This window comes from Odontesthes bonariensis, chromosome 2 (genome assembly GCF_027942865.1).
Source record: "Odontesthes bonariensis isolate fOdoBon6 chromosome 2, fOdoBon6.hap1, whole genome shotgun sequence".
Classification (NCBI taxonomy): domain Eukaryota; kingdom Metazoa; phylum Chordata; class Actinopteri; order Atheriniformes; family Atherinopsidae; genus Odontesthes; species Odontesthes bonariensis.
The window spans coordinates 2,201,312-2,345,490 of NC_134507.1; the positions used below are offsets into that span (position 1 = coordinate 2,201,312).

At 43.6% G+C, this 144,179-nt stretch overlaps 3 protein-coding genes and 1 pseudogene across 6 annotated transcripts in view; all 4 read right to left on the reverse strand.

Moving 5' to 3' along the window:
* Positions 1-5,463: 5,463 nt before the first annotated feature.
* On the reverse strand, positions 5,464-20,521 carry acyp2 (acylphosphatase 2, muscle type). Its single transcript, XM_075474237.1, has 4 exons — positions 20,367-20,521; positions 20,169-20,185; positions 18,069-18,178; positions 5,464-5,768 (listed from the first exon to the last, which is right to left on the reverse strand). The coding sequence occupies exons 1-4, from the start codon at positions 20,434-20,436 to the stop codon at positions 5,654-5,656; spliced, it is 312 nt and encodes a 103-aa protein (XP_075330352.1). The 5' UTR covers positions 20,437-20,521; the 3' UTR covers positions 5,464-5,653.
* Positions 20,522-38,693: 18,172 nt separating this feature from the next.
* Positions 38,694-103,820, reverse strand: LOC142388736 (NACHT, LRR and PYD domains-containing protein 14-like). Of its 4 annotated transcripts, XM_075474296.1 has the most exons (14): positions 70,552-70,769; positions 65,606-65,791; positions 63,795-63,923; positions 63,238-63,339; positions 62,265-62,384; positions 55,753-55,821; positions 50,458-50,577; positions 46,760-47,025; positions 44,108-45,887; positions 42,631-42,807; positions 41,589-41,768; positions 39,954-40,127; positions 39,634-39,810; positions 38,694-39,475 (listed from the first exon to the last, which is right to left on the reverse strand). In XM_075474296.1, the coding sequence occupies exons 4-14, from the start codon at positions 63,318-63,320 to the stop codon at positions 39,463-39,465; spliced, it is 3,159 nt and encodes a 1,052-aa protein (XP_075330411.1). In that variant the 5' UTR covers positions 63,321-63,339; positions 63,795-63,923; positions 65,606-65,791; positions 70,552-70,769; the 3' UTR covers positions 38,694-39,462. The 4 variants fall into 4 exon arrangements, with proteins under 4 accessions (XP_075330411.1, XP_075330416.1, XP_075330404.1 ...); XM_075474301.1 differs by lacking the exons at positions 65,606-65,791; positions 70,552-70,769 and having other exon boundaries at positions 63,795-64,109; XM_075474289.1 differs by lacking the exons at positions 63,795-63,923; positions 65,606-65,791; positions 70,552-70,769 and having other exon boundaries at positions 63,238-63,673.
* On the reverse strand, positions 85,581-88,926 carry LOC142388881 (E3 SUMO-protein ligase ZBED1-like; annotated as a pseudogene).
* A 37,337-nt stretch (positions 103,821-141,157) lies between the features above and the next one.
* LOC142388806 (protein NLRC3-like) overlaps positions 141,158-144,179 on the reverse strand; it is a 13,603-nt gene continuing 10,581 nt past the window's right edge. The window contains exons 5-8 of the mRNA XM_075474369.1: positions 143,748-143,921; positions 142,407-142,586; positions 142,087-142,263; positions 141,158-141,931 (exon numbers count right to left, since the gene is read on the reverse strand). Of these exons, the coding sequence (XP_075330484.1) occupies positions 141,919-141,931; positions 142,087-142,263; positions 142,407-142,586; positions 143,748-143,921 (544 nt within the window). The 3' untranslated portion in view covers positions 141,158-141,918. The remainder of the gene's footprint in view (positions 141,932-142,086; positions 142,264-142,406; positions 142,587-143,747; positions 143,922-144,179) is intronic.

Consider the following 144,179-nt stretch of genomic DNA (forward strand, 5'->3'; position numbering starts at 1 on the left):
GACCAGCACAGAAACCATGCTCATCCTGAATGTCTCACTATGATTACAACAACAAACTACAAATACAACATGAAGAAAGTCGAGCACATGCACGCCAGCTTCCGCTCATCCCAGTATTAGGGTAAATGTGGTCTGAATTGAAAATGTATTGGCTGTGTTGTTTCTTTTTTTGTGGGATGTTTCATATGTAAGTAAGTAAGTAAGTAACTTTATTTGTCCCAACTTGGGCAATTGTTTTGCAGAAATGCATATTTGCAAAAGAGGACTTTAGTATGTTGTCGTAAAAGTGGCTCTTGTGAAAAAAATTGTGAGTATCAGTGCATTAACCCCCCCAGAGAGTTCTGGTTCTGACCCGGGGCCTCCTCCCAGGGGGCATCCTGACCAGATGAACCCCCTCAGCTGCCTCCTGTCTCTGGGGAGGAGCAGCTGAAACATTTACAGTTTGATGGTGTCATGATCCGTGATGTTTATTCCACAGTTGGATTATTTCTTAGCTTACACCGACTCAGTCTCGTGTTGTTGGTAGTTTGTTTGTTTGATTTTTCCTGTCTTTTGTCCTCGTCCTTACCCTCAGCTCGACCTGTTTGGTCCTCGGCTCCGGTTTCACACCCGTCTCCACTTCGGTCGCAGCTGTACCCATCACTCTCTCTGGATCTAAGCTCCTTGGTTTTCTCACTTCTTTAGTCGTTTGTGTCTTAAAGGGACAGTTCGCCTCTTCTGGCATGAAGCTGTGTAACATCCCATATCAGCAGCATCATTTCTGAACATCTTCTTACCCCCTGCTGCGTCCTGTGAGCAGAGTTCCAGCCTCGTTTTGGTGCTGATGAAGGTAGTCCGGCTAGTTGGCTGGGGTTTAAAAAATAAAGCGTTTTGCTTCTCAGAACAATATGCGTTCAGCAGAGTAATACATTTATCTACATTTAATACATTTGCATCACAAAATGGTTCTCCAGGAAAAAGTCAGACCTCACAATCTCTTGGCCCTATTTTCTCTCCCTTCGTATCACTGCCTGCTGCCGCCTGCGGCTGAGCCATTTTATTGATACTGCGATATATATTGCAGTTTTTCTTTCTTTCAGCTGAAGGGAAACAACAGAAAAGAGGCTAAAAAGTATCACCAAGGAACGTGAAACGTCTACAAAGAGACTCATCTGTCACAGATCTGACAGTTCAAGGGTAAAAAGAATTCATTCAAAGTGAAAATTTCCAGTTTCCAGGCAGAAAACTGCAGCATTGGCTTCAGTTTCTCATCACTTCGAGCAGCAGGGAGCGGAGCTTAACATGACGGTCGTGTTAAATGTCAGAGTTTCTTTCACAGCGAAGTTGGACTGAACTTCGGCACGTTGCCTGGCAACAGCTGGCCGTCAGCACCCACTCAGGTGTGTGTTTGTGTGTTGCGTTAGCAGTGAATAGGGCTAAGTGTGTGGGCAGCTCCAGTGCCGGGCAGATATTCAGAGAGAAAGATGGATAAAACTTTGAATCCGTCTCACAAACACTTCAAGACAGTGACGTTTCCATGGTGACCACTACGGGATGCCAAGCCGGTTGCCGGGAGAGGAAGAGGAGGATGTAGAAGAGGTCGGGGCTGGTGGATTTATTCCAGTTTCTCCACAGTGACTGCAGCGCGTGGGTGGGCTGGCCCTCTCAGGGCGCCGCCATGAGCGTGGGGGCGGATGTGTTATTATTCGCTGTATTTCTGCAGCAGCAGATTTTCGGAGAGAAATGTGAGAAACACTGTTGGAGGCTAAAGCCCTGTGAGGGTTTTATTCGGGGGGGAGCGTGGACATAAAGCTGGAAAAGATAGTGCTGTTCCAGATGACAGGAAGGGCCTCAGTTTAGGGGCGTTTAAATCCTGGGATGGTGCCGGTAAAACTCCCCATTCCTATTATTTGGGGGGCATTAAAGGCACGGCATTGGGATGGTTTAAGTTGGATAGTCATGGAGTTCCTCAGGGTTTTGTGCTCAGACCGATTCTTTTCTGTTTATACCTGCTTCCATTAGGGAACCATCAGTGGCCCACATATAAAGAAACACATTTGGTCCACATTAGTTGAAACATATTTGGGCCAGTTTTGGCCGAAATATGGCAAGTTACATTACATTACATTACATTACATTACATCACATTACGGTCATTCTGCAGATGCTTTTATCCAAGGCGACTTACAATAAGTGTGTTCCACATCGGTAGGCAAAAGAACTTCAGGTCACAAGAGATCATAATTACGTTTCCTTCCAAAACCAAACAGCTGAGAGCATAACTAGTGCTAGAGTAAGTGCAGTAAGTTAGGTACCGAGACAAATGGGAAGACAATTTAGGAAACAAATAAGTGCGTAAGGAGCTGGGACGAAGCAGGTGATGTCTTCAGAGGGCGGATCTGGGTAGCGTTTCCTGCAGAGATGGGTTTGCAGCCTGCGGCCAAAGATGGGCAGCGATCCTGACATCAGTTGGGAGATCGTTCCACATTCGGGGGGCCATGCTTTATACCTGCTTCCATCAGGGAACCGTTAGTGGCCCACTTATAAGGAAACACACTTGCCCACCTTTGTTGAAACATATTTGGGCCAGTTTTGGCCGATATAGCAAGTATATAGCGATGATTAATCCGGATGTCAGTTTTTTTTTCACTACCACGCCCCCTTGGTGTGGTTTGATATATTCCAAATTTGATATATTCGTTTGGAACCCGACCGTTAACGTTTGAATCGGCCACTCTGATTGGCTGAGGCAGCACTTTATCGTAACCCGACTACCTTTGGACCTGCATTATACTGCTTGCAGAAGAAACTGGCCGCATTCAGCCTACTCGGATCCACAGAAAAGTTGAAGGTAAGTTCTGTTTAGCTTATTTAATTTCATGTGTGAGATGTTTTGGGCATAAATGTCCATTGCTATGCTGATGATGCTCAGCTGTACCCATCTGCGGATGATTATCTATAGAAATGCGATTGAATTCAGTTGATTTTTGACAAGTGTTCCCGACATCTAATTCAAGATGAGCTGATGTTTTCCATGTCTCACACCTGTCCTGACTATTTTGGAACTATTTTTAGGGAAATGTGAATCAGATCTGAGTGTTTCTGAGTGTTTCTGTGGCTTCTGGAAAGTCTGTTTGGCTTTTACTTCAGCTGGTTCCGCTTTCCAACTCAGACGCTGTTCGTCTCGGGCCTAATGAGACATCCCAGATGCAAGTCATGCCGTCACACCTGTTGCTCAGCATCCTTTTGAATTCCCTGAAACACTAATTATCACCGGATCACTTGATGTACTTTATTCTGCAGAACGCGCTCGTCGAGGCCGCCCTGATACTAACGGATTAAAGACGCAGTAATGCAACATAACGGGCCTTAAACCGAGCTGAACATCACACACACACAGGCTGCTCAGGCTCGCAGGAGCACCAAAGCGTGTTATTGTGTTACGTAAGTGTGTCATTTCACTGAGATCCTCTTCAAACTCACAATATTGCAACAGCTAAAACCTCCCCCACTTCTGCCCCTATTGTGCTTGTGTGAGTGGGTAATATCTGAAAGCAGGTTGGCATGACGACAAAGCCTCTTCTTCCAGCAGCGTATCCAGGCAGAGCTGGTCTCACGCACACATTCAGCATGTTTTCAGTCAGAAATAGACTTTAAAAGGATCCATCTGGTGCTTCACTTCCCACGTTCCAGCTCAGAACCTGCTCAGCTTTTAGATTCATTTCTGAGCTTCTGGGCCAGTTTAGCTGCCGTGTCGCTCTCTCTCGTGCACACCCCGTCACGGCCGTGAAAGTCTGTGTTGTGCTGACGCCGTGTCAGGGTTTAACAGCTGATCAGGGATTCTCTCGCTGTGATTTAATTGGATCAGACGGCGGGCCATCGGGTCAGGTGACTCGCTGTTACGTAACAGCGTCGCTGCTGCTTTGTGTTTGTTAATCATCAGTGACACAAACAGACACAAACAGTCGCAGGGAGGGATTCAAACCAGCAACCGGTGACAGTTCACAGTAAGAAGCTGCTCAGTTAGCAGCGAACAAACCAGAGTTACTAAGTCTGAACCCAGGAACCAGAAGAGGGAGGGTTTATAGATGAAGGAGCTTCCTCTCTGGAACATTTTAACATGTTTCTCAGCTGCTCAGACTGTTAAAGGTTGGACTCTGGCATCTTTCTGCACCTTAATGCAGAGGAAACAGAGTCTGAGCCCCACAGATCTGTCTCAGCTCAGGGAGACTCTGCTTCTTCTGATGAATCTTCTTTCAGGAACTTTGGGCGAACTTTCCTCTCAGCTTTCACTCTGGATGCTCGTGTCAAATCTCCGCTTCGCTCGTTTTTAATCATTTAATAAATACTTCAGAGTTCAGGTCCACTTTCAGGCCCCCTTTCAGGCCCACAGGTCCACTTTCAGGCCCACAGGCCCACTTTCAGGCCCACAGGTCCACTTTCAGGCCCCCTTTCAGGCCCACAGGTCCACTTTCAGGCCCACAGGCCCACTTTCAGGCCCACAGGTCCACTTTCAGGCCCCCTTTCAGGCCCACAGGTCCACTTTCAGGCCCACAGGCCCACTTTCAGGCCCACTTTCAGGCCCACAGGTCCACTTTCAGGTCCACAGGTCCACTTTCAGGCCCACAGGCCCACTTTCAGGCCCCCTTTCAGGCCCACAGGTCCACTTTCAGGCCCACAGGCCCACTTTCAGGCCCACAGGCCCACTTTCAGGCCCCCTTTCAGGCCCACAGGTCCACTTTCAGGCCCACAGGTCCACTTTCAGGTCCACTTTCAGGTCCACAGGTCCACTTTCAGGCCCCCTTTCAGGCCCCCTTTCAGGCCCACTTTCAGGCCCACAGGTCCACTTTCAGGCCCACAGGTCCACTTTCAGGCCCCCTTTCAGGCCCACTTTCAGGCCCAGGTTTGGGACTTTTAGAGCTCTGCACGGACGAGGTGCCGGTCCAGGGATCTGTGATCTCTTTCAAATCTCTTTTCATGTCTTACCAAGTAAAGTGCTGCATCATCCGGATGAATTATTCAAAAGTTACTTCACCGTTAACAACACTTGTTCAGGTAAAATGAATTATTAATCAGAATTATTTCATAACAGTGGCTCAAATCCAAATGTTAGTTAGCTGGTATCATCTGATCATTAGATTCCTAATAAACCTGGGTTATGAGTCAACTATTGGTTAACTTTCAGTCAGTCTTTGATAAAACTTTTGACCTTCGATCACTGCAGGATGACTCCACAAACCATCAATAATACCAAAGAAAACAGGTTTTTCAGAATTTAAAGAGCAGTTTTTAGGTTTTAGAATGTTTTTAAAAAGGATTTGTGCACAAATATGTTGAAAGATCCAACAGTTTCTGTTGTAATGTCGTGTGGGTTGATTTAACTTTAACATATTCTGAGTGTTTCACCTTCTGATGCAACATGAGGGACACAGAAGTGCTTTTTTTGCTTTCTGTCGGTGTTTTCTGTACAGAAACACTAAAATATAAAATACCGTCACATTTATTCAGACAAAACACTTGGAATAGGTTGTTCAAGTGTTCTCAGTCATGAAATTCAAAAGGATCTCATGAAAAAGATCTGAAGTCGAGTCACGACAGGAGGCCATGAACACCAGAGGAACCTCGCTGCGTTTGATGCAGGAGGAGAAGGCTTCTGACCGGCTCCATCAGCTGGTCAGAAGCGAGTCTTGAAGCCGGAGATCTCCACCTTATCGATGGGTCTCTGGTTGCTGAAGGAGGCTCTGGTTATCCGGCTGCTCGGACTTCCTTCTTTACTCAACCACACCTTCCTGCAGAGGACAGAACTCAGATCAATGACTTCACTCAGTCAGTTCATCATTTATTCATGTCACCTCCACGGGGTTTTCCCCATGTTTTTAATTTCAGGTTTTAGGTCGTTTCATGTCTTGGTTTTTGAATTCATGTTTAGTTGGGTTTTGCCATTGTTTTTCCCTCAGTCCCCATGTTCAGTTCATTAGTTTCACTCACGTCACCTGCATTCATTTGTCAATCACTCCCAGATCAGCATTTGGTTTCCAGGGCTGTGTTCGAAACCGCATACTACACATTACATATTACATACTGAATACTGCATACTGCATACTCATCGATCAGACAGTATGCAGAGCGTTTACCCACAATGCATTTCGCTCCTGCCCGAGCTGAAATCAGCCGGCCTGAAGCTGATTTCTCTTAAGCTCTAAACTCTGTAAACTTTAGCAACATTTGAAACATTTTCAGGTGAGAAAGTAGTCGTTTAGATCCCCAACGTTTTGAAAACCTGACAAAATACCGGCTGTTTACAATTTTGTTCCCACGAATTCGGCGCTACTAAAGCTAGCCGCAGTGAGCAACGCACTTGCTCACAACACAACAGGTTGGAACCAGTTTGGTCCTAACTTTTATGGAGTGAATTTCAGAGGTTTTCCTGTTCACTCGGCATAAACCTGATTTATGGTCGTCTACGGACGCTTGCGTGCGTCGGCCAAACTTCCTATCTATCCGTCGAGGAGATGGAGACCGCGAGGGTTGTGATTGGTCGGCTAACAACATCATTTCCTGAATCACTTTTCCGGTTTAGCTCCTTCCTCTCAGAACAACAACGCCGCCATTTCTGAAAGAGTTTACTGTGTGCCGGTCAACATTTGGTCAAAATTATTTGCATTTCAACATCAACGAGCTCCAACTCCAACAACAGTCTTTCTCTCTCGGTCGCCATCGTTCACTGTGAGGAGGAACGGAGCCGGAAGGTGAACAACCAATCAACCACTTTCACCATAGACGTCGCCAGATTGGGTCGTCTAACGTAGCGCCGCCTACTGATCGGGAGGTGAACTGCCTTGGGTATCCGACAGCCCAACGGAGAACTTTGAAAGGTTTAGTTACCACGGAGTCAGATTGATGGATAGCGACGGAGAAGCATACCGAGGTCTATAGGAATGCATCTTTTCCTTTTTGCAGATGATGCCGTCCTGTTGGCTTAAGTTTATTTGTTTTGTTAAACGGTGTCATACACCAAAAAGGTGCCCAGCCCGCATGGGCTTACAAGACACACCATAAGTAATAAAAAGCAATAGTCAAAAGAACATCTCCATAATTGGTTATCCAACATATACGGTCCTCAGTAGACAACAACCCCACTCAAACATAAAGCGCACCCCTGCGCTGTTGGTAAGCTTCCAACACATATTGGGCTAAATAAAACACTTTTTCACCAAACAAATATGTTAGTCTGCACTCATCGGACATAGAAAACAAATCATGACATTGACAAGGACCAAAGAATGGGAGGACTCAGATGCAGAGGGTCGCGTAATTCAAACAGGTTTTATTTAGAAATAAACAAAGGGGCTATGAAAATTACTCCTGAACAAAAAGAGAAACAAAAACTGACTACAAAAAGTTATAACAAAAATCGCTCCACACGGAGGAAGAAGAAGAACTGCAAGAAAAGCTAAACTGAAAATCACTCAAACTGGAGGCTATATTCTATGGCTAAGGCGCGATGAACAAAAAACACTCCTAAAAAGGTTGGAGGCTAAAACAATGAGCTTCAATAATAGCGGTTGAATTCTGTGGCTGTGAACTATGAGAAAAGGCCTGGCATGAACGAGAGATCGAAACACACTGAGACAACACAACAAGACAAAGGGAGACGCAGACTATAAGACACATGAGGGTAATGGGAAACAGGTGGACACAATCAGGAATCAGGGAAGACACTCCAACATGTGACACATGAGGAAGGGCAAGTGACCTGAAACGAGAGGAGAGTTACTCTTCAAAATAAAACAGGAAATGACAAGACAAAAAACAACCCCAAAATAAAACCACCTCACCGCAGTGTGACAGACATTCCAAGGTCAATTTAAGGAAGAGCTTAAGTCTACATGGTACACAAAATGCATCTCATTTTCCACCTCATTTAAGTCACACAGGTGATACTTTCTGTTCTCCTCTGGGCTTAAGATCAGATTTATTGGTCATACATGCACACGAAATTTGTCCTCCGCTTTTAACCCATCCAGGTCGGCACCAGTTGACACACTCAGAGACAGATGCCAACCTGGAACCTGGGGGTACGGAGCCTTGCTCAAGGGCACCTCGGCCGTGACAAGGAGGTGGACGGACACCCCTCCAGCTGTCAGTTCCACCAATCTTTGAGTGGCGAGAGTGGGAATGGAACCTTCCGGTTATTGGACGACCGACTCTAACCACTGAGCCACGGCCATAAAGATGCCACGTCGCCAGATTGGGTCGTCTAGCGTAGCGCCGCCTACTGATCGGGAGGTGAACTACCTTGGGTATCCGACAGCCCGACGGAGAACTTTGAGAGGTTTAAAGCCTCTGCGTGACCACGGAGTCGGATTGACGGATAGCGACGGAGAAGCATACCGAGGTCTATAGGAATGCATCTTTTCCTTTTTGCAGATGATGCCGTCCTGTTGGCTTCATTGAGCGGAAACATTCAGCAGAACCCGGGGAAGCAGCCGGGACGAGCACCTCCAAGTCTGAGGCCACGGTCCTCAGTTGGAAAAGGGTGGGTCACTCACTCCAGATCGGGGGTGAGCCCGGGCCTCATGGGGGAGGAGCTTAAGCCTCTTTTGTGCGAGAGATTCTGGAGGTTGTACCTCATCGGTCATGGTGAAGAAAGAACCAAAAGAAATACAAGCGATGGAAATGAGCTTCGTCTGGGCTCAGCTTCAGGGATAGTTTTAGAGGAGTTTGGGGTGTTTCAGGCATCGGGTTAGGATGCCTTTCAGACGCCTCCCTTTAGAGGTGTTTTTCAGACATGTTGGCTTGGAAACGATTCTGTCTCCACAGAAGAGGTGGAGGAGGAGGAAGTGTGGGGATCTCTGCTTAGACTGTCGCCCCTGCGACCCCGACAAGGACAGAAGTGGCAGAAAATGGACGTCAAAGTCAAAGTTTATTTGTAGCACATTTCATGTACAAAACAGTTCAAAGTAATTCACATAAAATAAAAGCATTGCAGCAGGGAGTGGAAGAAGCAATAAAAAAAAAAAAAAAAAAAAAATCGATTCATGCCCATAATCGCGATTTTTTTTATGGGATGATTTTAAAAATCGATTTTTCTCCACCGAATCGATTATATTACGTCATATCCGTGTCCAGAAAAACTTCATCAATTCATCACATTAAGTTATGTTAAAACTAGCCCACATTTGTGCTGTGTGGACATTTCAATTCATTTTGTAACTGTAAACATTAAAAAACTCTTTTTGTCTCAGTTGAAATAAATGTCAGCTGCTGGACTGACTGACACAGACTGATGTGCATCGTTTATGGGAACGACATTCATTCCAGAAGTGCATGATTCAACTTGTTTGTTTTTTTAAGGAGGAAGAAAATTGCAATTACTGATTATATCGAATCGCAATTATCAAGAATCGTGATACAATCGAATCGTGACCAAAGCACATCGTCCCATCCCCATTAAAAATACATAAAAGAACATAAAGAGAAACAAATAAAATCATTTAAATGATTAAAAACCAGCAACAGTCCAGATAAGTTCACAGATATCGTGCAGATTTCATGCATAGACACATGAGAACAGAAATGTCTTTAACCTGGATTTAAAAATGTCTCCATTGGGTGAAAGTTTAATCTCCACTGGCAGTTTGTTCCACTTGTTTGCAGCATAACAGCTAAATGCTGCTTCTCCATGTTTAGTCTGGACTCTGAAGGATGCTTCTGTATGAATAAAGACCCGGGGGGTAATATGTGTTGTTGCTCATCTGATGTTGTTTTTACTCCATTTTAAGATTCTTTTCTTTACGTTCTGATGGGCAGAACTTCAGAACTTTAGAGCTGAGTCGGCTTTCTCCCTCAGATGGCCGAGTCTTTGTGCGACCGGCGGCCTCGCTGGACAAAAATGCAGACAGAAGGAAAAAAAGAAAGCCTTCCCCAGACAACAACCAGGGGCATGATGGGAAAGCAGAACCATTCCTTGGGTTATTTATACCCAACCCTGAGAACGTGAGCGTGTCCTGCGTGATGACTCCCTGTAGATTAGAGCAGATTGCAGCGGATCAGGGTCAGATCCATGAAGCTGCAGCCACTGAAGCTCAGCCAGAGAAAGGGAAAGAGTAGATGTCCTACTTTTTGTTGGCCAAAAATGATCCAAACACAGCCGGCCCACTACTCTGCTGTGGACACACTCGCCCACAGCTTAGCGTTAATCCTCCAGCAGCTGGAAGTCCACCGGTTTGTAATCTGCTGCCGTTGTCCCCTGAAACGCACAGCTTCCAGTCGGACGCCCGCTCACCGCTTCCACATGCACAATACCTCCAACCATAAAGAGGATTTTTATCCCCACTACGTCACCAGACTTGTTTTTAATCAGCTGGGAACATCAAAAACAACAGAATGAGCTGCTAAACATGTGATCAAACAGGTTGAAAGCAAACCTGCAGGTTGATGAGCGTCTCATGGAGGAAACTTTCAGGTATTTAGAGACATTTGGAACCATTTACAGACTCTTTTCCTGTGTCGCCAACGTTAAACGGTTTATTTACTAAGCCGTTATTTTAGCATCTTTTAGCTTTCAAAGTCTAAATCCAGAGGTGGGTAACGAGTTACATTTACGCCGTTATATTTCCTTGAGTAAATTTTGGAAAACATACTTGTAGGAGTAGTTTTAAATCGCTATACTTTTTCCTTTTCCTTGAGTAGATGTGTGCAGCAGAAACTGTCCTCTTACTCCGCTACATTAGGCTACAATGAGCTGGTTACTTTTCTCTTACCTCTTTGGAATTCTACGCCTCATTATTTTTATCCCCCCGCGTACGCCTCATTTTAATGTTTTATTCTGACAGAGAGAGAGACTGTGTTCGAAACCGCTTACTACATACTGCATACTGATCGATCAGACAGTATGCAGAGCGTTTACCCACAATGCATTTGGCTCCTGCCCGAGCCGAAATCAGCCGGCCTGAAGCTGATTTCTCTTAAGCTCTAAACTCTGTAAACTTTAGCAACATTTGAAACATTTTCAGGTGAGAAAGTAGTCGTTTAGATCCCCAACGTGTTGAAAACCTGACAAAATACCGGCTGTTTACCATTTTGTTCCCACGAATTCGGCGCTACTAAAGCTAGCCGCAGTGAGCAACGCACATCCGGTTATTTTCACATTTTAAACATTTCCTAAGTCTCTTTTATTGAAGTTCTTGAATTTACCTGGATTATTTTAATTTAAGCTATTTTGTAATTGTGAGAATGCTTTAAGGCATTCTCACAATTAAGTTCCTGTTTCTCTTTATTATTATTATTATTCCGCCAGTTTTCGGCACCTGACTACTCCTGCATACTTTCAGCTATTTCAGCAGATTCCCGCTATAATTTCTGGTGTTTTTAACTTTTACACTTTTTAAGATATTCAACTTTTATTCAAATTTTCCGTCATTCAAATGAATGGAAACTGCTTTCAGCTCTTCCAAATCATCTCCCTCTTTCCAACCTAACTACTTCTGCATGCTTTCAGCTGGAGACACCATTCAAACTTTAAATGGGTCACAAGACATTCAGCTATTACCAACTGTTTCAGCTCGTTCAAATCTTCAGCCAATTTTGAAATATGACAGTTTCAAAAACATGAACATTTTGCTCCCTCTTCATTTTTTTGGATGAGCACACAGTTGAGTGCGTGCTGATAAGTTTTTTCAAACAAATTCCTCTAACTTTCATACAGTTTAACTTAGAAACAAATTATACCTTAAAATGTAGGAAACTTTGTCCTCTTTCAGCCAATGTAACTACTAAAGAGCTCACACTTACAGAATGTCAGCTAAGAGCCTTGAACCGAGATAAACCTGTCAAATTCTCTGACTAACTCCAATGTTAAGTTTGGTAGTTACAAAAATCACAAAATCCCTTCAACCAATAGTTTAGCAACAGTTTTTACTGCTAAAATGCATAAGCATTCTCACTGCTGTTTCACAGGAACAGCTCTTTCTAGTTAATTAAATAATTTTAATTAATTTTATCAATTGGATGAACTCTAATTGGCCTAAAGATGATTATTTAGTATTTTTGTCTGATTGAATGCTTGTGTTAACAAATAAATCAGACGTTACTCAACAGTTACTCAGTACTTGAGCACTTTTTTTACTCTTACTAAAGTAATTATTTTTAATGAATACTTTTTACTTTTACTCGAGTCATATTATTCTAAAGTAACGGTACAATTTTTGGCTGCTCTGCCCACCTCTGGGTAAATCAATGTCTAAAATGTTCATTGTAATGCCTCAGCTCCCTGATACGTTTAATCCAAATCTTTCTGAGTGAAACTCAGGCTGAAACTCTTTCTTACAGGGTTGCATTTATCATCCGCAGCACTCTCATTTCCTACATTCTCGTATCAGGACGTCCGCCCGGAGGAACGGCCGCCTCCTGTTTCCCAGGCCGGGCAGGAAGCGAGTCGTGGTGAAAGTGGAGTCGACAGGAAGGACACGAAAGCGAGTGTGTGAACAAAAGACCACCTGACGTAACGGAGTGTTTGACTTTCTGTGTTTAATCTCAGCAGCGAGAGTGATGGAGGTCAGCTTCACAAACCGCTGGAAACAGCTTCTTAAGGGGACATAACATGCAGAACTCACTTTTTGCAGGTCTTTGTGTTCATATTTGGGCCTCTACTGTTCCTTTAAACACTCCAAGCGTGAAAAAAAAACCATCCATCCATTTTCTGTAGGTCAGAAGAAAGACTTTGGTGTCAAGAAAAAAATGCTGCTGTGAGCCATTTGGATGGCTCCCCTATTGTGACGTCACAATAAGGGAATTTGCATTTACCTGTCGAGTCCCCACCCTCTACATTAGTTGAAGATCCGCCATCTTGTATCGAGCATCGAGCGCACGAGCGCAATGGCTACGAAAGGAAAATCCCACATGAAGTGTTGTGTTGTTGGCTGCACCTGTGGTGCGTTTCTGGAGACCCAGGTGTCCAGCAGCAGCTCCAGTCTCTGCCGGTGATACCTCCCGGTGGTTTTCACAGCCACGAACAGGTCAGCCTGTGTGAGCTGCTCCACCGGCCGAGGGGGGAGCGCTGCGCCGGGCCGCTCACCGCTCTCCTCTCCCGGGCCAGCCGCCTGAAATAGGTTGAGAAAACATCCGCGCCCCCTGCAGCCGGCAGCTCCTTCTGGTGTCCGCCAGTGAGCAGAGCATCCCGGCCGCCAGCAGACAGGTGACCGCGGCGACAGCAGCGCGAGGACCCGCTGTTGAGAAAACACTTTTTTTCTGTCCATGAGCGAAGTGGTGAACCCATCCAGGCAGTGAACATGTGGAAGCCTGCCGGGGGACCGAGGCTCGCCTTCAGCTCAGCGGGACCTCACCAGCCTGTGTGAATCGTCTCAGTTTCCTGTTGTCAGCTGACAGGAGCTTCAAGCTCCCATGTGTTGTGCGTTCAGATGTGGTATTCAGCCCGTCTGGCACCAACGAACACGCCACGTTCAAAGTCACTTAAATCCCATTTCCGTTAGCGGAACTAGCAGAAATGTGATTTTTCCAAATATTATAATTAGGTTGTAGATATAAGTTTCTGTTAATAATAGTAGATATAAGCTTCTGATAGTTAATCAGTTACGTTCCTCTGTTATTGATCATTTTATTTACACGTGCACAAAAGCTGTTAAATAAAGACAATGCCTACTCAAAATTATTTTCCCCCCGTCGCCGTTTACCTCCGATGAGCTGAACTCGAGATAAAAATAACCAAGAATCTGTCGTGAAACTGAAACTCAGTTTGTTTTCATGTTCCTCTGTGTGTCCGGCGGGAGTGATGTCACCTGGGTGGGGACGTCTCACTGAGATGACATCACCAGCTCCAGAGATCTCTGCTGGCTCACACACACACACACACACACACACACACACACTCTCGCACTTAGTACCGAGTAAGGACCGAGTAAAACAACTCACAAAGTGAGGACCGGTATTTCTAGTTCACTTTGAAACAAACATAGTGTCATTCCAGACACTCGGTGGCGTAGTGATCCCACACACTGCTTCAGATTTTGAGAAGCACAAAAGATTCAGAAAAAGATTTTAAATCTGTGTTAAACTTTAGGAGTGAAAAATTGACACTTAGGACATTCTGAGTTCCTACTGAGAAAATTAGAGGATAGCATCTATATAACCTGAGGAGGTCATCTAGAGGGAAACAAAGTGAGGACCGGCCAAAATGTCCTCACTTTGTAAAAATGTCCTCACTGTTGGTTAAAAACTTGACTTGGTCCTCACTCAACAGTAAGTGCAAGAACACACACACACACACACTTCAGTCTATTCCTGATGTTTGTTTTTGAGGCCTCGCTACAGCGGGCCAGTGGATTTCCCACGATAAGTTCTGAGTTTCTGTTCTCAGTTCAACTACATTATAAGTAGGGCTGGGCAACGATTAACATGTTTAATCTAATTAATCACATGATTTCCCTGATTAATCACGATTAATCGCATTTGTACGCAGAATCCAAAAATGAATCCAAAAGTAGTGTATAGCTTTTAGCATTTAGCTTTATTTTAAATGTGCTGCCATATGAATGAAAGTGCCATAACATTTGTTGTGCAAACACACTTTTAACATCAGCATCTTTCTGTAGTTTTTATGTAGAAGCCTCGCTCCACTGTCTGTTTCCTTGAATGACTTGCTGCTATCAGTTGTGTGTTTTGCCTTTAAGTGATATTTTAGACTGGAACTACTACGCTGAGAAGACAATTCAACTTGGCTGTAAATGCAGGAGTTTTTTTAAAAATTTATTTTGAAATACGTGCTTTTATGTTGAAACAAGTAAAACAGGAAGTAGCGCCGGTTAGCTCCGTGAGCTTCACACCTGTAGCGGTGATGTTACCTGCTAGTTTATCTTTATTTTATCACTCCATGCTTCGTGGTGTTTGCTGTAACTGTGTGAATGTGATGCATTCAACAGACTTTTACAATAACAAAACCTGCAATTATGCGCGATAAAATATTTATCGGCGTTAAACAATTAACAAGTTAACGCGATAATAACGAGTTAACTCGCCCAGGCCTAATTTTCAATTAATTGTAAATATATATAGGCTATATATGTTATATATATGTATGTAAATATTCTGTAAACGTGTTCACTTTGACTTGTTTATAGAACATGCACACGTTAATCTTGCCTAAAAAGCTTATTTTGCGTTAAAAGGTTCAATTTCAGTTAACTAACGAGTTAACCCGATACTAGCGGCTGGAACTAGCGGAAGTTTAATGTTTCCGTTCCGTCGCTAATTCGACTGAAATGGAGACTCGTCATACCAGGAAAAGTTTTTCCAATCTTCTATGGTTCAGTTCTGGTGAGCCTGAGTGAATCGTAGTCTCAGTTTCCTGTTGTCAGCTGAGAGGAGCAGCACCCGGGGTGGTCTCCTGCTGCTGAACTCAACTCAACTTTATTTATAAAGCCCTTTATAAACAGCCGTGGCTGAAACAAAGTGCTGTACATGAATAACAACACGAAATAAAGGCATAAAACATAAGAACAACATAAAAACAATAATAAACAATAACAATATTAAAACAATAAAAACAATAACAGAAACGGAGTCTCATGCTGGGTTAAAAGCCAGGGAACGAGTGCTTATTGGAGTTAACCAGGCTGCCCATTCTCCTCTGACCTCTCACACCAACGAGGCTTTTTCTCTGGATATTTTCTCCTTTTCCTCTAGGATCAATTCTAAAGTTTTGGTTTGAACGTTCAGAGCATTGCATGGTCAGGCTCCACCTTACATCAGTGATCTGATCCAGCCTTACACCCCAGCTGGGGACCTGAGGTCTGTGGATCAGAACCTACTGATGGTGCCGGCCCAGAGGAGGCCGATCCTTCCAGGCTTTGGAACCATCTTCCGCTCTCTCTGCGTTCGATGGAGTCTGTTGATGCTTTCAAAAGGCAACTTAAGACCTATTTATTGGTTCAAGGTTTTTGCTTAATTGTCCTTGGGCTGCTATGATTGTCACTGAGTTGCCTTTTAAACTTATACTTGTATGTACTTCTCAACTGTGTGTTTCTGTTTTAACTGTAAAGCGCTTTGTGACCCTGGTCTGTGAAAGGCGCTGTACAAATAAAGCTTATTTACTTACTTTTAGGACCCCTGTGAACCCCAGAGATGGTTGTAAATGTAAATGTAAATATTTCTACAGCCCTTTACAGACAATCCTTACAGTGTACCAAAGGGCTTTACAGCAGGTAATAAATAAAGAGAGGAATAAGTAAAAACAAATAAAAGAACAATGAAAGCAATAAAATAATCGAATAAGATAAAATAAGATAAGTGTCATCATACTACTGGGTATTAAAAGCAGTCCTAAATAAGTAGGTTTTTAGCCTGGATTTGAAGAGGCTTTTTTAAGTTGTGGGTGGAAATCCCAGCAGATCAGCTGTTTCTGACACACTCAGACCACCAACAACCATGTTCAAAGCCCCTTAAATCCCCGTTCTGATGCTCGGCAGGTGGTCTTCACCACCTCTAAATGCACTGATCTGCTGCTGAGTGGCTGTTTGTGTTAATAATAATAATATATTTTATTTATAAAGCACTTTACATCAATTTAATGACCTCAGAGTGCTACATTTGACCTGTGCTACCAGGTAACTGAACAGGTGTTGCTGATGAAGTGGCCGGTGAGTGTAGGTAGTTACTCTGGCTCTGATCCCAGAGTCAGAAAGGGAAACGCTGCGTCCAACAAGGCTGAGGAACATGGATCCAACAGTCCGAAACATGCTCAGAATGTCGGAAATCTCTGCTCCACCTTCAGCATTTATATCATTTCAGATCAGATTTAATGTTAAATTACATGCAAATTAGATTTTAAAATGAGGTTAAACCATAAACAAATGTCCCAGATGGTCTGCGGAGGCTCCCACGCCGTGATTAAAGCACTGATGATGTGTCGGTCTGATGACTTTTTTATTAAATGAAGATCACATCGGAGAGGATGTCATGTGACCATCAGCTAAAGTTTGTCTTTATGGGCCAGATGTGCCATAAAATGATTAAATAAGTTAATTAAGTTAACAGAAGAAGAACAGATATCTGTTGCTGCTGGACCAAAGCTGAGAGGACGGCTGTGCTTTGAAGACAAAGAGCTCCATCTAGTGGTGAACAGCATCATCACCGCTCTGCAGTCAGATCAGCTCACAGCAGGGTGGATTTAAACAGCTGTGCACGTCCAGATGTGCACGAAAAACTAATAGGGCTGGGCGAGTGAACTCGTTATTAACTTGTTCATTATTTGACGCCGATAAATATTTTATCACGCATTAACGCAGGTTTTGTTGTTTGTTTTATTATTGTAAAAGTCTGTTGCTCAGAGGCTTTTATTTTGTAAAAGTCTGTTGCTCACAGGCTTTTATTTTGTAAAAGTCTGCTGCTCACAGGCTTTTATTTTGTAAAAGTCTGTTGCTCACAGGCTTTTATTTTGTAAAAGTCTGTTTCTCACAGGCTTTTATTTTGTAAAAGTCTGTTGCTCAGAGGCTTTTATTGTGTAAAAGTCTGCTGCTCACAGGCTTTTATTTTGTAAAAGTCTGCTGCTGTCTGCTGTGGAACAGGAAAAGAAAGTAATCGGCGGATCCACCAAACATGGAGAGGGGTACGGAACTTTTACTCGGCCATTTTCATGTTAAAGTTCTTCCAGACGGCGGAGTCGACAGAACCAAAGTCATCTGTAAACACTGCCAAGTTGAATTGTCTTCTCAGCGTAGTAGTTCCAGTCTAAAATATCACTTAAAGGCAAAACACACAACTGATAGCAGCAAGTCATTCAAGGAAACAGACAGTGGAGCGAGGCTTCTACATAAAAACTACAGAAAGATGCTGATGTTAAAAGTGTGTTTGCACAACAAATGTTATGGCACTTTCATTCATATGGCAGCACATTTAAAATAAAACTAAATGCTAAAAGCTATACGCTACTTTTGGATTCATTTTTGGATTCTGCGTACAAATGCGATTAATCGTGATTAATCAGGGAAATCATGTGATTAATTAGATTAAACATTTTAATCGTTGCCCAGCCCTGAAAACTAATAAAAGTTAGTGTGAAAGCGTGCACTCACATCTCCTCCACCATGTCAGCAGGACCCTGGACTTGTCCAACCACCGTCCCACCGTTGGTGTTCTTCACCCAGCCCACCAGCCCGAGCTGCAGACCCTGCTTCTCTGTGTACTGCCGGGCAGGAGGAAGCAAACACGGCCAAGCAGAGTCACAAGAGCAACGAGTTACATTCACTCGAGTAAGTTTTTGAAAACATTATACTTGTAGGAGTAGTTTTAAATCTCTATACTTTTTACTTTTCCTTGAGTAGATGTGTGCAGCAGAAGCTGTCCTCTTACTCCGCTACATTAGGCTACAATGAGCTGGTTACTTTTCTTCTTACCTCTTTGGTATTCTACGCCTCATTATTTTTATCATTTTAATGTTTTATTCTGACAGAGAGAGACTTCCGCCAAAGGCTCTACCACCTGACTGTGTTCCACCAATCAGACGCAGCCGTGCAGTCTGGTCACGTGACCGTACTCGATCTCAGCGGCGGGACGGGTTAGCTTTAGCATTAGCAGTCGTAGCAAACAAACAAAGAAACAGATGAAAAATGTCAGAACCAACGGTGGGAAATGAAGACGCAGACGAGGCCTCATACTGAAAGCATGTTTACCTTACAAAGAGTGAGAAACAGCAGCTACATTATGTGTCTTCTGTGGCAACCAAAACAAACGACATTTCAGCAGAAACTCAACATCTCACTTGAGGAAACATGTAGCGCTAAGTTTCCTAAACTCGTTTTTCCCCCCATGGATAGGTGAATGTTTGTTTTTTAGGTTCCATATGGGTTACATATGTTTTAAACATTTCCTAAGTCTCTTTTATTTTTTATTGAAGTACTTGAATTTACCTGGATTATTTTAATTTAAGATATTTTGTTTTCTGACCTGGGCCTCTTCAAATCTAGGCTAAAAACCTACTTATTTAGGATTCCTTTTAATATCCAGTAGTATGATGACACTTTTATCTTATTTGATTTTGTTGTATTTTATTGCTTTCACTGTTCTTTTATTTGTTTTTACTTGGTTTTCTCTTTATTTATTACCTGCTGTAAAGCACTTTGGTACACCGTAAGGATTGTCTGTAAAGGGCTGTATAATTTAAGCACATTTACTATAGGAGCTATTTGTTATTTTGTATATTTGGCTCACTTATTATTTAGTTATCTTTTGGGGGTGTAGTTTGGGGAATACACCTTTTTTGGTTGTTTATGATATTTAGTATTGTTTGAGTTAATTTGGGTATTTAATTGTGCTTTTATTTTGAACGCACTGGTTAGCTGGGGCAACTGGGAGGGCTAATGTTTTTTTTAACCAGGGCAAGAGAGGCGGCAAAGGCCCATTGCTCTTTGTTCGTTTGCTTGGTAGGAGCAATAAACTTAAAGAAACCTCATTTGTTGCCTGGACAATGGACTCATTTTACCTGCGTAAATCTCTAGGTTGTCTCAGTGGCCGTTTGATTTAATTTAGTTTATTATGGTTTTTCCATTTTTTTAGTTTTGATTATTGACACAAGAGGACGAATAGCCACTACATTTAAATTTAGTAATTAATTAGTTCATTTTAATTAAATTTTATCAATTGGATGAACTCTAATTTGCCTAAAGATGATTATTTAGTATGTTTGTCTGTCTGATTGAATGCTTGTGTTAACAAATAAATCAGACGTTACTCAACAGTTACTCAGTACTTGAGTAGTTTTTTCACAGAGCACCTTTTTACTCTTACTCAAGTAATTATTTGGATGACTACTTTTTACTTTTACTTGAGTACAATTTTTGGCTGCTCTACCCACCTCTGGTCAGCAGGCAGGATGGGACCATAAATCTGTTTCACCTGCTCAGAAAACCACATCTACCTTCATTCATTTAGTAAAAAAAACAGATGTCCTAAACCAGAGCCTTGGGGAACGCCTCCGTGTTGTTACTCAACAGTTACTCAGTAATTATTTGGATGAATACTTTTTACTTTTACTTGAGTCGTATTATTCTGAAGTAACAGTACTTTTACTTGAGTACAGTTTTTGGCTGCTCTGCCCACCTCTGCACACGGCACCTTTAATTTAAATAAGATTCAGCACGAGAAGCAGAAGCCGGATGTGAAGCAGACAAACTCACCATCCTGAAACAGACGCCTGGAAGAGAGTTAAAGAGGGAAACATTCAGTCTGCAGAACAGCAGCGGCTCCGAGTCAGAAATATCTCAGCTCAGCTCCTAAATTAAGCAGCTGTGGATCGTTTTACAGCCCGCAGGCTCCCACAGAGCAGAGAAGAAGAAGAAGAAGAAGAAGAGGAGGGGGGGGTTAAACATACGGACCCTGAACGTGGCCGAAGATTTCAAAGTCCACGGACACCAGGCGGCTTCCCGCTGAGTCGCCTGCAGACATCCTGCAGAGAAGTTTGACCGAGCGGCGGGGCGAAGCGTCCTCTCTGCGGCGGCTTCCTCTGCGTGTCCTCGCCGCTCTGCAGCAACGTGGTCATATCCTCCTGCTGATCCAGGAGCTCATGGTCTCTGTAGTCCATCAGAGGTCCGGCTCTCTGCTGCTCGGCCTCCAGAAAGAGTCAGAGGGGAAATAAGAGCAGTTGTGAGCCGAGAGAAGCTTCAGCAGGAACAACAAAGAAAGGTGGAAAATGAACCGTTTCATGGTGAATCTGCATATTTACACACAAGCAGAGAGCTGAACAACACATTAAAACAGATAAAACTAGGGCTGGGCGAGTTAACTCGTTAATTATTTAACGCCGATAAACAGTTTATCGCGCATTAACGCAGGTTTTATTTATTTTTTTATTTGACCCTAATACCTGATAAGGGACATTTTTCTCCACTTGGGGGGAACTTTCTCCTCTAATTTCACACTGTAGATAGTGATACTCATCATATTTGGTCCAGTTGGGCATTTTTTAGTATTTTTTCGAATTTCAAACACACATCATGTACAATGCAATTTGTCATTGTGTAGAAAAAAACTCCTTAAAAGGGGACAAAAATGGCCCTTTTCAGAAATTGAGTTTTTTTTTTTTTTAAATCAGACATAGCAAAAAAATCCCTAAAAATCAATGTTGTTGCTGATCATTGATATGTCCCAGACCATAATTATCCCCACTCAACTATTCCACTTTGCATTCTATATGTTGAAAATATAGCAGTTTTTGTTATTTATTTTTTTACAGAAATTGGCGTTTACATCATATAAACCAGTATTTAAAGGGTTACATTTTTTAAATAATTGAAACCTTGGTAGTTATGATTAGAACTGAAGTGGAATAAAAGATTTATGAAAAAAAGCGGAAAAAAATATTAACATATGATGTTTTTAGGTCGTTTTAAAAGGGGACAAAAATGTCCCTTTTCAGAAATTAAGTTGTGTTTTAAATCAGGTATGAGGGTTAAACCTACATGTATGGCGTCAATATAGTGACAAATCATCCACGCGTGCAGACACTGCCACGCGTGAGGTATTTTCTTCTGCGCGCGTGCGCGCAGACAATCATTTTGCACCGATTTTGATCTGCGCGCGCGCAAACACCGCCTCACGCGCGAGAGGTGACATGAATTTCCTCGCGCGCGAGCAGAAATATGAATATTTAAATGATCTCCTCCTACTGGTTAGCATAGCCAACGAGTCGGAAGTTAGTTCAGTCCTAAATAGTCACACACCGATCTCAAGATCAACTGTTGATATCCTTTCTATGGTGACTAGCTCACGTTAGAAATACAACTGATGAATGGAATGACTAATAGCAAGGATATCAACAGTTGATCTTGAGATCGGTGTGTGACTATTTAGGACTGAACTAACTTCCGACTCGTTGGCTATGCTAACCAGTAGGAGGAGATCATTTAAATATTCATATTTCTGCTCGCGCGCGAGGAAATTCATGTCACCTCTCGCGCGTGAGGCGGTGTTTGCGCGCGCGCGCGCAGATCAAAATCGGTGCAAAACAAGTGTTTGCGCGCGCGTGCAGAAGAAAATACCTCGCGCGTGGCAGTGTCTGCACGCGTGGATGATTTGTCACTATATTGACGCCATATACATGTTTCACACCAAAGCGCCTCGTTTCCCAGCACAGATGTCTTAATATTAACCGGTGTAATTTTCAAAAACTACCCCGGCTTAAACAGCCGTCTGTGAAGGCTCTGTGCAACGTTTCCAAACACGACCCGGTCTCCGTTAACGTCCCCTTTAAATAGGGTGACCAGATGAGGTTGGCTGAAATTACATGTACATGTAAGGCGCAGGTGGGCTGACTTACATGTACAGTAATAAAATGCTTTGTCGTCGGTGTTCTAGTGTAGATTGGGTATAATTGGAATAAAAGACGCACACTCCGGTAATATCATGGCAAGTTCCAGTGTATTGGTATAACGTACACAGTCCAAAATTCCGGGGTTAATAAAATTAACATGAAAGTTAAAATGAACTTTTAACATGACGAACTGAACGTACAAAACATCAAAACGCATTATAGCCTATTAAATTGTAGGCTATATCGCTATTCAAACATTGATTATTGTTACATCTCAACATGGAATAGGCCTATCATATTAAGCCATGAATATTTGCTCTCCCATTCCTTCCTGTACCTGCATTGTCGCTTTTGTTTTTTTGCTTGGTGGTGTGGCTCTTCGTCTGCCATTTCGCTAGCTATTGTGTGTCAGTGAAAGTGAATTTTCGCGCCGGTCATTGTTCGCGCTTAAGCCTGGTTTATAGTCGGTAACGCAAGACGCAAAGCAAGACGCAAGGAGAAACGCAAGCCCTTGCGCGGTTGCAAGCCCCCCATTGCGAGCTTGCGTGTGTCACCTCAATTTTCTAAACTTCACGCAAGAAAAGACGCAAGCCTACTACTTGAAAACGGCACTCATCGATCAGACAGTATGCAGAGCGTTTACACACAGTGCACTTCACTCCTGCCCGAGCAGAAATCAGCCGGCCTGAAAAGCTGATTTCCCTTAAGCTATAAACTCTGTAAACTTTAGCAACATTTGAAACATTTTCAGGCGAGAAAGTAGTCGTTTAGATCCCCAACGTGTTGAAAACATGACAAAATACCGGCTATTTACAAGAAGAAGAAGCATGAATCACTCGAAGAGCTCCTGGTGGTGAATTTGCTTTCATCATAGTAGGCTTGTCATTGAAAAAAGCCGCTACTCCACCTACTGTCCTGGCGGTGAATCGCCACACAGCACACGCAAGCGCCGGCAAAGCTAAATGAAGTATAAACGTCTCGAGCCATTAACATAAACGCAAGAAGAAAGCGCAGGGGCAGTTAAAAGAAGTATAACTCAGCCTTTACTGTTGTAATGGAATGGAATTAGAATATCCTAAAGATAACAAAATAGATACATTGTAGCCGGGTCAGCACGCAGCCACTTAACATTTGGGGCTGCGCAAGCAAGCAGCCTCTAGGTGGCACAGACGGCAGTAGCATTAGTTTGAGATGTGTACTTTACCTGGGGTTAAAAAGTAATTATTTGGCATAAGTTTAATTTTCGAGACAAGTACAGCCAGATTCGGGATTCGGGACTGTCCCGAATTTTTCGGGACATCTGTTCACCCTACCTTTAAACAGCAGGAGTGAGACGGGAACACTGAGCTCGTGTTCCAACTTCACATCCAGGTTGCAGCTCAGTTTTTAATCATTTCCTGAATCAAACAAACTGAATGCTTCTTCTCAGAGTTTCCACTCATTGAAACGGAAGGAAGCGTTAGTATCTGGCACAGCAAGCCTCGTACCTCTGCTGCTTCTCGTCCAGCTCGACGGCGCACTGCTCCAGTCGGGTTTTACTGTCCACAAACAGCTCCGTCACCTGCAGAGAAAACGGGCGAAACAATGGCCGTCACAGTTCATCCCAACATTCAGACTTCTGATGTTTGGCCTCGTGCTTCCTGCAGTTCAGAGTCAGCAACTGTAGGAGCTACGAGGGCAGAGCCTGAACGGTAAAGTTTTTTTTTTTTTTTCCCTTGTCCTGTCCAGCATTATGGCAGCAGAATTGTAATCTGAATACCGTTTATGCTAAACACATTTGCTATGCCAAGGGAAGCTTTATGAATGTAAAGCTTCCCTTGATGTCCATCAACTCCTCATTTTTATTTATCTATTTTTGTTACAATATTTAACATGATATGATAATAGTGCCGAACCGGACCGGGGGACAGAGAGAGAGGGAGAGCGAAAAAGAGAAAAAAAGAACAGAAACATGAAGAGACAAACACAATGAAAAACAATGAAAAATCCGACAACCAGCTGCTACACCTGTAAAAACAAAACTGAAGACGATTCACGGCTTTTGTGGGGAATCCAACCTTAGAAGCACCAGGAGCACCTGTAAGCAGACAAGCAGAGAACAAACAAACACACAAACACACAAACAAAAAAAACACAAGCAGCAGCAATCTCATATAATACACAGATGACCTTAAACCACAGGACAGCACAACAACTGCATAGTGAGCAGAGTGAGCATGCTACTGGGCTAATGAATGTGTGTGTGTGTGTGTGAGTGTGAGTGTGAGTGTGTGTGTGTGTGTGTGTGTGTGTGTGAGTGTGAATGTGTGTGAGTGTGTGTGTGTGTGTGTGTGTGAATGTGTGTGAGCACGCATGAACATGCAATACACGTAGATGGTCCCACATAATAACCATGCTTAAATATCAGTGTATAGTGGCACAACCCCCCCCCAGCAATCAGAAGCAGGCCGAGAGGGCCTGCTTCTGATTGGAAAAAATCCAAACTGCAGACACCCCAGCTTCAACTTTCCTGGAAGCTCTGATTTATCTATTCTATCCAGTCCCTCAGCAACATCTTTCCCAAACTGCACTGCCCGCTCTCCATCATTCATGTCTGCCTGGTACCACCTGCCTAAACTCTTCACTGCCTTTTCCCTAATTATTGGAATGCTTTCTCCATCTATTACAAACTTTCTATCACTTAATTTCCCTCTACTTATTGAGATACTTCTAGACTCAGTAGGTTTGATTTTCATCCCAGCCCACTTTAGATTTTTATTAAGTCTCTCGAGTATTCTCTTCATACATGGCACTGTTGTAGTCACCAACGTCATATCATCCATGTATGCTCTAATTGGTGTAAGGCGTATGCCATCCTGACGTCTCTCTCCAGCTACAACCCACTTGGAAGCTCTAATAATTATCTCCATGGCCATTGTAAATGCTAACGGAGAAATTGTACACCCTACCATAATGCCTATTTCTCCCTCTGCCAGCCTGTTGTGAAATCTTCTGTAGAATAATCAGGAGTGTGACAGGGAACACATGAACGTGGACATTTTGTCCATCAGTGAGCTCAGTGTCAGACAGCAACAAGAAGCCTCACACAGCAGCGAGCCTGAAGGAGCTCTGAGATGTGGCTTCAGCACTGATGCAGTTGGTTGGTTTGGACAGCAGGTGGTGCTGCTGCACCAACACAAACAGGAAGCTCCGACAAACAGACTCCTCACAGACTCCTCACAGACTCCTCACAGACTCCTCACAGACTCCTCACAGACTCCTCACAGACTCCTCACAGACTCCTTACAGACTCCTCACAGACTCCTTACAGACTCCTCACAGACTCCTCACAGACTCCTTACAGACTCCTCACAGACTCCTCACAGACTCCTTACAGACTCCTCACAGACTCCTTACAGACTCCTTACAGACTCCTCACAGACTCCTCACAGACTGTGAGTGTCAGTTTCGATTCAGTTCAAACTTCAAAGGGTAGGTGTTGTATAGTTGTTGTCACGCGCTTATCTTAAAACACTGTGTACAGCTGTTGTTCATACCTTGGTCAAGATGGAGGCAAGCAGGTAAGTAGCAGGCAGGCAGAGGGAGAGAGGCAATGGCAGGCAGGCAAGCGGTGATGAGAAGGGAGCAATGGCAGGCAGACAAGCAGGTGGCACACAGTGAAGCAATCCAAATTGTTTGTTATCCAAAGTAAAGCTAAATAATCCAAGAATAAAGGCTCAACATAAAGGATTCCAATAAGTAAACTAAAGTATATGTTTTCCAAGTTCAAATGTTCAAGTTTAAAGTGGTTAGAGCGGTTAGAGCGGTTAGAGCGGTAAAAAACTATATCACTCCAACTTTCCTTTGTCTTTGTCTAACTGAGACTGACTACCAAGTGAGAGGCAGCCATCTTTAACTGGTCAGGTGACCAAAGGCTGTGTCAAAATAAAAGTCAATGGCCCAAGGCCAGCAAATCTTAACCAAACTAAGAATATTAACTAAGGAGACCAAATTGGCTCCAACACATCCGGCCCCTTATAGCTACCACGTGTGCTATAACAACATATTTACAATGGGGCCAATTACCAATAAACTCAATTTCTAAACTCTAACTGTTCCAATTATACTATAATGTGTGCAAGAATCAGTGTATGAATGCGGTGCAAATGGATGCACGTGCGCATGTCACGAGTCTTTGTTCAATGTTGGTTGTTGGCCTTAACCAACAGGTAGATCTTGCTGATGGGCCTTAGGAGCTGGTTGGTTTTAGTTTGCAATTTCACCGACCGAACAAGGCCCTTGGAATCAGCTATGGCTTCGATGACTCTTCCCATCACCCATGAGCCTCGTGGTGCTGTAGGATCAGCGATCACTACGATGTCTCCCACACAGAAGTTGGGCCTGATGCGGGACCATTTGGATCGTTCTTGCATGAGTGGAACATATTCCTGTATCCACCGTGTCCAGAAAAGATCTGCGATATACTGTATCTGTCGCCACCGCCTCCTGGCATACAGGTCTTCCTGTTTAAATGTTCCTGGTGGAAGCACGGGTTGGACCTTAAGTTGCAGTAGGTGATTAGGCGTCAATGGTTCCAAGTCATTGGGGTCATTGGAAACGGTTGTCAAAGGACGGCTGTTTAAGATGGATTCAACTTCGCACATCACTGTGACTAGACCTTCATCATCCAAAGACTGCTGGTTTGTGATGGAGGATAAAACCTTTTTCACCATTCTTATTATGCGCTCCCAGATGCCTCCATGGTGGGCACCGGCTGGAGGATTGAATGTCCACTTGACACCTTTCTGGGTGAGGCTGTGCTCAATTTGATCCATGTTCCAATGTTTCAGTGCATCACGTAGCTCCTTTTCAGTCGAGATTAAATTAGTTCCATTATCTGACCTTAATTCTTTGACTTGGCCTCTTCTGGATATGAAGCGTCTGAACGCATTCACGCAGGAGTCTGTATCCATCGAGTGTGCTACTTCCAAATGAACTGCTCTGGTAGTCAGGCAAGTAAATAGCACACCGTAACGCTTCGCCATGCCACGCCCTCTTCTCACCTCTATTGGTCCAAAGTAATCCACTCCAACATGTGAGAATGGAGGGAGGTCAGGTGTCAAACGATCAACTGGCAGATCGGCCATTTTTTGTTCACCTGCACGTGCATAGTTCCGCCTGCAGGGGACACAATTGTTCACGATTTCCCTTGCAAAAGCATTTGCACAAGGAATCCAATATTTTTTCCTTAAGCTTGCCAAGATGTGATTTCTGCCACAATGACCAACTTGCTTATGGAGATGTTGAAGCAGAAGCTCTGAAACAAAATGCCTCTTAGGCAGGATGGCGGGATGTTTCTGCTCCTCTGGCATAGCCATCCTGCTCAGGCGGCCACCAACCCTCAATACACCACGGTCAAGTACAGGGTCCAGTCTGAAGATGGAGCTTTTCCGGCTAACATTCCTTCCATTGCGCAGGCATTCCATCTCCTGAGGAAATCCTTGATTTTGGCAGAATTTCACAATGGCTTCTTCTGCCTCTTCTAGGTCTTGAACAGAAAGTGCCATGGGGCCAGCCTCAACTCCTTTTAAGGCTCCCTTTCTTTTGAGAATGCGTTGGGTAAGTATATTCTTCAGCTTCAAGAACCAGGCAACAGCTCTTCTGAGCTTATTCCAGGTGGAAAAGTAATTCAACAAGACACTAGTCGGATCATGAGGACTTGCAACGGTGGCATGAACTTCAAGTACCTTTCTTCTCAACTCTGAGTCATCTGAAGGAATTGCAAGGTTGACAGGTGAGTTGGGCCAGTGTTTGGGCAAGTCTTTCAGAAACTTGGGACCGTTGATCCAGTTGTTGTCTTTCAGGAACTCTGCAGCATTCAATCCACGCGATGCATAGTCTGCAGGATTCAGTTTTCCAGGAACATGTTTCCACTGTGACACATCAGACATGCACCTGATTGCATTTACACGATTGGCAACAAATGTGTGAAAGCGCCTGCTGTCGCTTCGTATGTACTTCAAGACTGTAGTACTGTCTGTCCAAAACACGGATGGTTCCAGGTCCAGTTTCAACTCATCCATGAGCATCCGGTCTATACGAACTGCCAGTACTGCAGCAGTCAGCTCAAGACGTGGGATTGTCATCAATTTCAACGGTGCCACTCTTGATTTCCCCATCACAAATTTCACATGCACCTGCTCCTCACGATTAACTAACCTCAAGTAGGTCACCATGCCATATCCGACTTCACTTGCATCGCAGAAGTGGTGCAATTTTGCATGCTCAACCTTTCCAAAGTTCTTGGGTTTGAAACTGCGGGTGATGTTGAAGTCTGTGAGAGTCTCAAGGCTCCGCAGCCAGTGTTTCCAGGATCGTGCAAGGGTGCTGGGTATGTCTTCGTCCCAGCTAAGGTTCAGCCTGCAAAGTTCCTGCAGCAGATGTTTTGCTGGAAAGGTCACTGGGGCAAGAAATCCTAGCGGGTCATACATTGAACTGACCATAGACAGAATGCCTCGCCTGGTGCATGGTTGTTCTTTGAGAGCCACATGGAACTTGAAGACGTCATCTTCTGCACTCCAGTGCACACCAAGGGCCCTTTCCATCGGCAGGTCTTCCAGGTCTAGGTCCAAGTCCTTCACTCCTTTAGCCATTTCACAATCTGGAATGTGGGCCAGGACACCTCGGCTGTTACTGGACCACTTGGTGAGATTAAAACCTCCTGCTGCACACAGAGCCTTCAATTCCTTGTACAGGTGAATGGCATTGGTCTCGGTATCCACGGACTTCAGCAAGTCATCAACAAAGAAGTTGTTGAGGACCGTGTTCACTGTGTCAGCTGAGAAGCTGTCCTTGTGGTCCTCAGCAGTCCTCCTCAAGGCGTAACTTGCACAACTAGCTGACGATGTTGCTCCAAAGATGTGAACGGTCATCCTGTACTCCATGAGCGGCTGAGATGTGTTTCCATCTTCCCACCACAAGAAGCGCAGGAAGTCAACGTGCTCTGATGGTATCTTCACTTGATAATACATCTTCTCCACATCTGCCAGTATGGCCACGTTCCCATGACAAAAACGCAACAGGACGCCAATCAAGGAGTTTGTGAGATTTGGGCCCTTCAAGAGTTCATTGTTGAGAGATGTTCCTTGGTAAGAGGCGGAGCAGTCAAAAACCACTCGTAAGCTTCCTTTTTTGGGGTGCCGTACTCCATGATGTGGTATGTACCAACGTCTTGTGCTCTGCAATTCCACTTCCTCTTTAGGCACGAGCTCAGCATGTCCACATTCCAACATGGCGTTCATGAACAACGTGTATTTATCCTTGAAGATTGTGTTCCTGCCAAACTTCCGCTTCAAAGATTCTGCCCTTTGCTCTGCCATCAGACGGTTATTGGGCATATTGGGATCCCCTTTAAATGGCAACGGCAGCTGGTAGCGTCCATCGTGCAGTTTGACAGAGGTGTTCATTATGTCCAGAAATCTCAGGTCCTCTTGAGACATTTCCTCCTTCTCATACACACTCTCAGGAAAGTCATGATTGTATTGCTGAACCAGCAGGTCATGTACAGCTTCCACAGAAATCCGGTGGCTGTAAACATATGGTTTGCCTTGCTTATTCAGACTTGATTGCTCGTTATGGAGGAGACCACTAATAACCCAGCCTAGCAGGGTTTTGGTTGCAAAAGGCCCATTGCCATGACTATTTATCACCTTCCATGGCTCCATGAGTTTGGGCACATTTGTACCAATCAAGAGATCAATGTCGGCATCAATGCTGGGCAGCAATACAGCATTCAAGTGTGGCCATTTCTCCAAATCCTTCTGCCTTGGTATGTGGTCTTTGCTGACTGGTATTTGTTTTTGTGTGTATACATCAGGCAGTCCATAGAAGTTTCCTCCTTCCAAACTGCTTACTTCTAAGCCACTGATGACGATACTGTCAGTGGGTTTCTCTTGACCCATGGTTCGCAAAAGAATCCTATGGTGTCTTCCTCTTGCATTCAGACGTCTTCGAAGGCTCTCAGTGCAAAACGTGGCAGAACTTCCTGGATCAAGGAATGCGTATGTCTGGACAACGCGATTGGACTTACTCAGCTTCACTTGAACAGGTACAATAGCCAGTGTGCAATGATTGTCACTAGATCCAATGCTTTCCTTTTCTAGTGAGACCAATCCACTATTTATTGACTTTCCAGATCCACTGGAGTTTCCTTTGTGGTCTGTGACTCCATCATCTGTCTGCGGAATGTGCAGGATGTCTGGATGCCTTTTAGAACATACAGTACAAGTAAGGCGCCGTTTGCAATCTTTGCTCATATGGCCCTTGACCAAGCAGCCAAAACAAACACCTTTCTTCTTCAACATTTCAACACGTTCTTCATGTGTTTTAGAAAGCAACTCTTCACATGAAGTCAAGGCGTGTGTTCCATTGCAAATTGCACAAGTGTTTGTCACAAGAGGCTTGGCATTAGCAGATTGCTGCTTGGGGACATCAGTAGTGGTAGGAGCAGATGAATTCGTCACAGCAGTTACAAAACTACCTTTGCTTTTAAATGAAAGCTTAGAATCTAATGGGTGTTTGGGTTGCAAGAGCTTCCTTGTGGGAAGTGGCTGTTGGATGTCACCAAAGAGGGGATCTTGCATGATCCTAGCTTGCTTCTCCATGAAGAAAACGAGATCAGAGAAAGTAGCCTTGGTCTGTCTGTGCTCCAGGATGTCAAATGCCTTTGACCGCCATCTTTCCCTCAACTTCATAGGAAGCTTTGAAACAAGAAGCCTCAGGTTGGAGGGCAGACTAAGCTCCTCCATGTCTTTCAGACTTTGAGTCAAGTTGCAGCATGCTCGAAGGAAGAGTGCATAACTAGACAATGCCTTTCCATCTTCTGCCTTAATGTTGCTCCAGTTTAAGGCTTTCTCCATGTATGCATTAGTGAGCTTTATTTTGTCACCAAAATGATACTCTAGCAATCGTTTAGCCTCTGCGTATCCATCATCAGCACTCATATGCAAACAGCTTCTCACCAGTTCCTTTGATTGGCCAGAAGTGTATTGCTCCAAATAATATAAGCGGTCTTGGTTACTTATGGCCTTGTTTTCGATTCCATGAATGAATGCCTGCATAAAAGGCCTAAAGTTCAAAGGTTCTCCATCAAAAACAGGTATATCCCTAGTGGGAAGCAAAAATAACCGCTGTTGCTGAATGAAGAGGTTTGCAATGTCACTTAAGCCACTATTCACATTTGGCTGTGCAGAATGCGTGGCTGGATTAGCTGCTGCAGTCATGAGGGCAGGGGTGGCTACTACCACAGTGGGAGCAGAGGTAGCTGCTACTATGTTGGGAGTGGAGGTGGCAGCCGTAGGAATGGAAGCAGCTGCTGCGGCTGGAGTAAAGGTGACAGCTGTAGGAATGAACATGGGTGCTACACCGGCTGCATTTGAGGTGACAGCAGCAGGGACTGAAGCTGCTGCTACCGCAGGTGCATTGGAGGTGACAGCTGTGGGCTGAGGTGGATAAGAAGGTAGTTGATAGGAGATTTGGGTTTGTCTTTGTGCTGTAAGCACCTGAAGAGGAGTCTTGGGGACAGCTTGTATATGAGCATATTCAACTGAAGTCTCTGGATCCAAATAAGTTTCCTTTACACTTTTTTCATGTGCCTCCAGATAAGAATTCATGCCATCCATGGGTTCTGATCGACAAACAGAGCGTGCTTGTGTTTCCATTTGTTTCTCATAATTCTCCAGAACTTTCACTTTTGCGTCTGCTGCAGCAATGTCAGTATCCAGTTCATTCTGCTCTATTTCACTTTGCAGTTGCATCCTTTGCAGCTCAAGAGCCTGCTTCTTCTTAAGTCCCGCAGCACGTTCGAGAAGAGATGCCCTCTCTGCTTCAGCCTTTGCACGAGATGATGACACTGATGATGCATTAGATTTGTGAGAACTCCTTGTCTTTCTGGTTGCATTGGAAACACTGTCCATAGGAGTAATAACAGGTAATGGCTGAGACAGACTGCCTTTGAATGTCTGCGCATTTTCAAGAAAAGACAAGAAGGTGTTCTTTTTTGGTTCATACCATTTGACATGGTCATCTTGCCTTCCATCACCAGTCAACATGTCTTGCACCATCAGATGAGCTTTGTCAAATTCATTCGTTGCATCAATAAGATTTTGAATGCCTTTGTCCATATCAGCAACATTGCCATTGTCCATAAATGTCTTTAACTCATTTTGTTTCCGTGTACAAAAACTCAATTTCCCCTTTCGGGTTGCAATGCGCTGATTTAACTGGCTTTCAGCCATGATTTGCACAGTAGCATCATCCGTAGAATCAGCAACTTGAAGTTCAACTTCATTTGACTCAGATTGAGACATCTTCAAACAATTTCCCCAAAAGAGCTTATTTCAAGTAAAGTGACTCAACACAGAAATTCAGTTTAAATTCAAGAATGTGGTCCAAAATCCAGTATCCAAAGTGTATACAATCCAAACAAATCCACATTCCTTTGTCAAACAAATCCCATTTCAAGTTGAGTCTCCATGTGTAAGCACTTCATGAAGAGTTTTTTACCTTTGTGAGTGTCAGTTTCGATTCAGTTCAAACTTCAAAGGGTAGGTGTTGTATAGTTGTTGTCACGCGCTTATCTTAAAACACTGTGTACAGCTGTTGTTCATACCTTGGTCAAGATGGAGGCAAGCAGGTAAGTAGCAGGCAGGCAGAGGGAGAGAGGCAATGGCAGGCAGGCAAGCGGTGATGAGAAGGGAGCAATGGCAGGCAGACAAGCAGGTGGCACACAGTGAAGCAATCCAAATTGTTTGTTATCCAAAGTAAAGCTAAATAATCCAAGAATAAAGGCTCAACATAAAGGATTCCAATAAGTAAACTAAAGTATATGTTTTCCAAGTTCAAATGTTCAAGTTTAAAGTGGTTAGAGCGGTAAAAAAACTATATCACTCCAACTTTCCTTTGTCTTTGTCTAACTGAGACTGACTACCAAGTGAGAGGCAGCCATCTTTAACTGGTCAGGTGACCAAAGGCTGTGTCAAAATAAAAGTCAATGGCCCAAGGCCAGCAAATCTTAACCAAACTAAGAATATTAACTAAGGAGACCAAATTGGCTCCAACACAGACTCCTCACAGACTCCTTACAGACTCCTTACAGACTCCTCACAGACTCCTCACAGACTCCTTACAGACTCCTTACAGACTCCTTACAGACTCCTCACAGACTCCTCACAGACTCCTCACAGACTCCTCACAGACTCCTTACAGACTCCTTACAGACTCCTTACAGACTCCTCACAGACTCCTCACAGACTCCTTACAGACTCCTTACAGACTCCTCACAGACTCCTCACAGACTCCTCACAGACTCCTTACAGACTCCTCACAGACTCCTCACAGACTCCTCACAGACTCCTCACAGACTCCTTACAGACTCCTCACAGACTCCTTACAGACTCCTCACAGACTCCTCACAGACTCCTCACAGACTCCTCACAGACTCCTCACAGACTCCTCACAGACTCCTCACAGACTCCTCACAGACTCCTCACAGACTCCTCACAGACTCCTTACAGACTCCTCACAGACTCCTCACAGACTCCTCACAGACTCCTTACAGACTCCTTACAGACTCCTTACAGACTCCTCACAGACTCCTCACAGACTCCTCACAGACTCCTTACAGACTCCTCACAGACTCCTCACAGACTCCTCACAGACTCCTCACAGACTCCTCACAGACTCCTCACAGACTCCTTACAGACTCCTTACAGACTCCTCACAGACTCCTTACAGACTCCTTACAGACTCCTCACAGACTCCTCACAGACTCCTCACAGACTCCTCACAGACTCCTTACAGACTCCTCACAGACTCCTCACAGACTCCTCACAGACTCCTCACAGACTCCTTACAGACTCCTCACAGACTCCTCACAGACTCCTCACAGACTCCTTACAGACTCCTTACAGACTCCTCACAGACTCCTCACAGACTCCTCACAGACTCCTTACAGACTCCTCACAGACTCCTCACAGACTCCTCACAGACTCCTTACAGACTCCTTACAGACTCCTCACAGACTCCTCACAGACTCCTCACAGACTCCTTACAGACTCCTTACAGACTCCTTACAGACTCCTCACAGACTCCTCACAGACTCCTCACAGACTCCTTACAGACTCCTTACAGACTCCTTACAGACTCCTCACAGACTCCTCACAGACTCCTTACAGACTCCTCACAGACTCCTCACAGACTCCTCACAGACTCCTTACAGACTCCTCACAGACTCCTCACAGACTCCTCACAGACTCCTCACAGACTCCTTACAGACTCCTCACAGACTCCTCACAGACTCCTCACAGACTCCTTACAGACTCCTTACAGACTCCTCACAGACTCCTCACAGACTCCTCACAGACTCCTCACAGACTCCTTACAGACTCCTTACAGACTCCTTACAGACTCACAATAAATAAAAGATTTTGAGTTTTTTTAAATATTAAACTGTAATGTACAGCGTCCCTTTAAAGATTGTACCCAATTACAAAGTAGATAGATACTTTATTGATCCTGAAGGAAATTCAAGCATCCAGTAGCAAGGCATAAAGCAATAAAAAATGTTTATACAATTATAAACAATCTAAGAATTTAAAAAACTATTTAAAAAAACAGTTTAAAAATATAAGTGACCAGTGAAATACAGAAGCGCCATCACTTAAAGCTGTTGTACATCCTGATGGCCAGAGGAACAAAAGAGTTTTGGAAGTTGTCACTTTTAAGAAGTTTCTGCATTTATCTACACATTGTACTAGTTAAAGTAATAAAACTAAGAAGAATGATCCACTGCCACATTATTCTAAAATAATCAACAGGATGCCTAATATTTGTATATCACTTAAAAAACTAACAGTAGAACACTTCTAATAAGAGGCCTATAAATAACACACCAAACTCAGTAAATTAATCTTAAGTAATACAAAAATCGTGTCAAAGACAACTTCCACTGAGCAATGACCGAGCAGGACAACAGCATGCCTCCCTCCCTGCTAGAATCTGAATAAACTGGAGTCAGTCAGTCATTCCCATAGAGCTTGAAAGTCCCGCCTCCTTGACGTCATTCAACTTCCTCCCCTCGGGACCACGGAAGTGTAATAATTTGCAATTCAAGTCAATGACGGAGCCATGACGGAATAAAACTATTTTTTGCGCTTGATGGAATTGAGTCTTGCATTTCACATATGTTGTGTAGGACATTTTTTAATATTTTTTCATACCAGTAGCGTAACAGTTTAGCGGGCATAAGTGCCTCATTGTTAAGTTATTTTTCTGAGCATTTCTCGAACTACAGCATGTAGCGTTTGGCACGGAAAATAAACGTCATCACGTTTGGGCGTGCGGAGGAGTGGAAGAAGAAGAGCAATCATGGCGCTGTCGTTGGCCAGTTTCACAGTTTTTCGAGGGCGAACGAAAACTTGTGAGCCGAGGAGAGAACCACTACCAGTCGGGGCACGTGGAGAGCTTCTGCTATGCTGGTGGTGATATGTCTGGCTTCGTCCATGCCAGCCAGCGAAGATGGTGGGATCAGTGACGTAGCATATGCGACGCAATGTAGTCTTTTTACCCTAACTTTTTTTTACAACGTTTAACCAGGCACTCCTACGACAAATCGCCAATGTTTTTGCATGAACTCATCCATATTTAACCCCAGAACATCATGCGTGTACTGTAAAAAGGCATATAATGACTGGGAACAGAAGACATCATCCTGCCCATGTCAATAGATCCAGGCATGAGGTCCCATGGGGACGACGGAAGTAGGAAGAAGAAGCAAAAAAGGGGGCGGGACTTTCAAGCTCTATGGCAGGACTGACTGTCATACTCATCTTATATAAGCAAACTTTCATGAGGCAAACACTGAAGCCGAGTTTATAACGAACAAATCCCAGCCAGCTACACAACATTTATCCGAGACTAGCTAGCAGGACAAATAAACACAAAAAACGTCCCACCTCCAGCTATCCAGCCCACATCACCCAACACATGCCTTACCTTTGTCCTCAGACCGTTTTTCTTCCTCCATTTTTCCGCGCCACTAATATAACTTCTTTATGATGCCATTACAGCGTTTGTCTTGTTAACTTTTCCCGCTTTTTAGGGGAATGATGGGTAGATGTCAATCATTCCCGTCACACCTGTTGGCGGCCTGCTGCGCCACTCAGTGACAGTGCTGTACTTTACACAAACTCACACGGTCTCCAGCATTTAGAAGATTTTGTTCGTAACTCCAAACTTTTCGTCAAATCCAATCGCTAACCAAGCCTAGGTTGCTGACGTTAGCTGGCAGCAATATCACTGAACGTTAGTGTTGGAGCCAATTTGGTCTCCTTAAGTTAATATTCTTAGTTTGGTTAAGATTTGCTGGCCTTGGGCCATTGACTTTTATTTTTGACACAGCCTTTGGTCACCTGACCAGTTAAAGATGGCTGCCTCTCACTTGGTAGTCAGTCTCAGTTAGACAAAGGAAAGGTTGTAGTGATATAGTTTTTTACCGCTCTAACCGCTTTAACCGCTTTAAGCTTGAACATTTGAACTTGGAAAACATATACTTTAGTTTACTTATTGGAATCCTTTATGTTGAGCCTTTATACTTGGATTATTTAGCTTTACTTTGGATAACAAACAATTTGGATTGCTTCACTGTGTGCCACCTGCTTGTCTGCCATTGCCCATCACCGCTTGCTTGTCTGCCATTGCCCATCACCGCTTGCTTGCCTGCCATTGCCTCTCTCCCTCTGCCTGCCTGCTACTTACCTGCTTGCCTCCATCTTGAACATCTTCATCCATCTTGACCAAGGTATGAACAACAGCTGTACACAGTGCAGACATCCCAAGTCTCCCGGAAGCTCCGGGAGCCTCCCTGATATTGATAGTTAATCACGGATGCCCGCGAGTCGGATAAAATATCCCGGATTTTAGACTATTCGAGGGAGTTTTTTTTTTTTTTTTCTTTCAATGCGAGTGAGAGCATGCAGGTAACACAATAACTCGTGCACCAGGCGCGTTTCGACTGCGCAGGCACGAGGAAGAGGGGTGTGGGGACAGGTGTGAAACCTGTCCCCACACGCCAGTGTGGTACCCTCAGCTGATTGGTTTAGTCAGCAAAATAAGCCAATAACGTTCGGTGTGGGAGGGCTTCGATTTACTCTCTGACAGTCACCTAAGTTACCACTCAAAACTGTGCATCCTGCCAAATGGCAGAGGGTGAATCCTCGAGTAAAAAACGAAAATATAAGACTCATTTTACAGCAGAATATACTAAAGTATACCCATGTGTAGAGAAGGTGAAGAATGATGACACCGTGGCGAGGTGCACTGTATGCAACAGTGACTTCAGTATTGCCCACGGCGGACTTAATGACTGTAAAACATGTGGAGGTAGGTGAACGCGCCATCATCTGCATTTTATTTCTGTAGGTTAAATGCTATATATGTTATAAAATGTTATAAAATAAAGCAAAACGTATCAAATACTTATTTAAAGTATCTATACACATTTAGTTACTAAATTGTGTAGGCCTATATCTAACTAGCCAGCTACAGTCTCTAACTATCTATATCCAGCCTGTCTAAGCCTTTTAAAAAATCTCCAATTTAATATGTTGATAAATAGGCAAAATTAGAGACCCCCAAAATTAAATAGGCGGGGGGGGGGGGTCGATAAGCATCTCCCTGAAATTAGTTTTTGGAACTTGGGATGTCTGACAGTGTTTTACGATAAGCGCGTGACAACAACTAAACAACACCTACCCTTTGAAGTTTGAACTAAATCAAAACTGACACTCACAGTTAGGTTAGCGAAACAATTACACCAAAAACACGAACTTACCAGCAAGGGATGCACGAGCGTCATCTCTCCGTTTTCTTTTCTTTCTTTTGTCAGCGCCAGAATCATGTGGCCTTTTACTTGACATTCTAAATCTTCTTCCCTGTTAACGGGCATAACTCGGAAAACGTCAGGTAGGAGGATGCTCCACCACCTCCGATGCGGTAACTTTGAAGACTGTACCATTTCAGGAAGGGGGGGTATAGATAAGGTAAACACATCTAATTTGCCCGAATCGAGTAGGGCACACAATTAATGACTAATTTATATAATTTCTTTAATGTAATAAAATAATAACTATCATGAAATTTTTTTAACAACCTTAATTTTGGGGGCCCCCACCAGGTACTTGGGGCCCTAAGCTCTCTGCTTATGCGGAGCAGCGGGCCTGGGTTCAGTGTTTCAAAGCATTTGATCAAATTAATTATGGCGCCATCTGCTGGCCACCCTTCAACACAGCATTTAAAGGGCCGGGTGTTATAAAACAGAGAGACACTGTTCTGCAGAACAATAAAGGTTCCATGTGCATTTTTAAATGTTTGACTGTTTTATTAGAGACATTAATAATATATTTGTGTTATAACGTGATTGTGCCATCATAAAATACTGTATGTAATAGAGATATGCTTTAGTAAGATTTATAGAAAAGTTCAAAGATGTTTATTTAACAACAAGATGATTTCAGCTGAGTTGGGCTTCAGTCTGTTCCTCTTCTTTGTTACGACCCCTCCAGCTTTTCACTCGGCACAGAAGTAGCTGGCACATCCTCCTGACTGCCGGGACAGAAAAGTGTTGCCACATCACTATTTTCTTCATCTTTCCCAACTGTTTGGGAGGCAGTAACAATAATAATAATCAAATGTTCCTTTCAGGTTCCCACATTTCCATCAGCTCAGTCGTCTCTGACTGAATCACACTGACAGCTTCTCATTTCCACTGATGGATTTAAAGATTAAAAGATGAAAGATTTACACATTAAAAGTCAGTTTTTAAAGGCAGAAAATGAAGCCGAGAGAATAAAACTGGTGTCAAACTTTAGACTGTGGCTGTTCTTTAAGTTCAGATGGAACTGAAGGTTTAAGGATCGTTTCCATTACTGATCATTTCTAACCCAACTTTAACATGGTTATTCCAAAGGAAGAAAAACACAGAATACAAACACATCATCATCATCATCATCATCATCATCATCATCATCATCAGGGTGCAGTCAGAGTCTCTCTGCACACCAGCTGCTGCTGCTTCATCCTGTGGATCATCAGGACACAGATCATCCTCTCAGCTCACATCGTCCTGTTCACCACTCCCAGCTGTAGAGAGAAGAAGAAGAAAGAAGGGAGGAGATAAACGAGTGTTTCCAGAGCGTCTCTTCCTCAGCTGCCATCAGCTTTAATAAATAGAATAAATAATAAATAAAGTCTGATAAAATACTGCTGAGAGCTGCATGGACCTCCGACCCTCTACTGACCTCAGAGCCTGCAGTTTGCTGTGTGGACTCTCCACAAGCTCAGACAGCTCCTTCACTGCTGATTCATTCAGACCGTTGAACCTCAGGTCCAGTTCTGTCAGATGGGAGGAGGGGTTGGACTTCAGAGCTGAAGCCAGAGAAGCACAGCTGATCTCTGACAAACTGCAGCTCCACAATCTGAATAAAGAATAAAACATGATTTAATAGATCATCATTTCATCAACTAAAGCCCAGAAGAAGAACACAGACTTTAAAATGAAGACCAGCACAACTTTCACATCATATTAATCTGAACACACAACTAAAACATGGTGTCTGACCCCAGAGTCTTCAGTCCACAGTGTGGACTCTGCAGAAAGCTGCTCAGCTCCTTCGCTGCTGAGTCACTGATGGTGTTCCAGCTCAGGTCCAGTTCTGTCAGATGGGAGGGGTTGGACTTCAGAGCAGAGACCACAGAAGCACAGCTGATCTCTGACAAACTGCAGCTCCTCAATCTGAATAAAGAATAAAACATGTGAGCTGAAGCCAGCAGAGAAAAGGACTCTGAACCAGCTGCTGTCCATCATGGAGGATGAGCAGCTGATCTGTGCTGAGTGCTGACAGAACCAGCTGACATTAACAAAGTGTGTCAGCGCTGCAGGTTATTTTCACCAGCACTCATGGAAATATAGCGTGCAGGAGGTGTCTAAGAAAGGATTGCAGTTCCCACAGTCCCTGAAGGCAGCATGATGGGGGTCCCTTCAGCCTCCTCTGCTGCTCTGGCAGTCAGGATTTAACCCCCCTGTCAGCTGACGTCCGGGCTCTCAAAGCAGGTCAGCAGCAAAAGTTTGAAAGTGAAAAAACGGGTCAGAAGGTGGAAAAAAGTTCAGAATCTGACAGAAAGTTTGTGAATCTGAAAACAGAAAACATCTCAAATATGGACAAATGGGACTAAAGTGTTAATAAAACCTATGAAAGAAGAATGAAACTTACATTCAAAGTGAAATAAACTTCTGCTGCACTTTGAATCTGGTTGTTTGTTCCTCACAGAAAGTGATGAAGCTTGATGTTTCTCAGCCTGCATTCACTCACATGCTGCTCACAGCTCTCTGAGCTCTGACTGAATGAAACAGCTGGAACAGCTGGCACACAGCCGGCAGGGGAACAGAACAGCATGTATCTGCAGTGATGCAGCAGTCCCTGCCTCCCTCCTGCATGGCAGCTCAGTGATCATCCTTTGTGTCTGTGTTGGGCTCACCTGCACAGGGTCGCAGCACTTCACCTGTTCAGCTTCTCTTTGGCTGCACAGCTATCAAACACTGACTCTGCTGCATGTTTTCACACATTTCTCACCTGATGGAAAGCTGCTCACACACACTCACAGCTTCCTTCCATCTGCCGTTACCTAGCAACAAGTTAGCTCACAGCTGTTCTCATCCATGGTCCAATCCTGTTATTCTTCTTCTGATAAACTCTTCTCTGTGTTTCCCCCACAGTCACTAAATGTCAGCACCACCTTCAGTTGGCCTTGGCATTGTGTAACAGGGAATTATTGATAGAATTCATGAAATAAAGCTCAACTGAAAGTGATTTCCTTTCAGTTATCAGTGGGAGAAGCTTTTTGGCTGCATTTTGTCATCATGAATGAATCTGACTGAAGACAACTGCTGCTGTGATGAAAGCTGTTTTCTAACCAAGTCAAAGATTGTTCATTTCCAACAGAGTTGGAGGGGAGTTTGTTAGTATCAGCTGATTAACGGGCTGTTGGAAATATTCACCAACTCTGGAGCTCTGGAAGCATCAGCCGGTGATTCTAGATCTGTTTCTGTCTGACAGATTCACTGTTTACTTATTATTTAATAGATCATCATTTCATCAACTAAAGCCCAGAAGAAGAACACAGACTTTACCATGAAGACCAGCACAACTTTCACATCATATTAATCTGAACACACAACTAAAACATGGTGTCTGACCCCAGAGTCTTCAGTCCACAGTGTGGACTCTGCAGAAAGCTGCTCAGCTCCTTCACTGTAGAGTCACTGATGGTGTAGTTGCAGCTCAGGTCCAGTTCTGTCAGATGGGAGGAGGGGTTGGACTTCAGAGCTGAGACCACAGAGGCACAGCTGATCTCTGACAAACTGCAGTCCCACAATCTGAATAAAGAATAAAACATGTGAGCTGAAGCCAGCAGGATGCAGGCTGAAACTGACTTTAATCAGCTATATGTGCCTTTCCAAATATCATATTTGGATCCGGCTCTGCCACTAGTGCTCATCTTTGGAAATGATTCAGTTATTTTACCACATTATTTAAACCACTAGTAAAGCAAGAATGAACATTTGGAAGCAGAAGCAAGGGAAATAAGTCCTGAGATGAGTGTGTGCAGCATGTTCTTCTTCTGTGGTGTAATTCTGAATTCCTCTCTGGTTTCTGCACTTTTTGATGGATTCTTTTAGCATGTGATCCTCTCAACTTTGGAGATTTTTCATCCTTCATGTTTAAAATAAAGTGCTGAGTCAGCGCTTTGCCATTTCCTCCAGTCTCACTAATTACTGGGTGGAGGCTAAAGCCCAAAGCAGACTGAGTCGTTGGAGTTAAAGTGACTGAACTCTGCACATTTGTCCTGTTCAAATGAGCAGCGGAAGCAGCAGATCTGTCAGTTTGTTGCAGTTTAATCTGCATCCAGCTTTCATAACTGTACTGATCAAACATCTCTCAGATGGACCAGAAAGGTGAGTCAAAGCTACATTTCAGCTGCTCCATGTTTACCTCTGATCTAAAGTGTTTTCTCTCCTTTTATGACTGAAGAAAAATGTTTTTTACCAGGATGATTTTTCTAAGGAACAGCTCTGCTTCAGTGTGTGAAAGTGAGGAAAGAATTGCTTTGGCAGGTGAAAAGGATGGAAGGGAGGATTCATTCAGACATGTGGAAACACTGAATGTTTGGATATTTACACACATCACTAAATCATTTCAACTAAAACAGAAGAAGTGAAAGAGCTGCAGTGAACTGACCTCAGAGCCTCCAGTCTGCAGTTTGGACTTTCCAGGCCAGCAGCCAGATGTTTCACTGCTGGATCCGACAGGTCGCTGCGACTCAGGTCCAGTTGTTTCAGATGGGAGGGGTTGGACTTTAAAGCAGAGGCCACAACTTCACAGTGAGTCTCTGAGAGTTCATAAAAACCAGTAAGTCTGTGATGAGAGAAAATTGTGACGTCAGTTCTACTAAAATCAGACAATCTGCACTATAAACACCACCTGAACTCATATTCTAACTGAACACAGTGATGTGAATGTAATGTCCTCTGATGAACATCTGTTCTTCACATCTGTGATTGATCTCATCTTCCTGTTTGACACGACATCATTAATCTCTTCAGTCTCTCAGACCTGAGCTCCTTTAAACTGACTTTTCTTCATTATTTTCTCTAATCTGCAGATAAAGAAGGAAATGTGGTGTCACATTCAGACTGAAAACATGTTTGATCTGATCCCAAAGTCAGAATAAGGACGTCTTGTTCAGAAAACCATTTTTACATTCTTACATCTTTCATTTGACTCCAGAATCTTTATAAAAAGTTCAGCTTAGTGAACATTTACAGCTGAAAGACGATCTCTTTGCTCACCACTGTCAGCTGGGACTGTTCACACCCATATACAGGAAGAATCCACTCTAAGAAGCTTCTAAGCACCAGTTAGCTTCTCCAGGGCTCTGAAAGCTGCCACAGAGCAACATCATTATGTCTCCGGAGACATCAGCTCCAACACTGCAGGCTGTACGCTTTGAGCTTTCCCCTCGTATATTTACATTCTGTGCAAAGGCCACAGTTCACGCCGTCTTCTCAGATGATGGCGTCTGCGTTTCACTGCAGATGGATGTCTTAATATCTCTGTTGAGCCAAAGCTTTCACAATCAATCCCTCCAACAGCCAACAATGAAATGACCCGACTGAGGCCGCTCACCTATAAAACCTTCTGCTGATCCAACCATCCCAATTTTACCAACAAAAACTTTTATTCTGACAAATGCTCTTAATGATCCAGTTCAGTAAAACTTTAAACCTCCAAAATACTTGTTCCAACATATTCCCACAGATTTCTGTTGCATCATTTCCAGTGAGCTGGGAACTGGGCCCAATCTGTCCAAGATTCTCTCCTGTGAGTCAGGTTGCCATGGAAACACTCTTTATGTGCCGATCTGAAAAACTGGCCAGATTTCTTAGCTTCTGGTTGTGTTGGGGACCGGCCATGTGGGCATAAAGCAGGCCTACATGGGAAACAGTGGAAACAGCAGGTTAATGCTGGCTTCCTGTCTCCAACAGTAGGTCTGCTGCTGTGAAGCACATGTGAGCAGCAACTGTGGGAAAGGTCCAGATGAACCTGTCTGCAGGTTCTCCAGAACATCTCTGCTGTTCATGTGCAGAAACGGCTTTTAGGGAACTAAACTACTAATCTACTCTGACTCATGAAGTCTATGAACACATCAACTCACCGGAACTTTCTGCAGTTCCTCACAGCTGGAATCAGCCTCCTTTTTCCCTCAGCTGTTGTGCTGTACTCATCCAGGTCCAACTCATCCAGAACCTCCTCTGACATCTGCAGCATGTAGGCCAGAGCTGAGCACTGGATCTCAGAGAGTCTCTCCTCTGATCTCCTCTCTGACTTCAGGAACTCTTGGATCTCCTGATGGACTGAGAGGTCGTTCATCTCCATCAGACAGTGGAAGATGTTGATGCTTCTGTCAGGAGAAAAGTTAGACGTGTTCATCTTCTTCAGGTTGTTGATGACTCTCTGGATGGTTTCTGGACTGTTCTGTGTCTGACCCAGCAGGCCTGCTAAGAGTCTCTGGTTGGACTCCACAGAGAGGCCATGAAGGAAGCGGACAAACAGGTCCAGGTGGCCATTTTTACTGTCCAGGGATTTCTCCATGACTCTGTTCAGGAAGTCATCCAGAGATGAGTAACTGTGGTATTTTCCCAGGAAGCTCCTCAGCACCTCCTCCTTCCTGTTGGTGTAGCAGTGCATCATGTAGACTGCAGCCAGAAACTCCTGAACACTCAGATGAACAAAGCAGTAAACTGGTTTCTGGAAGATCTCACACTCTCTTTTGAAGATCTCTGTACAAACTCCTGAATACAGCGATGCCTCTGGGACATCCAGGCCACACTGCTCCAGGTCTTCTTGGTAGAACATGATGTTTCCTTTCTCCAGATGTTCAAACGCCAGCCTCCCCAGCTTCAGGAGAACGTCCCCATCAGCCTCCGTCAGCCCCTGTGGACCCGCCTCAGGTCCCTGGTGGTACTTGTTCTTCTTCCTCTGTGTCTGAACCAGCAGGAAGTGGGAGAACATGTCAGTGGTGGTCTTGGGCAGCTCTGCTCTCTGCTCGGGGGTCAACATGTGCTCCAGAACTGTAGCAGTGATCCAGCAGAAGACTGGGATTCCACACATGATGTGGAGGCTCCTGGATGCCTGGATGTGGGAGCTGATCCTGCTGGACCGCTCTTCATCTCTGAACCTCCTCCTGAAGTACTCCTCCTTCTGGGCATCGGTGAAGCCTCGTACTTCTGTTACCCTGGCGACACACGCAGGAGGGATCCGATTGGCCGCTGCGGGCCGTGTGGTTATCCAGAGGCGAGCCGAGGGAAGCAGGTTCCCCCTGATGAGGTTTGTCAGCAGCACGCTGACTGATGACTTCTGGGTGAGCTCAGACACAACCTGACAGCTGAACTCCAGAGACAGTCTGCTTTCATCCAGGCCGTCCAGGATGAACAGAAGTGTGCAGCCGGCCAACTGCTCTGCTGGGAGCTGCTGTAATGTTGGATGGAAAACATGGAGCAGCGTGAGAAGACTGTGCTGCTCCTCTCTGATCAGGTTCAGCTCCCTGAAGGAAAGCAGAATCACCACACTGACATCCTGGTTCTCCAGGCCCTCGGCCCAGTCCAGAGTGAACTTCAGCACTGAGAAGGTTTTTCCAACACCAGCGACGCCGTTGGTCAGAACCACTCTGATGGCCCCCTGCTGCCCAGGTAAGGCTTTAAAGATGTCCTGGCACCTGATGGGAGTGTCATGGCGGATCTTGGAAGCCGTCTCCAGCTGCCTCACCTCATGTTGGGTATTAACCTCTTCACTCCGCCCCTCTGTGATGTAGAGCTCAGTGTAGATCGTGCTGAGGAGGGTTCCACCTCCTGCTCCATCACTTCCTTCAGTCACATGTTCACATCTCCTCCTCAGACTCATCTTATGTTCATCTAAAACCTCCTGCAGACCAACATCTGCTGACCAAAGAACAAATGAGACCAAACACAAACAGATTAGATTCAATTCATCAGGATTTGTTCTTCTTTATCTGTGTTGTGTTCTGTGTCTGAATTTAGACCCAGTGCCTCCAAACTGTGTGAACAAACAGGATTCTGATTGGTTAATGAATACAGGGACAGCTGCTGCCATCATGAAACCATCAAATATGAAAAGTACATGTATTCATTACACCTGTGGCTCATTCCATCTTATTTTGGCTCCTTTAGTCCTGATTTCAGTCTGATTACTCTGCTCTTCTCCACAGGTGCTGCTATCTTGGTTATTGTGTTGGATTAGTTTCATTTTCTGATCCATTTGCTCATTACAGCATTTACATTTATGTCTTCCACTCAGAAATATGATCCAGCTCTGATTTAACTGATGTCCACAGCCCAGAACATAAAGCTTTGATTTGGCGTATTAATTCAGTCTGATGTGAGTTAATAAAATGATTCTTTAGCTTGAACTGATGGTGTGTCTCTGTTGTTGTGTCCATGTGAGTCAGGTCCTAACAAATGTTGTGTTGTTCTGTTTGACACCACAATGTGTCTGCATTAAATCAGCAGGTTAACCATTCAGACCCAAAGCTGTGTGTGAAGTCCTTCTGAAACCTGAGGGGGGCTGAAAACTAACAACTGCCCACTAACACTTTTATTCTCAGCGTCTGAAGAAACTAAAACATCAACTGAAATAAAAACAGACACATTTCAGCAGTTAAACCTCCTCTTTTTAAACCACTGACTTTGTCGTCATGGCGATTCATAGTTTTGGTCAAATATTATTGTTTGTGCATCTTGAACATGTTGATGTGTGTGTGCGTCTAAACGGGTTAACAGAAATATCTGACCTGGTGCAGCTCTGGATCTTTCTCCACACTGGGGACAGGAGGAGCCTCCTGAGGGAGCAGACTGGTCCCAGTATGAGCCTCCTGAGGGAGCAGACTGGTCCCAGTATGAGCCTCCTGAGGGAGCAGACTGGTCCCAGTATGAGGTGATGCACTGTCTGCAGAACCAGTGTCCACAGCTGGCAGAGACCGGATCCTTCAGGACGTCCTGACACAGAGCACAGCAGGACAGCTGCTGCTCCTCACAAACACCACTCCTCTTCCTCCCTCTGTCAACACATGTCTTCATCACTAAAATCCTTTTAAAATAACTCCATTTGGCATCAACTCTGCTGTTTGATGTGAATGCAAACTCAACCCTTCCTGCAGCAACATTTCACATTTGGTTCAATCCTCAGTTTATGTGCTGACTTCACTGTGTGAATATTACTGCTGCTGCTCTACAGAAAACATTTCATTAGATTTCAAATCAGTCCTAATCCTATTCTACATTTGCTCTCTTAGAATTAAGAAATGAAAAACTCTTCAGTAATTACAGATAACCAATAAGTGTATTGATAAAGACCAGGGGCCTCATGTACAAAATAGTGGCGTACGCACCTTTTCACGTCAACAATCAGATGTATCAAGAGCGAAATGACCTTGGAAATGTGCGGTGCCTCACGCCAACTTCAGGGCTGGCATACGCACTTTTCTACAGCTGCTGATTCTTTGGCGACACCTAAGGTGATGTTGGGAAACTGTTATAATAAATAAATGTGAAAACAATTAGTCCTCAGACTATGATGTCCACATTTGAGACACATGAACAATTAATACTGATAAACAATTAAAGAACTGTTTGCTCCTGAACACCACCAAAACCAAAGAGCTGGTGGTGGACTTCAGGAGATCTAAAACCCCATACCAGTCAGTCTGCATTGATGGAGGGGAGATAGAGAGTGCACTATCATTGAGAGTGCACTGTTCTATGCTGCTGTCTGCTGGGGGAGTTGCACTACAGACACAAACTGTAACGCCTGGACAAACTGGTGAAAAAGGCTGGTTCTGCTGTAGGCAGAAGGCTGGACTCTTTCAGTGCTGTGGTGGAGAAACGGATGAGGAGGAAGTTAGATTCTGTGATGGAGAATAATAAACATCCTCTCCACAGCATCCTGACAGGACAGAGGAGCAGCTGCAGTGAGAGGCTCATCTCTCTGCGCTGCAGGACTGAGAGGTTCAGAAGGTCCTTTGTTCCAACAGCATAAGGCTTTATAACAGTGACTGCTGAGTTCTTCTCAAATTGATTTATTTTGCCATTTAGTCATTTATTATTATTTAGTTCGTAGTAGAATTATTATTGTTGTTTTATTGTTGTTAATTCAATCATTGTAAATATTTAAAAAAATGTTGAGCTACTTGACGAATTTGAATTTCCCCCATTGGGGGATAAATAAAGTATTATTCTATTCTATTCTATTCTATTAACACACCCACGTGTCTGCAGTTACATGAGTGGATATAAAAGCAGCACAAAGTGGTGCAATGCATACCATTTAAAACAATGGCTGCTTTAGCGGTATAAGAAGACTTTGCAAATGGTGCAATTCGAAGAGAGCGTGTGTTTAGAGACAGAGAGGATTTGCTGGCACATGATGGCGACTCATTATCCGTTTTGAGGGAAATCCTCCTGGAACTGTGCGCAGAGCTGCAGCCGGCGTTGGAGCGCAACACAGGGAGGAGCCATGCGCTGCCTGTGCTCACAGCTGATGTGCACACTGGGGTTCCTATAGCAACCGGGGCATTCCACAGGTGATGTGCACACTGGGGTTCCTATAGCAACCGGAGCATTCCAGGGGCAGGTGGCCAACCGATTGGGACTGTGCCAGTCTACCCTGAGCCGAGCCATGCCAGCCGCGTGGGACAGAATTATCCGCATCTCAGCCACGTATATAAATTCCCACAATGCAGTTGAACAGGCCAACATTAAAGCTCAATTTGAAGCGAGAGACGGTTCTGTAATAGGAGCTATCGACTGCAGACACATTGCTATATAAGCTCCATCACATGATGAATTTGTATGTTAACAGGAAACATTTTCATTCATCATATGTATTTTCATACATATTTTCATCAGATCATATGTGATGCGTAAATGCAATTAACCAGGCGAGGTGGCCTGGTTCAACGCACGATTCATACATTCTGAATAACAGCATCGTTGGGAACAGACTACAAGCTGGCACTGTGCGTGATGGTTGGCTTCTTGGTGAGTAACTTTATTGTGTAATTGTCCTAATATTATTCACCGTGCATTGAGTATGTGCGCCCCCAGTTTCTATCCCGTCTTCACAGCATCAGTCGGTGGTTAAAGTTAGTTTCTTAATGTTTTTTGCTGGTTAAACTTCAGCTTAAGATCTTTCTAACAAGCCCCTGATCGTCTCTGTGGGCAAATGTTACTAACCCTGTGCGTAAAGTGTGAAATGTCTTAATCAGCCTCACCTTTTCCCCGGCGCACTTCTGCGCGTTACTGTATGAACACGTTGTTGTGAGTTACACAGAAACATCGGTATTTAGCTTGGGGGTAATCAGAGTCACCCTCATGTGCTCCCACCACCCCAGAGAGAGCAGTGTCACCCATAGTTGCCCCGACTCTCTGTTCAAACAGAGTCGGTCCCCCCCCCCCAACTGTTTTGGCCATACTGCAGCGGTGGGCAGCCAGTCTCCGTTTCACGTCCACCTTAATGTGGGACCACTTCTTCTTCACCTCTGCTTGTGAGGCTTCTCAGACCCCCCAGCATTAACAGCATTAACAGGCTCACACAGAATCTCCCACCCACTCCTCTTATGTTTGCTGCTTATGCCGGAGGACAGCGTACCAAAGAACATGTTTTTTCGCACCTCCACTTCAGAAAGTAGCACCGACATCTCGCTTTCCATAAAGTTCTTCTTTTTCCCGTCTTATTCATTCTTTTTTTTATTATTTTCTAATCGTACAGAGAGGGGAATCGCAGGTGCAGGGCTCATTTAAATAGGATTTGCGTATTTAAGTAGGGGCGTGGACAGGGAGGGGTCGGGTGCTACGACATGCGCTCAGTTCCACGTTGATTGGGATGTACAAACGAAATGTGTTTGGATTGATGCGTGCGCACAGATTCATACATCCGACGTTGGAGGGCATTTGGGTTTGAGCGTACGCCATGTTTCAGGAGGAAATCCAGCAAGTCTTTTTGTTCTTTGTACATGAGGCCCCTGGGCTGATAGTGTGTGTTGATCAAATAGATTCTAACAACACTGGCTGCAGCTACACTCTGAGATGAGCACATTTCATTCCACATCCATCCACTGTGACCCCCTGAGCTGTCAGAGGCAGAAAATAGACCATCACTGGCAGACATGTGGTCCTGTTCAGAGGCCGTGTTGCTCCTGAACTGGAAGTAGAGTTTAGATTTCCAACACAAACCAAAATGATCAGAAACTCAGCTCTGTAGCCAGAGTTTTGGGTTTGCTACATCAGATTGTGCACCACCATCTCCTTGGTTTGACACCAGACTGAGTGCTGTTCTCCCATTTGTTGTCATGGCAACAGGAGACAGCAGCAAGTTAGTGCCTGTGCTAACCTAGTTAACAGGACATTGAGCTGGTTTGGATATAAATGCTGAGTTTAACAGAAATAAAAGAGATCAGGAAAGATCCTGAAATCTCTGTTTCAGTTGTCTTACTTTGTGTCTGAGGGTCCAGCTTCATCACTGAGGTTAGGAGGTTCCTCTTTGGAAAGGTCACTCTTCAGAGACAGACAGTCGGATGTTGGAGACTCTGCTCTCCAGCTGTGGTGCTGACCTCTGCAAACACAAACATGCTGTTATTCATATACACATACACCTAAAATTATATATATGAGGAAAATAAATCACTTCCTGAAGTGGATCTAGTTCCTTCATCTCGTTCTTTCATCAGTTTGATCTATCACATCTGTGACATAGTTGGTCAAAGCATCTGTCTATCATGTATAGATACAGAATATATAAATATATATATATATATATATATATATATATATACAGTATACATCAGGCTCGGAGTGGCTAATTGGGAGGACCGGGATAATTCCCAGTGGGCTGGTCTGATGTTGGGGTTTAGTCATGGCAGTGTTTTTTTTTTTTGATACTTTCTTATTATTGTTTTTTTTTAGAACATTGTGCAAAGGGAAGGGGAGTGGGGGAAACAAATAAAAAAAAACAAAAAAGTGAAAAAGAATATGTTGGATCACCATGTTTCTACAGTTTGATCAATTTCCGATGTCAATGTGATCGTCCTTGTCCTGTCGTTTTTATGTATTCAGTCCATTTCTCCCACTTCCGGCAGTATTGATCCTCTTGAGTCCTTATTTTATTTTTATTTTAAGTCAGTTGTTCCATGAAATGTATTTCGTCCATAACTTTCAACCAATCTTCCTGGGATGGTGGGTCTGTCTTATACCATTTTCTTGTAATTGCCTTTTTACAGGCTACTAACATAATTTTCAATATGTATCTATCATTTTCCGTAATAACACCAAGATATAATAATGTACAAGACTTGGATACAACATAAACCAAAATACTGCACATAACCAAATGAACATCTTCCCAGAATTTTGTGATTTTAGGACAGAGCCAGAATACATGTGAGTGGTTCACATTTACACCTCCACAGCTTCTCCAACATGGCTGTGGTAATGAAGTATGTTTATTCCTAATTTTGGGTGTTATAAAAAATCTAATTAAATTTTTCCAGCAATGTAGTCTCCAAACACGTGATGATGTTGTTGACTGCTGTGTTTTCCAAATATGTGACCATTCATCATCAGATATGTTCACACCTAGCTCTGTCTGCCACTTCAGTTTTACATATGTCGTTGTATTCCCCCTTGCTTCCATTATATGCCCATAAATTGTAGAGATTAGTCTTAATTTCTTTGCATTATAGGCTTCAGTTATGGTTTTGATTATTGAATTTGTGTCCAAGTTTACACTGTTTTTTATTTCTTTATTGAGAAAGTTCCTCATCTGCAAGTATCTAAAATGATCTTGGTTACTTAAAGGCAGGGTAGGGGATCTTTTTCTGGAACATTTTTTTACATATTGCTTGAAATATTCTTCACACCCCCATTGCAACCAATTAATTAAAAGTTTTGACACAAATATGAAAAGTTTTAGTGGCCTCTAGAACGTACAATCTAGGAAAAACAGTATCCAATCATTGTGAACGGACTGTTCACAATGATTGGATTCTGATGCCGTCTATCAAACTGCAATCTGCTCCTCCTTCCCCTTGTGCGCGTACCCTGCTCCGTGAACAAACTACGTGTCCAGAAGCTTGGCAGGAAGCTAAACTAGAGCCAGCTTGGCTAGCACCTAGCATTATTAAACGTATAGTTAGCATAAACTAAATACTAAATATGGCAACAATCGATGCTTGCTGTCAGAACAGCGCTCGTGCACCTTCGTGCTCGTGCGCATTCATGTACTCTAGAGGCGTGGCTTCGGGGGGAAAGTGAAGAAAAGGGTTGGGACTTTTTACCTGTGTATTTTCAAAATGCAGCTTCGCTGGACTCAAAATCCAGGATCTCCTACCCTACCTTTAAATCATATTTTTGTTTAGTCTCCTGGAAGCTCATAAAATTCCCATTTTTAATTGTTTTACATATCGCTGTTAATCCCTTAGGAATCCATTGTTTAAATCTTTGGTCAAGAGAACCAGGGATAAAACCCTTGTCATAAGCTATCCATCGGAGCAGTCCGAGCTCTTTCTCTAATTTATATTTTCGTACCAAATTAAACCATAGTTTTAACGTAAACTGAGTGACTGTATTCACCTGTTTAATTACACTCATTGCTTCTTCTCTGTCTCCAATAAGACTTTGAATTTCTCTTCCTTGTACCAATTTTTCTAAATTCTTCCATTTGGCCACATAATCTTTGTCACGCCAACAAATTACATATGTAATTTGTGCTGCATGAAAATATCCCTTGAGGTTTGGCAGTGCCAAACCCCCTTTATCCTTTCCAATCTGTAATGTTTCAAATTTGATTCTCGGTCTGTGACCATTCCATATAAACCTTGAAATGATTTTGTCCCACAGTCTGAATTGTTTTTCGGGTATCTCAATGGGTAGTGACTGAAACAGGTAAAGAAGTCGGGGTAGAACACTTATTTTTATGGTCTCTATTCGTGAACCAATGTCTAATGGAAGGATAGCCCACCTGTCCAAATCGCTCTTAATTTCCTTATCCAGTTTGACATAATTAGCTTCATATCGATCATCAGTGTTTTGTGTTAAAGTGACCCCAAGGTATTTCATTTTTGTTGCTCTCCAATTCAGATTATGTTTTTGTTGTATGGTTTTGGATGGGGAGTAGTTGAATGTTAGAATCTGTGTTTTGGTCAAGTTAAGCTTGTATCCAGAACAAAAGCCAAACATCTCTAGTTGGTTGATTAGTATGGCAATGCATGTGTCTGGGTCCTCCAAAAAACAGACCACATCATCAGCAAAAAGTCCAATGGTATGTTCCTCTCCCCCAACCTCTATTCCTTTAAGATCTTTATGAAGATTGCAAACAAGGTTGGGGAGAGACAGCAGCCCTGTCTAGTAGATCGTTCCAAAATTATCCTCTCAGTCAGACTGCCATTTATTCTTATCCTTGCGTCGGGTAAAGTGTTTTAATACATCTGACAGCTTTGTCGTTAAGTCCAAATTTCTCAAGTACCTGATACAGAAAAGTCCAATTTACGCTATCAAAAGCCTTTTCTGCATCAGGGCTTATTAAGGCTGCACATGTTTTCTGTTTTTGAATATGGTTAATAATATGTAAAGTTCTCCTTATGTTATCTTGGGCTTGACGTCCCTTAATGAAGCCTGTCTGGTCTTCACCGATAATGTCACTGATAAAGTATTCATACCTTTTGGAAATGATTGAGGTATACAATTTATAATCAACATTGAGTAGTGATATGGGTCTATACTGATGGGTCAAATTCATTAAGTGTTCTCTTGACCATTCTCGTGACATGGTTGGTATGTTTATTCTTCTTTGTCGTGTCTAGATTACTATTCATCACAATATTAAAGTCACCACCACATATTAATATTCCTTCCATTTCTAAAATCATGGTATCAAATAAGATTTTAAAGAATTGTTTTGGACTATTAGGTGGAGCGTATACATTTACCAGTGTCAGCATTTCGTTTCCCAGTTTTCCTTTCACAATAATAAATCTCCCTTCTTTATCACAAATTTTTTTGATACATTCAAATTTCACTGAGTTGGGGATAAGTATGGCCACACCTCTTCTACATCCATGGCGGAATGAACAATGAAATGAGTTGCTATAGCCAAACCTCTTAAGCTTTTCACTTTCCAGACTAGACAGGTGCGTTTCTTGTAAAAAAAATAATCTGTGACTTATCCTTCTTTAATTTGGTCATTACCTTCTGACGTTTCACAGGGTTATTTAAACCATTAATATTCAACGACAGTATTTTAGTATTATACTCTATCATTTCTAATGAGTTTGTGCGGCAATCCAACTCTGAACATAAAAAACATAACCAAAGAACAACAGTGGAACATTGAACGATGTGGCTTCAAAAAAGGAGATGTTATCCATCCCTTGTGGTCCCTGTTGGTGGGAGGAGGGTTTAGTGCCTCACTGTGACAGGGGCCCTCCCTAGTTGTGAGAAAAAACCCACAAATACTAGAATTGTCCAACATTTAGTGCTTGCTACCAAACACTCCCACTTTTCGGTTATATTGATCTATAAACTTAAGTCGTGAGTCATGATAATCCTATATGACCCAGATTTGTGTGCACTAACACCCTGTAGTACAAAATTAAATATCCTTTTTAAGTAAAATAATAATAGTGTTTGTGTTCACCCGGCGACGTAGCCTATATCCTTTCATCCATTGCAGTTTCCTTGGTCTGTGTCTCGTCTGAACTCCGTCTGCCTCTCCTTTGCACGCTGAGCTGCGCTGTCTGAAGTGCTGGTGATGCGTTTCCATGGCATCGCTGCGTTCAGGCGCTCCTCCGCGGCCGCGGCGGTGTTCGCTTTGGTCATCACCTTCACCCTGATTCCGCGTCGGTTTAGGTCTCGTGCCGCCTCCTCCACTGTGCTGTATATCATCAGTCCAGAGTCCCAGTGCACCCGCATCTTCGTGTAGGGTGTCTGGTACCGGATCCCCTTCTCCCTCAGAGCTGCTTTGATGGGTCCGTATGTCTTGCGTCTCTCCATGACGTCTGTTGCGTAGTCGTTATCAAAGTACAGTCTTTTGCCGTTGATCTCAATCTTCTGTTGCCACGCTTTCCTTAGGACCGTCTCTTTAACGTGAAACTCCAAAAAGTTAACAATTATTGACCTCGGGGAAGAGGCGGCAGCTGGCTTTGGGATCAATGCTCTGTGTGCCCGCTGGACACGCAGCTCGAGTCCTTCAGGCAGGGCTAGGTGACGTTTAAACAACTCGTTAACAAACTCAATGACAGACTAGGGCAGGTGGCGGCATATATAAAGAGAAAATGGGCAGTTTTATTCGGGGTAAGAAATGTTTTTTGAGAATATTATTCAAATATTTTTTTCTGGTGATCACATGGGGGGGGGTTATGGTCAAGGTATACAGAAAGAGGAAATGGTGTTTCTGTTCTGTTTGGGATGAAAAAATGTGTTAAAAAACTATTTTCACGAAAATTATTAAAAATTATTTTTCACCATTGAGGCTTGTTAAATTAGAACCTCGTTATCTAAATGAGTTGGGTCGTGAATCCGTGTAAAGATCTGTATAGCTTCTTTTTTGAGATTAACATTTTTCATTTTCATTATTTCAACAATACAATAACAACAGTAATCCCCCCCCAGCAAACAAACCCCTCCTAAGCCACCACCATCCATGCTGATCCCTTTAAAGGGATAGTTCGCCTCTTTTGACATGAAGCTGTATGACATCCCATATTAGCAATATCATTTATGAACATTGACTTACCCCCACTGCGTCCTGTGAGCCGAATTCCAGCTGAGTTTTGGGGTCCACGAAGGTAGTCCGGCTAGTTGGCTGGGGTCAAAAAAATAAAGCGTTTTGCTTCTCAAAAAAATATCCGTTCAAAAGAGTAATACATTTGCATCACAAAATGTTGTCCAGGAAAAAGTCAGACCTCACTTCGCTTGGCGCTATTTTTGCCTCCCTTGATATCAATGCGTCCAATGTAAAACCGTGCAGACCGAAGAGCAGACCGAGCAGTCCCCTGCTTCCGAGCAGCAAACACCGTAACAGGTGCGGCTATCGCTAGGTGGCTAGGGAGTGATCGGTCTGCTCTTTTTTGACCCCAGCCAACTAGCCGGACTACCTTCGTGGAACGCAAAACTCAGCTGGAATTCGGCTCACAGGATGCTGCGGGGGTAAGTCAATGTTCATAAATGATTAGGGCCGGCACGGTATATGTATTCGTACCGAAGCGTCACGGTACGGGGGTCACGGTTCGGTACGCGCATTGCCACGCAGAATACACACGGTATGGAAGTTTTCTGAACACAGAACTGTTATTTTGCAAGAGTTGCCTTCAGGACCCATTTAAACACTGCCACATGCAAGCTCTGATTGGTCCGTAGAGATATACGCTTTCGGACAGAGTAGTTATAAGAACGCAGTTATAAGAACTGTCCTACTCGAATTTCGTTCTGATAACTGTCCTTCCCCAGCGGAGCTGTTTCAGTCTGCATTGCACATGAGTCGGGACTGATGCGCCGCGCGCAGCCGTCTGCGTCAGTGACGTGTTACGTTAGCCGTTTAGCGCCACATTCAACAACAAAACAAAACAAAACCAGAGAGAAGAAAAAACACCACAAAGAAGCTAATATGGAGAGCGGGGAGGCCACCGTGTTCATGGTCTGCATGATGGTGATATTAATCATGGACGATCACATCGGGCGTCTAACATCAAGGCTGGAAGAGCTCACAGAGAGTCAGGATCAAGCGCAGGCGATACTTCTTCGTTTCATGAAGGAAGAAAGGAGAGCAGAGCGCCGCAGACAAAGGAGACAACGTGTAAGTTTAACTTATTAAACACGCGCCGGTTCTGTCTGTGTGGTATGATGAAACATTTCAGCCGTGATAGCATGACAAGGGGCGTAGCTACGACCACCACACACCTCCGTCAGATGTGTTCTATAGAAACCATGAAAAGACCCGCATCAATGTAGACAACACATAAAATAACTATAACAAAATTAGACACAGAAAATATCTCCAAACAAGGTCGATACATCAAATTAGTAAAATAAGCACTACGTCAGAGAAATAATTTGTTAACAGAAAATAAAAAAAAAGAACCATAAGAAGAAGCACTGTTATGTATTTATCCACCACTATTTAAAACTTGCATCTCTCCACGATATGACACCTTTCAGGAGCCCTTTAAAAAGTTCAAGTATTTGCCCCACTTTGCTTCATGTACATCCAGTTTGCCCGGTCGTTTATATGACATTTTTTCGAATGCTGCAACTCGTGCCATCCCCACAGCCCACTCTTGAAGAGAGGCCTCCGTCTTCCATCCGAGATCTGCATTGACCCTTCCCACTCACGTGACCTTCGTAAAAGCGGCGGCCATTTTGGACATGTAGTGGACTGCAGTTTGAATGCAGTACGAGAAAACGAAAACAAAAAACTAAAATAAAGGACTAAAATAAAATGCAGAAAACACCTTCACTGTCCAGCGACGTAGGGCATTTACAGGGTGAGCAGAGGGAGTGGTATTCAGAAAAGTTGAGATTAGCTGGCGTAGAGAATGACGTTTACCTGCTTCCATCAGGATTGTTCACTGACGTTCGGAAGTTCACGGCGATCTCATCATTACCCGACTTCATCCCTCATGATCTGTACCAGTATGTGATTAACAATCCATCGCCATACACAGGTAGTAGTGTTGCGCGGGTTAGGGTTTTTTTTAACACCCGCCCCAACCCGACCCGCGAGAATTTCCAAACCGCCCCGCCCGACCCGTGGGAAATTCCAAACCGCCCCGCCCGACCCGTGGGAAATTCTAAAGCGGCCCGCCCGACCCGCAAAAAAAAAAAAAAAAAAAAAAAAAAAGCCAGGGCCTGTAGAGGGTTAATTTAACACAAACCTAAACGAGAAGGATTTGCGCTAGACTCGCATTATTTTGAAACTTCAACGGTAGGCTACATCAAACAACAACAAAGACAGCAAAATTCGATTTTACGCCATTCTTTATTGAAGAACTGTTATGTACGACTCAGCGCAGCTTTCTCTAAAACAAAAGTGGAGCAGCCACTAACAAGTAGCCTACTCAATGTGCACCTGCCCAAACCGTGCGCCTATATTTACAAGCCCTGTGCCACCTGCGTAAAGCCCTTCCCAGAGACAATGTCAAATGGGCATAAATCCGCGCAGCAGAATTCTACTAAGTCATCAACTAATTTAGACTTCGCATGGAGTGGTACCGTGCCTTTTAGGAAAGATGACATTAAAGTGATGGTTCGGAGTAGATTCAACCTGGGGTCATTTGAACCGTGATATCCAGCCAAGTAGCCCACCCGAAGTTTTTCCGATATTGGCCGAACATCAGCTGAGTTACTGAGTTATCCCGAATAGCTTCGTACAAGCGCTAACGGACCCTGGCAGTATCTCCAAAATTACCACACTAAAATCACATGTCATGACACCAAACTTCTACAGTAGTACAAATATGGTCTGTACTCACAAAGCGATGCATTTGGAAGTTTGTACATAGTCCAGGAGTTTATTATTATCAACACAAGCCTGATAGCTTCTCTGCAGCTAAAGCTGCGTCGACGTCACTTCTGGGAGCTTCAATGTAAGATGAGGGTTGATCTACTACTGTAGACAACAAAGCAAGGCTGCTCAATTTCTCCATTGATAAAATAAATCCACAACTCTACAACATAAAAATTCATGTAGAATATAGCATATACTTTGTTGTCTACAGTAGTAGATCAACCCTCATCTTACTTTGAAGCTCCCAGATCAAGGAAGTGATGTCGACGCAGCTTTAGCAGCAGAGAAGCTATCAGGAACTTCTGCAACTCAAAATTGCGATTTCACCTATAGACAAGTTTTTGACCCGTTTCCGCTTTACTTCCTAAACTCCTCCCGTCGATGCTCTCCACTTCCGGTCTGGCGGGCCCCGGTTTGTTTTGCTAGCTAGCTCCAATATCGACGCAGTGAGAAAAAGGATGGAAAACCTTAAGAGAAAAATTGGTTCGGGAACGACATGTGCAGTAGTTGGCTGTACAAACTCAAGAAAGCACTTGAAAGAGTGGTTAGATAGAGAGGGCTTTGACAAATGTCCGCATACATGTGGAAAGAGCAATCCAGAGACTGAAGATCTTTAAGATTTTATCCCAGACCGTTCCCATCATGGCACGTAAACTGGACAACATATTGACCATCTGTGCTGGCCTAGTTAATCTGAGAAGTCCACTGATCAGAATGCCTCATGAGGTTTAGAATATTGCCTGTGTGCCAGCCGCGGCTACTCAGAGACAACACGGGAGGCAGCCTCTCCCATTCTCTGGCGAAATCTCTACATCTTCAATGTTAAATTGACGATAAAACAGTTCTTCACAAAACACAAGATATGCCCAATACTGCATTTACTTTCATAACTACAACATGTTGTCCTGTAGCTTAATGAAGTGATTTGTTCTGAAATCGCCGCCGTTCACTGAGGAAATCATGTTATGACCCGCCACTAACAGCCAGGCTTCCGAGCTGAGGACGCCCGGCTTCAGGAGGGGGCGTGTATGCTCGCAGCTAAGCAGTTAGCAACACCAAATGTAGTTTACATGCTTTTAACCAAGCGTAATATGGTCTTCCCCTGTTTTAAAAGTCAGCAGCCGCCACTGCTGTGTGCATAGTATATGTTTAACAGTTAATATTGTAAATTATTATTATAGTGATGTAATTTTGTGGGGTCGTTTTGTATTTCACTTTTTAATACCTTTTAGGATTAAATACATGATCTTTCTAGTTGAAGCCATTTGTTTAATTTCCTCAAAACAATTAATTAATCCAGTGTTATTAATGTAAAGTATGAGTTTACTATGAATGAACTGTGTTAAAAGAAATTGTAACACTCTAAGGAAGTTAGGGCACTCATGAAATTACATCAACCTTTATTTTCAATTTTGTACAACAATATATTCAACGTTATATTACATTATGTAAACAGGACTGGACTTTTATTGCCTGAATAACGATAAGAAATACGACTGGTCAGCTCACGGTCACAGCGCAGCACTCGTTCGGCACAGCTTCATGAGAGAAAGTTAGCAAGTTTAGCTTAGCCTTCGAGCCAAGATCGCTAACAACCATTACATTAACATTACAAAATAAAAACACATTTAGTCAAATGCAATGCTGTCGTCATCTTACTGAGCATAATATATAATAATAATAATGCTAACCGCATTATTACATTAAATACAGTTTCAGTATAACGCTGTGCTTTGTGTAACAAACCTACCATGGGCTCAATCCTCGTGCACTGGCTGCGCTTACATCACAGCCCATATTTACGTGCTGAGGAGAGCCCTGACAACCAGTGAGCGTCCTTGATACACGAATAAAGATAAATATGATTGGCAGTCACTGTGGAAGTGGAATCAACAGCCAACCCGTTACATAAGGACATTATTAGCGATCTACGAGTGGGCTGTCAAGCTAGCATCATCTGTTTACATTGGCAAACGCAGCGCAAACTACTTCCGGCGGAAATGAAGTGCATTGTGGAGAGTAATGGCGCCGCCCAGGGTTTGTCGCGTAAAGTTGTCTATATTTCCAAATTTCTGGGTTGCGGGTTTTGATTATTTTGACCCGCCCCGCCCGCAATACTTAGAAAAAACTGCTACCCAACCCACCCGCGCGCGGGTCAACCGCGGGTCAATGGGTGACCCGCGCATCACTAACAGGTAGTGATCTGAAAGCGTTTAAAAGTTTGGATGCCTACAAGTACTTTGTGTCAGGCTGGGTCACATGCCTACATCAGTGGATCGTCCCTGGAGCCGGTGGTCGCCATCTTATTACAGCTAAGGTTTGTTTACATTTTCATTTAACGTTGGTCATCAGGATCAGGATAAACTAAATGTTATGAACTCTCATTGAAATAACTGCTTTATCTGTTGAGAAATGGTCCCTGTCATAAATGTGCTGCTACCAGAACCAAGCACTGTATTACTGAAGGGTCGGTGTCTGTAGTGTTAGTAGCCTACAGGGGTCGGGAACGTGGGGCTCGCGAGCCACTAGTGGCCGTCCGAACTGCATGTCGCACACTGAAACAAGTTAGTATTAACAAGTTATAACTATGTTCGATTCCACTTATGCATGTGAGAAATCCTACTATTCAGTTCGGACGAGAGCTTATTTAGTCCACTTGTGTTCGCTCTGGAAACGCAAACACGCATACCAGAAATCGAGAAAATACGAGTGTTGATTGTTACTACAACCAGGTGCGCAACAATATAATGGCGTGGTGGAAGTGGGAAGTTTTTTCTAAAAAATTTTTTTTCAATGTTCTGTTCCTTTCGATTATCCTCTTGCTACTTTGCTCCTTGTTCTTGGTTGTTAGCAGTGGTAGACTACTGGTAGTCCATGTCCAAAATGGCGCTTACTTTTGCGCTGACGTCACACGGGATGGGTCAATAGCTTCTTAATAATCTTTAGTGTAATGACTCAGTTGATCCACCAGTGTAAAAAGTAATAATTACCTTGTAAAAGTTGATTATCTGAACTAAAATTACACTGAACGGTAATCAAGGAGTGCATCCGAGATACTAAAAAAGGTACAAGGATTGTTTGGAGAGCTTGGTACTACAGCAGTGGTCCAAAATGGCTTTAAACCCTGATGGAAGTGAAAAATTGATGAAAAATGGAAAAGTAGTGTCTCAATAAGGTAGCTAATTGTTAAAAAGTATACACATTATATAATTAATTTTTCCTAAAGTATTTGGTCTGCCTTGTGAGGGGCTGCATGTCAGTTACTGATCAACAGGACTGGGTTAGGGTTGTGGGTTGGTTACGTACGCTGCTACCGCTGTCCGTGGGCCGCCTCCGCTGGCAGCTCTTGTTTTTGGGGGGTTTGTTTGCAGACGCACCCTGACAGAACACGTCAGTGCACTCGGTCAGGGGTGTTTGACAGATGGAAAGCAGAAAGAACAAGGGTGGCGCAGAGAAGGCTAGAATTAAAAAGAGGAAAGCTCTGGAAACAGACGCAGCTAAATATGCCAAAATAGGAAACTTTTTCACTAAAACGAGCTCGCGGTTTGTAACGTCAAATGAGGACGATGAAACGGGTAATATGTTGAACTCTGCCTGCAAACCACCGCTCAAGTTAAATAATTATCAATGTATTAGCAATGTATTTTGTCCTTTATCTATTTATATATTCATTCATTCTGTTTTTTTCTGTTTTGTAAGAAAGAGATCATGAAAGATCCAGAAATCTGTTTCAGTTGTCTTACTTTGTGTCTGAGGGTCCAGCTTTATTACTGAAGTTAAGAGGTTCTCCTTTGGACCAGTTGCTCTTCACAGACAGACAGTCGGATGTTGGAGACTCTGCTCTCTGTCTGTGGAGCTGACCTCTGCAAAAACAAACATGCTGTTATTCATATACACATACACCTAAAATTATATATATGAGGAAAATAAATCACTTCCTGAAGTAAATCTAGTTCATTTACCTCGTTCTTTTATCAGTTCGATCTATCACATCTGTGACATAGTTGGTCAAAGCATCTGTCTATCATGTATAGATACAGAATATATAAATATATACACATATATATACTGTATATACTATATTTATACATGTTTATAGATATATATATAGAAACAAAAATAAGATTAGTCACCCTAAATATTTCCAACCTGCTTCACACCCTGTTTGGGTTGCCAGTATACGTTGCCATGGTGATATCCCAGATAAGAAGCTGCCCCCCCCCCCTAGGGGTGGGCGATATGGGCAAAAAAAAATATCGATATTTTTTAGGATTTTCACGATAAAGATATTTTGACGATATTTAAAAAAAAAAATTAAAACTTGCGTTAAGATCACAATAAAATGAACACAAGCATGCAAGTCTAAGCACACACGGCCGGTACAGTGAAACTGCGAATGGCTCATTAAATCAGTTATGGTTCCTTTGATCGCTCTACCGTTACTTGGATAACTGTGGCAATTCTAGAGCTAATACATGCAAAACGAGCGCTGACCTTCGGGGATGCGTGCATTTATCAGACCCAAAACCCATGCGGGGTGCCTCTCGGGCTGCCCCGGCCGCTTTGGTGACTGATAACCTCGAGCCGTTTCTCAGGCTACTACTGGTAAGGGCAGAGGACCACTGGCGCCGCACTTTATTGATTTTTGCCGATTGAAAAAACAAAAACAACCCCCCCCCCCCCCCCCCCCCCCCCCCCCATGAGCAGTTCTCTTACTTTGTGTCTGATGGTTCTGGAGGTCTGGGTGGGTTCCTGTTGGCAGAGCGACCGCTGGATGCTGCAGACTCTGCTCTGTCCATCTTCTGGACTTCAGTCAGTCTGAGAGAAGAAAAGAATGAAGACAAACACGTCTGTTCAGGTCTCACAGCCAAACTGAAACAAGCTTTAACCTCCTGCTTTTCTTTCTGTTCCATGTCAGAAAGAACTTTTAGAGAAAGGAGACGTCATTTCTTTCCTCCGAGCCGTCAGACTCAGTTTGTGCTGACCCAGCTGATCAGCTGTCTGCAGCTTTGTGGAGTTTGGATTTACAGATGAGTTACTGCTGCCAAAGCTGCTCTGAAGTCCTGATTAAAACACATCAGCTTCACTGTGTTTATCTGTGTGTTATCTACACCCGAGTTGGATCAGTTCTTTGTATCAGAGCCGTCCGATCAGCTTCGTTTCAACAGCAGAAACAAGCTGCTGAGTTCTGCTTCTTCTTGCTCTGCAGGCCACAGAGAGGAAACCCACTCAGAGACTGACAGTGAAATAAGAAGAAGGTTGTTCACACTCACCTGATTCTGACCTCAGGTTTCCTCCTGCTGCTGTGCACTCAAAATGGAGCCTGAACTGTGTGAATGTGTCTGTGTTCTTTCGTAATATGGAACAACTGGTTCACCTGGTCTGAGGCTCCGCCCCTTTTCCTTTACAGGAAATAAGGTGAGTTCATATCAGTGTTTGTGATGCTTACAAATACCTTTTTAGTGACGAATCCAACGCCAACACTCCCATTCATATCTCACATATTAATCTGTCCTCACACACAGCAACTCACACTCAGAGTTGGAGCTGCAGCAACAAAAAGTCCAGCAGAGACTTTTCTTTCTCATCAACTCAGAGAGAAACAACAGCTGCTGCTGCAGCTTCATCCAGTCCTCATTCAAAGTCCTCACATCAACATACAGGTATCAATGTAAACCGGGCGAGTCTGAAACATGTGAGATGAAGCAGAAACACAGTGTCAGTGAGCCCTCACAGCAGCCAGCCGGAGCGCAGCTCTCCACAGAGCGCACGCGCCTTTTGAATGCATCATAAGCAACATTAATCATTTCAATTACAGACATCAATGCCAGCGCTCCAGTTACACACCTGAAATCACTGACTAGTTCCAGCCAGAACATGTCAGCTGGTACAGAGGTGAGCATCAATAACATGCAGAGACTGAATAACTGAGACGTCAGAACCAACTTACTCCAACAAAAAGTTGGAATAAGTTGGTTCCTTCTATTCTAAGCTACTATTCTCTGGGGACTGCAGGTCAGGACAACTGAACCGTGAACTAGTGTCTGATTACAGCATTACTATCACCACCACTCTGGAGCCATCTCCTCCCCTGTCCTCCTCTAAAACGCTTAAGGCTCTAGCATGGTTACCGCGTCTGCTCGCGCGAGCGGTGTTGATGACGTCATGAGTTCGTGCCCGCCATAGGACCCTATATAGTGGCGCAAGTCGTTGCGCGCCAGTAGTTGCAATTTTCTCCGTCACAGAGGTGGCGCTGCTGCGTGAAAGTTACCTCTACTCTACAACCACGAAAGTGGAGAAGAAAACAATGCCGCTGTCAAGAGCAAGAATACTGTAATTAATGATACTGCTGCAGTTTTCGGATCATTTTAATTTTTTAATTCAGTTAAAAGAGGTAAAGGTTTGAAGCCCACGGCATCAACAGAGTCTCTGCCCTCTTCTTTGCCTTCACGTATCTGTCCCGTAGCTTCTTCCACACATTCTTACAGAACTCTCCCTCTTTCCCCAAAGTTCTGCCAATCTCTGTGTACCAGTTTGGGGAGTTTACGTGCTCCCTGTGCTGTTTCCCTGCAGTTTCGTACAGCTGCCTGTAAAAACGCACCTCCTCACTGAGCCTGGTCTCACATCGGTGCATCCGGTTCGTTGTGCTCGGCGCCGCCAAGTTACAAAAATCGACTGGTGCACGACAGCGCGCTGCGCCGTCTTTTCAAGGCAAGCGCCAGGCCTGAAACGTCATTTTGACGTCACGGTCCACCACCGCCGTGACAGACGCGGCAACCATGCTACCGCCTTTATGATCAGACATCAGTGACAGCTCACCTGTGTCGGACGTCCCGGTGCTGCAAATAAAACCAATTTCATGTATTAGGCTGCCCAAAACCTATTATCATCAGTTTAAAACCAATAAGTGAACAGGGTTTGTCGCTTCTTTTTGTGTGGTAAACTATTTGAATATCATTCCTTTGCTTTTGGGGTGCGTTATACCTCAGTTCTATGAAACTTAATTAGGCTTTTAAAGACTGCTTCACATCTGCACACACGTCTTAAAACATGTAAAATGCATGAACAGGAAGAAGGGACTCACCTGTTGAGTGACGCACATTTCCTGATATGGAAAGCCTTGTCGGAATGGCGGTTGCCCCCCCGGTGGGTGAACCGCGTGCATTATACATGAGGACGGTTGATGAAACATGATGAAATGCGGACAGCCTCGGGATCCGACTGATTCCCGCGTGGAACCAAACTGCTGAACAGCTTCTACAACACATTTCTTAGAAATCACAATGATGACATTAAATCAATTTTTACTAAATCTATGAAATCACACCATTTTGGCTTACAGTGTGAAATAAATATGTTTTGAGAACACAATAGTGTTGTACGAGTCTGGCGTTTGTTTTCGCACTTCCTAAAAGAACTTATCACATTCAGTGGCCCAAACTTACGGATACTGTTCCAAGAAATGGTGCTTTGGTTGAAGCGCACAGTCTGGGAAAACCTCTTGAAACCTAATTCTGTGCTCTGATCTTAAAACCAAGATATGTGATGGAGTCCTGAACAGGACTGACAACGAGATCAACAATGTCCTTCAGGTCTGTTAAGATCTGCCAAGCAGGCTCCTCACAAGGAACACTCTGCCCAATCAACAAAGGCAAAAATCTAATTAGACTCCAGCTCTCATGCATTTCCCCCAACAGTTTTTTTGGATGCAGAACTGAGAGCCACAGGATGAGGTCGATTTGTTTCGTCAGGCTACTTAAAGTTGAAAGATGATATTTCTTCATTCAATGTACACAATGTGAAATACTTTTTTTGATTAACAAACTGAGGCAAAGTGCAAGTTCAAAAGGAACAATTCCTTCAAAAAGATCATGTACAATGTCTGTTGGAAACCCAGAGGTAACATCAAAATACACTGATTTCACACTATAATAACTGGGTAATTTGCTTTCCTCAAGGATTAATAAATTATCTGCATGAATGTCTTTAGTTCTCAAAGTAAAGATTTCACTGCTGACTTCTTCAGTCTGGAACTCTGATCTTTCCGCTATGCAAAATCTACATGCGTATGTCCCTGAGATGTTTTCAACAAATCCAGCAATACTGTGTGCACCAAGGTTGTCGGAGACCACACCCTGAACTGTGCCTTTTACTGTTCTGCCCAGCTTTGACAGAAATATCCCACTCTGTTCCAAAATTACAAGATCGTTAGTTAAAGGTTTTAACACTTTCTCATACCCATGGCACTTCAGATCATTACTTTTGATTAAAGCCGCCCAGAATTACCCAGAATCCAGTGCAAGCCACAAATTCTGTGCTTCCTCCTGGATGGACCAAGGAGATTACATATTTCAAATCAATGTATAATATCAATGAAATGCTTTCCTGCTGAGACAACAGTCCATTTTCATTGAAGAAGGCATCATCCCAGATAGTTTTGTTTAAGTGCACGCAAGTTCTCTGAGGCTGATTATCTACAGTTTTCAAATCTACAGCCTGATCCAAGATTGTGTGGCAGTCAAGAATTTGCTGCAAAGACTTTAAAGGGGGTAGAGAATCAAAATCGACTTTTTCCCATTTTTGGTGTTAGTTCTGAGTCTCCCCGCTGTGGGGAGTACACACGAAGTGCCAGCAAGTGTCAGAACCTCTGTTTCAAGTTCTCCCCTTTTTTGAGTATCCCCCATAAGAGTTACAAGCCCATTTTTGTGAAAAAGTGACGTCACTTTTTCAGCAATCGCCCCCCCCCGCACCCAAGTCCACAGCCACTCCGTTTCAGACACGCCCCTTCGGCGAGAAACAGGAACTGGTGTGAAAGCGGATCGTTACATATTCTTCCCCCGGAAAGCAATGTTCGCGATCAATGGCTTTTATTTATTTTTAACAGCATCCCCAACCGCCGACTTTTCCTTTGTTCCGCGCATTTCACGGAGTAGTTTCACAAAGCTCCGTTCCGAGCAGCTCATGGTCAGTTCCCACAGGGACAGACAGACTGCAGCGAGCTGTGCGCTCCGCTGAGAAGCTGATCGGCTGCAGCCATCTATCCATGAGCTGCACGTCTCCAGGACTATGGGGCGAGCAGGTCGGATCACAGCTGACCCTTCTCTATGTGCACCGCTCCCCTCGGGCAGGGGGCTTCGGTCCATTCGGACCAGAACCTCCCGTCACAAAAACAGTTTTTCCCCCTTGCAGTTGGACTTATGAACACTTCATAATCACCTCATAACCTGCCCCAGTCACTTTACCATCATTAAAACTGCACTAATGAAGCTGCACTGTTGTTGCTCTGTATATTGGATACTGTGTATTGTTGTACACACCTTGTCACCGCTGGACTGATAGTAAGGCATACCGGGCATTTGCCCGCTGGCCTGATGACTTACTGGCCTGCGCTTTTTTTTTTTTTACGAAATATAATATAATAAAGATTTAAAACAATATGTGGATAACGGTATATAAACCCTCCTATTGGTGCATAAACTGGTAGATCGGCCCTTTAGTCATGATTGATTGAAGCCTGGGCCAATGAGGTGAGGGGCAGGCCAGGGGCGAAGCTCGGCACTTTTGACTCGGCTCCCGAACGGCCACCTCTGGAACCTGATTGGACACCTCAGGTGTCACTCCAGTTGATTGACAGGCAAGTCTAGTTGAAAGATGAGTGAGAAACGCGGCGTCTTTGAAATGAGTGGCAGGCATAGAGAGTGTCCTGTTGTACTGTCAGAGTGAACCTACTTTCCTGGAATACATCATTTTGAGTTAAGTTTTAATGTGATTTCCAAATTAATCATTGTTTTTAAAGATTGCACATTTAGAGAAGATATTTTGTTGCCAATTGTTAGGCTAAACGAGTAGGCTAAAGTTATGAAAGGCTAATGTCACGTTAGCATGAAGCTATTATGTAGCACTTTAATCATTGTTGGTTTTCAGTAAGTGTATAATCAACACAGTTCATAAGGATTTCATAACTGTAACGTTAGATGAAACTGATGAAAAGCTTTTTTGTTATTATAAAGGTATAAAAGTACAACTTTAGCCAAGCTACTTCACCTGACTAACCTACATGATTTGGTTTAATTTTATAGCAGCTCGGCTTGGAGTTGGTTTTAAAGTAAGTTAAAGCACAAGAATGGAGACAAAGAGTTTAAGATTAACACAATATTGAGGTTTAACCCGGCTGTCTTATTTTGTGTAGGGACAGATAACAATGAAAAGACTTCTTTGTAAAGAAGCACAAGTCAGACCCAGATCAGACCCAGACAGGCCCCAGCCATGAAACCAGCAGCCCTGGCAGCTCCCAACCTGAAGCAGGTCAGTGTGGGCAGACACAAGGAGCCAGGCTACCACCACCAGGTCAGAGTATTCAAAGGCAGCTAATGCATCTCCACTTTATAGAAGTGTAGCCTCACTTTGCCCAGATTGTTAATGTAAAGAGGGGGATGCGTATGTCCTGCTGGGGAATATTGTGATCACAATAGTGTGAGTGGGTGTGAGATGTGTGATGCATGCATCATTTTAGCTGTTTCTCTGTAGACATCAGTAGTGACTGGCCAGACCTGTGGACTGTCAAATAAAAAGAAGAATTTAAATCCAAGTTTTGTTGAATGATTTAAAATAACATTCATCCAAAAAAATTATATTCAATATTTGCAGTGATATTATATACTGTATATCTATTTTATCTGATTGGTTTTGATGTTTGGAAGGGAATGATTTTTGGTGACATATGAACAAGGATGCATTGTCACTGCACCTGATCAAGTCATAATAATTTTGTATTAGTGAGTGGAAACAGTGGTTAAGGGACAAAAAAAAAAACATGCTGTCACAGCGCACTTAATTTTTTTCCCCTTCAATACCTGGTGATGGCCTGGTCTTGGTTAAAAATGCCCGGCCTGAAAAATTTCCCCAGTCCAGCCCTGCACCTTGTACATTTTGTATTCATATATTTTTATTCTTTATTTTTTATCCTATGGTACATGTTTGAACATTACGCCGCAGCAAATTCCTAGTTAGTGAACACTTTTCACTAACAATGGCAATAAAACGTATTCTGATTCTGATGAGCTTTCTTTTCAGTCGGTGTATTACTCTATAGCTCTGTTTTCAGTGAGAGCAAGGGCAGCCAATCAAGCATCGGCAACCTGCATTTCATAATGAGGTTGCCAGATAAGCTCTGAAACGACGGAAAAAGATGCATTCTAAACCCAGCATAGAAACAGCTGTTTCAGAGAGCCTTTTAGGGAGGTTCTGAGCCATTACAGACCCAACCAATTTATTTTGGGCTACATATCACATCACAGAACAAGGATTAATGCCCCATTCAACCATTCTCTATCACCTTTAAAATTAAAATCTATTGGAATGACTTATGATTCTTTCGGTCAAATATATATTCCGATGGTTCCACTACATTAAAGTGGCTCTTATAGTAAGCTTTTCACCTCCAAGCACTGGAAAGTGGACCTTTATCTCCAATTGCTTTTTTTAAACAGGGTTTGTCTCACAGAGTACACTGGCCAGCTTTTCAACAGCTGACGGGTCAAACTGGCATCCATCGTCTTGTAATACTTGGCTAATAGTTTTTTGGGTAATTGGCAGAGAAAAAGAACCAATCAAAAAGTTGAACTCCTGTAAAAGCTCATCTACAGCTGCATTAGACACAAGAAAGATGTGTTCCAACTTAAGGAGCACTGAAGCAATTTTAAGCTCAATATCCTTCTCCAAGTTTTCATAATCCCGTCTGTCAAAAGCAGAATTTAATTTTACATTACTCTCTATAATTCATTCGACATTGACGAGATGTCATCTCAGCTTTTGAATATCATGAATAAGATTTTGATGTGATTTTTTTTGCCACATTGGCCAACATAAAGTGAATCATTTGAACACAAAATTCATTCAAATGTAGCCAGCCCTCTCTAATTTTTTATCTATATATAAATATATTTATTTAACTGATCCCTGTTCTGTGTAAAACTAAATTAAGATAAAGTTAAAATGAGTCATTACTATCACTATTTAGGGCTTGCATACCTTTGTTGTTGCTGAAGTGAAAGTATGCAGGTTCACAGATAAAACCAGCTGCCTGGGCTGCCTCCACACAGGACTGTCCCTCTGGCACAAGAAGTCAGAGAGCTGAGAATACAGCGGGCCAGCTGGGGGGAGCCGTCACATTGGACACCAAGCCAAGGGTTGTGGAACTGACCAGGGTCCCAACCAGAGGTCATATAATCCTTCTGCCATCAGCAGACGCCCCTCTGGAGAGGTTGACAGGAACCAAAGGAAGCTCTGCCGTACAGAAGTCCTGAGGGTTAAAGATATGTCAGAGTTAGTTTGTGCAATCATATTGTGGCTTTCATCATGTTTACAGCGTTCATCTGCATCTATGTACTTAAATATATGTATTCCAAACCTGAGCAAGTAAACAAAGTCTGGCGGGCTAAACGCTGGCTTCTGCAACGCTCCCGGTGGGGGTTGAAGTCGGTGAAGGAAGGACCAAAATGGCGGCGTGACAGAGACGTGTGCAGCGGGGTTTCGCCGTTAACCTCAAGTCCTTTGAAAGCAACGCAGGTGGAAGCAAATGCCCGCTTCCCGGAAACACCACAGTTAAAGCATCATTAATATCACCCCCCACATAGATATGTATAGAATGGCTAGATGTGTTACGTCTGAGTTTAGAACGTCCGCAAGTCGGCCATCTTACCACAGGGTGAGATGTCCGGGAGACAGTCAAACCTGAGGTAACCATAGTTACGGTAAGTGATCTGCTCTGACGCTATTACTCTTCTCTCGCAGAAATCTCCACGATCGATTTTACATACTAAAAGACCCTGTGCAATATTTTATTTATTCGGTCATCTGCATGAACTGTGCGCGCCGACAGGCACGTGAACCAACGGTCATGTATAAATGCGCGCGCCCGAAGTAGAGAAGAAGACAACCGCGACCCAGCTAGCTGCGATAATGGGCTAATTTATAGCCATTAATATATATAGATATAGATATGTATCTATATCTATATAATTTTTTTGCGAATGTATAACCAACACTAAGCCAACACCAACACTGCATGAATACACAACTGTAAGCTACCGTTACGATATTAAACCCAGAGAGCAGGAGAGCTACTAGCCCCGCTAGCTGTCTGGGATGCTAGCAGGTGTTCGCGGCGGAAATTTACTAAACTAACTAAACTTACTACAATTAAATTATTTGTTTTTCCTCTTACTAACCTTAAAAAACGATGGAGGGGGTGGTAATTCAGCATCTATTTTATTTCCCAAGTTGTCAGAGCCGAGAGAGCGGCGGTCAGCCCAACTGCCGGTAGAAAGTTCTGGAAAGTTCTAGAAGGTTCTGGGGAAGGCGGAGACGTCATGACGTCAGACGCACAGCATCACAGTTAGCTTAAAGTCTACTTCAAGCTCAGTTAAAGGTGGATTTCAGGTAGAAAAGAGAGCAAGAGAAGCTCAGCTGTAGACTTTAAAGTTCAACACTTACACAGAAAATAGGAGCCTTTAGCTCAGCTGGTGCAGGAGCTCCATGAACTGAAGCTGTAGGTCCTCACAGGGCCGCCACGGGTCCCAGTCCCGGGTCTGACTCTGGGGTCCCAGTCAAAGCATTTGATCAAATTAATTATGGCGCCATCTGCTGGCCACCCTTCAACACAGCATTTAAAGGGCCGGGTGTTATAAAACAGAGAGACTGTTCTGCAGAACAATAAAGGTTCCATGTGCATCTTTAAATGTTTGACTGTTTTATTAGAGACATTAATAATATATTTGTGTTATAACGTGATTGTGCCATCATAAAATGCTGTATGTAATAGAGATATGCTTTAGTAAGATTTATAGAAAGGTTGAAAGATGTTTATGTAACAACAAGATGATTTCAGCTGAGTTGGGCTTCAGTCTGTTCCTCTTCTTTGTTACGACCCCTCCAGCTTTTCACTCGGCACAGAAGTAGCTGGCACATCCTCCTGACTGCCGGGACAGAAAAGTGTTGCCACATCATTATTTATTTCTTATAGTAATAATTGTGTGACATAGAATATAATTGAAATACTTTATTAATCTCATAGGGAAACAGATAAATAGCATATACATTACATATTAGAAATAGAATAATTAATATTATTAGGTATAAAATAAATAATATTATAAATAAATGTACACTGAAAAAAGTGACTTTTTGGTGAAGTAAACTCTATTAGAGTAACTGTCATAATTTCTACCTTTTATTTTTAAGATTCAGTAAGAACTAGAGCTTCTTAAGTAAAATTAAACATTTTATTAACGTAATACATTAATTATGGGGAAGAGTAAGTTTTACTTAGGTTTCCTCATACAATTTTAATGTTTAATAGTTGTATGTACATAAACCTAGAAATACTGCATAAACTTTACTCAGAAAGTGTATCGTTAAAATCTACTAAGTTACTTCATAACAGCAAATACTACAGATATATCACATTTACTTAAATGATGTTCCTGCCTATGAAAAACAAGTAGATTTTACTTCATTTGTTTAAATAAATATAACTTAAAACTTAGATGTAATTAAATGTTACTTAATATCTTCAAAACTGTTATGTTTTATGGTGAGTAAAATTGACTTGATATTGCAGCATTAAATATTACTTAAATCATTTGAGTGGAAATACTTACAAAGGGTTTTTTAAGTAAATCTTATGAGTTGTTTTTTCAGTGTACTAATATCCATCTTCCACGTGTTTGTTGTGTTCCAAAGAAACTGGATTCAACGATAACAGCTCATGTATGCTGAGGCATTATAGAGCGCTGCATGAAAGCAACGAGACCAACAACAGTGAACCGAGCTCAGGTCAGCCATTAACAGCTCGATCATTCAGAGCTTCATATGTCAGGCGAAGAATCTTAGATTCTGTTCTGAATCTAACAGGGAGCCAAAGAAGAGAAGCTAAAACTGCAGAGTTTTATAGTATTTATGACCCCTCAACTGCAAATTTGAGGGAAATTCAGAAGTGAAAATAGAGTCCAAATCAAATCAAATCCAGTTTTCATGGATGTTCTGATTGAAGAATGGTGGAAAACCTGAACACACACCAAAGGTTACACATTTATTCAGATCTACACCTAAAAGAAAAGCAGAACAGAAGCATTTCTTTATTTTTGTACTGGGCTGAAACTGGACTTCTGTTGGCTCAGCTTACAGTTGAAAGTCTTCAGATGTTATCACAGAGTGAGGGAGAGGTGGCTGATGTGGTGTGTGTCAGAAGAAGAATGAACACAGCTGCAGGGTCAGAGGAACAGTTGTTTGGTCCAGTTTTCACAGAAAGACATGCTCCATGAGCCGCCCTCCATCCAGGTCTGGTGAGCGGACTCCAGTCCCGCTTTGGTTCAGCAGGACGGACCTCACAGTCCGGCTCAGGTCCTCCCGCTTCAGCCCGGAGCAGAGCGACGCCACGTCCGTCCAAACGTCCACCGAGGAGCCGCCGTCCTCCAGGATCACGTCCTCCAGCCCCTCTGAGAGGAGCAGAGACACAGCCGGGTCAGACGCCACCTGGACTCAGCAGCTTAGCTTCTGGGGACCTTAAGTTAAGATTTATTTTCAGGGTCAGGGTTACATCCATCCATTTTCTACACCCGTTTAATCCGATTCAGGGTGGCAGCGAGGCTGAAGCCTCTCCCAGCTGCCACTGGAGACAGGCAGGAGACACCGTCCAGTTCAGGATTCCTTCATATAAAATCCTTAAAAGCATTTTACTAAACAGTGTCCAAGGTTTGGACCTTGGACTTGTTCTTTAAGAAATGCTTAGAAATATTTCATCAGTGGCACAAAGACCTTAGCGACCAAGTTAAGAGAGACTCTGGAAGGTACCTCCAACTCTGTGTTAAAGGGACAGTTCGCCTCTTTAAAGGGACAGTTCGCCTCTTCTGACATGAAGCTGTATAACATCCCATATCAGCAACATCATTTCTGAACATCTTCTTACCCCCTGCTGCGTCCTGTGAGCAGAGTTCCAGCCTCGTTTTGGTGTTGATGAAGGTAGTCCGGCTAGTTGGCTGGGGTTTAAAAAATAAAGCCTTTTGCTTCTCAAAACAATATGCGTTCAACAGAGTAATACATTTGCATCACAAAATGGTTCTCCAGGAAAAAGTCAGACCTCACAATCTCTTGGCCCTATTTTCTCTCCCTTCGTATCACTGCCTGCTGTGCAGACCGAAGCGCAGACCGAGCAGTCCCCTGCTTCCAAACAGTAAACACCGTAACAGGCGCGGCTGTCGGCTGAGTTCAATGTGAGTTCTGTGTCAGGATACACACATGTGCACACACACACGCGCATGATAATAAATAAAGTAAATAAATAAGAGAAGAAGAGACGCAGGTGCCTGCTGTACGTAGCAGAATTAGCACACATTTCCCATCATGCCTCTGGCTGCCACAGCATCCCAGTGAAGCTGAATAATCAGAAGCAGCCTGAGTCCCAGTGAGAAGGGACGAGTCCTCCCAGCTGGGGAACCGGAGGGAGCAGCAGCACAGCTGCTTTCCTGCCGTTTGCTCTCAATTAAAAGCCACTTTCAAGCCGTTTCCAGAAATGAACACAACCGTGAGTCAGCGGTCAATAGAGCGCCAGGTATGGCACTGAGCTGGATGGGGTACGGGTTCAGGGTACGGTTCTGTATGAGCCATTTTTTTTAGTTTAAATTTTTTAAATTTTTTGTTTTTTTTTTAAAACTGGGAAAAAAAACTAAAAATATGTATATATATTTCTTTTTTAATACTTAAAATTATTATTATTTTCTTTTAATTAGATTTTTTGTTTTTTAAAAAAGTTAAAAAAATAAAAAAAATAAAAAATTTAGGCTGTTGTGCCTTTAATGGAAAGTTCAGAGAGACAGGAAACAGGGGTTAGAGAGAGGGGAAACCACACGCAGCAAAGGACTGTCCGATGTGGGACTCAAACCGGACTGTAGCCTCTGTACATGGAATAGAATATTCTAACAGAACCAAAGTCATCTGTAAACTCTGCCAAGTTGAATTGTCTTCTCAGCGTAGTAGTTCCAGTCTAAAATATCACTTAAAGGCAAAACACACAACTGATAGCAGCAAGTCATTCAAGGAAACAGACAGTGGAGCGAGGCTTCTACATAAAAACTACAGAAAGATGCTGATGTTAAAAGTGTGTTTGCACAACAAATGTTATGGCACTTTCAAGGTCAAGGTCTTCAGGGTGAACTTGTGTACCAAGTTTCATGACTTTGAGATGATGATAAGGCTTTCAAATCACAAACGCCATCACACGATTTTCACCGCCTGGCCACGCCCACACTGTTCAGAGTTTGGAAAAGTTTTTCAATTAATTTCCCCCCCATGTCTTAAGAGTAACCTGGCAAAGTTTGAAGATTTTAGAATGAAATATGTAGAAGGAGTTTGATCAAATGCGAGGTGTGTAAAAAAAAAAAGACGTTTCCGACCACCAGCAGGAGGCGCTGTAGGTGGATGTCACTATTTTATATGTGCGCGTTCAGGCTGGGTCCAGCATTCACCGTATGAAGTTTGGGACAGATTGGATAATGTATGTGGGAGTTAATATTTCTTATGGCTCCAGTTTTCGCATACCTTTTGCAAAGAATAAGAATATCGAAAAATAAAAAAATAAAAAATAAAAAACCTTACAGATACATTAGGGTCCTTGCAGTTTCACTGCTCGGTCCCTAACTAGACACTGGAGCTGCAATTCTGCCCACACACACGACACCCTCTGCGTACGTACGAGCACATAATAACCCCAATGTGGAGGGGTTTTTGAACATTTCTAGGGGGCACCACTGAGCCATTTTGCTCCGCCCACAAACGTTACCCTTTACATACGGACGAGGTCGTCAGGGTGGACGTTTGTGCCAAGTTTCATGATTTTGCGATGATGATAAGGCTTTCAAATCACAAACGCCATCACACAATTTTCACCGCCTGGCCACGCCCACACCGTTCAGAGTTTGGAAAGGTTTCTCTAGGATTCTTTCCCCTCTTATCTTAAGAGTAACCTGGCCAAGTTTGAAGGTTTTAGCATGAAATCTGTAGGAGGAGTTTGATAAAATGTGAGTTGTGGGGGGAAAAAAAAAGACGTTTCCGACCACCAGCAGGTGGCGCTGTAGGTGTTTATCACTATTTTATATGTGCATGTTCAGGCCGGGTCCAGCAATCACGGTATGCAGTTTGGGACAGATTTGATAATATATGTGGAAGTTGTAAGCGACTTAATTTTTTATGGCGAGTCATTTAAGGTTTGAAAAAGTTTCTCCGTGAATTTTTCCCCCCATGTCTTAAGAGCTACTTGGCCAAGTTTGAAGGTTTTTGCATTAAATATGTAGGAGGAGTTCGATCATATGCGAACCGTGGAATCGGGGAACTCAAAAGTTGGAGTGAAGCCCATTTTGAATTTCATATTGGGGTACTTTTGGAAATCTGAAAAGGTTACTTAAAATGAACTTCTAAATGGGCTACTCTTAAAAATTGGAGTGTTACCCATTTTGAATTTCATTTTGGGTTACTTTGAGTCGTCGCCACGCCCTTTGAGGTTTGAAAAAGTTTCTCCATGAAAAATGGCGTCCTCTGTCTGGAGACCCTCTCAAATGAGGGTTCAAAACCTTCGAAACGTCAGCGTCACTTGATACAAAAACATCCCTCAGAATCCCAAAAAACGGTTGACTTTAGTCAGGCTGCATTCACACAGCGAGCTGCTGTCCGTGAATAAAAGAAAGAAAACACCTTCTAAAAGTTGATGTTTCTTTACATATATTTGATGCATTGTCTGTGGTTTGCAAAGGGGGCCAGAAGCTGATACTGTTTGGGGGGCCTTGGCATGGAAAAGTTTGGGAACCCCTGGTCTAAGATATCGATGTGGAGTTCAAGAAGGTGCTGGTTAACCTCATCCCAGCACTTCTGTCACCTGAAAGTCTGGTGGAAAAAGAGATTGGAGGAGTAAAACTCGCCTGCAGAGACCTGCTGCACTACTTCAAAGTGAGTTTACGTTATATACTCGGTACACTGAGTTTGTAAGAATCACACCTTTCTGCTACATCAGGGGTCGGCAGGCCGCAGCTTCGGAGCCGCATGCGGCTCTTTCATCCTGATGCTGCAGCTTAAATAAATTTAAAAAGTATCCAATTGAAGTCTATTTTATTTGTGTTCTTTTTTCTTTTTTATTGTAGTTCTAAATTGGAAGATTATTATGATCTTGAAATATTAAAATATTTCTGTCTGACGGATTTCCTGCGAGAGTCCAGCGCTGAGATACTTCATTTGTTGCCAAAAAAAAGACTTCATTTAACTTGAGATGAATTCGGCTTGTTCTTGAGCTTCCAATTAAAGAATCGATCTAACATATATATATATATATTATTTTTTTTGGCGCTCAAAATATGAGTCACACTCGCTGAAAGCCGGTATATGCCCGCTAAAACGCTGTGCATTTATCGAGACTTTCAACCCCAGGTAGGCCAAGTATGGAGAAATGTAAGAAAATGAAAGTATCTGAAGAAAATTGGTGCAAAACAACCCTTTGCAGGAAAAAAGATATGTACGCTTTCCCGGCCTTAATGGGTTAAGGTTCTGCTGGAAATTGGACCGGGAAATTCCGAGCTGATCGCTGAGTTGGATTCCGCTGGTGAGAAACAAGATGGCAAGCCGTAACCCAGGAGCCCTGTGACCATCTAGCAGGAGCTACGCCCTCTGCTGGTTATTGCAAATCATCCAAACTGGTATGAGCTGCCCATGTTGTCCTGCTGAAACAGCACTGGATTCAGAGAAACGGGATTAACCCTTCAGGATCATCAGAGAGAAAGTTATTCAGTCTTTTGCTGGATGGATTTCTGTGTGTTTTGTTTTTTGTCTTCGAACCACATTCAGTATCCTTGTTACAGTGTGTGGAATTGAAATTGTCTGTTGGGTTTAAAATAGAAACAAAAAATGCTTAAAACAGGAAATTTAAAAACTTTAACTTCTTAAAAAGAACACTAAATAACTAAAATAGAATTAAAAGGAAAAACCAAATAAACTGTAAATCAAAATAGATTAACAGTATTGACTTGAACTTAAATAGAACTATAACCTAAGTTTGATTAAATAGTATCCTTTAGTACCTAACAATAGGTTTAAATTTCAAAACAGGGATTAAATAAACTATTCTGAAAGACCCAGGGAAACTATTTAGAAATTTCATTTTGTGTCATTGTATGTCAACTGTTTGTAATATTGTTATTTTCTTTTCAACAAATAATAAGCCGGCAGTTTAAACTTATTTTTCTGGTCTGTGGTCATTAATACACTTACACTTCTTACTACTCCCGAAGCCGAACCTAGCACTGGTCCTGTTGTGAGTTTTTTAGCTGTAAACACGTCGTGTTACACTTCCTTCACTATTTTCCTCACACTCTGTCCACTTACACCCAGCTCCCTCAACAATGAGACAGCAGACTTTGCAACAAATCCTCTACATCCTACTTCCACTGGACAGATTCTAACCTTCCATCCTCGCTGCTCTGCTTCTGCCCCCAACTCCACATACCTAAGCTTTTTCCTTTCATATGCTGCTGCTACTAATTCCTCCCAAGGAACAGTCAGCTCTATGAAATAGACTCTCATTCTACTCCTAGACCACAAGACTATATCAGGCCATAGATTTGTAGAGGCTATCTCCTGGGGAACAACAAGCTTATTTCCTAAATCTACCTGCATCTCCCAATCACAAGCATCCTCCAAGCTGCCGTGCCACTCTCTCCACCTTAGACCCTCCTAAGTTTACCTGCCTTCATTTATCTTCAACACCTGCAGCTAAGCTTCTTAATACTTAGTTATGTCGCCACGTATACCAGCCTTGTGACAGACTAACCTTACAACTTGACAAAATATGCCTTAGAGCTGCAGTACCTGAACATAACGAACATAACGGGTCTCCATTTACCCAGAGTTTTAGGTTCTGGGGAGTTGGCAATACATCACATGTTGCCCCTATCAAAAATCCAATACTCCTTTCCTCCATACTCCACAGCTCTTTCCAAGTAAGCTTTTTCTTCTCTACACCTTCCCAATTCACCGTCCCTGCTTAGCCTGAGCCACTGCCTTTGCACCCCTTAACATTTCCTCCTGTCTACGAACCTGCTCAACAACTAGCTTTCTCTTCTCCTTGGGACCTGCTCTACTCCACACCGGTTTGCCTGGGCCAAGCCCCAAGCCTCCCCGGCCTATTTGCACATTACCCACAATCTCTGTATGTCTAAGAGTTGCTTCTGCCTCCTGAGCTGCCGTTCTTGGTTTCCACTTCCTCCCCTTGGTTGGGTTTGGAACCACCTTACTAACTACCACATCTTTACTCCCAGCTAACAGGAGCTCTGTCCTAACTTTAGTACATTTAAACTCCTCTACTAGACTAGATACTGGGAGCTGGAGTATGCCTTTCCCATACAGTGCCACAGTACTTAAGCATCTAGGAACACCTAGCCACTTCCTAATGTAAAAACTAACTAATCTTTCCATTTTTCCTGCAACAGATAATGGAATCTCATACACAGACAGTGGCCACATCAACCTAGGAAACAATCCAAACTGCAGACACCACAGCTTCAACTTTCCTGGAAGCCCTGATTTATCTATTCTATCCAGTCCCTCAGCAACATCTTTCCCAAACTGCACTGCCTGCTTTCCATCATTCATGTCTGCCTGGTACCACCTGCCTAAACTCTTCACTGCCTTTTCCCTTATTATTGGAATGTTTTCTTCATCTATTACAAACTTTCTATCACTTAATTTCCCTCTACTTATTGAGATACTTCTAGACTCAGTAGGTTTGATTTTCATCCCAGCCCACTTTAGATTTTTATTAAGTCTCTCGAGTATTCTCTTCATACATGGCACTGTTGTAGTCACCAACGTCCAGAGGTGGAAAGAGTACTGAAAAATTGTAATTAAGTAAAAGTATCTTTACTTTGCCTAAATTCTACTCAGAGTAAAAGTAAAATTACCCATCTCAAAATTTACTTGAGTAAAAGTACAAAATTACTTCATTTAAAATGTAATTTGAGTAAAAGTTACTTAAATACTTTCAGTTTCTTAATGCAAAAAAGGATGAGTCATGAATCAAATTCAGTACAAGTTGTTTTAATCTATTTCGAGGTGTATTAAAGTGCACATCCACACTTGCAAAAGATCAACTGGGCTCAGGAACATACTTCCTCACAAGGACAGTCACAACTTGTACCATAATTATGGACAACCCTGAACATCCTCTCCATGAGACTGTTATCAGAAAACAGAGTCTCTTCAGTCAAAGGCTTCTTCAGTTTGGATGCAAAACGGACCGCTACAGGAAATCTTTCCTGCCCACAGCCATCAGCATCTATAATAACTCCTTAATTTAATTGAGTTACATCAACATTTAATTTCCCTCTGGGATAAATAAAGTATTTTTTTCAGTCCTATTGTCCAATGGACAACACTATGATAAGAATAAAGAAATTTAAACTACAATCAAAGTATTAAAAAAAACTAAATGCACACAAAATTAAGTGCCCACACGATACCACAAATCAAACTAAAATGCCACAGGATCCCACTATACAAAATACAGTGCCCACAGGATCCCACAAATCTGCCCATAATCTACAACTTTAGACCGGAAAAGCTCTTGTTCAATTTCAGCAGCAGCTGATTTTCGAAGTTTTTTGCTGTAAGTCTTGCTCTCTTTGCTGTGAAGAGCAACCTGGCTGAACTAAAAAGCCTCTCACAGGCAGCTGAGGCTGGAAGGCCTGTGTTGAGTTTCAGAGACGGCTTCTTAATGTTTGGGAAGGAGTTCAGCAGGTCCATGCTCTCCGACACACAGGCAAGGTACCCCTCCAATTCCCCAGAACCCTCTGACCTGCGGGACTTCATTGTGGAATAACAATAAAAAATGTTTATGTTTTGATAAAATGCCGAGATCCAAATACTGACGTCGGAGCCCAGTCCACTGACTCAGTAGCTAACAACGCGCTGGGGCAGCCTTCAAAACGAAGCCCAAACGTAGCCCGCATTACATTACTGTTGATTGGCATTTAACAACATAATACTTTACTGCACTACTACTAAACAGTTAGATTTCGCGCATACCTCTGACGAAGTGGTCACCGCAGACACGAGCATTTGCAGATTCAGCTCCTGTAAACGTAGGTTAGCTATCCACTTTTTGCGGCGTTGTTCTGTGAGTTTTTTTTTCATTTCTCACCTCTATGGGCGATTACCTTAGGTACTCGATAGTAACCCTTTCCCTTCTCTCGGTTAGACCGATTGCAACATCCAAAAACGGCACAAAACTGAGGCATTTTGGGCAAAAAGTGGCAGACAAAACACAGTGTTTTCAATGGGCTCCAGCTCAGGTTGCCCACCACTTAGGTTCGCGCGCTTAGAAAATACGGAAGTGACGTCAAGTGAAACCCATCTATTGACTTTCAGTTCCGGGACAGCTGTTTAAATTTCCGCCCGCATTTAATTTTTCACCATAAATATTTGTTTTACTCAGTAACGTGAGGGGTTTCAAATGTAGCAAAGTAAAAGTACTTGGGTCAAAATGTACTCGAGTAAAAGTAAAAATTACACATTTCAAAAACTACTCAGAAAATTACAAATTACTCATAAAAAGTACTCAATTACAGTAACGTGAGTAAATGTAATTCGTTACTTTCCACCCCTGCCAACGTTATATCATCCATGTATGCTCTAATTGGTGTAAGGCGCATGCCATCCTGACGTCTCTCTCCACGTACAACCCACTTGGAAGCTCTAATAATTATCTCCATGGCCATTGTAAATGCTAATGGAGAGATCGTACATCCTGCCATAATGCCTATTTCTCCCTCTGCCAGCCTGTTGTGAAAGCTGCTGTAGAATAATCAGGAGTGTGACAGGGAACACATGAACGTGGACATTTTGTCCGTCAGTGAGCTCAGTGTCAGACAGCAACAAGAAGCCTCACACAGCAGCGAGCCTGAAGGAGCTCTGAGATGTGGCTTCAGCACTGATGCAGTTGGTTGGTTTGGACAGCAGGTGGTGCTGCTGCACCAACACAAACAGGAAGCTCCGACATGAACTCCTCACAGACACCTTCCCTCAAATGTCCCCCGAAGCAGCTTTCTACGGTGGCCGACACGTACAAACGCGCTGCAAACGGCGAAACAAATCCAACAATAAAATGCTGCAAGAGAAAAATGCGGCAATAACAAAAACAACCGGAGCACACGCGCTGCAAACCCCAAAACACATGCAAGACAGAAACGCTGCAAACTTCAAAACACAACGGAAGTTCGCCAGGCCAGTAGGGGGTCTCGACCTGTGGGATAGGGGATCGACTATGGGAGATGGATCTACCATATTAATGAAAGAGAAGAAAGTCAAAAGGTACACTTGGCCGTAATCTTTTACTTTATTATAGAAGAGCAGCGGAGTTATGTCGCTATTATAAGGTAAAAGATTACGGCCAAGTGTTTAAAAAAGACATAAATGACTACCTTTTGACTTCCTTCTCTTTCATTAATATGGTAGATCTCCCATAGATATCCCCTATCCCACAGGTCGAGACCCCCTACTGGCCTGGCGAACTTCCGTTGTGTTTTGATGTTTGCAGCGCGTGTGCTCCGGTCGTTTTTGTGATTGCCGCATTTTCTCTTGCAGCATTTTATTGTTGGATTTGTTTCGCCGTTTGCACGTGTCGGCCACCGTAGCTTTCAGGTTCAAAACTGCTGCAGCTGGATGAGACTGAAACACAAAGCAGCATCTTTGTTTGGTTTCTGCTCCACAGCAGAGTGAGCAGCACTGATGTCCCTGTAGCTCCAACAAAAAGGGACAAACAGCAGTCTGAGGTCTTCTGAATGTGAGCGACAGCTGGAAGTCACCTCCATAACCGGTTTGTGTTCCTGACTGAACAACTCAGAACAAAGAAGTCCACCCAGCGGTGCCGTTAGCGGACTTCTTTGAATCTACAGCAAAAAGAGAGTTCAGTTCACTTTTTGTGTTCTTAGAGGTGATTTACTGAAATGACACCGAAGTTCACCTGGATTAAAGTGACGAGTACCCAGAGAAGTCTGAGTATATTTGACCTGCACTCGTGTTTAATCTGTTCAGTTTAAGTTCAGCTGATACGTTGCTGTCATTGTTCGTATGTTTTGGCATCAAACACCAACAAACGTCTTCTGAAATGTTCCATGTGTTCTCCACTGCTGGTGTTCACACAGTTAACTTAAAGTCTGCTTCAAGCTCAGTTAAAGGTGGATTTCAGGTAGAAAAGAGAGCCAGAGAAGCTCAGCTGTAGACTTTAAAGTACAACACTTACACAGAAAATAGGAGCCTTTAGCTCAGCTGGTGCAGGAGCTCCATGAACTGAAGCTGTAGGTCCTCACAGGGCCGGCACGAGTCCAGGTCCCAGGTCTGACTCCGGGGTCCCAGTCCCAGGTCTGACTCTGGGGTCCCAGTCCCAGCCTGGGGTCCTTGCTGCAGGTCCTCCTTCCTCTCTGCCTACTTCCTGTTTATCTGCTGTAAAATAAAGGCCGTCTATGTCCTGGTCTGTGAATCTTTGCCAGTGATGGAGAAACCGAAGCTTTCTGAACCGCTGAACCAACATGAAGCCATCGTGTTGAAATGGTTCAGTCAGGGCCGTTTCTAGCTTTGTGGGGGCCCTAAGCAAGATACCGTTTGGGGGCCCCTAGTTTGTCAAACTACAATGAAGAGATTCCTAACCATTTAGATGGAACACTAAGATCTATTACACTTTATGAGCAAAACAGGCTAGAGTTTAAATTTAACATCTTAAGTTGAACCACTCAGGCAAGTTAAACTAATAAGAATATATAATACAAAGAAAACAATAAATAAAAGATTTTGAGTTTTTTTAAATATTAAACTGTAATGTACAGCGTCCCTTTAAATATTGTACCCAATTACAAAGTAGATAGATACTTTATTGATCCCGAAGGAAATTCAAGCATCCAGTAGCAAGACATAAAGCAATAAAAAATGTTTATACAATTATAAACAATCTAAGAATTTAAAAAACTATTTAAAAAAACAGTTTAAAAATATAAGTGACCAGTGAAATACAGAAGCCCATCACTTAAAGCTGTTGTACATCCTGATGGCCAGAGGAACAAAAGAGTTTTTGAAGTTGTCACTTTTAAGAAGTTTCTGCATTTATCTACACATTGTACTAGTTAAAGTAATAAAACTAAGAAAAATGATCCACTGCCACAATATTCTAAAATAATCAACAGGATGCCTAATATTTGTATATCACTTAAAAAACTAACAGTAGAACGCTTCTAATTAGAGGCCTATAAATAACACAGCAAACTTAGTAAATGAATCCTAAGGAATACAAAATCGTGTCAAATACCTGAGAGACAACTTCCGCTGAACAATGACAGAGCAGGACAACAACATGCCTCCCTCCCTGCTAGAATCTGAATAAACTGGAGTCAGTCAGTCATTCCCATGGCAGGACTGACTGTCATACTCATCTTATATAAGCAAACTTTCATGAAGCAAACACTGAAGCCGAGTTTATAACGAACAAATCCCAGCCAGCTACACAACATTTATCCGAGACTAGCTAGCAGGACAAATAAACAGAAAAAACGTCCCCCCTCCAGCTATCCAGCCCACATCACCCAACACATGCCTTACCTTTGTCCTCAGGCCGTTTTTCTTCCTCCATTTTTCCGCGCCACTAATATAACTTCTTTTTTATGCCATTACGGCGTTTGTCTTGTTAACTTTTCTCGATTTTTAGGGGAATGATGGGTAGATGTCAATCATTCCCGTCACACCTGTTGGCGGCTGCTACGCCACTCAGCGTGTGACAGTGCTGTACTTTACACAAACTCTACACACGGTCGCCAGCATTCGTAGATTTTGTTCATAACTCCAAACTTTTTGTCAAATCCAATCGCTAACCAAGCCTAGGTTGCTGACGTTAGCTGGCAGCAATATCACTGAACGTTGGGTTAGCAAAACAATTACACCAAAAACACGAATTTACCAGCAAGGGATGCACGAGCGTCATCTCTCCGTTTTCTTTTCTTTCTTTTGTCAGCGCCAGAATCATGTGGCCTTTTACTTGACATTAGGGTTGGGACTTTTCAGGAATTTTCATGTTCGAATATTGATAACGTTATCAAACAATTAATCGATTATTAACTAAAGCATGACGTCACTTGTCCCCGCTCAGAGCCATCGACATGGTTTTGCCTTCACCATCACCCCCACACAAATTAAGGTCAAAACACGCACAGGACAGGACTGATTTATCAAAAATAGGTTTATTAATAAAATATGCCATTTAGTAGTCAACTTTAGTTTATCACAGTGCATTATGGCATCCGACGGATTTTTAACGAGTAGGCTATGCAAACACATCACTGCCTGATCACTTTGAAAAAAAAGTAGGCTACAGCCTAGACTAGACCTTTGAAAAATAATAATAACATTGGAAAATAATGACATTAAGAAATAACACGGTCTAATGACTGTATTCTGTAAAACTTCAGCTCAATGCTGGCGGCAATTAGCCTATTTGACAATTGAGTTGTAACTTAGATTATGTAACCGTAGGCTATGAACGAAATTGACGGTCATCAAACTGGACATAAATACACAATGATATCAAAACCTGGCTTATTGCCATATTATATCACTGAACTGTTATAACTGACTGCCGTGCCAATGTATTGGCGACATGCAGGCTACCTTACAGGCTACAGTAAGGTAAGAAATGGGCTAACAAACAACAGTAGGCTAACAAGCAACCGTAGGCTAACAAGCAACCGTAGGCTAACAAACAACAGTAGGCTAACAAGCAACCGTAGGCTAACAAGCAACAGTAGGCTAACAAGCAACCGTAGGCTAACAAGCAACAGTAGGCTAACAAGCAACCGTAGGCTAACAAACAACAGTAGGCTAACAAGCAACCGTAGGCTAACAAGCAACAGTAGGCTAACAAGCAACCGTAGGCTAACAAACAACAGTAGGCTAACAAACAACAGTAGGCTAACAAGCAACCGTAGGCTAATAAACAACTGCCTGCATACATTATACATCACAGACTCACCTATGTGTTTTTGTTCATAAAAATCAACATGTTTACATGTTCTGGGGTAAGGCGTGTGCGCAATCGATTTACTGTCAGTCCGGCAGCTGAAAAAACTCGTTCAGATGGGATGGAGGTCGCCGGTATACACAGATTGTGCTGTGCCAATTTAGCCAGTCTTGGGTATCTCCCTCCGTTATTTTTCCACCAGTCTGTGGGATTTGTATCCAGGGGAGGTGGATGGTCTTTGAGATAGCCATCCAATTCCGTATCTTCATTTGGACTAGCAGTGTAGTTGTCACCCAAAAGCGCAGCTATGGCACTTGCAGTAGCACTTCCCCGCGGCAGTGATCCTGCGCTGTCAGCCGCATCACTCTGCTCAACAGTAGTGGTGGCCGCGATATCCAGTACTGCATTCTTCAAAGTCAACCTTTGTGAAGGCTTGAGATATCCTAAATGTTTGTGGCGAGGATCTAAGATCATAGCAATCATTGCTGGTGACGTTGAAGGGAAGTTGTCCGAATCGACCTGCAGAGATACACAAAAAATAAGAACATTGGAGCTGGTCTATTAATAGCTATAGACAAATAGCTAGAACTAGTAGCAGCAACATCAAACACAGGCCTACCTTCATTCGTTTGGCCAGCTGAGACCGCACTTCATTCTTGAACGCTTCAATCTTGGGGTGGCCTCCATCATCACTCTTAAGATGACCATTTATCAGGCTGAAGGTAATGGGATATGTGCTGGAGATTGAGACCTCTGTCTCTGAAGATAATACCGTTGTAGCACACTTCAGCGCCTTCAACACAGGTAAAGAGTCTTCCATTAACTGCCAGTGTTCATCTTTCATCTTGAGAATTCTGGCATTTTGGATTTTAGTCACTGTACGATCGGAGAGCACTGCAGTGACAGCCCATCGTTGTTCCATTAACCTCTCGAACATGTCACAGACCGAATTCCAACGGGTTTTGCAAGACTGGATCAGGCGGTGTTTTGGCAGTTGTAGTTGTTCTTGCTTTGCCTCCAGTGCGCGGGTAGCAGGTGTGCTATGGTGGAAATGCTTAACTAACCTCCCAGCTGCTGCAATGACCCTATGCATGTCAAGAGCGAAGCCATCACTGATGGCTAACTGTAAAGTATGTGCAAAGCATGGGAGTGACTGCCAACTCACTCGAGTGGGATCGTTTGCCGCAACTGTATTCCTGGCGTTGTCATGCACGCAAGCAGCTACTCGGCCAGCGAGCCCCCAATCATCCACAGATTCCTTTAATTTCTCAGCCAAATTGTCGGCAGTGCGTTTGTCTGAAAAACTCTCTGTGAGAAGGACTGCCGACTTCACTTGCCAGTCTTCATCTATGAAGTGGCATGTCACTGTAACGTAGCTCTCCGTAGTCAAAGCAGTCCAGCAGTCAGTGGTCAAAGCGACGTCGGCAGAAGCAAGTTTCTCTTTTAACTCTGCCTTCTTCTCAGCATACTGTTGCTCCAAGCGGTTGGTGAACGTTTTTTCTGGATGGAATACGGTATCCTGGCTCAACAAATCCCATAAGTTCCCGAAAACCCTCGCAGTCAGCCAGACTTAAAGGCAACATATCTTTCACAATCATATTCACTATGCGTTCGGTGACTTTGTTCGCTCGCTTGTCATCACACATCCTCCTACCTAGTGTAGCCTGAATGGTTGGCTGCCCTCCGCTTGAGCTGGCTTCGCCGGAATTAACGTTCGGATGTACATTTTTTAGATGATATATTAGTGGAGACGTTGCACTATGGTAGGTAAACAGGGCGTCACAATAATTACATTGGACTTTATTGTCTTTTCTAGAGAAATGGTCCCACACTGCACTTCTTCTAGCCCGCTTCATCACAGCTCGTCTGTTGTCTTCTTTTTCTTCTTTGAGTTATTGGCGGGTTACGCTGTGCTTGCGCATACCACCACCTGCCGGTTTCGTCTGTCGTCACGCAAGATACCGGAAGTCATAGCTGTTCTCATAATGCGCGCGATCAGAACGATTATTTATTAGGCTTAGAATTTTAGTCGAATAAATTCTTACAAACAAATAATCGATCATCGATTATTCATTACCAACCCTACTTGACATTCTAAATCTTCTTCACTGTTAACGGGCATAACTCGGTAAACGTCAGGTAGGAGGATGCTCCACCACCTCCGATGCGGTAACTTTGAAGACTGTACCATTCAGGAACCATTGTACCATTTCAGGAAGGGGGGGGTATAGATAAGGTAAACACATCTAATTTGCCTGAATCGAGTAGGGCACACAATTAATGACCAATTTATATAATTTCTTTAATGTAGTAAAATAATAACTATCATGAAATTTTTTTAACAACCTTAATTTTGAGGGCCAAACGTTCCAATAACATCTTTCATTTGCATGTTCCACGCTTCCGAACTGAGAAAGGGAAGCAAGCTTTCAGTGTGATGGCTCCCACTGTCTGGAATCAGCTACATTCAGAAATCAAGATGACGGAATGGATTTCACTCGATTTATTTCGAGCGATTCTAAAAAAACAGGCAACGAGATTCTTTTAAACAGTGTCATTGTTTTTAAATTGTTTTATACTGTTTTACCTCTGTGTATATGTATGTATTAATTTTAATTTTTGTAACCAGGTTGATATGTCCTGCAGATTACTGCCCAGGTCCCCCTTGAAAATGAGATTTCGATCTCAATGGGGTTCACCTGGTTAAATAAAAAAAAGAAAAAAGAAAAAAAAGAAAAATAAAGCAATAAAAATGTTTATACAATTATAAACAATCTAAGAATTTAAAAAACTATTTAAAAAAACAGTTTAAAAATCTAAAGTGACCAGTGAAATACAGAAGCCCATCACTTAAAGCTGTTGTACATCCTGATGGCCAGAGGAACAAAAGAGTTTTGGAAGTTGTCACTTTTAAGAAGTTTCTGCATTTATCTACACATTGTACTAGTTAAAGTAATAAAACTAAGAAAAATGATCCACTGCCACAATATTCTAAAATAATCAACAGGATGCCTAATATTTGTATATCACTTAAAAAACTAAACAGTAGAACACTTCTAATTAGAGGCCTATAAATAACACACCAAACTCAGTAAATGAATCCTTAGTAATGCCAAAATCGTGTCAAATACCTGAGAGACAACTTCCACAGAGCAATGACAGAGCAGGACAACAACATGCCTCCCTCCCTGCTAGAATCTGAATAAACTGGAGTCAGTCAGTCATTCCCATGGCAGGACTGACTGTCATACTCATCTTATATAAGCAAACTTTCATGAGGCAAACACTGAAGCCGAGTTTATAACGAACAAACCCCAGCCAGCTACACAACATTTATCCGAGGCTAGCTAGCAGGACAAATAAACACAAAAAACGTCCCACCTCCAGCTATCCAGCCCACATCACCCAACACATGCCTTACCTTTGTCCTCAGGCCGTTTTTCTTCCTCCATTTTTCCGCGCCACTAATATAACTTCTTTATGATGCCATTACGGCGTTTGTCTTGTTAACTTTTCTCGCTTTTTAGGGGAATGATGGGTAGATGTCAATCATTCCCGTCACACCTGTTGGCGGCCTGCTGCGCCACTCAGCGTGTGACAGTGCTGTACTTTACACAAACTCTACACACGGTCGCCAGCATTCGTAGATTTTGTTCGTAACTCCAAACTTTTCATCAAATCCAATCGCTAACCAACCCTAGGTTGCTGACGTTAGCTGGCAGCAATATCACTGAACGTTGGGTTAGCAGAACAATTACACCAAAAACACTAACTTACCAGCAAGGGATGCACGAGCGTCATCTCTCCGTTTTCTTTTCTTTCTTTTGTCAGCGCCAGAATCATGTGGCCTTTTACTTGACATTCTAAATCTTCTTCACTGTTAACGGGCATAACTCGGAAAACGTCAGGTAGGAAGATGCTCCACCACCTCCGATGCGGTAACTTTGAAGACTGTACCATTTCAGGAAGGGGGGGTTATAGATAAGGTAAACACCGATAATTTGCCCGAATCGAGTAGGGCACACAATTACATTACATTACGGTCATTTTGCAGACGCTTTTAACCAAAGCGACTTACAATAAGTGCGTTCAACATCGGTAGGCAAAAGAACTTCAGGTCACAAGAAATCATAAGTGCATTTCCTTCTAATACCAAACAGCTAAGAGCAAAACTAGTGCTAGAGTAAGTGCAGTAAGTTAGGTACCTCAGCCTCTCACCAACTGCACACCAGTCACAGCGGGGTGGGCATGCAAACCCAGGTTCGGGTAGGGGAAGACATAAAAGAGGTAAGAAAAGCAGGAATGGGATGCAAACCCTGGTTCAGGTAGGGGACGAAATAAAAGAGGTAAGAAAAGCAGGACTGGGATTCAAACCCTGGTTCGGGTAGGGGGTAATGAAAATATAGAGGGTGCCAGTGGTGGAGGAAACAATAAGTGCGTAAGGAACTAGGACGGAGCAGATGCTGTCCTAAGAGGACGGATCAGGGTAGTGTTTCCTGAAGAGGTGGGTTTTCAGCCTACGGCGAAAGATGGGCAGCGACTCAGCTGTCCTGATATCAGTCGGGAGATCGTTCCACCATCGGGGTGCCAGAACAGAGAAAAGCCGTGACCGTGTCGATCGTGTGCAGGGACCCCTGAGTGAGGGGGCAGCCAGGCGCCTGGTGGCCGCAGAGCGAAGTGGTCGGGCGGGGGTGTAGGGCTTGACCATAGCCTGGAGGTATGAAGGAGCTGTTCCTTCCACTGCCCTGTAGGCCAGCACCAGAGTCTTAAACTGGATGCGAGCAGCTACAGGGAGCCAGTGTAGAGAGCGGAGAAGGGGAGTGGTGTGGGAGAACTTTGGGAGGTTGAACACCAGACGAGCAGCAGCTTTCTGAACCAGCTCCAGAGGTCTGATGGCAGAAGCCGGGGCGCCAGCAAGGAGGGAGTTGCAGTAGTCCAGGCGGGAGATGACAAGAGCCTGGATGAGCACCTGTGCTGCCTTGTCGGTGAGGAAGGGGCGAATCCTCCGGATGTTGTAGAGGAGGAATCGGCAGGAATGGGTCACTGATGCGATGTTTGGCGAGAACGACAGTTGGTCGTCCAGGGTCACACCCAGATTCCTCGCGGTCCGGGTTGATGTCACCACGGAGTCATCCATGATGATGGCCAGATCTCTGAACGGGCAGCCCTTCCCCGGGAGAAACACCAGCTCAGTCTTGTCCAGGTTGAGCTTAAGGTGGTGCATCGACATCCACCCCGAGATGTCTGCCAGGCACGCAGCAATGCGTGCTTCCACTTGGGTGTCAGAAGGGGGAAAAGACAGAATCAGCTGGGTGTCGTCTGCATAGCAGTGGTAGGAAAAGTTATGGGAGTGGATGACAGAACCAAGAGATGATGTGTAGAGGGAGAAAAGAAGAGGACCCAGGACCGAACCTTGGGGAACCCCGGTGGTGAGCCTACGTGGCTTCGACACAGACCCTCTCAGTGTGACCTGGTAGAAGCGATCTGTCAGGTAGGATGAGAACATGGAGAGTGCAGAGCCAGAAACCCCCATTCCCTCCAGGGTAGAGAGAAGGATGTCGTGGTTCACTGTGTCAAATGCTGCAGACAGGTCCAGGAGAATCAGGACAGAGGAGAGAGAGTTAGCTCGAGCAGTTTGGAGTGACTCAGTTACTGCTAGGAGGGCCGTCTCAGTTGAGTGGCCCACCTTGAACCCGGACTGGTAGGGATCCAAGAGGTTGTTCTGGTGGAGGTAAGAGGACAGTTGTTTGAAGACAGCACGTTCAAGGGTTTTGGACAGAAAGGGTAGAAGGGATACCGGTCTGTAATTCTTGATCTCTGAAGGGTCAAGAGCTGGTTTCTTTAGAAGAGGAGTGACTCTGGCAGTCCTGAAAGCAGAAGGAAAAGAGCCTGATGTCAAAGATGTGTTAATGAGGTGGGTCAGGTAAGGAAGAAGATCAGGTGCAGCAGAATGAAGGAGAGGGGAAGGGACCGGGTCAAGGGAACATGTGGTGGGGCGGCTGGATGTTACAAGGTGGAGGACCTCATTTGCAGAGAGGGGAGAGAAGTGGGACAGAGAGGGAGGTGAGGGAGAAGGTGGTAGGGAGGGAGGAGTGGGAGGGCGACAGGTGTGGGTGGTGTGGACAGGTGGGAGGTGAGGGAAGGAAGATCGGATATCGTTAACCTTCTTGTCAAAGAAGTCGGCGAAATCGTCAGGGAGGAGGGAGGAGGAGGGGAGAGGGGATGGGGGTTGGAGGAGGGATGAGAAAGTTTGAAAGAGTTTTTTGGGGTTGGAAGCAGAAGTTTGAATTTTGTTACAGAAGAAGGCAGTTTTTGCAGCAGAGAGAGAGGAGGAAAAAGTGGAAAGCAAGGACTGGAAGGCAAGAAGGTCTTCAGGAAGTTTACTTTTCCTCCATTTGTGCTCGGCCGCCCTCACGCTCCGCCTCTCAGGACGCACTGAGTCCGACAGCCAAGGGGCAGGTGGAGCTGAGCGTGCAGGCCTGGAGGTGAGGGGACAGAGTTTGTCCAGAGAGGAGGACAGGGTGGAGAGAAGAAGATCAGTAGAAGTGTCAGGGGGAGGAAGAGAAAAAGATTCAGGGGCAGGCAGAGCAGAGAGAACAGAAGAGGAGAAGTCAGTGGGGGAGAGAGAGCGGAGATTGGGACGAGAAGATACCAAGTGGGTGGGGGGAGGTCGGTCGGGAGGGAGGAGAGGAGAGGGAGAGGGTGTAGGACATGAAGTAGTGGTCAGAGAGATGAAGAGGAGTGACAGAGAGGTTGGCGCTAGAACAGTGTCTGGTGAAGATAAGGTCCAGTGTGTTGCCAGCCTTGTGGGTAGGAGGAGATGGGGAGAGAGCTAGGTCGAAGGAGGAGAGAAGAGAAACAAGAGGGTGAAGCTTCTCTGTCTGGATGTTGAAATCACCGAGAAGGGTGAGGCCGGAGCCATCATCAGGGAAGTGAGAGACAAGAGTGTCCAGCTCTTCCAGGAAGTCCCCAATAGGGCCTGGTGGGCGATAAACTACAGCGATGGTGAGCTTGACTGGGTGAGAGACAGTGACAGCATGAAATTCAAAGGAGGAGGGAGAGAATTGCAAGAGGGAACAAAGAGAGTATTTCCAGTCCTTGGAAATCAGCAGGCCAGTACCACCGCCCCGCCTCGCAGCTCTGGGAGTGTGAGAGAAAGAGTACACATCAGACAGAGCTGCGGGTGTGGCAGTGTTTTCTGGGGTGATCCAGGTCTCTGTAAGAGCAAGAAAGTTAAGGAAGAGCATGGATGCATAACCTGAGATAAACTCAGCCTTCTGCACAGAAGACTGGCAGTTCCACAGCCCCCCTGCCACCACTTGCTCAACATGAGTAGAGAGAGAAGGGTGGATGAGGTTAGTGGGGTCCCGGCCTCTGGGTCTGACCCTGTATCTGCGTGGGCGCCAAGATCGAGAGGAGAGAACGGGAATGAAGCACATGGTTACTTGAAAAATGGTACTTTACACTTACAGGGACCGTCCAGATGAAAATCGTCCTTGAGCAAGTCGGACTTGAAAAAGTCAAGTGCCTTTGTATGACAGCCTTCGCTTGAAAGCTGACGCTTCCAATAACAGGAGTTGCTTTGTACTGATTCACTAATTGCTGATTGTCTGCAGGAGTCCAAACCCCTCCCACAGATTAAAAGACAAGTGGCCACTCAGGCCTGAAGCTAGTTTCGATGGGGCTGTTATCACACAGTGAAAAACAAGCCTACAGCAAATTTACTTTTTAGCAGTCAAAATCTAGCAAAGATTTAGCAAAGATTTAGCAAAAATCTAGCAAAAAGCTAAATGGTACACAAGATAAATGTAGCTTACGAATTCTGGATGAATCAAGAAGTCCACAGCTCCTCCAGAAGGTCAAACACACTCAAAACTAATCAATGACTAATTCATATAATTTATTTAATGTAATAAAATAATAACTATCATGAAATCTTTTAACAACCTTAATTTTGGGGGCCCCCACCAGGTACTTGGGGCCCTAAGCGCTCTGCGTATGCGGAGCGGCGGGCCTGGGTTCAGTGTTCCAAAGCATTTGATCAAATTAATTATGGCGCCATCTGCTGGCCACCCTTCCACACAGCATTTAAAGGGCCGGGTGTTATAAAACAGAGACACTGTTCTGCAGAACAATAAAGGTTCCATGTGCATCTTTAAATGTTTGACTGTTTTATTAGAGACATTAATAATATGCTTGTGTTATAACGTGATTGTGCCATCATAAAATACTGTATGTAATAGAGATATGCTTTAGTAAGATTTATAGAAAGGTTGAAAGATGTTTATTTAACAACAAGATGATTTCAGCTGAGTTGGGCTTCAGTCTGTTCCTCTTCTTTGTTACGACCCCTCCAGCTTTTCACTCGGCACAGAAGTAGCTGGCACATCCTCCTGACTGCCGGGACAGAAAAGTGTTGCCACATCACTATTTTCTTCATCTTTCCCAACTGTTTGGGAGGCAGTAACAATAATAATAATCAAATGTTCCTTTCAGGTTCCCACATTTCCATCAGCTCAGTCGTCTCTGACTGAATCACACTGACAGCTTCTCATTTCCACTGATGGATTTAAAGATTAAAAGATGAAAGATTTACACATTAAAAGTCAGTTTTTAAAGGCAAAAAATGAAGCCGAGAGAATAAAACTGGTGTCAAACTTTAGACTGTGGCTTTTCTTTAAGTTCAGATGGAACTGAAGGTTTAAGGATCGTTTCCATTACTGATCATTTCTAACCCAACTTTAACATGGTTATTCCAAAGGAAGAAAAACACAGAATACAAACACATCATCATCATCATCATCATCATCATCATCATCAGGGTGCAGTCAGAGTCTCTCTGCACACCAGCTGCTGCTGCTTCATCCTGTGGATCATCAGGACACAGATCATCCTCTCAGCTCACATCGTCCTGTTCACCACTCCCAGCTGTAGAGAGAAGAAGAAGAAAGAAGGGAGGAGATAAACGAGTGTTTCCAGAGCGTCTCTTCCTCAGCTGCCATCAGCTTTAATAAATAGAATAAATAATAAATAAAGTCTGATAAAATACTGCTGAGAGCTGAATGGACCTCCGACCCTCTACTGACCTCAGAGTCTGCAGTTTGCTGTGTGGACTCTCCACAAGCTCAGACAGCTCCTTCACTGCTGATTCATTCAGGTTGTTCATGCCCAGGTCCAGTTCTGTCAGATGGGAGGAGGGGTTGGACTTCAGAGCTGAAGCCAGAGAAGCACAGCTGATCTGTGACAAACCGCAGCTCCACAATCTGAATAAAGAATAAAACATGATTTAATAGATCATCGTTTCATCAACTAAAGCCCAGAAGAAGAACACAGACTTTACCATGAAGACCAGCACAACTTTCACATCATATTAATCTGAACACACAACTAAAACATGGTGTCTGACCTCAGAGTCTTCAGTCCACAGTGTGGACTCTGCAGAAAGCTGCTCAGCTCCTTCTCTGCAGAGTCACTGATGGTGTTACAGCTCAGGTCCAGTTCTGTCAGATGGGAGGAGGGGTTGGACTTCAGAGCTGAGACCACAGAAGCACAGCTGATCTGTGACAAACCGCAGCGCCACAATCTGAATAAAGAATAAAACATGATTTAATAGATCATCATTTCATCAACTAAAGCCCAGAAGAAGAACACAGACTTTACCATGAAGACCAGCACAACTTTCACATCATATTAATCTGAACACACAACTAAAACATGGTGTCTGACCCCAGAGTCTTCAGTCCACAGTGTGGACTCTGCAGAAAGCTGCTCAGCTCCTTCTCTGCAGAGTCACCGATGGTGTTCTGACTCAGGTCCAGTTCTGTCAGATGGGAGGAGGGGTTGGACTTCAGAGCTGAGACCACAGAAGCACAGCTGATCTCTGACAAACTGCAGTTCACCAATCTGAATAAAGAATAAAACATGATTTAATAGATCATCGTTTCATCAACTAAAGCCCAGAAGAAGAACACAGACTTTACCATGAAGACCAGCACAACTTTCACATCATATTAATCTGAACACACAACTAAAACATGGTGTCTGACCCCAGAGTCTTCAGTCCACAGTGTGGACTCTGCAGAAAGCTGCTCAGCTCCTTCTCTGCAGAGTCACCGATGGTGTTCTGACTCAGGTCCAGTTCTGTCAGATGGGAGGGGTTGGACTTCATAGCTGAGACCAGAGAAGCACAGCTGATGTCTGACAAACTGCAGTTCCACAATCTGAATAAAGAATAAAACATGTGAGCTGAAGCCAGCAGGATGCAGGCTGAAACTGACTTTAATCAGCTATATGTGCCTTTCCAAATATCATATTTGGATCCGGCTCTGCCACTAGTGCTCATCTTTGGAGATGATTCAGTTATTTTACCACATTATTTAAACCACTAGTAAAGCAAGAATGAACATTTGGAAGCAGCAGCAAGGGAAATAAGTCCTGAGATGAGTGTGTGCAGCATGTTCTTCTTCTGTGGTGTAATTCTGAATTCCTCTCTGGTTTCTGCACTTTCTGATGGATTCTTTTAGCATGTGATCCTCTCAACTTTGGTGATTTTTCCTCCTTCATGTTTAAAATAAAGTGCAGAGTCAGCGCTTTGCCATTTCCCCCAGTCTCACTAATTACTGGGTGGAGGCTAAAGCCCAAAGCAGACTGAGTCGTTGGAGTTAAAGTGACTGAACTCTGCACATTTGTCCTGTTCAAATGAGCAGCAGAAGCAGCAGATCTGTCAGTTTGTTGCAGTTTAATCTGCATCCAGCTTTCATAACTTTACTGATCAAACATCTCTCAGATGGACCAGAAAGGTGAGTCAAAGCTACATTTCAGCTGCTCCATTTTACCTCTGATCTAAAGTGTTTTCTCTCCTTTTATGACTGAAGAAAAATGGTTTTTACCAGGATGATTTTTCTAAGGAACAGCTCTGCTTCAGTGTGTGAAAGTGAGGAAAGAATTGCTTTGGCAGGAGAAAAGGATGGAAGGGAGGATTCATTCAGACATGTGGAAACACTGAATGTTTGGATATTTCCACACATCACTAAATCATTTCAACTAAAACAGAAGAAGTGAAAGAGCTGCAGTGAACTGACCCCAGAGTCTCCAGTCTGCAGTTTGGACTTTCCAGGCCAGCGGACAGATGTTCCACTGCTGGATCCGACAGGTCGTTGCCAGTCAGGTCCAGTTCTTTCAGATGGGAGGGGTTGGACTTTAAAGCAGAGGCCACAACTTCACAGTCAGTCTCTGAGAGTTTATCGCAACCAGTAAGTCTGTGATGAGAGAAAACGTAAAGTCAGTTTACTAAAATCAGACAATCTGCACTATAAACACCAGCTGAACTCATATTCTGACTGAACACAGTGATGTGAATGTAATGTCCTCTGATGAACATCTGTTCTTCACATCTGTGATTGATCTCATCTTCCTGTTTGACACGACATCATTAATCTCTTCAGTCTCTCAGACCTGAGCTCCTTTAAACTGACTTTTCTTCATTATTTTCTCTAATCTGCAGATAAAGAAGGAAATGTGGTGTCACATTCAGACTGAAAACATGTTTGATCTGATCCCAAAGTCAGAATAAGGACGTCTTGTTCAGAAAACCATTTTTACATTCTTACATCTTTCATTTGACTCCAGAATCTTTATAAAAAGTTCAGCTTAGTGAACATTTACAGCTGAAAGACGATCTCTTTGCTAACCACTGTCAGCTGGGACTGTTCACACCCATATACAGGAAGAATCCACTCTAAGAAGCTTCTAAGCACCAGTTAGCTTCTCCAGGGCTCTGAAAGCTGCCACAGAGCAACATCATGATGTCTCCGGAGACATCAGCTCCAACACTGCAGGCTGTACGCTTTGAGCTTTCCCCTCGTATATTTACATTCTGTGCAAAGGCCACAGTTCACGCCGTCTTCTCAGATGATGGCGTCTGCGTTTCACTGCAGATGGATGTCTTAATATCTCTAATCTGCAGCTATAAAAGCTGCCGGCATTCAGTACTGTGCCGTGGTCTGAGTCCACATTTCAAACCGTTTGTGGAAATCATGGACGTGGTGTCCTCCGGGCTAAAGAGGAAAAGGAGCATCCAGATTGTACCAGAGCAAAGTTCCAAAGCCAGCATCTGTGATGGTGTGGGGCTGTGTTGGTGCCCATGGCGTGGGTAACCTGCACATCTGTGAGGGCGCCATTAATGCTGAAAGCTCCAAACAGGAGCAACACGGCTTTTTCAGGGACGTCCTGCTTATTTCAGCAAGACGATGCCAGGCCACATTCTGCAGGTGTGCCAGCAGCGTGGCTTCATAGGAGCAGAGTGCAGGAACTAAACTGGCCCGCCTGCAGTCCACACCTGTCTCCCATTGAAAATGTGCGGCACATGATGAAGTAAAAGATATGACGGCAGAGACTGTTGAGCCAAAGCTTTCACAATCAATCCCTCCAACAGCCAACAAAGAAATGACCCGACTGAGGCCGCTCACCTATAAAACCTTCTGCTGATCCAACCATCACAATTTTACCAACAAAAACTTTTATTCTGACAAATGCTCTTAATGATCCAGTTCAGTAAAACTTTAAACCCCCAAAATACTTGTTCCAACATATTCCCACAGATTTCTGTTGCATCATTTCCAGTGAGCTGGGAACTGGCCCAATCTGTCCAAGATTCTCTCCTGTGAGTCAGGTTGCCATGGAAACACTCTGTATGTGCCGATCTGAAAAACTGGCCAGATTTCTTAGCTTCTGGTTGTGTTGGGGACCGGCCATGTGGGCATAAAGCCGGCCTACATGGGAAACAGTGGAAACAGCAGGTTAATGCTGGCTTCCTGCCTCCAACAGTAGGTCTGCTGCTGTGAAGCACATGTGAGCAGCAACTGTGGGAAAGGTCCAGATGAACCTGTCTGCAGGTTCTCCAGAACATCTCTGCTGTTCATGTGCAGAAACGGCTTTTAGGGAACTAAGCTACTAATCTACACTGACTCATGAAGTCAATGAACACATCAACTCACCGGAAATTTCTGCAGTTCCTCACAGCTGGAATCAGCCTCCTTTGTCCCTCCTCTGTTGTGTTGTACTCCTCCAGGTCCAACTCATCCAGAACCTCCTCTGACATCTGCAGCACGTAGGCCAGAGCTGAGCACTGGATCTCAGAGAGTCTCTCCTCTGATCTGTCCTCTGACTTCAGGAACTCTTGGATCTCCTGATGGACTGAGAGGTCGTTCATCTCCATCAGACAGTGGAAGATGTTGATGCTTCTGTCAGGAGAAAAGTTAGCCGTGTTCATCATCTTCAGGTTGTTGATGACTTCCTGGATGGTTTCTGGACTGTTCTGTGTCTGACCCAGCAGGCCTGCTAAGAGTCTCTGGTTGGACTCCACAGAGAGGCCATGAAGGAAGCGGACAAACAGGTCCAGGTGGCCATTTTTACTGTCCAGGGATTTCTCCATGACTATCTTCAGGAAGTGATTCAGAGATGAGTAACTGTAGTCTTCTCCCAGGAAGCTCCACAGCACCTCCACCTTCCTGTTGGTGTAGCAGTGCATCATGTAGACTGCAGCCAGAAACTCCTGAACACTCAGATGAACAAAGCAGTAAACTGGTTTCTGGAAGATCCCACACTCTCTTCTGAAGATCTCTGTACAAACTCCTGAATACAGCGATGCCTCTGGGACATCCAGGCCACACTGCTCCAGGTCTTCTTGGTAGAACATGATGTTTCCTTTCTCCAGATGTTCAAACGCCAGCCTCCCCAGCTTCAGAAGAACGTCCCCATCAGCCTCCGTCAGCCCCTGTGGACCCGCCTCAGGTCCCTGGTGGTACTTGTTCTTCTTCCTCTGTGTCTGAACCAGCAGGAAGTGGGAGTACATGTCAGTGGTGGTCTTGGGCAGCTCTGCTCTCTGCTCGGGGGTCAACATGTGCTCCAGAACTGTAGCAGTGATCCAGCAGAAGACTGGGATTCCACACATGATGTGGAGGCTCCTGGATGCCCGGATGTGGGAGCTGATTCTGCTGGACCGCTCTTCATCTCTGAACCTCCTCCTGAAGTACTCCTCCTTCTGGGCATCGGTGAAGCCTCGTACTTCTGTTACCCTGGCGACACACGCAGGAGGGATCTGATTGGCCGCTGCGGGCCGTGTGGTTATCCAGAGGCGAGCCGAGGGAAGCAGGTTCCCCCTGATGAGGTTTGTCAGCAGCACGCTGACTGATGACTTCTGGGTGAGCTCAGACACAACCTGACAGCTGAACTCCAGAGACAGTCTGCTTTCATCCAGGCCGTCCAGGATGAACAGAAGTGTGCAGCCGGCCAGCTGCTCTGCTGGGAGCTGCTGTAATGTTGGATGGAAAACATGGAGCAGCGTGAGAAGACTGTGCTGCTCCTCTCTGATCAGGTTCAGCTCCCTGAAGGAAAGCAGAATCACCACACTGACATCCTGGTTCTCCAGGCCCTCGGCCCAGTCCAGAGTGAACTTCAGCACTGAGAAGGTTTTTCCAACACCAGCGACGCCGTTGGTCAGAACCACTCTGATGGCCCCCTGCTGCTCAGCTAAGGCTTTAAAGATGTCCTGGCACCTGATGGGAGTGTCATGGCGGATCTTGGAAGCCGTCTCCAGCTGCCTCACCTCATGTTGGGTATTAACCTCTTCACTCCGCCCCTCTGTGATGTAGAGCTCAGTGTAGATCGTGCTGAGGAGGGTTCCACCTCCTGCTCCATCACTTCCTTCAGTCACATGTTCACATCTCCTCCTCAGACTCATCTTATGTTCATCTAAAACCTCCTGCAGACCAACATCTGCTGACCAAAGAACAAATGAGACCAAACACAAACAGATTAGATTCAATTCATCACCATTTGTTCTTCTTTATGTGTGTTCTGTGTCTGAATTTAGACCCAGTGCCTCCAAACTGTGTGAACAAACAGGATTCTGATTGGTTAATGAATACAGGGACAGCTGCTGCCATCATGAAACCATCAAATATGAAAAGTACATGTATTCATTTGGGTTTGGCTTTCCCTTCTGCAGAGTGAACAGAGGACATGTGTTCCAGAAGAAACCTCAGATCCATTTCACTGGGAGATCAGCTTTAAATGATGTTCCTGGTGACCTCTGTGATGACTCCCTGGGTCCTCTTGTGGTTGGTTGTGGTATTAGCGAGTGTCTGTTTGTTCTGCTGGGAGCTGATTTGTGTGATTTAGGACACCTGTGGCTCCTTCCATCTTATTTTGGCTCCTTTAGTCCTGATTTCAGTCTGATTACTCTGCTCTTCTCCACAGGTGCTGCTATCTTGGTTATTGTGTTGGATTAGTTTCATTTTCTGATCCATTTGCTCATTACAGCATTTACATTTATGTCTTCCACTCAGAAATATGATCCAGCTCTGATTTAACTGATGTCCACAGCCCAGAACATAAAGCTTTGATTTGGCGTATTAATTCAGTCTGATGTGAGTTAATAAAATGATTCTTTAGCTTGAACTGATGGTGTGTCTCTGTTGTTGTGTCCATGTGAGTCAGGTCCTAACAAATGTTGTGTTGTTCTGTTTGACACCACAATGTGTCTGCATTAAATCAGCAGGTTAACCATTCAGACCCAAAGCTGTGTGTGAAGTCCTTCTGAAACCTGAGGGGGGCTGAAAACTAACAACTGTCCACTAACACTTTTATTCTCAGCGTCTGAAGAAACTAAAACATCAACTGAAATAAAAACAGACACATTTCAGCAGTTAAACCTCCTCTTTTTAAACCTTTGTCGTCATGGCGATTCATATTTTTGGTCAAATATTATTGTTTGTGCATCTTGAACATGTTGATGTGTGTGTGCGTTTAAACGGGTTAACAGAAATATCTGACCTGGTGCAGCTCTGGATCTTTCTCCACACTGGGGACAGGAGGAGCCTCCTGAGGGAGCAGACTGGTCCCAGTATGAGCCTCCTGAGGGAGCAGACTGGTCCCAGTATGAGGTGATGCACTGTCTGCAGAACCAGTGTCCACAGCTGGCAGAGACCGGATCCTTCAGGACGTCCTGACACAGAGCACAGCAGGACAACTGCTGCTCCTCACAAACACCACTCCTCTTCCTCCCTCTGCAACACATGTCTTCATCACTAAAATCTTTTTAAAATAACTCCATTTGGCATCAACTCTGCTGTTTGATGTGAATACAAACTCAACCCTTCCTGCAGCAACATTTCACATTTGGTTCAATCCTCAGTTTATGAGCTGACTTCACTGTGTGAATATTACTGCTGCTGCTCTACAGAAAACATTTCATTAGATTTCAAATCAGTCCTAATCCTATTCTACATTTGCTCTTTTAGAATTAAGAAATAAAAAACTCTTCAGTAATTACAGATAACCAATAAGTGTATTGATAAAGACCTGGGCTGATCAAATAGATTCTAACAACACTGGCTGCAGCTACACTCTGAGATGAGCACATTTCATTCCACATCCATCCACTGTGACCCCCTGAGCTGTCAGAGGCAGAAAATAGACCATCACTGACAGACATGTGGTCCTGTTCAGAGGCCATGTTGCTCCTGAACTGGAAGTAGAGTTTAGATTTCCAACACAAACCAAAATGATCAGAAACTCAGCTCTGTAGCCAGAGTTTTGGCTTTGCCACATCAGATTGTGCACCACCATCTCCTTGGTTTGACACCAGACTGACTGCTGTTCTCCCATTCGTTGTCATGGCAACAGGAGACGGCAGCAAGTTAGTGCCTGTGCTAACCTAGTTAACAGGACATTGAGCTGGTTTGGATATAAATGCTGAGTTTAACAGAAATAAAGTAGACCATGAAAGATCCTGAAATCTCTGTTTCAGTTGTCTTACTTTGTGCCTGAGGGTCCAGCTTCATCACTGAGGTCTGGAGGATGACCGTGGGCTCGAAGATATTGCGTTCTAGAATGTTGCACATTACAGCGCGAAACCAAACCATCTCTGGTGAAGCGTTGTAGTTATAACCAGTAAGAAACAATGTTATACACCAAACAAAAAAGTAAGCAACAAAATATACTCAAGTTCTGCTTCTGCACAACTGTGCAGACAAGGGCCATGATATTCCATGACTGTGCATGCATAATGGTCAAATTCCATGACTGGAAAAACTTTTATGAAATTCCATGATATTCCAGAAATTCCATGACCCGTGGGAAGCCTGTATATTAATATTTCTGCTTTCCTTTCCAACTGCATTCAGTTAAAGGATAAGAGCGGTTTTTTGACATTGGGCCCTTGATTTCACATTATAACATGATGTTCTACTCACCCCTGCTTGTTGTTGGTCATTTGGAGCTGTTCCGAAGATATTCGCGAGGCGTCTGGCTGCTCTCTTGAGATATTCGGCCATGAAACGGTTTCCTATGGGCAAGCTTATACAGGCACAAACTATGCTGTTTATAATTTATTAATTACTCTACACTAGCACTGATAACGTGGAGGTGCGTCGCTTACTTAAAAAAATCCGGGTTACTAATTTTGAATTTTAGCCGAATGAATAAATAGGCAGCAGGTCTGTGGGCTGTCTGTGGCAGTAGCACCACGAGGACGTCAGTAACACCCACTTTACGACAAAAAAATCAAAGTTACAATAAACCGGATTTTTTTAAGTAAGCGACGCACCTCCACGTTATCAGTGCTAGTGTAGAGTAATTAATAAATTATAAACAGCATAGTTTGTGCCTGTATAAGCTTGCCCATAGGAAACCGTTTCATGGCCGAATATCTCAAGAGAGCAGCCAGACGCCTCGCGAATATCTTCGGAACAGCTCCAAATGTTCAACAACAAGCAGGGGTGAGTAGAACATCATGTTATAATGTGAAATCAAGGGCCCAATGTCAAAAAACCGCTCTTATCCTTTAACTTTGTGTTAAGACCCCTGTTTATTTACTCTGACATTTCATCTTTGATTTGTTTTAATCATTTAATCCTTCATTCATATATTTATTCTACTCCGGCTTCCTCCCACCGTCCAAAAACATGCATGTTAAGTTAATTGGTGTCTCTAAAATCGTCCTAATGCTGCGTGTACACCAAGGGCGACCTACGCTGCCTGGTAGCGGAGGTAGCTGGAGAAGCTTCGCTTGAGAATTCGCTTTGGTAGCTTTGGTAGCTCTTTTTGTAAGAGAGACATCATGAAAAGTCTTGAAATCTGTGTTTCAGTTGTCTTACTTTGTGCCTGAGGGTCCAGCTTCATCACTGAGGTCTGGACGTATTCCTATGGACCGGTCACTCTTCAGAGACAGACAGTCGGATGTTGGAGACTCTGCTCTCTGTCTGTGGTGCTGACCTCTGCAAACACAGACATGCTGTTATTCATATGCACATACACAGAAAAATATTCACTTCACTGACAGAATGATCCAATAAAATGGCCGCCGGTGCGATAACGGTGAGTCTCTGTCCAGCAGACTGGAGTCAAAAAGAGACTCCTCAGTAGCATCTTTATCAGAGACGTGTCAGCCACAGTGAATGTTTCTGAGCCTAAAACAGGGATTGATTCCTCTAAAGCGTGTTCCTGTTTAGATTAAAAACCAACGTTTAATCAGAATAATCTCTGAAATAGAACAGATTTCCCTGCCTTTTCCTACACCTGTACGTTATATGAGTGTGCAGGGTATCAAATTCCTGAAGCTAAATCAGCTGATGTCTGTATGTTCATATTCACATCCACATACATCTTAGAAAGGGTTTTAAAAACTAACTGCAGTCATTTAACCACTCAAAAGCATTTTAGAGGCTGGAAGACAGAGAATGAACTCAGACATTTCCAGGAAGCCCTCTGACTGTTTCAATCTCTTTTCTGTTTGTTCTTTACTTGGTTCATTTAAAACAGGCAGAATTCAGTCTGACAGAATAAGTGTGAAACCTCCTCACATGCTTTAATATTATCAGTCACCTTGAGACTCTCTCTCTAAAACCTAACTATCAAGTTAGAAATCTCGGGGTAATATTGGACTCAGACCTGAACTTTAACAGCCACATTAAATCTGTAACATCAGCAGCTTTTTACCATCTAAAAAACATTGCCAGAATCAAAGGAATAGTGTCTAAAGCAGACTTAGAGAGACTGATCCATGCGTTTGTCTCCAGCAGGTTAGACTGCTGTAACGGCCTGCTCACTGGGCTCTAAACGGGCTGTAAGACAGCTGCAGTACATCCAGAACGCTGCTGCTCGAGTCCTGACTAGAACCAGGAAATACGACCATATTAGTCCAGTGCTCAGGTCTCTGCACTGGCTTCCTGTCACTCAGAGAATAGACTTTAAAACAGCTCTGCTTGTGTACAAGTCTCTTCACGGTCAAGCGCCAAAGTACATCTCTGACATGTTAGAGCCATATGAACCAACTCGGGCTCTGAGAACCTCAGGGAGGGGTCTGCTGCCTCAGGGAGGGGTCTCCTGCCTCAGGGAGGGGTCTCCTGCCTCAGGGAGGGGTCTGCTGCTCCAGGGAGGGGTCTCCTGCTGGTGCCCAGAGTCAGGACTAAACAAGGTGAGGCTGCGTTTCAGTTTTATGCTCCTAAAATCTGGAACAGTCTTCCAGAAGATGTGAGACAGGCCTCAACTCTGACAATGTTTAAATCCAGGCTGAAAACAGTTCTGTTTAGCTGTGCATATGACACCTGAAAGTATTTTATCTGCACTCTTCACTTTTTAATTAATTAATGATTATTTTAATGGGTTTTAAATATTCTTTCATTTTTAATTTCTTTCTTTTATTTTTTTATTCCTTTTTAATGGTTTTATTGCCTTCTTGTGATTTTATGTAGCTGTAAAGCACTTTGAATTGCCCTGTGTATGAATTGTGCTCTATAAATAAAATTGCCTTGCCTTGCCTTGCCTTAATAAAATGCACCATCACACACAGATCACATCTCCTCCTGCTGGCATTCTTTTTCCTTTTTGCCTTCTTTCCTTCCAGCTTTCACAGCTGCTGCTGCTGCTTTTCACTCTGACAGAATTAGAGGTTCTGATTGGTCAGCTGATGCCACCTCCTCATGAACATGAACACGCTCATATTCAGAGTCAGAAAACCTGGGCTGATAACCAGCATCCTGCTACAGCTCAACAACATCTCCGCTGTTAGGGTGAGTTAAGCTAGATCACCTAAAAATAAGGTTAAAGTCAGCCTGAATATTTCCAACCTGCTTCACACCCTGTTTGGGTTGCCAGTATACGTTGCCATGGTGATATCCCAGATAAGAAGCTGCCCCCCCCCCCCATGAGCAGTTCTCTTACTTTGTGTCTGATGGTTCTGGAGGTCTGGGTGGGTTCCTGTTGGTAGAGCGACCGCTGGATGCTGCAGACTCTGCTCTGTCCATCTTCTGGACTTCAGTCAGTCTGAGAGAAGAAAAGAATGAAGACAAACACGTCTGTTCAGGTCTCACAGCCAAACTGAAACAAGCTTTTACCTCCTGCTTTTCTTTCTGTTCCATGTCAGAAAGAACTTTTAGAGAAACGAGACGTCATTTCTTTCCTCCGAGCCGTCAGACTCAGTTTGTGATGACCCAGCTGATCAGCTGTCTGCAGCTTTGTGGAGTTTGGATTTACAGATGAGTTACTGCTGCCAAAGCTGCTCTGAAGTCCTGATTAAAACACATCAGCCCCGGTTCGACTCCCGCACCGAGCGGCCCTGTGCTGCGTGTCTTTCCCCTCCCTCTGCCCCCTGCTTCCTGTCTCTGTCCTAACATTAAAGGCATTAAAAGCCCAACAAAAATACTAAAAAAGATAAAAGAAAAAGTTGTTCACACTCACCTGATTCTGAGCTCAGGTTTCCTCCTGCTGCTGTGCACTCAAAATGGAGCCTGAACTGTGACGGGTCATGCGCACAAGCATCGCCTCTTTGTAGTGAATCAGAGTTTTTTTCAGTTTTAACCCAGTGTTTTTCCATTCGCTGCTTTGGTTTCACTTTGAGTGGTCAGTCCCAGCTCGGGTTACGACAGAGCTTTCTTATGATTGGCCAGCATAGCGACTGATTATACATTGCAAACACAACACATACAGTATAATGCATCACGTATAATATGTCACATACTTTTAAAAAACTAAATTCTAAAACAAACAGTCACTGCATGGAACAGATCAGTGTGTGGATGCAAAACAATTTCCTCCAGCTAAACTCAGACAAAACTGAAATCATTGTGTGTGGCCCACAGAAACAAAGAGAAAGTGTTATCAGTCACCTTGAGACTCTCTCTCTAAACCCTAACTATCAGGTTAGAAATCTCTGGGTAATATTGGACTCAGACCTGAACTTTAACAGCCACATTAAATCTGTAACATCAGCAGCTTTTTACCATCTAAAAAACATTGGCAGAATCAAAGGAATAGTGTCTAAACCAGACTTAGAGAGACTGATCCATGCGTTTGTCTCCAGCAGGTTAGACTACTGTAACGGCCTGCTCACTGGGCTCTAAACGGGCTGTAAGACAGCTGCAGTACATCCAGAACGCTGCTGCTCGAGTCCTGACCAGAACCAGGAAATACGACCATATTAGTCCAGTGCTCAGGTCTCTGCACTGGCTTCCTGTCGCTCAGAGAATAGACTTTAAAACAGCTCTGCTTGTGTACAAGTCTCTTCACGGTCAAGCGCCAAAGTACATCTCTGCCATGTTAGAGCCATATGAACCAACTCGGGCTCTGAGAACCTCAGGGAGGGGTCTCCTGCCCCAGGGAGGGGTCTCCTGCCTCAGGGAGGGGTCTCCTGCCTCAGGGAGGGGTCTCCTGCCTCAGGGAGGGGTCTCCTGCCTCAGGGAGGGGTCTCCTGCCCCAGGGAGGGGTCTCCTGCCTCAGGGAGGGGTCTCCTGCTGGTGCCCAGAGTCAGGACTAAACAAGGTGAGGCTGCGTTTCAGTTTTATGCTCCTAACATCTGGAACAGTCTTCCAGAAGATGTGAGACAGGCCTCAGCTCTGAGAATGTTTAAATCCAGGCTGAAAACAGTTCTGTTTAGCTGTGCATATGACACCTGAAAGTATTTTATCTGCACTCTTTGCTTTTTAATTACTTAATGATTATTTTAATGGGTTTTAAATTTCTTTCATTTTTAATTTCTTTCTTTTATTTTTTTTATTCCTTTTTAATGGTTTTATTGCCTTCTTGTGATTTTATGTAGCTGTAAAGCACTTTGAATTGCCCTGTGTATGAATTGTGCTCTATAAATAAAATTGCCTTGCCTTGCCTTGCCTTAATAAAATACACCATCATATACAGATCACATCTCCTCCTGCTGGCATTCTTTTTCCTTTTTGCCTTCTTTCCTTCCAGCTTTCACAGCAGCTGCTGCTGCTGACAGAATGATAGGTTCTGATTGGTCAGCTGATGCCACCTCCTCATGAACATGAACACGCTCATATTCAGTCAGAAAACCTGGGCTGATAACCAGCATCCTACTACAGCTCAACAACATCTCCGCTGTTAGGGTGAGTTAAGCCAGATCACCTAAAAATAAGGTTAAAGTCAGCCTGAATATTTCCAACCTGCTTCACACCCTGTTTGGGTTGCCAGTATACGTTGCCATGGTGATATCCCAGATAAGAAGCTGCCCCCCCCCCATGAGCAGTTCTCTTACTTTGTGTCTGATGGTTCTGGAGGTCTGGATGGGTTCCTGTTGGTAGAGCGACCGCTGGATGCTGCAGACTCTGCTCTGTCCATCTTCTGGACTTCAGTCAGTCTGAGAGAAGAAAAGAATGAAGACAAACACGTCTGTTCAGGTCTCACAGCCAAACTGAAACAAGCTTTTACCTCCTGCTTTTCTTTCTGTTCCATGTCAGAAAGAACTTTTAGAGAAAGGAGACGTCATTTCTTTCCTCCGAGCCGTCAGACTCAGTTTGTGCTGACCCAGCTGATCAGCTGTCTGCAGCTTTGTGGAGTTTGGATTTACAGATGAGTTACTGCTGCCAAAGCTGCTCTGAAGTCCTGATTAAAACACATCAGCCCCAGTTCGACTCCCGCACCGAGCGGCCCTGTGCTGCGTGTCTTTCCCCTCCCTCTGCCCCCTGCTTCCTGTCTCTGTCCTAACATTAAAGGCATAAAAAGCCCAAGAAAAATACTAAAAAAGATAAAAGAAAAAGTTGTTCACACTCACCTGATTCTGAGCTCAGGTGTCCTCCTGCTGCTGTGCACTCAAAATGGAGCCTGAACTGTGACGGGTCATGCGCACAAGCATCGCCTCTTTGTAGTGAATCAGAGTTTTTTTCAGTTTTAACCCAGTTTTTTTCCATTCGCTGCTTTGGTTTCACTTTGAGTGGTCAGTCCCAGCTCGGGTTACAACAGAGCTTTCTTATGATTGGCCAGCATAGCGACTGATTATACATTGCAAACACAACACATACAGTATAATGCATCACGTATAATATGTCACATACTTTTAAAAAACTAAATTCTAAAACAAACAGTCGCTGCATGGAACAGATCAGTGTGTGGATGCAAAACAATTTCCTCCAGCTAAACTCAGACAAAACTGAAATCATTGTCTGTGGCCCACAGAAACAAAGAGAAAGTGTTATCAGTCACCTTGAGACTCTCTCTCTAAAACCTAACTATCAGGTTAGAAATCTCGGGGTAATATTGGACTCAGACCTGAACTTTAACAGCCACATTAAATCTGTAACATCAGCAGCTTTTTACCATCTAAAAAACATTGGCAGAATCAAAGGAATAGTGTCTAAACCAGACTTAGAGAGACTGATCCATGCGTTTGTCTCCAGCAGGTTAGACTGCTTTAACGGCCTGCTCACTGGGCTCTAAACGGGCTGTAAGACAGCTGCAGTACATCCAGAACGCTGCTGCTCGAGTCCTGACTAGAACCAGGAAATACGACCATATTAGTCCAGTGCTCAGGTCTCTGCACTGGCTTCCTGTCGCTCAGAGAATAGACTTTAAAACAGCTCTGCTTGTGTACAAGTCTCTTCACGGTCAAGCGCCAAAGTACATCTCTGACATGTTAGAGCCACATGAACCAACTCGGGCTCTGAGAACCTCAGGGAGGGGTCTCCTGCCCCAGGGAGGGGTCTCCTGCCTCAGGGAGGGGTCTGCTGCCTCAGGGAGGGGTCTCCTGCCTCAGGGAGGGGTCTCCTGCCTCAGGGAGGGGTCTCCTGCCCCAGGGAGGGGTCTCCTGCCTCAGGGAGGGGTCTCCTGCTGGTGCCCAGAGTCAGGACTAAACAAGGTGAGGCTGCGTTTCAGTTTTATGCCCCTAAAATCTGGAACAGTCTTCCAGAAGATGTGAGACAGGCCTCAACTCTGACAATGTTTAAATCCAGGCTGAAAACAGTTCTGTTTAGCTGTGCATATGACACCTGAAAGTATTTTATCTGCACTCTTCACTTTTTAATTACTTAATGATTATTTTAATGGGTTTTAAATTTCTTTCTTTTTTAATTTCTTTCTTTTATTTTTTTTATTCCTTTTTAATGGTTTTATTGCCTTCTTGTGATTTTATGTAGCTGTAAAGCACTTTGAATTGCCCTGTGTATGAATTGTGCTCTATAAATAAAATTGCCTTGCCTTGCCTTGCCTTAATAAAATGCACCATCACACACAGATCACATCTCCTCCTGCTGGCATTCTTTTTCCTTTTTGCCTTCTTTCCTTCCAGCTTTCACAGCAGCTGCTGCTGCTGACAGAATGATAGGTTCTGATTGGTCAGCTGATGCCACCTCCTCATGAACATGAACACGCTCATATTCAGTCAGAAAACCTGGGCTGATAACCAGCATCCTACTACAGCTCAACAACATCTCCGCTGTTAGGGTGAGTTAAGCTAGATCACCTAAAAATAAGGTTAAAGTCACCTTGAATATTTCCAACCTGCTTCACACCCTGTTTGGGTTGCCAGTATACGTTGCCATGGTGATATCCCAGATAAGAAGCTGCCCCCCCCCCCCATGAGCAGTTCTCTTACTTTGTGTCTGATGGTTCTGGAGGTCTGGATGGGTTCCTGTTGGCAGAGCGACCGCTGGATGCTGCAGACTCTGCTCTGTCCATCTTCTGGACTTCAGTCAGTCTGAGAGAAGAAAGGAATGAAGACAAACACGTCTGTTCAGGTCTCACAGCCAAACTGAAACAAGCTTTTACCTCCTGCTTTTCTTTCTGTTCCATGTCAGAAAGAACTTTTAGAGAAAGGAGACGTCATTTCTTTCCTCCGAGCCGTCAGACTCAGTTTGTGCTGACCCAGCTGATCAGCTGTCTGCAGCTTTTGTTGTGGAGAAATTAGAGTCGAATCCCGCGTTGGTCAGCCGTCCATTGGGGAGTTTATTGAACAAACCGTCACAGCAAACGTGCATACAGAATGTACAAAATGTCCACCGTCTTCATTTTGTGACACCCCTTTTATACCGTTTTATCATAACAAGTGTACGTGGCCCTCTCTGGAGGCGCCTAGCTTTCGCAGTTTATCATAAACACGCTCATTCTAACTATCAACAATATTCTGAACCAGTCAACAAGGCACAGGATGTAACTAGGCCAAAAGTCATGAACATGTCATGACATCCTTCTCCCACATAGTCCCCCCTGAAATCACTTATCAGTAATTTAATAAAGAAATAAACTAAAATGAAAGAAAATCATCCCACATAGTCTACCTCCCAGGCTGTTATTAACTCCTCCCAATCATAACAATTGAACCAGACATAACAATTGAACCACACCCAAACTCAAAATGGCGTTTGTCACACTTTGTAACAAGTTAAGAAAAAGGAGGAAATACAAACTTTCAGCTGGACAGAGAAGAAATACAATTTAACACAGAAATAACAGTTGCACTATTCTTCACCTCGAAATGGCATTTGTTAAGAAAGAGAAAGAAATACAATTTAACACGCTGTGGACCGGGAAACTACAAATCAAAAGATACAGAAACAATGCATAAGCGAAAAACTTTCTTTATCAGGAATGTCACATTCAACTTGACTAGAGACAGAAACTCTCCTCTAGAATTGCGAAACCCTCATTACTCGACTGATAACAACTCCGCAATTAGCACATTACCTAAAGAAAACTAATAATTATTACAGTTCAACCATAAATTGCCCCTGGAAGACACAAGGAAAGAAAATGTGATCACACACGAACATTTGAAGCAGCAGAGAACTGTCAAGGACAGAGCACCAGCCTCGTGAACGCGCAGCACCCTCTGTCCCCCTGAAAGCCAAAACACCTTCACTCGCCTGTTAAGAATAGAACTTTAGAAACTTAACACCAATCACCGCAGTATTCAATAATAACAAGATGCACTCAACGAAAATATAAAGTCTTAAAGAAAGAAACCCACAGCGTTTAAAAATAACAGCACATTTCTGCAACAACACCTTATTTCCCCAAGTTATTAATGCGGCAACTATCACAATTAAGCAGATTATACCAATGAAGCAAATTATGACCATAAAGCCAGTTATAATAATGAAGCAAATTTGAGTGTAAATTAAAATACTACGAATACTCAAAAGTCAAGGGATGATATGAGTCAGAACCTTTTTTCTTTTCTTCTCTTTCTTGATTCACACAAACATCAGATTTCACACACACATTGACAGACAACAGAGACCGGTCCCACACACTCAAGTCAGTCGATCACCAAGTCGGTCGATCAAAGTTTTGTGTCAGTCACCGTTCAAATCTTCACATTTTTAAATGATCAATTTCTTTCATTTAGACTTTTAATTTTTCAGGAGATGTTGGTGTCGGCAATATATGGAATACAAAATGTGTTTTCCCTACAAGCCTTGTGATATGGTCTCTGACCAAAGCAACAGATGCTGACGTGTACTTTACCAGCTTCGCTGTGACCTCTCAATAATAATCTTCTGTGGCCAATTTCATAAACGAATTTGAATTTTCTTCTCAAAATGTCTTTATACTGAGGTCTCGGATAACTCCAAAGAGTTCTAGGCAGATATATAAAATGATATAAACATATATACTTAAAATGTGCTCCTCATAGAACTGGATTTTTTCATTTCAGAGTTTTTTTGAAAGCCTGATTGATTCAATCGTTGAACTTTAATGTTCGCCAGTCAATCAATTATCAGTATTCGTTTTACTCCTTGACTAGTGAAAATAGTTTTCACGTATGTTTAATGCGTCTAGTGTACCCCGTACTCCCGTCAGTGTTCCTCCCCCCCATGCATTGAAGGATGGCTGATAGAACGCAAGAGGTACTATTGGTGGTCGCTCAACGACCTACCCGCTTCTTTACAGCTATTAATTAATCCAGTTTGAATTCATCCGATTCACAATTGGCCGGAGCGCAGCGACTATAGTCCTTCTTAATTACCAACAAAAAAAAATACAACAACACAATAGCCCGACCAGCTGCTCACAGCTGTCTGCTTTACAACTCACATCAGCTGCTGTTTACCCAATTTTATCTCAATTAAAACACTTGGCTCCCCTTGGCCCACAATTTCAACAATTTCAACAGCCCCCCTGCGCAGAGGTAACAATGGAAGAGCTTACCGTGTGCAAGATCCGTCTCTCTCCTGTGTTCTTTTAAATTTGGGGAAGCCGGAAGAAGCCGTCAGCTGTGCTCCACTAACCGAGATCAACTGCGTAATGGTAGGAACAAAATCCCACCTGCCGGCTTGTTACAGCTGATGTCGGTTGTCGGGGCACAGAGGACACGCTCCGTTGGGATCCAGATGCAAACTCTCACGAATTCGGGGTCACCATTATGTTGTGGAGAAATTAGAGTCGAATCCCGCGTTGGTCAGCCGTCCATTGGGGAGTTTATTGAACAAACCGTCACAGCAAAACGTGCATACAGAATGTACAAAATGTCCACCGTCTTCATTTTGTGACACCCCTTTTATACCGTTTTATCATAACAAGTGTACGTGGCCCTCTCTGGAGGCGCCTAGCTTTCGCAGTTTATCATAAACACGCTCATTCTAACTATCAACAATATTCTGAACCAGTCAACAAGGCACAGGATGTAACTAGGCCAGAAGTCATGAGCATGTCATGACATCCTTCTCCCACACTTTGTGGAGTTTGGATTTACAGAGGAGTTACTGCTGCCAAAGCTGCTCTGAAGTCCTGATTAAAACACATCAGCCCCGGTTCGACTCCCGCACCGAGCGGCCCTGTGCTGCGTGTCTTTCCCCTCCCTCTGCCCCCTGCTTCCTGTCTCTGTCCTAACATTAAAGGCATTAAAAGCCCAACAAAAATACTAAAAAAGATAAAAGAAAAAGTTGTTCACACTCACCTGATTCTGAGCTCAGGTTTCCTCCTGCTGCTGTGCACTCAAAATGGAGCCTGAACTGTGATGGGTCATGCGCACAAGCATCGCCTCTTTGTAGTGAATCTGAGTTTTTTTCAGTTTTAACCCAGTTTTTTTCCATTCGCTGCTTTGGTTTCACTTTCAGTGGTCAGTCCCAGCTCGGGTTACGACAGAGCTTTCTTATGATTGGCCAGCATAGCGACTGATTATACATTGCAAACACAACACATACAGTATAATGTATCACGTATAATATGTCACATACTTTTAAAAAACTAAATTCTAAAACAAACAGTCGCTGCATCGAACAGATCAGTGTGTGGATGCAAAACAATTTCCTCCAGCTAAACTCAGACAAAACTGAAATCATTGTCTGTGGCCCACAGAAACAAAGAGAAAGTGTTATCAGTCACCTTGAGACTCTCTCTCTAAAACCTAACTATCAGGTTAGAAATCTCAGGGTAATATTGGACTCAGACCTGAACTTTAACAGCCACATTAAATCTGTAACATCAGCAGCTTTTTACCATCTAAAAAACATTGGCAGAATCAAAGGAATAGTGTCTAAAGCAGACTTAGAGAGACTGATCCATGCGTTTGTCTCCAGCAGGTTAGACTACTGTAACGGCCTGCTCACTGGGCTCTCTAAACGGGCTGTAAGACAGCTGCAGTACATCCAGAACGCTGCTGCTCGAGTCCTGACTAGAACCAGGAAATACCACCATATTAGTCCAGTGCTCAGGTCTCTGCACTGGCTTCCTGTCGCTCAGAGAATAGACTTTAAAACAGCTCTGCTTGTGTACAAGTCTCTTCACGGTCAAGCGCCAAAGTACATCTCTGACATGTTAGAGCCATATGAACCAACTCGGGCTCTGAGAACCTCAGGGAGGGGTCTGCTGCCCCAGGGAGGGGTCTCCTGCCTCAGGGAGGGGTCTCCTGCCTCAGGGAGGGGTCTCCTGCCCCAGAGAGTGGTCTCCTGCCTCAGGGAGGGGTCTCCTGCCTCAGGGAGGGGTCTCCTGCCCCAGGGAGGGGTCTCCTGCCCCAGGGAGGGGTCTCCTGCCTCAGGGAGGGGTCTCCTGCTGGTGCCCAGAGTCAGGACTAAACAAGGTGAGGCTGCGTTTCAGTTTTATGCTCCTAACATCTGGAACAGTCTTCCAGAAGATGTGAGACAGGCCTCAGCTCTGACAATGTTTAAATCCAGGCTGAAAACAGTTCTGTTTAGCTGTGCATATGACACCTGAAAGTATTTTATCTGCACTCTTCACTTTTTAATTAATTAATGATTATTTTAATGGGTTTTTAATTTCTTTATTTTATTTTTTATTTCTTTTTTATGATTTTGTTGCCTTCTTGTGATTTTATGTAGCTGTGAAGCACTTTGAATTGCCTTGTGTATGAATTGTGCTCTCTAAATAAAATTGCCTTGCCTTAAAAGTTCCTGTTTTCTCTCCTTCAACTATGTCACAGCCTCGAAAATGCTCCTGCTTTGCAAAGGTCTGCAGGGGGGTGACAGCCGAGTACCAACAGACAGTAACTGTGCAGAAAGTGAAGGAATTAGTTGCAGCTCTTTGTTCAGCCATGGACCGCACATTTCTGCGGATGGAGTACAACACTGTCCTTTCAGAAACGACCTTATTGGATTTAAAAAGGTTTAAAAAACTTGCCTTCAGTGATGGTAGAGCTATTGATGAAGCTCTTCAGAGGATTAGTGCAGCAGCAGCAGCAAAATGCCCCCCCAGCAGCCAGCCAGCTCCACCATTAGAGGGCCAAGTGGAGGAGGAGCAGCAAACCTCTGCCGTTTGGAGGCTTTTTGATGCTTCACGGAGAAATCCGAAAGCTGATGCTGTAATGGAGGTGAGGAGCTACCTTGAGGAGCCCCTCATCCAGAGAGCAGAAGACCCACTGAGCTGGTGGCAGGCCAAGGCCTCAGTCTTTCCACGCCTGGTGAAGCTGATGGAGGCGAGACTATGTATTGTTGCCACATCAGTTCCTTCTGAGAGAATCTTCTCCAAAACAGGGCAGATACTCACGGAGAGGCGAAATCGCATCAGCCCATCCAGCTGAGGCATCTGATCTTCCTGAATGCCAACCTGCCCTGAGGACTAAAGATTCTTTCGGTCAAGTATATATTCCGCTGGTTCCACTACATTAAAGTGGCTCTTATAGTAAGCTTTTCGCCTCCAAGCACTGGAAAGTGGACCTTTATCTCCAATTGCTTTTTTTTAAACAGGGTTTGTCTCACAGAGTGCACTGGCTAGCTTTTCAACAGCTGACGGGTCAAACTGGCATCCATCGTCTTGTAATACTTGGCTCATAGTTTTTTGGGTAATTTGCAGAGAAAGAGAACCAATCAAAAAGTTTAACTCCTGTAAAAGCTCATCTACAGCTGCATTAGACACAAGAAAGATGTGTTCCAACTTAAGGAGCACTGAAGCAATTTTAAGCTCAATATCCTTCTCCAAGTTTTCATAATCCCGTCTGTCAAAAGCAGAATTTAATTTTACATTACTCTCTATAATTCATTCGACATTGACGAGATGTCATCTCAGCTTTTGGATATCATGAATAAGATTATGATGTGATTTTTTTTTGCCACATTGGCCAACATAAAGTGAATCATTTGAACACAAAATTCATTCAAATGTAGCCAGCCCTCTCTAATTTTGAATATATATATATGTATTTATTTTGCTGATCCCTGTTCTGTGTAAAACTAAATTAAGATAAAGTTCAAATGAGACATTACTATCACTATTTTGGGCTTGCATACCTTTGTTGTTGCTGAAGTGAAAGTATGCAGGTTCACAGATAAAACCAGCTGCCTGGGCTGCCTCCACACAGGACTGTCCCTCTGGCACAAGAAGTCAGAGAGCTGAGAATACAGCGGGCCAGCTGGGGGGAGCCGTCACATTGGACACCAAGCCAAGGGTTGTGGAACTGACCAGGGTCCCAACCAGAGGTCATATAGTCCTTCTGCCATCAGCAAACGCACCTCTGGAGAGGTTGACAGGAACCAAAGGAAGCTCTGCCGTACAGAAGTCCTGAGGGTTACAGATATGTTAGAGTAGGGCTGTCGCGGTGAGGGAATTCCCACCGCGGTGACTCATAGCCGCTCAACAGCGCGGTATGCGGTGATATAGCATTGTTGTTCATTAGGCTACTTTCCACGACATGCAATGTTAGATGAAAATCGAGCGCATAATCCGGCTTTTTCCCAGCGATTCTGACATTTCACTTTGCTTTGCCTGTCATTTACTCGCTCACAGACCAACATAGCGGAGATCAAGCAGCGCATACCCCAGTTCTGCATTGTTGCCAGTGCCACATGGCAAATATCAACATTGTTGCAGACCTGTGCACGTTTCTTTAGGTAATGACGGAGAAAAACGAAGCAGATCAGGGCAGCAGTTGAGCTCACGTGTCCGGGATACAGTTTTTTTTTAACAGACTGCCGCCGACCAACCAACCCCGGCACATTTTTTAAACTTTTTTTTTTTTTAATAGTTTCACCTACACAGTTTTGTTGAAATGATCAGGTATTTCCCAACAGCAAATGTGCTCACCAAGCTGTGGTTCTGTGGTTTATTGTTGATATTAGACGTTCGCATTTACAACGTTAAACATGGATAATAAGGGAAGATTCAAAGCCATAAAGTGTCCGGACTAGGCAGAGGAGTAAAGCCGAGATAAAGGTAGGCCACTGCATTTTATTTTAACTTCTATTGCTACGACACTGAGTAGGCATATTCTTGTAATATCAGCTGCCGAGGGAGAATGAGACCACAACGAGTAGCATGCAGACGTGTGTGCGTGTGCGGTGCCTATATGCAAAGATGGCGACAGAAACGGGGCACCTCGCTGTGTTAATGTGTTTCTCCTGCCTTGAGGGGAATATACAATGTATCATTATTACTGTGCTGGCTTTAAAAAGTATCAGTTCTGTCAGTCGCTTTGTATCTACTGTGCAGTCTTAAAAACTCGTTCAGTTTCTCGAGTTGTTCTGCGCGTGCAAGCGGGCGTGCAGTGGGCGGTGGTGGCGGTGGCCTGGACACGCACCGCGGTGATTGCATTTTGCGGTTATCGCGACAGCCCTATGTTAGAGTTAGTTTGTGCAATCATATTGTGTCTTTCATCATGTTTACAGCGTTCATCTGCATCTATGTACTGAAATATATGTATTCCAAATCTGAGCAAGTAAACAAAAGCTTCGCCAGTTTCGCCGTTAACCTCAAGTCCTTTGAAAGCAACGCAGGTGGAAGCAAATGCCGGCTTCCCGGAAACACCACAGCTAAAGCATCATTAAATCATCAGTCCTGGACTGTCCCCTGGACTCCATCGACGATGTGGATGAGAGGAGGATGTTAGCTAAGCTGACATCTATCATGGACAACTCCTCTCACCCATAGACATAGAACACTAGACTGAGCATTGGCTGCTGAGACGCAAGAAAAACGGCCGCCATCTTGGAGTGGTGAACGTTGAGAGACCACACCAGAGACACTGACAGGATGCCGGCTGGTGCGCTGCGTACTCCTGCTCAAACGAGAACGGTAGAGATGAAGAAACAAGGGATAACTTTTCACAAGTAAGATTTAACATTACCGTGCTATTGTTTGTATTTTGTAAACAGCATATTATCATATTACCAGAGAGTTGAGTAGGAGCAAAGATACTGAAATCGTTAACAGCTATCGACCGCTGTAGGTTAACAGAAGAGTATAACTATAGTAGCTACAATTGCTTGGCGATGAAACTGATTAAAACATGACATGTTTGAACAACATAAAGTTGAAACAAGTGATTGAAGATAAAAATTGTAAAAGCCAATAGGAGTAAAATTTCAGTCCACACTGAGTTGTTAGGTAGCAACTGATACCAACTGCAACTTGGTCAGCAGCTAACGTTAGCGTTAGACCATGCGCGTCGAGAGACCTGGTCATTCGGGGCTGAAGCCCCGAATCTCCGGGCTTCAGCCCCGAATCTCTCTGGACTGACATAAAGAAAAATATGTATAATAATAATAAGAAGAAGAACGAAGAAGAAGAAAAAGAAGGAGAGCTCCGTCACGGGACCACACTTTGAGCGGTGATAGACTACCGCGGCGCTGCTGTCATCATGCAACTTTGTAACCAGCTCAGACCGCAGGATTCTGAGGCGCGGTGAGGAGCGGTGAGGCGGTGCGGTGAGGCGGTGCGGTGAGGAGCGGTGAGGCGAGGCGGCGCGGCGGCGCGGTGAGGAGCGGTGAGGCAGTGCGGTGAGGCGGCGCGGTGAGGAGCGGTGAGGCGAGGCGGCGCGGCGGCGCGGTGAGGAGCGGTGAGGCAGTGCGGTGAGGCGGCGCGGTGAGGAGCGGTGAGGCGGTGCGGTGAGGAGCGGTGAGGCGGTGCGGTGAGGCGGTGCGGTGAGGAGCGGTGAGGCGGTGCGGTGAGGCGGCGCGGTGAGGAGCGGTGATGCGGTGGCCGCCGCGCGAGTGAAAATATGCGATTCGCGCGAGTTCAAAAAATCCAACTTTGGCGAAATATTCGCGCCAGACAGCCTATCAGCGTTGAGATTCTGGACGACAGTGACGTGGAGACAGATGGACAGGCGCTGTCTGTGACATGCAGATGGGACTGCAGATGGAAATTAGCTTCTAAGCTACAATCTGGTGCAGGTCATCTCTTTCCTTTGTAATTAATGTACTTTGCACATGGTCCCTGACTAAATAAAATAAAAAAATTAAATCACCGCCTTCTCCAGGAGTTGCTTCTGGATGACGGCCGCCTCCAGCGGCACCCCAGGCCCACCAGGACCCAGCCCGACGACCCGCTCGGGAGGACCGGCGCCGTGATCTCTCGGCAGGACACCATGCCACAGGCGCCCCGCAGCTGAAACGGAGCCGCGGCCCAGCTGCGGAGCGCCTGCAGCCGGCGTCCAGCCGAGAGATCACGGCACCGATCCTCCCGAGCAGGCCACCAAACTGGGTCCCGGCGAGCCCGAAACACCGCTGGAAGCGGCCGCCACGGGAGGATCGGTGCCGTGATCTCTCGGCGGGACGCGGGCTGCAGGCGCTCCGCAGCTGGGCCTATAACGATTAACAGAAGTTAATCCTATAACGATTAACAGAAGTTAATCGTTATAGGAGAAGCTCATTGTTATAGCCTCCAACCCTTTAGGAGTGTTTTTTGTTCTTTGCGCTTTAGCCATAGAAAACAGCCTCCAGTTTTTAAGGAGAGAATTTCAGTTTTCTTACAGATCCTGTTCTTCCTCCATCTGGAGCGAATTTTTGTTATGACTTTTTTTTCACAAATAAATTAGTTTGAACTACGCTACTCTCTGCATCTGAGTCCTCCCATTCCTTGGTCCTTGTCAAACATTCACAGCTCGGCATTCAACATGTTAAGCAGCTGGTCATGAACTGTGTTAAATTTTCATTTTAACACCCCCTTTTTTTTAAAAAATCCCAGGGGAAAAACCCCCTGACCCCTGTTAAAAATTATTTTCATGTCTGGGCTACAGCCCCGAATGTTTGCTCAAGCTACAGACGCCCTGCGTTAGACAATCAGATGGACAGTGGATAGTATATTGTAGCTTTCCAATGCTATGTTGTGTGTTACAAAATGCGTGAAAACCCCCTTCCAACCTTACTTGACGCCTGTAGTGGAGTAATATTGGGATTAGTGTTGAACTATTACATCTGAATTGACTAGCTGTCGACTGCTGTTCCTAGACCCACAGTGTTTACCTCATAAGCACTGACTGGCCTTAATTCTGTGCAATATGAGCAGTTCAGTGTAGTAAACCCCCAACACACACACACACACACACACACACACACACACACACACACACACAGTCACTGAGTATGTTGAAATGGGGAGTGGGGATGCACATTAAAAATGATGAACCAGAATGTATGTAAATGTATGTAACCAGCACTGACCAAGACTACGTTTGACACTTTTGAAGGTTTCCCAAAGATGACAGCTTGAGGAAGAAGTGGGAAGTGGCTTTGAGGAGAGAAGGATTCACTGCAACGAATAATTCAATACTCTGTAGTCAACATTTCAAACAGGCTGATTTTGATCGAACGGGTCAGATTGTCCGACTACGTAATGGAGTTATTCCATCCCTTTTCAGCTTTCCAGTTCACCTCCAAAAAGTAGGTGTATCATCATAAGGCTATTGGCATTCGAATACATGTAAATATTTTATCATCTAATATGTATATTGTTGCTGCTGTTGCATTATGTTTTGTGCATAATGTTTCTTCAATTCAGCTGGTGAAGGACAGGACTACATCTACCTCCAGAAGAGCTGAAGAAAGCCTGTTCATGGCCTCTGAGGATTCCCCGGAAATGGCAACCTCAAACCAACAACCTCAGCCTAATGAGGTGAATATTTCTGTTTTAAACATCATATCATAATTAGTGCAGTACCCATACAAACAATGTTTTCCAAGAAACTTGTCATGTTGAATTGGTGATGATGTAGATTCAGGGCCGTGAAGTTAGTATAGCCTTTTTTCCTCAAAGGAATGTTGCAAAGTAATATTAGTTAAGCGAAATAACAGGTTGGGGTTGCAGCTGATGACATTGTTAGGCGCACTGCATACCCGTGCCTTTTGCTGTTGTTGCAAAATTATATTTTTGTCCAAAACCCACCAAACTTTGCACTGTACTCACGCACACCAGTAGCAAGATTCATGCCAAATTTGCGGTCAGTCCGAGACTTATGCATGGAACAGACAAACTGGTGGACAGAGTGACAGACAGATGTTGCATCAATAGATAGATAGATAGATGTTCCTGGACATATAAAAATATCATGTGTTTCGCTGCCACTCATTAAAGGGGAACTCCGGGGCATTTGAAGCGCATTTCCATTGCTAGAGGTTGTCAAATACTGACAGTAGGACACAGAGAGGTGCAAATCTGCGCTCCCTGTGTGGAGATCGCGCTGTTCGCTCAGCCTGTCATGCGAGGCTAATACGTGGTGGCTAAGGGGCAAATGCTAACCTTTCCACGTAAAACAACAACTTGCACACTGCAGAAACGTCACACCACTTTATAAACCATCCGACAATAAAGTCACAAGCCTTTCCATCAAAACCATATGCATGGTTCTCACATTACTGGCATGGGGACGTTACAAAACAACTTTATAAACAGCATGTCACTCACCGGCTGGTTGTAGGCTCGCGCATGTGAAAGCCCAAAAGAGTCGATGGACGATAATCACATATACAAAACAATTATCTTCTCTAGAAAAACTGCGTTCAAGTATTTAAAACATTACAACAATACATGCCCAGTAATATTGTTTGAATGTTTTAAATACTTGAACGCAGTTTTTATGATATGTAACCCTTAAAAGTTTTGGTGAAAAAAAATAACTTAATTAAAAAATGTATGAAAATCTGGTGAGCTGTATTCACTATGACCTTTTTATGGAGTTGCAGTTGAATCAAACAGGCAATGCATGACCTTGCAATAGGTTTCTGGCAAGCTGAATGAAATATAGGTCTATAACAGTGTAGTGTGAATGACAATAAAATAATAAACAAAGGATTGCAGTTAATGCACTTATTATATTATTCACATCCATTTTATTGATTATAGACAAAAAAAAATCTGCTCTCCACATTTGTCTCAACCAGGATTCAATAGAATTCCTCCCCGTCTTTCTCCTTTTTCCCCTTCTTATGGACAAATGTTTCCCAGGTTTTGCTTTAAGGTGAAGTAGTGATGTATGGTACAATGGGTCAAAACACAGCTTCTAATCAAACAATTTGCAAAATTTTGCTCTAAAAACAAATAATCATGTGTCCTTTATCATAACTTCGCGCATGACAAAAAAAAAAGACGTGAAAATTAGTGGTATGTAGTGAGTCATTATTTCTAAAATGTTCTGACCATTCATTTCTCCTGCCAAAGCGATTACATGGAGTGGAACGCATCACCACTCCAAGATGGCAGCCCCGCGTCTCGTTAGCGTGTATTGGCAGAACGTCGGTTGCTCAAGCCTGGTTTATAGTCGGTAACGCAAGACGCAAAGCAAGACGCAAGGAGAAACGCAAGCCCTTGCGCGGTTGCAAGCCCCCCATTGCGAGCTTGCGTGTGTCACCTCATTTTTCTAAACTTTACGCAAGAAAAGACGCAAGCCTACTACTTGAAAACGGCATACTCATCGATCTGACAGTATGCAGAGCGTTTACACACAGTGCACTTCACTCCTGCCCGAGCCGAAATCAGCCGGCCTGAAAAGCTGATTTCGGCTTAAGCTATAAACTCTGTAAATATATAACTTTAGCAACATTTGAAACATTTTCAGGCAAGAAAGTAGTCGTTTAGACCGCCAAGGTGTTGAAAATCTGACAAAATACCGGCTATTTACAAGAAGAAGAAGCATGATTCCACTTGAAGAGGTCCTGGCGGTGAATGTCCTTTCATCGTAGTAGGCTTGTCATTGAAAAAACCCGCTACTCCACCTACTGTCCTGGCGGTGAATCGCCACACAGCACACGCAAGCGCCGGCAAAGCTAAATGAAGTATAAACGTCTCGAGCCATTTACATAAACGCAAGAAGAAAGTGCAAGGGCAGTAAAAAGAAGTATAACTCAGCCTTCAGTCTAGTGTTCTATGTCTATCCTCTCACCCCTCCATGACACTGGGGGGTCCCTGTACAGCTCCTTCAGCAGCAGACTGTTACACCCACGGTAGAAGAAGGGGAGGTTCCGCAGGTCCTTCATCCCGGCAGCTGTCAGACTTCAACACATGCACCCACTGATCATGTTGTTGCCTTCCCATGATAATCATATAGAGAGTTTTCTTTATCCGTATTATTTATATTTTATCAATTTCAACTTCACAATGTGAATATTATTTATACTAGGTCACTTTACTTTTTGGTCGCTTTACTTTTTAGTTCTTGCTTTTTCTCGTTTTCTAATTTCTTGTTCCATGTCTGTTGTTGCTGCTGTGACAAGTTAATTTCCCCGTTGTGGGATAAATAAAGTACAATCTAATCTAATCTAATCTAATATCACCCCCCACATCAACCATGGCCGTGACCGCATGAACTGTGCGCGCAGACAGGCATGTGAACCAACGGTCATGTATAAATGCGCGCGCCCGAAGTAGAAAAGAAGACAACCGCGACCCAGCTTGCTGCGATAATGGGCTAATTTATAGCCATTTATATGTATATGTATATATAAATATCTATATATATATATATATTTTTTTCTTTTTGCTAAATTATAGCTAACACTAAGCCAACACCAACACTGCATGAATACACAACTGTAAGCTACCCTTACGATATTAAACCCAGAGAGCAGGAGAGCTACTAGCCCCGCTAGCTGTCTGGGATGCTAGCAGGTGTTCGTGGCGGGAACTTACTAAACTAACTAAATTTACTCAACTACTACAATTAAATCATTTGTTTTTCATCTTACTAACCTTCAAAAACGATGGAGGCGGTGGTAATTCGGCATCTTTTTTCTTTCCCAAGTTGTCAGAGCCGAGAGAGCGGCGGGCAGCCCAACTGCCGGTAGAAAGTTCTGGAAAGTTCTAGAAGGTTCTGGGGAAGGCGGAGACGTCATGACGTCAGACGCACAGCATCACACTTAGCTTAAAGTCTACTTCAAGCTCAGTTAAAGGTGGATTTCAGGTAGAAAAGGGAGCAAGAGAAGCTCAGCTGTAGACTTTAAAGTACAACACTTACACAGAAAATAGGAGCCTTTAGCTCAGCTGGTGCAGGAGCTCCATGAACTGAAGCTGTAGGTCCTCACAGGGCCGGCACGGGTCCCAGTCCCGGGTCTGACTCTGGGGTCCCAGTCAAAGCATTTGATCAAATTAATTATGGCGCCATCTGCTGGCCACCCTTCAACACAGCATTTAAAGGGCCGGTTATAAAACAGAGAGACACTGTTCTGCAGAACAATAAAGGTTCCATGTGCATCTTTAAATGTTTGACTGTTTTATTAGAGACATTAATAATATGCTTGTGTTATAACGTGATTGTGCCATCATAAAATGCTGTATGTAATAGAGATATGCTTTAGTAAGATTTATAGAAAGGTTGAAAGATGTTTATGTAACAACAAGATGATTTCAGCTGAGTTGGGCTTCAGTCTGTTCCTCTTCTTTGTTACGACCCCTCCAGCTTTTCACTCGGCACAGAAGTAGCTGGCACATCCTCCTGACTGCCGGGACAGAAAAGTGTTGCCACATCACTATTTATTTCTTATAATAATAATTGTGTGACATAGAATATAATTAAAATACTTCATTACTCTCATAGGGAAACAGATAAATAGCATATACATTAAATTTTAGAAATAGAACACTTAATATTGTTAGGTATAAAATAAATAATATTATAAATAAATGCACACTGAAAAAAGGGACTTTTTGGTGAAGTAAACTCTATTAGAGTAACTGTCGTAATTTCTACCTTTTATTTTTAAGATTCAGTAAGAACTCGAGCTTCTTAAAGTGGAATTCACCCTTTAAACAACGTCGTGCCCAATCACTATATTTGACCATAATATAATAGTGAATTGTGCTGCCACTGGGTATTATGTCTTCATATTAAATATAAAACCTTTGCATTTTTTTAGAAATGGTGATTTGACGCGTCATGAAATCACCGGAAGAAAAAATAACAAACTACAACAATTCTTTTTTTTTTTCCACTTTATTTATTGGTTTTCACAATTTAAAATGATACATAAGACATACAGAAATACAGAAATATAAGAAAACCCCCCACCCCCCCACCCCAAGGGGACAAGCAAACAATAGAAAAAAAAAAATAAAATAAAATAAAATTTAAAAATAATAATAGAACATAATAATTAAAGAAATTAACACAAAATAAAGGTGTGTGTGAGAGAACATTCATGTGGTTTTCAGTAATGATGAATGACAATATATACATGACATATATACATGACATATCAAAACGCTATACCTGTCCGAGCAGGTATGTAATAAAAGGTTTCCATAACCTGCTGAAATTATTATTAGGACGTCGTAAAGCCAGTCTAATCTTTTCTAACTTCAAGAGTTGTAGCGTATCTCTAACCCAATGTTTGTAGGAGGGTGGAGCCGCCTGCTTCCAATTAAGTAAAATTATTCTTCTCGCTATGAGAGTGACAAATGCAACGCCATCAGATTGTGCCCTAGGAAGATGGTCATCCTCACATTGAATACCAAAAATGGCTGTGAGAGGGTTTGGGTTTATTGTTCTTTTAAATACTTTGGATAGGGTATCAAATATAGAGGACCAATAACCAGAGAGCCTCGGACAAGACCAGAACGTATGAGCCAAGGTTGCAGGTGAAAAATTGCATCTATTACATGAATCATCAGTTGTTGGATACATCTTTGCGATTCTGGCTTTTGAAAAGTGCAGTCTGTGTGCTACTTTGAACTGAAGTAGGCCATGTCTGGCACAAATTGATGAGGAGTGTATCCTTGAGAATATATCTGACCATTCAGTATCTGTAATTTGTAGGTTTAGATCAGCCTGCCACGCTTCTCTCAGTGCATCAAGAGATGCCGTCTGAAAAGAGGAGAGTTTCATATACATAAGAGATATTATGCCTTTGTGAGATAGATCTGTTGGGAACAGAGTATCTATGGGCTGTCGTTCAGGGATTGCAGGAAATGATCTGGTTTGGTTACGAATCCAATCTCGGGCCTGTAAAAATCTTAAAAAATGTGATTTTGGTAAATCAAATTTAGCTCTGAGCTGGTCAAATGAGGCAAAAATATCTGCTATGTAGAGATCTTTAAATGAGACAATACCTTTCTCGCGCCAGACTAAGAAGGAATCATGTTCAAGTGAAGGGGAAAACTGGTGATTTGCCACAATTGGGGCACAAAGCGATCCAGCCTGCCAGCCAAAGTGTTTTCGCACCTGAGCCCATATTCGTAGTGAATGGTAGACTAGGGGGGCAATAGATGCTCGGCGTGGTGTAATAGGCATGGCCGAGTATAACAAGGCTGGGAGGGATAATGGGAGGCTCGCATCAGCCTCCATTTGGACCCAGGCAGGGGCCTCGTTGATAGCATAGGTTTGAAGCCAGTAAGCCAAGGCTCTCAGGTTACTTGCCCAGTAGTATAATTGGAAATGAGGTAAGGCCATCCCGCCCATTGATTTGGGTCTTTGTAAAAATTCCTTACGGATACGAGGTGGTTTCTTATTCCAAATGAAGTCAGAGATGATCTTGTTAAGATGTGAAAAAAACGATTTGTTGATAAAGATTGGTATAGTTTGGAACAGATATAAGAATTTGGGTAATATGTTCATTTTTATTAAGTTAATTCTGCCAGCTAATGAGATAGGAAGAGAAGACCATTTGTCAAAGGCCATCTTGGTGCACTCTAAAAGAGAAGTAAAATTAAGTTTAAAGAGATCTGAGAGTTTCCGAGTTAGAACTATACCCAAGTATGTGAATTTATCAGTAGTCACCTTAAAAGGGCAGGAGTTAAAAGAGAGTGATTGTGCAGCAGAGTTGACAGGAAAAAACTCACTTTTTGATGCATTGATCTTATAGCCTGAAAGCTCTGTAAAATGATCTAGTGTAGTCATAACGCGTGGTAAAGTATTCTGGGGGTCACTAATAAATAACAATAAATCATCAGCATATAATGATAGTTTGTGTTCTTTTCCACTCCTTAAAATGCCGTGAATCTCAGGTGAGGAGCGCAGTGATGCTGCAAGAGGCTCAATGGCTATCGCGAATAAAAGAGGTGACAATGGGCATCCCTGCCTTGTGCCACGGTGCAACGGGAAATATTGGGAGTTTTTATTATTAGTGCGTACTGACGACATTGGAGATTTATATAACAATTTTAACCATGAAATGAATTTTGGACCAAATTTAAATCTCTCTAGACACTGAAAAAGGTAGCCCCACTCAACCCTATCGAACGCTTTCTCAGCATCCAGAGAAATAATTACTTCGGGTAGTGGCTGATTGGGATCCGCGTTCTGCATGATATTTAAAACCCGACGGATATTAAAAAAAGAGAGGCGGTTTTTTATAAAACCAGTTTGATCTGGAGAGATAATTGAAGGTAGGGTAGTTTCAAGGCGGTGAGCTAAGATCTTCGCTAACAATTTGCAGTCCACGTTCAGGAGTGATATCGGACGGTAAGACCCCAAACTGAGGGGATCCTTACCCTTTTTCAATATGACTGAGATAGAAGCCTGAGAGAGTGTAGGTGGAAGTTGGCCCCTGACAAAGGACTCCTCAAAAAGAGTGAGTAAAATTGGCAGCAGCTTTTCTCCAAATCTCTTATAGAATTCGACCGTGAATCCATCAGGTCCCGGAGCTTTAGCATTCTGCATACTGTAAAGAGCTGATCTTGTTTCATCCAGAGACAGAGGTTCTTCTAATTGATCCATAAATGATTCACTTATTTGAGGCAAGTCCATGCTCTGTAAAAATGACTCTAGCCTAGAGGGGTCATGGGCCACCTCAGAGGTGTAAAGGGAGGAATAAAATACTTTAAACTCATTATTTATCTCCTGTTCGTTATTTGAGATCTGGCCGTCACGTTTACGGATAAAACTACAACAATTCTAACTAGTTATAGTTCTACTTCATGCACGTAGTTCTAGCTGCTATAACAACCAAGTAATATCCTGGAACTTGGCGTCGCTAGCCTAATGCAAAAGGCAGAGAGAGATCGAGCGATTCTGTTGTCAAGAACTTGGGAGCTAATGTGCGCTGTTAGCACTTAAGCACTTCGTGGATACTACTGAAACGTGAAGATTGTGACGACGTGACAAATTTGTTTTGTTTAGATCAACCACTCTCAGAGATCGCATGAAACACCGATGACGGTGTGTTAGCTCTGTGTTTGGGTAACCCAGCTTGACCGTCGGAGCCCAGTCCACTGACTCAGTAGCTAACAACGCGCTGGGGCGGCCTTCAAAACAAAGCCCAAACGTAGCCCGTATTACATTACTTTTGATTGGCATTTAACAACATAATACTTTACTGCACTACTACTAAACAGTTAGATTTCGCACATACCTTTGACGAAGTGGTCACCGCAGACACGAGCATTTGCAGATTCAGCTCCTCCAGTCTGTAAACGTAGGTTAGCTATCCACTTTTTGCGGCGTTGTTCTGTGAGTTTTTTTTCCATTTCTCACCTCTATGGGCGATTACCTTAGGTACCCGATAGTAACCCTTTCCCTTCTCTCGGTTAGACCGATTGCTACATCCAAAAACGGCACAAAACTGAGGCATTTTGGGCAAAAAGTGGCAGACAAAACACAGTGTTTTCAATGGGCTCCAGCTCAGGCTGCCCACCACCTGGGTAGAAAAATACGGAAGTGACGTCAAGTGAAACCCTCCTATTAGAATTGTTGTAGTTTGTTATTTTTTCTTCCGGTGATTTCATGACGCGTCAAATCACCATTTCTAAAAAATGCAAAGGTTTTATATTTAATATGAAGACATAATACCCAGTGGCAGCACAATTCACTATTATATTATGGTCAAATATAGTGATTGGGCACGACGTTGTTTAAAGGGTGAGTTCCACTTTAAGTAAAATTAAACATTTTATTAACGTAATACATGAATTATGGGGGAAGAGTGAGTTTTACTTAGGTTTCCTCATACAATTTAAATGTTTAATAGTTGTATGTACATAAACCTAGAAATACTACATAAACTTTACTCTGAAAGTGTGTCGTTAAAATCTACTAAGTTACTTCATAACAGCAAATACTACAGATATATCACATTTACTTAAATGATGTTCCTGCCTATGAAAAACAAGTATACTTTACTTCATTTGTTTAAATAAATACAACTTAAAACTTAGATGTAATTAAATGTTACTTAATATCTTCAAAACTGTTATGTTTTATGGTAAGTAAAATTGACTTGATATTGCAGCATTAAATATTACTTAAATCATTTGAGTGCAAATACTTACAAAGGGTTTTTAAGTAAATCTTATGAGTTGTTTTTTTCAGTGTACTAATATCCATCTTCCACGTGTTTGTTGTGTTCCAAAGAAACTGGATTCAACGATAACAGCTCATGTATGCTGAGGCATTATAGAGCGCTGCATGAAAGCAACGAGACCAACAACGGGGAACCGAGCTCAGGTCAGCCATTAACAGCTCGATCATTCAGAGCTTCATATGTCAGGCGAAGAATCTTAGATTCTGTTCTGAATCTAACAGGGAGCCAAAGAAGAGAAGCTAAAACTGGAGAGTTTCACAGTTTTTATGACCCCTCATCTCCAAATTTGAGGGAAATTCAGAAGTGAAAATAGAGTAAAAATAAAATCAAATCCAGTTTTCATGGATGTTCTGATTGAAGAATGGTGGAAAACCTGAACACACACCAAAGGTTACACATTTATTCAGATCTACACCTAAAAGAAAAGCAGAACAGAAGCATTTCTTTATTTTTGTACTGGGCTGAAACTGGACTCCTGTTGGCTCAGCTTACAGTTGAAAGTCTTCAGATGTTATCACAGAGTGAGGGAGAGGTGGCTGATGTGGTGTGTGTCAGAAGAAGAATGAACACAGCTGCAGGGTCAGAGGAACAGTTGTTTGGTCCAGTTTTCACAGAAAGACATGCTCCATGAGCCGCCCTCCATCCAGGTCTGGTGAGCGGACTCCAGTCCCGCTTTGGTTCAGCAGGACGGACCTCACAGTCCGGCTCAGGTCCTCCCGCTTCAGCCCGGAGCAGAGCGACGCCACGTCCGTCCAAACGTCCACCGAGGAGCCGCCGTCCTCCAGGATCACGTCCTCCAGCCCCTCTGAGAGGAGCAGAGACACAGCCGGGTCAGACGCCACCTGGACTCAGCAGCTTAGCTTCTGGGGACCTTAAGTTAAGATTTATTTTCAGGGTCAGGGTTACATCCATCCATTTTCTACACCCGTTTAATCCGATTCAGGGTGGCCGTGAGGCTGAAGCCTCTCCCAGCTGCCACTGGAGACAGGCAGGAGACACCGTCCAGTTCAGGATTCCTTCATACAAAATCTTAAAAGCATTTTACTAAACAGTGTCCAAGGTTTGGACCTTGGACTTGTACTTTAAGAAATGCTTAGAAATATTTCATCAGTGGCACAAAGACCTTAGCGACCAAGTTAAGAGAGACTCTGGAAGGTACCTCCAACTCTGTGTTAAAGGGACAGTTCGCCTCATCTGACATGAAGCTGTGTAACATCCCATATCAGCAACATCATTTCTGAACATCTTCTTACCCCCTGCTGCGTCCTGTGAGCAGAGTTCCAGCCTCGTTTTGGTGTTGATGAAGGTAGTCCGGCTAGTTGGCTGGGGTTTAAAAAATAAAGCGTTTTGCTTCTCAGAACAATATGCGTTCAACAGAGTAATACATTTGCATCACAAAATGGTTCTCCAGGAAAAAGTCAGAGCTCACAATCTCTTGGCCCTATTTTCTCTCCCTTCGTATCACTGCCTGCTGTGCAGACCGAAGTGCAGGCCGAGCAGTCCCCTGCTTCCAAACAGTAAACACCGTAACAGGCGCGGCTGTCGGCTGAGTTCAATGTGAGTTCTGTGTCAGGATACACACATGTGCATGATAATAAATAAAGTAAATAAATAAGAGAAGAAGAGACGCAGGTGCCTGCTGTACGTAGCAGAATTAGCACACATTTCCCATCATGCCTCTGGCTGCCACAGCATCCCAGTGAAGCTGAATAATCAGAAGCAGCCTGAGCCCCAGTGAGAAGGGACGAGTCCTCCCAGCTGGGGAACAGGAGGGAGCAGCAGCACAGCTGCTTTCCTGCCGTTTGCTCTCAATTAAAAGCCACTTTCAAGCCGTTTCCAGAAATGAACACAACCGTGAGTCAGCGGTCGATAGAGCGCCAGGTATGGCACTGAGCAGGATGGGGTACGGGTTCAGGGTACGGTTCTGTAGGAGTAATTTATTTTAGTTTAAATTTTTTAAATGTTTTGTTTTTTTTAAAACTGGGAAAAAAAACTAAAAATATGTATATATATTTCTTTTTTAATACTTAAAATTATTATTATTTTTTTTTTAATTAGATTTTTTGTTTTTTAAAAAAGTTAAAAAAATAAAAAAATAAAAAAATTTAGGCTGTTGTGCCTTTAATGGAAAGTTCAGAGAGACAGGAAACAGGGGTTAGAGAGAGGGGAAACAACACGCAGCAAAGGACTGTCCGATGTGGGACTCAAACCGGACTGTAGCCTCTGTACATGGAATAGAATATTCTAACAGAACCAAAGTCATCTGTAAACACTGCCAAGTTGAATTGTCTTCTCAGCGTAGTAGTTCCAGTCTAAAATATCACTTAAAGGCAAAACACACAACTGATAGCAGCAAGTCATTCAAGGAAACAGACAGTGGAGCGAGGCTTCTACATAAAAACTACAGAAAGATGCTGATGTTAAAAGTGTGTTTGCACAACAAATGTTATGGCACTTTCAAGGTCAAGGTCTTCAGGGTGAACTTGTGTGCCAAGTTTCATGACTTTGTGATGATGATAAGGCTTTCAAATCACAAACGCCATCACACGATTTTCACCGCCTGGCCACGCCCACATTGTTCAGAGTTTGGAAAAGTTTTTCAATTAATTTCCCCCCCATGTCTTAAGAGTAACCTGGCAAAGTTTGAAGATTTTAGAATGAAATATGTAGAAGGAGTTTGATCAAATGCGAGGTGTGTAAAAAAAAAAGACGTTTCCGACCACCAGCAGGAGGCGCTGTAGGTGGATGTCACTATTTTATATGTGCGCTTTCAGGCTGGGTCCAGCATTCACCGTATGAAGTTTGGGACAGATTGGATAATGTATGTGGGAGTTAATATATCTTATGGCTCCAGTTTTCGCATACCTTTTGCAAAGAATAAGAATATCGAAAAATAAAAAAATAAAAAATAAAAAACCTTACAGATACATTAGGGTCCTTGCAGTTTCACTGCTCGGTCCCTAACTAGACACTGGAGCTGCAATTCTGCCCACACACACGATACCCTCTGCGTACGTACGACCACATAATAACCCCAATGCGGAGGGGTTTTTGAACATTTCTAGGGGGCACCACTGAGCCATTTTGCTCCGCCCACACATGATACCCTTTACATACGGACGAGGTCGTCAGGGTGGACGTTTGTGCCAAGTTTCATGATTTTGCGATGATGATAAGGCTTTCAAATCACAAACGCCATCACACAATTTTCCTCGCCTGGCCACGCCCACACCGTTCAGAGTTTGGAAAGGTTTCTCTAGGATTCTTCCCCCCCTTATCTTAAGAGTAACCTGGCCAAGTTTGAAGGTTTTAGCATGAAATCTGTAGGAGGAGTTTGATAAAATGCGAGTTGTGGGGGGAAAAAAAAAGACGTTTCCGACCACCAGCAGGTGGCGCTGTAGGTGTTTATCACTATTTTATATGTGCACGTTCAGGCCGGGTCCAGCAATCACGGTATGCAGTTTGGGACAGATTTGATAATATATGTGGAAGTTGTAAGCGACTTAATTTTTTATGGCGAGTCATAAATTTGAGGCGTCGCCACGGCCACGCCCTTTAAGGTTTGAAAAAGTTTCTCCGTGAATTTTTTCCCATATGTCTTAAGAGCTACTTGGCCAAGTTTGAAGGTTTTTGCATTAAATATGTAGGAGGAGTTCGATCATATGCAAAGCGTGGAATCGGGGAACTCAAAAGTTGGAGTGAAGCCCATTTTGAATTTCATATTGGGGTACTTTTGGAAATCTGAAAAGGTTACTTAAAATGAACTTCTAAATGGGCTACTCTTAAAAATTGGAGTGTTACCCATTTTGAATTTCATTTTGGGTTACTTTGAGTCGTCGCTTCGCCCTTTGAGGTTTGAAAAAGTTTCTCCATGAAAAATGGCGTCCTCTGTCTGGAGACCCTCTCAAATGAGGGTTCAAAACCTTCGAAACGTCAGCGTCACTTGGAACAAAAACATCCATCAGAATCCCAAAAAACGGTTGACTTTAGTCAGGCTGCATTCACACAGCGAGCTGCTGTCCGTGAATAAAAGAAAGAAAACACCTTCTAAAAGTTGATGTTTCTTTACATATTTTGATGCATTGTCTGTGGTTTGCAAAGGGGGCCAGAAGCTGATACTGTTTGGGGGGCCTTGGCGTGGAAAAGTTTGGGAACCCCTGGTCTAAGATATCGATGTGGAGTTCAAGAAGGTGCTGGTTAACCTCATCCCAGCACTTCTGTCACCTGAAAATCTGGTGGAAAAAGAGATTGGAGGAGTAAAACTCGCCTGCAGAGACCTGCTGCACTACTTCAAAGTGAGTTTACGTTATATACTCGGTACACTGAGTTTGTAAGAATCACACCTTTCTGCTACATCAGGGGTCGGCAGGCCGCAGCTTCGGAGCCGCATGCGGCTCTTTCATCCTTATGCTGCGGCTTAAATAAATTTAAAAAGTATCTAATTGAAGTGTATTTTATTTGTGTTCTTTTTTCTTTTTTATTGTAGTTCTAAATTGGAAGATTATTGTGATCTTGAAATATTAAAATATTTTTGTCTGACGGATTTCCTGCGAGAGTCCAGCGCTGAGATACTTCATTTGTTGCCAAAAAAAAGACTTCATTTAACTTGAGATTACTTCGGCTTGTTCTTGAGCTTCCAATTAAAGAATCGATCTAACATATATATATATATATTATTTTTTTTGGCGCTCAAAATATGAGTCACACTCGCTGAAAGCCGGTGTATGCCCGCTAACACGCTGTGCATTTATCGAGACTTTCAACCCCAGGTAGGCCAAGTATGGAGAAATGTAAGAAAATGAAAGTATCTGAAGAAAATTGGTGCAAAACAACCCTTTGCAGGAAAAAAGACGTGTACGCTTTCCCGGCCTTAATGGGTTAAGGTTCTGCTGGAAATTGGACCGGGAAATTCCGAGCTGATTGCTGAGTTGGATTCCGCTGGTGAGAAACAAGATGGTGGGCCATAACCCAGGAGCCCTGTGACCGTCTGGCAGGAGCTACGCCCTCTGCTGGTTATTGCAAATCATCCAAACTGGTATGAGCTGCCCATGTTGTCCTGCTGAAACAGCACTGGATTCAGAGAAACGGGATTAACCCTTCAGGATCATCAGAGAGAAAGTTATTCAGTCTTTTGCTGGATTGATTTCTGTGTGTTTTGTTTTTTTCCTCGAACCACATTCAGTATCCTTGTTACAGTGTGTGGAATTGAAATTGTCTGTTGGGTTTAAAATAGAAACAAAAAATGCTTAAAACAGGAAATTTAAAAACTTTAACTTCTTAAAAAGAACACTAAATAACTAAAATAGAATTAAAAGGAAAAACCAAATAAACTGTAAATCAAAATAGATTAACAGTATTGACTTGAACTTAAATAGAACTATAACCTAAGTTTGATTAAATAGTATCCTTTAGTACCTAACAATAGGTTTACATTTCAAAACAGGGATTAAATAAACTATTCTGAAAGACCCAGGGAAACTATTTAGAAATTTCATTTTGTGTCATTGTTTGTCAACTGTTTGTAATATTGTTATTTTCTTTTCAACAAATAATAAGCCGGCAGTTTAAACTTATTTTTCTGGTCTGTGGTCATTAATACACTTACACTTCTCACTACTCCCGTAGCCGAACCTAGCACTGGTCCTGTTGTGAGTTTTTTAGCTGTAAACACGTCGTGTTACACTTCCTTCACTATTTTCCTCACACTCTGTCCACTTACACCCAGCTCCCTCAACAATGAGACAACAGACTTTGCAACAAATCCTCTACATCCTACTTCCACTGGACAGATTCTAACTTTCCATCCTCGCTGCTCTGCTTCTGCCCCCAACTCCACATATCTAAGCTTTTTCCTTTCATATGCTTCTGCTACTAATTCCTCCCAAGGAACAGTCAGCTCTATGAAACAGACTCTCATTCTACTCCTAGACCACAAGATTATATCAGGCCTTAGATTTGTAGAGGCTATCTCCTGGGGAACAACAAGCTTATTTCCTAAATCTACCTGCATCTCCCAATCACAAGCATCCTCCAAGCTGCCGTGCCACTCTCTCCACCTTAGACCCTCCTAAGTTTACCTGCCTTCATTTATCTTCAACACCTGCAGCTAAGCTTCTTAATACTTGGTCATGTCGCCATGTATACCGGCCTTGTGACAGACTAACCTTACAACCTGACAAAATATGTCTTAGAGCTGCAGTACCTGAACATAACGAACATAACGGGTCTCCAGTTACCCAGAGTTTTAGGTTCTGGGGAGTTGGCAATACATCATATGTTGCCCCTATCAGAAATCTAATACTCCTTTCCTCCATACTCCACAGTTCTTTCCAACTAAGCTTTTTCTTCTCTACACCTTCCCAATTCAACCACTGTCCCTGCTTAGCCTGAGCCACTGCCTTTGCACCCCTTAACATTTCCTCCTGTCTACGAACCTGCTCAACAACTAGCTTTTCTCTTCTCCTTGGGACCTGCTCTACTCCACACCAAGCCTCCCCGGCCTATTTGCACATTACCCACAATCTCTGTATGTCTAAGAGTTGCTTCTGCCTCCTGAGCTGCCGTTCTTGGTTTCCACTTCCTCCCCTTGGTTGGGTTTGGAACCACCTTACTAACTACCACATCTTTACTCCCAGCTAACAGGAGCTCTGTCCTAACTTTAGTACATTTAAACTCCTCTACTAGACCAGATACTGGGAGCTGGAGTATGCCTTTCCCATACAGTGCCACAGTACTTAAGCATCTAGGAACACCTAGCCACTTCCTAATGTAAAAACTAACTAATCTTTCCATTTTTTCTACAACAGATAATGAAATCTCATAAGCCCTATTCGGACGGGACTAGTTTAATGGGGGGACCTGGGGTAAAGTAATAATAACCGGGAAATCTAGTCCCATCCGAATGCGCCATGTCAGTAAAGATAGCGGAGTATGTCGGTAAACTTTGCCGAGAATGCTACCTCCTGTGAAACGGTCCGGAGTATCTACCATAGGTAATACTAATCCCGTGCGAATGCGACCTTCGGTAATAAGTACGGAATATGTCGTCACATCCTTTTAAAGAGAGAAACAATTAGGTGTGTCTGTTTGCAAACATGGAGGTTCTGGATGAAGCGCTGCTTGCAAGCACGCATCCAATTTCGGACTTTGGCTTGCTTCGACCTGGTCGGCGCCATGTCTGTTTACAGATGGGGTTTACGGAAGTGAAATGAAGACGTGCATAGCATCCAGGATGTCACGGTTGTGCGTAACCAACAACTCCTCCCATGTTAGATGAATATTACAGGGATTTCTTGTCCCGTCCGAATTGGTCATTTCTTCTCCCTGGCGTCGTCTGGTTAACCAACATTACCATACTAGTCCCGTCCGAATAGGGCTATACACAGACAGTGGCCACATCAACCTAGGAAACAATCCAAACTGCAGACACCACAGCTTCAACTTTCCTGGAAGCTCTGATTTATCTATTCTATCCAGTCCCTCAGCAACATCTTTCCCAAACTGCACTGCCTGCTCTCCATCATTCATGTCTGCCTGGTACCACCTGCCTAAACTCTTTACTGCCTTTTCTCTAATAATTGGAATGCTTTCTTCATCTATTACAAACTTTCTATCACTTAATTTCCCTCTACGTATTGAGATACTTCTAGACTCAGTAGGTTTGATTTTCATACCAGCCCACTTTAGATTTTTATTAAGTCTCTCGAGTATTCTCTTCATACATGGCACTGTTGTAGTCACTAACGTCATATCATCCATGTATGCTCTAATTGGTGTAAGACGCATGCCATCCTGACGTCTCTCTCCACCTACAACCCACTTGGAAGCGCTAATAATTATCTCCATCGCCATTGTAAATGCTAATGGAGAGATCGTACACCCTGCCATAATGCCTATTTCTACTATTTCTACTCGGCGATCATCCAGTCTGTCATCTGCACCTCCATCACTGTCTGGTTTGGGTCAGCCACCAAACGAGACAGGGCCAAACTGCAACGGACAATTAGGGCTGCAGAGAGGATTATTGGAACTGACCTCCCTTCCATACAGGACCTGTACCGCTCCAGGGCCAGGAAAAGGGCAGTAAAAATCTCTGCAGACCCCTCACATCCTGGTCACAAACTGTTCAATCTCCTCCCCTCTGGCAGACGATACAGGGCACTGCTTGCCAAAACCAGACGACACAAAGACAGCTTCTTCCCCCAAGCAGTCACTCTGTTGAACACCCAGGAATAGCATTCCCACCCATAGTTTCTATTTATTTATATTTATAATCAATTCAACTCTTACTGTTCTGCATTTTAATTTTTTATTATTTCATGTTATTGTTGAGTGTTGTACTTTGTGAGTGAAGTTACCGGAGTCAAATTCCTTGTTTGTTTAGTCAAACCTGGCCAATAAAGCTGATTCTGATTCTGATTCTCCCTCTGCCAGCCTGTTGTGAAAGCTGCTGTAGAATAATCAGGAGTGTGACAGGGAACATGTGAACGTGGACATTTTGTCCGTCAGTGAGCTCAGTGTCAGACAGCAACAAGAAGCCTCATGCTGCGTGTACACCAAGAGCGACCTACGCTACCTGAGCGCCAGAAATCATTATTTCTCTATGGAGGGTGAGCTACCTGAGCGACCAGAGCGGATTCAAGCGATTAAACTCAAGCTAACTTTATGGTAATGAGCTATGACGCGTTTCGGCGAAAACCAATGACAATCCACAGATTGTAGGGGTCCAACAATCCGCGGGGTTCGCGGAAACAAACGTGTAAACTTTGGTTCCTATCCAAACAATAGTCGTTTAATCCTGAGACTGTTGCAATTGCCGTGTCGAGTGCTTCAATACAATAGTGTAGTAACCCCACACATACCTTTCTCACTGCAATTAAGTTTTATTTCGGATTTTATTTCGAATTTAGTTTATTTTTCACAGCTGCCTCTGCTATTCCTGCTCTTCTCAGGTGTACCTAATGTAGTTTTACATCATTTGTAATATGATGTATATCTTGTATAACAAATTGTAAATAACAACACGTTTATTCGTGTCCCTGCCCTCACTTTCCTCATGTTTTTTTTTCGCGGGGGAGCTGCACAGCCGCGGGGCCTTTAAGAATTGAACATTCTAAATGTGACGTCACGAGCTACCAAAGCTACCAAAGCAAATTCTCAAGCGAAGCTTCTTCAGCTACCTCCGTTACCAGGTAGCGTAGGTCGCTCTTGGTGTACACGCAGCATCACACAGCAGCGAGCCTGAAGGAGCTCTGAGATGTGGCTTCAGCACTGATGCAGTTGGTTGGTTTGGAAAGCAGGTGGTGCTGCTGCACCAACACAAACAGGAAGCTCCGACATGTTCTGAACTCCTCACAGCCACCTTCCCTCAAATGTCCCCCGAAGCAGCTTTCAGGTTAAAAACTGCTGCAGCTGGACACAAAGCAGCATCTTTGTTTGGTTTCTGCTCCACAGCAGAGTGAGCAGCACTGATGTCCCTGTAGCTCCAACAAAAAGAGACAAACAGCAGTCTGATGTCTTCTGAATGTGAGCGACAGCTGGAAGTCACCTCCATACACGGTTTGTTTTCCTGACTGAACAACTCAGAACAAAGAAGTCCACCCAGCGGTCTTCTTTGAATCTACAACAAAAAGTTGTGTTCTTAGAGGTGATTTACTGAAATGACACCGAAGTTCACCTGGATTAAAGTGACGAGTATCCAGAGAAGTCTGAGTATATTTGACCTGAACTCGTGTTTAATCTGTTCAGTTTAAGTTCAGCTGACATGTTGCCGTCATTGTTCGTATGTTTTGGCATCAAACAACAACTAATGTCTTCTGAAATGTTCCATGTGTGCTCCACTGCTGGTGTTCACACAGTTAGCTTAAAGTCTACTTCAAGCTCAGTTAAAGGTGGATTTCAGGTAGAAAAGAGAGCAAGAGAAGCTCAGCTGTAGACTTTAAAGTACAACACTTACACAGAAAATAGGAGCCTTTAGCTCAGCTGGTGCAGGAGCTCCATGAACTGAAGCTGTAGGTCCTCACAGGGCCGGCCCGGGTCCCAGGTCTGACTCTGGGGTCCCAGCCTGGGGTCCTTGCTGCAGGTCCTCCTTCCTCTCTGCCTACTTCCTGTTTATCTGCTGTAAAATAAAGGCCGTCTATGTCCTGGTCTGTGAATCTTTGCCAGTGATGGAGAAACCGAAGCTTTCTGAACCACTGAACCAACATGAAGCCATCGTGTTGAAACGGTTCAGTGTTTCAAAGCATTTGATCAAATGAATTATGGCGCCATCTGCTGGCCACCCTTCAACACAGCATTTAAAGGGCCGGGTGTTATAAAACAGAGAGACACTGTTCTGCAGAACAATAAAGGTTCCATGTGCATCTTTAAATGTTTGACTGTTTTATTAGAGACATTAATAATATGCTTGTGTTATAACGTGATTGTGCCATCATAAAATACTGTATGTAATAGAGATATGCTTTAGTAAGATTTATAGAAAGGTTGAAAGATGTTTATGTAACAACAAGATGATTTCAGCTGAGTTGGGCTTCAGTCTGTTCCTCTTCTTTGTTACGACCCCTCCAGCTTTTCACTCGGCACAGAAGTAGCCGGCACATCCTCCTGACTGCCGGGACAGAAAAGTGTTGCCACATCACTATTTTCTTCATCTTTCCCAACTGTTTGGGAGGCAGTAACAATAATAATCATCAAATGTTCCTTTCAGGTTCCCACATTTCCATCAGCTCAGTCGTCTCTGACTGAATCACACTGACAGCTTCTCATTTCCACTGATGGATTTAAAGATTAAAAGATGAAAGATTTACACATTAAAAGTCAGTTTTTAAAGGCAGAAAATGAAGCCGAGAGAATAAAACTGGTGTCAAACTTTAGACTGTGGCTTTTCTTTAAGTTCAGATGGAACTGAAGGTTTAAGGATCGTTTCCATTACTGATCATTTCTAACCCAACTTTAACATGGTTATTCCAAAGGAAGAAAAACACAGAATACAAACACATCATCATCATCATCATCATCATCATCATCATCAGGGTGCAGTCAGAGTCTCTCTGCACACCAGCTGCTGCTGCTTCATCCTGTGGATCATCAGGACACAGATCATCCTCTCAGCTCACATCGTCCTGTTCACCACCCCCATCTGTAGAGAGAAGAAGAAAGAAGAGAGGAGATAAACGAGTGTTTCCAGAGCGTCTCTTCCTCAGCTGCCGTCAGCTTTAATAAATAGAATAAATAATAAATAAAGTCTGATAAAATACTGCTGAGAGCTGCATGGACCTCCGACCCTCTACTGACCTCAGAGTCTGCAGTTTGCTGTGTGGACTCTCCACAAGCTCAGACAGCTCCTTCACTGCTGATTCATTCAGGTTGTTGTATCTCAGGTCCAGTTCTGTCAGATGGGAGGAGGGGTTGGACTTCAGAGCTGAGAACAGAGAAGCCCAGCTGATCTCTGAAAACCTGCAGTCTCTCAATCTGAATAAAGAATAAAACATGATTTAATAGATCATCATTTCATCAACTAAAGCCCAGAAGAAGAACACAGACTTTACCATGAAGACCAGCACAACTTTCACATCATATTAATCTGAACACACAACTAAAACATGGTGTCTGACCTCAGAGTCTTCAGTCCACAGTGTGGACTCTGCAGAAAGCTGCTCAGCTCCTTCGCTGCTGAGTCTCTGATGTTTCTGTTCCAGCTCAGGTCCAGATATGTCAGATGGGAGGAGGGGTTGGACTTCAGAGCTGAGACCAGAGAAGCACAGCTGATGTCTGACAAATTGCAGCTCTCCAATCTGAATAAAGAATAAAACATGTGAGCTGAAGCCAGCAGAGAAAAGGACTCTGAACCAGCTGCTGTCCATCATGGAGGATGAGCAGCTGATCTGTGCTGAGTGCTGACAGAACCAGCTGACATTAACAAAGTGTGTCAGTGCTGCAGGTTATTTTCACCAGCACTCATGGAAATATAGAGTGCAGGAGGTGTCTAAGAAAGGATTGCAGTTCCCACAGTCCCTGAAGGCAGCATGATGGGGGTCCCTTCAGCCTCCTCTGCTGCTCTGGCAGTCAGGATTTAACCCCCCTGTCAGCTGACGTCTGGGCTCTCAAAGCAGGTCAGCAGCAAAAGTTTGAAAGTGAAAAAACGGGTCAGAAGGTGGAAAAAAGTTCAGAATCTGACAGAAAGTTTGTGAATCTGAAAACAGAAAACATCTCAAATATGGACAAATGGGACTAAAGGGTTAATAAAACCTATGAAAGAAGAATGAAACTTACATTCAAAGTGAAATAAACTTGTGCTACACTTTGAATCTGGTTGTTTGTTCCTCACAGAAAGTGATGAAGCTTCATGTTTCTCAGCCTGCATTCACTCACATGCTGCTCGCAGCTCTCTGAGCTCTGACTGAATGAAACAGCTGGAACAGCTGGCACACAGCCGGCAGGGGAACAGAACAGCATGTATCTGCAGTGATGCAGCAGTCCCTGCCTCCCTCCTGCATGGCAGCTCAGTGATCATCCTTTGTGTCTGTGTTGGGCTCACCTGCACAGGGTCGCAGCACTTCACCTGTTCAGCTTCTCTTTGGCTGCACAGCTATCAAACACTGACTCTGCTGCATGTTTTCACACATTTCTCACCTGATGGAAAGCTGCTCACACACACTCACAGCTTCCTTCCATCTGCCGTTACCTAGCAACAAGTTAGCTCACAGCTGTATTATCAGCTGCTATCAGCTGATTAACGGGCTGTTGGAAATATTCACCAACTCTGGAGCTCTGGAAGCATCAGCCAGTGATTCTAGATTTGTTTCTGTCTGACAGATTCACTGTTTTCTTATTATTTAATGGATCATCATTTCATCAACTAAAGCCCAGAAGAAGAACACAGACTTTACCATGAAGACCAGCACAACTTTCACATCATATTAATCTGAACACACAACTAAAACATGGTGTCTGACCCCAGAGTCTTCAGTCCACAGTGTGGACTCTGCAGAAAGCTGCTCAGCTCCTTCTCTGCAGAGTCACTGATGGTGTTGTAGCTCAGGTCCAGTTCTGTCAGATGGGAGGGGTTGGACTTCAGAGCTGAGACCAGAGAAGCACAGCTGATCTTTGACAAACTGCAGTCCCTCAATCTGAATAAAGAATAAAACATGTGAGCTGAAGCCAACAGGATGCAGGCTGAAACTGACTTTAATCAGCTATATGTGCCTTTCCAAATATCATATTTGGATCCGGCTCTGCCACTAGTGCTCATCTTTGGAAATGATTCAGTTATTTTACCACTTTATTTAAACCACTAGTAAAGCAAGAATGACCATTTGGAAGCAGCAGCAAGGGAAATAAGTCCTGAGATGAGTGTGTGCAGCATGTTCTTCTTCTGTGGTGTAATT

Coding starts and splice junctions, on each gene's coding strand:
- acyp2 (XM_075474237.1), bottom strand. CDS start 20,436: ATGTCTGCAGGCGACTCAGCGGGAAGCCGCCTGGTGTCCGTGGACTTT. Junction 5,769..18,068: donor GCTGACATGGTGGAGGAGAT/GTGAGTGCACGC, acceptor TGTCCTCTGCAG/GAAGGTGTGGTTGAGTAAAG.
- LOC142388736 (XM_075474289.1), bottom strand. CDS start 63,434: ATGGAACAGAAAGAAAAGCAGGAGGTTAAAGCTTGTTTCAGTTTGGCT. Junction 55,822..62,264: donor GCTGGACCCTCAGACACAAA/GTAAGACAACTG, acceptor TTTTGACCCCAG/CCAACTAGCCGGACTACCTT. Junction 50,578..55,752: donor GCTCACAGGACGCAGTGGGG/GTAAGTCAATGT, acceptor TTGTGTTTGCAG/AGGTCAGCACCACAGCTGGA.